General features: G+C 40.9%; 3 protein-coding genes across 3 annotated transcripts; all 3 read left to right on the top strand.

Moving 5' to 3' along the window:
* Positions 1 to 45613: 45613 nt before the first annotated feature.
* sema3bl (sema domain, immunoglobulin domain (Ig), short basic domain, secreted, (semaphorin) 3bl) lies at positions 45614 to 113052 on the top strand. Its single transcript, XM_079557764.1, has 16 exons — positions 45614 to 45755; positions 67444 to 67604; positions 75457 to 75519; positions 86078 to 86197; positions 98123 to 98213; positions 100804 to 100920; positions 101191 to 101333; positions 103766 to 103880; positions 104306 to 104375; positions 105050 to 105194; positions 107829 to 108060; positions 108143 to 108234; positions 108414 to 108455; positions 108556 to 108781; positions 111055 to 111185; positions 112384 to 113052. Exons 1-16 carry the CDS (start codon positions 45653 to 45655, stop codon positions 112885 to 112887), a joined length of 2355 nt encoding a protein of 784 aa, XP_079413890.1. The 5' UTR covers positions 45614 to 45652; the 3' UTR covers positions 112888 to 113052.
* An 8366-nt stretch (positions 113053 to 121418) lies between these two features.
* LOC306964421 (taste receptor type 1 member 1-like) lies at positions 121419 to 127604 on the top strand (the record flags this gene model as incomplete). Its single annotated transcript, XM_079558413.1, has 6 exons — positions 121419 to 121579; positions 122321 to 122618; positions 124732 to 125442; positions 125802 to 126008; positions 126465 to 126585; positions 126679 to 127604. The coding sequence occupies 6 exons, from the start codon at positions 121419 to 121421 to the stop codon at positions 127602 to 127604; spliced, it is 2424 nt and encodes an 807-aa protein (XP_079414539.1).
* Positions 127605 to 135533: 7929 nt separating this feature from the next.
* LOC306964420 (taste receptor type 1 member 1-like) lies at positions 135534 to 139645 on the top strand (the record flags this gene model as incomplete). The annotated part of the gene is made up of 6 exons (XM_079558412.1): positions 135534 to 135542; positions 136176 to 136367; positions 136797 to 137507; positions 137867 to 138073; positions 138506 to 138626; positions 138720 to 139645. 6 exons carry the CDS (start codon positions 135534 to 135536, stop codon positions 139643 to 139645), a joined length of 2166 nt encoding a protein of 721 aa, XP_079414538.1.
* Between the last annotated feature and the right edge of the window lie 4534 nt (positions 139646 to 144179).

Raw genomic sequence — 144179 nt, 5'->3', positions numbered from 1 at the left:
CAGCCATGTTTCCGTTAAAAACATAACATCTAGATTATAGGAGGAAATAAAATTATTTATTAAAAAGGACTTGTTTTTTTTTAACAATCTGACATTGAGTACAGAATGTTTGAGATTTATCTGTGTTTGAATGGATGGAATCAAGCTGGGGAGACCTTGGTTTGTGAAAAAGGCGGAGGTGGGAGAGGGGCATGATACTTCTTTGGGGATGAAAACCTTGGTCTTGGCGCGACTGGAGGGAGGGGAGTCATTTTGATCCCATGTTGGAAAATCCCATAGGTGACTCTGAGGATGGGAACGATTCAGAAAAGTCTCTGGAGGGTGTAGATGTAGTAGTCGGGCTCAAGGCCTGTGGTGGAGTAGATGAAAGTGCTCCTTCGGCTGAATTGTTCACTATAGGTGCAGGTGGTGCTGAAGCTGAGCTTTTCCCCGGAGATGCAGGTGGTGATGCTGCTATTGTTGAAACGCTTTCCGGAGATGCGGATGGTGCTGGTGTGGTTAAATCTTTAACTGTGGCTGAGTCCAAAGGTGCAGATGGTGCTGCTGTGGCTGAATCCTTTACTGCGGCTGAGTCCATTACTGCAGGTGCAGATGACGCAGCTGCGACTGTCTTGAATGGGAATCACCTGAAGAAAGTCATTTAATTATGTTTAAATTAGTCTTTTAGATGTTTTTTTTTTCTGAGTTAGGTGTTAGGTGAAGTATGGGGACTGAAGACTGAGATCAAATTGACATATGGAGTTGTCACATTTTTACTCACTCACAAAAATATATAAATACTACAGATAGCAATAACAATAAAAGACATTTGTTCAAAACCATGATTGGGGAGGTCTGCCCTCTTTGGGTGCAGCCTTAAGCAATTCTTACCCTAAAACTGAACTCCACCGGGTCAGCAGTCTGAAGCGCCTCTGATTTATTTGTCCTGACAGATCGAAGCTGGTTTTACTGTTCAAAAGGAAGCTGTAAGCGTCGTGTGATTTAGTAAGCCACCCTAAAGCTAGTGTGCTGCAGGTATGCTAAATATTTCAACTCTGACATGGCCTTAGAGGAACAGCAGGCCTTTCACCACCTTTAGTCCTCTCTGCCCCAGAACAAAGAAGCATATTGGTCTTAAATGTGATGTTTCTTACAAAGGTTTATGCTTCACATGAAAGGCAGATCATTGTTGCATGGATTCACATCGCAACGTTGTCGTTCTTGCATTTTTTTTTTTAAGATTTCATGTTTTAATCTTTGGGAAACATCAGAATGTTCTTTGTTACTCAGACTATTTAAATCAGACGTTATGTGCAAACTGTTGCTCTGTATTTAAAGCAGTACTAAATAACTCATGCCCCTAGAGGCCATAAGCGCCACTGCAGGCGTAGCATGTTGGGGTGTTTTACTCATTAACTGTTCATGAGAGTAAATTCTACTGTGACAGAAAAGACAAAGGAAAAAAAGAGATACTGTACATCCAATTACACTATGGAGTTTGCTTTGCCCGTTAGCCTGTTAGCTTTTTCTTCGTGATTCTATTAGGGTGTATTGGGGTCTCCGGAGCAGGGAAAGTTGCAAGCATGGTTTTCTGTCCAGAGACACCAAGGGGAGATGAAAGACCCCCCAATAATCCCATCAACACTTTAAGTATTTTCACCAAATGCTTTTTTTAATTAAAATCTTAAGCTACTTGAGTAATCGCGCCACTACTACTTACACTACTTGAGCAACGATGTCAAACTGGTACTTTTACTTCAGTACAACATTTGTTGCCTTTAATGGAAGTCAAGTCCAGTGATAGCCTTTTCGCTGTTAATGATGAAACAGACACAAAAGTGCTATTGAGCATTTAAAACATAAATGCACAATATCATTCATCCCTGTTCTGTCCCAGACGAGACCAGAACTAGTTCGGGCCGTGGGGCATCACCATTTCACCAAGGTGATGAGGTCAGCCCCCTTTAGTTACTGCACTGATTAGACAGAGGCCGATCATATAAAGGTTAGAGACTTGAGGCCTGCAGACATTTTACCATTAACACCGCCATGCTTCCTTCAATTATGCTACATGCCCATGAAGCCTCTATGTTCAGCCGTCTGCAATTTTCTCTGTCAAGTTAAATATAGTAAAAAACATTTGATGAAATACCAATGAATCATTGATAATAGCACCTTTATGAAGTGAAACAACACATCAGAATGGACTTCCTAAAAGCTATAGTCAACAAATAGAACCAAAATACAGTGTGTGTGACATGCGGACATTATAAAGCTTAGCCATTGATTTGATTTAACAGGAGACAATGGAAACAAGATTACGTCTCCAAAGATACAAAACAAAATATTTTGATTCATGGAACAAACCACAATTTACCTCAATGATCAAACAAATGTTCAAAAGAGATCATGTTATTTTCTGTGTCATCCCGCAATCATCTTTTTGTGTATTTCTCCACTGCAGACTGCCTATATGAAATCTGATATCGGAGTTTGACCACACTAATCTGCCCCAGTCATTTCTGGACATGCTCTTATATGTTGTGGACAGAGGTTATCTCAGTGCTAACATGTGCGTCTGAATTACTGCTCTGTCCCAAATGAAGACGCTCCTGGTCTGTGAGTGAGGACAGACGGGACACAGAGCAGACCAAGGGAGCGCTGAGAGGTTTACAGCCAGAGCAGTCACCACCAGGACGATATGATGATGTGCTGCTGTGTAAACATGAAGCTTCACTTGATGCAGTTGACCAGGTTGATGCATCTGCTTAACTTTACAAGAATGGGGCAGTTTGCAGTGTGAGTTTGGGATGAGCGACATTCACCAATTTCGTGGCTGTGTGCGTGAAATGAACTGTAATTCTTCTGTTAGGTGTGTCATCTCCCTGGTGTCGGATGTGACTTCATCATTTATAGAAAGGATATTATACAAACTATATGTGACATCTAGTTATCGCCATATCACACTGACATAGTTCACACTGGACTGTACAGCTTTCCCTCCTTCAGACACATGCTCCTAATTATGGCTCGAACACGATTTTCTAACATGAATAGTTACGTGTATATGTGTATAAGCGTCTTTCATAAGAAAAATGCAAACCGTAGACTTCAGGATGGAGGTGTTGATAACCACTGCTGAGTGGAGCCTCAGGCAAAATGTAAATGTTTCCAGACTTTGAGTTTGTTAACAGCTGTAATAGTGCTGATAATAGACAATCTTTGTCTATAAAATGCTATAATTAAGTGGTACTTGAGTTATAGCGTAGCAGTAGAAACATGTGAAACATATTGTTATTATAAGTAAAAGGTTTAATAGTCGTCTGAACAAGGTCATTTTTCAGCTGAAAACATTTCACTTCTCATCCAGAAGGCTTTGGCAATGTCAGTCGGATCAGAAAAACCTGAATGGAAGATTAATGATTAAATTGTACTTACTGCTTGTGGAATGAATTAGGGATAAATAAATAACAATCACAATGTTCTGTAGGAGCAATATTGACCTGTTCCTCTGCAGAACTCTGACCTGAGACCTCAGGATCCACACTTGTCTAAACATCATCCATCTCCCAACTCCCTCTGTCCTCACTGCTCTTCCTCAGCTTCTCTCCTCCAGGTTGTGGCTGACATTTTTCTTCCACTGTAGACTTTTTGATTCTTCTGTCAACAACTAGAGGGCCAAGTTATATCAATATTATTAGAAAGATAGTTGATATAAGTTTAAATGAATCAAGATTGGGCACATTTTTACACACTTGGGTTACTGGACAGATTATTATATACAAAAAATATGAGATCTTCATAACCTTTCAAAGAACTCTGACATCATTTAAGCCAGTTTGCCGACTGCATATAGCACGCGGAATATATTAAACTTTTCCCTCCTCAGCTCTGTCTCTTCTGTTACTCTCTGTGCCCGACCTGTAGAGAAAGACTGATGATGGTGCAGTAAATCAAATGAACTGAAGCGTTTGACCCATGATGTTTGGGTCAGTGCCTCCGGACCAGACCCTCACATTCATCTGTGTTTGTCCATGTTGTATTTATTTCTCTGTCCTCTCCAGTCTTTGGCCGAGGCAGCAGCCATGGATCTGTGCCGTGGTCATGAACTCAACAGCTTTGTAAGTTTTGGAAAAGGATCATACAGTATATGAGTGAATTTGTGAAATAAATGTTGAATTGAGCTTATCATTCACATAGGATGGACTGACAGTGGACGCTCCAACCACCGCCCATCAGGCCAATTCCGGCTTAGCTTCTGAGATCTGACGAGACTGGGCATTCACAAGTTGGACTAGCCACTAAACAAATGTGTAAAGTGGCTTCAGTTTTGTTTAGCTTCTTTGTTACAATGTTGTCTCAGAGAAGTTTTGCATTCTCTGGAGTTTCTGGTCTCAAAATGGACACTAACCAATCTACCAGTCAACCAGTCATTTACATCCATCAAAGAAAAAAACCCAAAACAATTAGCCAGTTTCTTCTTCTTAAAACAAAAATCGATTCTCTCTGGACCCAGCTGGTGATGCACGTGGGCATCAGTGATACCATTCATCCCTCTGAGGACTACAGCAACATTTCACTATAGAGCGCCTTTTGGTCTGGGATATTCTATACGCTTCACCCGTATGGGGCAGAATGGGCATTTTGAAGTGGATTTTCCCTTTAAAGTCCGACCATGGGAACCTTGCTGGGACAACAGAGGTCCTGCTGAGCGGACCGAATCTCTCCGCTCCTCTCCAGCTTCCATACACTGTGTTTGTGCTGAAGGCAAAGGCATGTAAGAACCCTATTCATCCTTATCGCCCACGAGCTTATATGGACTGGAGCGCTGTCACATACTTACCATGGGAGCTGGATATTTTTGAAAAAGATAATAAGTCCGTTTTGTATCTGGGACTTCCTAATACTACCACCAAAATCAAGCATTCCTTAACAATAATAAGTCTGCAAATACCTCTGGACGGGTTCGCCGAAACACACAATGCTAAGTGCACATCTGAACTGCAGTAAGCAAACATGTTCGGATCATTTGAGGCTACTGTGAAGTTCAATCTCCACAACGCGAGAGTTTGACGGATGGCCCTTCGGTGAACAGATTTGTCACTCGGCGGGACGTCCCATAAGTAAAACACAGTGAACAGAGACTGGCTCAGTTCTGGAGGTGACGACAGGGGAACGGGAATGAGCAGCGTCAGTTCGAGTCGATGGAGGATGAAGGCAGGTCCCTGAAGGATTTGGTAATGGCTTTGACCAGTGCGTTTTTTACATCTGCCCGGGACACTCGTGAACGGTCATGGTCGGGACTCGTGACCTACTTTTCGGAACGTGAAGCCAATTGTGAACCCGTTGAGCCACGTAATAACAAAACACTGATCTATTATCACATGTTGTGTTGAAGTTGGTGTATGTTAGTGCTGGTTTGATTGAAGTTCTAATCATTTATTAATGTTCCAGATTGTTTTCTTCTTCTGGCTTTATGGAATATATTTGCACAAGATGCGATTGAGATTTTAGTAGTGTGTAGGTTTAGAAAAGAGTTAAGCAGTCTAGATATCAATAAAAAGGTTTTGGCAATTTTAACTATAAACACCAAACAATACAATACATTTTTAGCATCATATGTAAGATTATTGTAAATACAGCACAAACATTGTATGAAATATGCTCAAATCAAACTTTGCTCCTCTCCATGTCTTTGTATCTTTATTTAGTAGAAAACTATATTCATAATTCAGCAATTGTTAAAGTAGTTTTTGAATATTTAGAGAAAGTTTACATTTTTCTCCAAATTGTTTTCCCCCTTAACTGTTTTCAAAAATGACCATATATGGGCGACTCCAGAGATGCTGTCTGTATCTATAGCAGTTTTATGCTCACTCATTTCCCATTGACTTAAAGGGGATAGATGCAAGTTAGTCATTTTATGCTCACTACTGCCACCTCAGGTCTTATGCGTAACTGCAGCTTCTATATTAAGCTCGAGCATGACGGCAATTCGGACCCGAATCAACACCTTTTTGAGTGACAGTGCAGGATTTTAGAGGCAGTGGTAACACTTTACATTACGGGCCAGTAAGTCCATGGTACTTCCAGTGGTAATTACTAGTAATAACTGTGGTACTTAGTGTGGTACCTAGAGTAGTAAGTACTAGTACTTACTGTGGTACTTACTGTGGTACTAAAAGTGGTAAGTACTAGTAATTACAGTGGTACTTGTTATGGTACTAAAAGTGGTAAGTACTAGTAATTACAGTGGTACTTATTGTGGTACTAAAAGTGGTAAGTACCAGTACTTACAGTGGTACTTATTGTGGCAATTACTAGTAATTACTGTTGTACTTCCAGGTACTTATTGTGGTACTTTAAATATACTATCGTGAGAATTACAAGATATGTGCTGTGATACCCTAGATACAGTGGTAACTCTTAGTGAAAGTGGTAGCCTACTTCTTTGATCATCAAGTGATAGTTTCTAGTAGTTACAGTGAAACATCTACTTGTATAAAGGAATGTGTATAATATAAAAAACATAAAACAATATTAGGGAATACAAGTTTCTTTATTAATATGGGACAAGAAGCAAAGAGAGGACAGTAGCAATACAGAGCTTACCATTTAATGCATATTTCAAAACAAGTTTCAAGCACAAGAAAAACACTGCAATACTTTACAAGAGTTAAATAAAACACCAGTAATTACACAGTAAGTACTAGGTACCCAACACAAGTTACAGTAATTACACATTAACACACCAGTAATTATACAGTAAGTATCAGGTACTTACCACAGGAACTGGCCCATATTATGACAAGGGACTTTACCATAAGTACCAGTGACAACACCAGTAATTACATGGTACTTAACACAGTAAATGGCCCATATTATGACAAGGGACTTTACCATAAGTACCAGTAATAACCAGGTACTTCCCACAGAAAATGGCCCATATTATGACAAGGGACTTTACCATCATTACCAGTAACAACACCAGTAATTACCAGGTACTTACCACAGGAACTGGCCCATATTATGACAAGAGACTTTACCATAAGTACCTGTGACAACACCAGTAATTACACAGTAATTACCAGGTACTTACCACAGGAACTGGCCCATATTATGACAAGAGACTTTACCATAAGTACCTGTGACAACACCAGTAATTACACAGTAATTACCTGGTACTTACCACGGGAATTGGCCCATATTATGACAAAGAACTTTACCATAAGTACCAGTAACAACACCAGTAATTACCAGGTACTTACCACAGGAACTGGCCCATATTATGACAAAGAACTTTACCATAAGTACCAGTAACAACACCAGTAATTACCAGGTACTTACCACAGGAACTGGCCCATATTATGACAAGAGACTTTACCATAAGTACCTGTGACAACACCAGTAATTACACAGTAATTACCTGGTACTTACCACAGGAACTGGCCCATATTATGACAAGAGACTTTACCATAAGTACCTGTGACAACACCAGTAATTACCTGGTACTTAACAGAGGAAATGGCCCATATTATGACAAAGAACTTTACCATAAGTACCAGTAACAACACCAGTAATTACCAGGTACTTACCACAGGAACTGGCCCATATTATGACAAGAGACTTTACCATAAGTACCTGTGACAACACCAGTAATTACACAGTAATTACCAGGTACTTACCACAGGAACTGGCCCATATTATGACAAGAGACTTTACCATAAGTACCTGTGACAACACCAGTAATTACCTGGTACTTAACAGAGGAAATGGCCCATATTATGACAAAGAACTTTACCATAAGTACCAGTAACAACACCAGTAATTACCAGGTACTTACCACAGGAACTGGCCCATATTATGACAAGAGACTTTACCATAAGTACCTGTGACAACACCAGTAATTACACAGTAATTACCTGGTACTTACCATAGGAACTGGCCCATATTATGACAAAGAACATTATCGTCATTACCAGCAACAACACCAGTTACTAGGCAGTAAGTACCAGGTATTTACCACAGGAACTGGCCCATATTATGACAAAGGACTTTGCACTCACTGCCAGCGACAACAACAGTAATTACCAGGTACTTACCACAGGAACTGGCCCATATTATGACAAGGGACTTTACCATAAGTACCTGTGACAACACCAGTAATTAACAGTTATTTTTCAGGAGGGTTAATCATTTGCCACAAATCTCTCTGAATCAAATTTTACCATCTTTTAGTGCGAGCATCCATTAGTTTAATCAGACATGCAAACACAAACATGGTGTCATAGCGCGTTGGTTTGTGGGAATTTTTTAAAAGACCACTTACATTTCAAGACTATAATTAGGCTTACATTTTTTTTAAGAACTGCAGTTCTACTTAGGGCTTTGGTTTCATCACAGAGTGGACAGAAACATAATAAAACGTTAAAAATATTATTACTGTTTTGATTTTTAGAGAGACAATAAAGAGTTTAAAAATGTTAAAATTATGTTACATGTTCCAACAATGTCCTAATTTGTAGAATGAGCCCAGACCTATTCACCACAACTACCTCTAAAATCCTGCACTGTCACTCAAAAACATGTTCCTTTGGGTCCGAATTGCCGTCATGCACGAGCTTAATATAGAAGCTGCAGTTACACGTATGACATGAGGTGGCAGTATTGAGTATAAAATGGCAAACTTGCATCTAGCCCCTTTAAATATAGATGTTAAACTTGTATTGACAATTTGTAGGAATATAGAATATACAAAAAAAATACATTGGTAAACAGTGGTCTCTCGTTTACGAAGGGGGTTACGTTACAAAAAAACCCCGCAATAGGCGAAATCCGCGAAGTAGAAAGCTTCATTAATTTCAATTATTATATACATTTTAAAGCTGTAAAACACCTCACTACACTTTTTATACACTTTTCTCACTAGTTCACACGGGTTCTCCCTCATGCCTGGTGTACACTGTGTGATTTCATTTGTCTAATAAGATTTTTAGATGTAACATTACAAATGTAGGGGTGGAAACATTGTGAGCTGCACTCGTCTCTGCTGTGCGCTGGTCAGTTTAGCCTCCACCACACAGTAAATTATAGCTATCTGTTAGCTTTATAATTTAGCTTGTTGATGCACTTACGTTTCATGAGGCTATTGTCAAATATGAAAGCTACAGTCATTGCAAAGCTTGGTGCTCATGTCTCATGCACAGTTGCGCAGTGTCAACGTAACTTTGCAGACTGCATTTCGCCCGCTGCCACTCGATACTTCATGAATCCAAGCAGCAATAAAGGTTAACATGCAATATACAGAGGTATAACTTTCACCTCATCCCCCCTTTTAAATTGCAGATTGACACGATTCACGTGAATGGTATTGCAAGGTCAAAATGGTGAATTTCGCGAAAAGGTGACAGATTTGCATGTATGTACATCCTTTTTCTGATTCTTCTGCTTTTGAAGATTGTTGTCAGCCATGGGACTTTAAAAAATTCGTCAGTCGTCCTTCACTCCACCACCACCAAGGAATTGATAAAAGGTTGCCTCTGCAAGAAAAAGGTAAAATGCATGTTAAAACATGATTAGCCAGGAGTCAGGACCATAGCCAAAATATAAAAAAAATACTAAGGTTCAGTTCCCGTCCTCATTTAACATCCACATTAGGTTAAACAAGTCTTTTTTCTGTAGATGATGACGCCTCGTTAGAGCTCTGTAAATAACACTATTTTTGGCGGGACTTAGCATCGTAAAGCTTAAAATGATGCTAGCGCCACTTAATTTTGCACTCTTTATGTAATAAAATCGCCTTTTTTTCCAAAGTCCATTTGCGTTTTTTTTTATTTATTGGTTTATATGGTTGGGATAGTGCATGTTAATAATACCTTTCTTTTAACCAACAAAATGTAGTTCAGCCAATCAGTAAATTAAAGGAACAATCCTGGGAAGAAGGGTCCTATACAATGAAGTTTTGCTCAAGGCAATATGAACGGTTAGCCTGGCTAACACCAGACTAAAATCACAAGTGATATTTAGTCTGGGGACCACCAATTCATTTTCTCGTAGGAGAGGTGTGGTTTACGATCGTCCATACTCGTTTATTGGGCGATACGAAAAAGAAAAAAAAAGTCTCATGCGTCTGCACGTAGCCATGGCCAATCGTATCATCGTATGAGATGACGTATGACGTACCCGCTGTAAACTTTTGAATATAAACTATTTAGAACAAGGTCTAAAGCTTGATCAAAAAATACCATCGTGTCTGCTGCTGTCATGTTGGATCCGTAAATAAACTTTTTTTTTTTTATCCGTAAATAAACTACAAGCTTCCATATATCGAATAGCGCGTCATCGTCTTGCCGTCCCTCCTCGCTCTGTGATTGGTTCCCAAATCCACCGGAGATGTCGGCCATGGTCCCCAGGCTGTTGTGCAGTTCGAAATAATTCGAGCGCACACAGCAGCATGGTGTCAGCCAGGTTAATGAACGGTAGCTTTTGAATTAAATTAAATTTGTATTTATTTTCTAACTCTGACGCACAAGGGATCGTTGAGGACAAAGGCCTGAACAAGTGTTCAGGAGCCTGAACAAGTGTTCAGGCTCCGCTATGCATCCGAACACTTGTTCGGATGCATAGCGATATGTTTTAAGTTGCTAATAAGACTCTTTTAACAAGAATAGGAATATTTTGTATTCACTTGTACAATCAAAGACTTCATCATTCAACCATAAAACAAGGTGAAAAGCAATAACTAGGTCTGGACATTGGTGACCTTAACCTCTTAATCCCCACCTGAACTGAACACATTTTCCCCAGTTTAGCTTTACCCAAATCTAAAGGCTTCTTGAAAAAAAGTGTCAAAACAGCGACAAAAATTAGACAAAAAAAAGCATTGAAAATGTGGCTAAATGTAACGAAAACCCAATAAGTATAAATAAGTCTAAATAATAAAAAAAGTAGAAAAAAGATACAATGCAGCTACAACATGAGGAAAAAGTTTAGTTAAAATTAGTTTTGTAGGCCTTAGCTTTAAAATGAGGCATTACACTGGCCTATAGGCTGTGGTGACTATGGATTTGGGTAAAGCCGAACTGAAGAAAATGTTGGTGCTGGGGGGTTAAGAGGTTAATGATAATAATAATAATAATGCATCGGTTTTATATAGTGCTTTTCTGGACACTCAAATATGCTTTACATTGCATTATTCATTAACTCCATACCAGGTGGTGGTAAGCTACTATTGTAGCCACAGCTGCCCTGGGGTAGACTGACGAAAGCCAGGCAACCAGTCGGCCCCTCCGACCACCACCAACCACTCACTCACTACATTCGCTAGGCTTCCTGGTGTTACTAAACGGTCTCCCATCCAAGTACCGACCAGGCCTCTCCTTGCTTAGCTTCCAAGGTTTGACGGGATTGGGCATCGCAAAGGCGGTAAGCCAATGATGGCTATGACCATGTTTTTAGTAACAGCATGTCGACAATATTCAATGTTTTTCGGGTTGATATTGGTATACATTAGTGATTGCTTTTCAGAGTGGGGTCACCCTCTTTATTTACAGGGAGGTTGCGGTCTTAAAAGACAAACCAAACTAAAACATAACAAAATTATATCAAAAGAAAAACAATACACTAATTATTTATAACACTGTTTTAACAACATGATCTAAAAATGGAAATATTTCTCATAAGCATTTAGTATATAAAAGTTAAGTAAAATTCTAACCTACCACTCAAGAGATCCACTTGTAGATGGAGTTGACTTGATGAGGTGACTGATGAGGCAGCTGATGAGACTGGAGCAGGGGAGGAGACAGATTCATCGGTTTCTTCAGTGCACGTCTCCCGGCTGCTCCTGCTCTGGAATGTTAGGCCTCGAAGTATTTCTATACCAGAAGTGTCAAATTTTTGACTCTGCAACATAAACACAACAGACATTTGGCCTCAGTTCTACCAGTTAGGGCAAAACATTTATAATATGTTTTCTTAAAAGGTTTTCTAGCCCAGGTCTCGCCAATTCTTCTTAGTGAGGCAGGGCAACACGGCCATCTTCACACCAGCGGCAAATTTTAAAAATAGTTATTGTAATATATATGCCAGCGCATTTTCTCCAATTCGGATAATACAAAAATCTAAAAGCTTCTCGGCTGGTTGTTCTGAAGACAGCAACCTGCCCTGGGACTACAGATGAAAATTAGCCATTGTGGCTAACTCTGGCATATTTACATGTGGACTTTGAGGACTCATGTTAATTAATATGCACTGTCCCATCTTAAATAAATAAATGAATAAAATAAGCCTCATTTAAAAGCTAAGACCTACAAAACTCATCTAAGCTTCTGCCTTGTTATGATTTTCGTTTTTGGTTGTGTTTTCACTACGCTAGTACGCTTTAGCTGCTTATTTCACATATCTTGGTCACATTCTTATGGCTTGATCGCAGTGACATTACACTACATAAAAAAGGCCCAAACCCGACAAAAAAGCAATGAAAAGGTGAAAAAAATGTGGCAAAAATGCAATGACAAGTTTATTTATAAACGCAATAACAATGACTAAAACGTGAAAACAAAAACAAGGAAGAAGCTTAGAAGAGTTTTGTAGGTCTTAGCTTTGAAAGTAGATCTCACATTGGCCTATATGCTGTGAGCTTGCCAGTCTAGTTTAGTTTATTCATTTATTGAAACATGGACATTGTGTACAATATACATCACACTCAAAAAGGAGAGATGCTTTGTACCAGGTTGTGCTAATTTCCACCTGCAGTCCCTGGGCAGGCAAATTCTGAGTCTGAATCAAGAAGCTTTTAGATTTGGATAAAGCTGGAGAAAATGTCCTTGGTTCAGTTGGGGGTTAAGAGGTTAAAGCTTCAACTAAATATTCAGCTGTGCAAGTGTACATGAGCTCTGTTGATTGAAAAAGAGCTAATGTACACTGACATGAAAGAAATAATACTACTGACAAAACTCATGAAAAATATTATTAAAAAATTACCAGTACCACACATAAAGTGCAAGTACCAAATGTCAAGGTTAAACACAAATCAGAAGTTCTAGTCTGATCACACAAATCGAATTAGGATATGCAGGGCTGCCAACTTTTCACCAAACTTTGGAGTGAGACTGGGTCCTGAGCTGGGTGGCCTTTTTCATGACGATAGTGTCTCATAATCATATTAAATTCTAAGCCAAAAACAAGTATACATTTTACATGACTGAGCACATCAGGAGCTGCATGATGGATCAGAGGGGGTTTGGCACCACCCCACATGACCATCAGAACCAATTGAAAGTGTGGGAGGACACTCTGAAGGGGGGGTTTGGGGGTCCTCTCCCAAGAATTTTTTTATAATTCAGATATGATTTCCTGCAATCTGGTGCATTTTAGATCATAAATAATAATTGTAGCTGGTCTATTTACTGGTGTTAAAGAATTGTATTTCTGGGCCCCTTTCAAATGGGGCCTCTCAGCAAATGCCCAGAGGCCCCTTCATCGTTACAGCCCTGCCAAAAGGTACAATGACACAATGTCTCTGTTTCTCTGCGTCAGTCATTCCAATTATTACCAACAAAAAGCAGCACAAGCTTTAGAAAATATGAAAATTTGATCTCTGTATTTTGCAGTATGTTAGAGCATGTTTGATGATTAAACTTTGAATGATTATTCATTGTAATAACTACTTTTTCGGAACGGAAAACGGAACCCACGCGCCTTTTTCCCTCCCATGGCCCGGGAGAGCTGGCGCTGGGAGCGTTTGGGCGCTCTCTCGCTGTTTCCCAGAGCCGCGCTCCGCAGGCCGCGCTCACGTCCCGTGGGTCGTGCACTCGCAGTCCCTCTGCCACTCCTCTCTCCGTCCGCCCCACTCCAGCAGTGACTTTTGTTTTGCAAAATAAGCATGCACAACTTAAATGATGCCCCTCCTCCGAAAAGGAATAAAATAATAATACAAAAAATGAGCCGTTCACGACCGACACATCACTAGAGCCGCCGACAGACACACACACGCCAGAGGAGCCGTGGACAGGCACACAGACGAAGCAAAGCGTCTGCAGCCGCTCACTTCAAAAAGTCAAGGATATTTTTTGGTTGAGCGTGTGATATGAGGAGTGTGGCGTGAGAGCGCGTGAAGGCACGGTGAAAGCGTGAGAGTTGGCATCCCTGGATATGCTACGCGCTAGTTTATTTTTTAATTTAGCATGTTGCAATAAACGATAATACACAAATTTTACCTTTTCATACGGAAACTGATACACTGTCCACCTCTGGATATGTTTCATCAGCCCCCTCTTCATCCATGGTGGATCTTCAAGTTGTCTAGCAAAAAAAAAAAAAAAACGTGTAACCTGAAAAGATCAAATTTTGAAATTTAACGACTGCCCCTTCGTACACCGCCAAGTCGGCGCTTCTGCTTTGTGTTAGAAGATACCAATTCACTGAGAGGGGGGAGCGTAAAGTCAATGAATGTCATATCGCCATAATCACTACTATGTTAATTGTGGTGAAGAACACTTTTTCCTTAAACCTACATTACGTTTGGGTGATAATGTGACAGACAGTCGCATTAACAGCATATCATACTTTAAACACGTATAGCAATATTGTACACCCCCCTCCCCATCAGCTAAGAATGTACGTATCTAGCTTTGGTGAAGTGCGCGTGCGATTGGGACTTCGTGTTATACAGTCTATGGTTATTCCTCACTTTAACTTATCAAGACATGAGCTTGCTATTTATTGAGCCATATCAACAGACTGCACAGCCGCAGTCCGGGCTTTTGGCTGCTAGTGGCTAATTCCTGCTACCACCGCCCATGCCACCGCCACATTAAAAGAAGACACCCGCTGTACTTACGTGATGATATCCAGCCAACTGATGAACAAACGGGAGGTCAGACGTCGGTGGAGGGGCGAGACGCAGGTGCACAATCACCGGAGGAGAACAGATCCAGCTGCTGGTGCTGCAAGTAAGTCCTTTCGAAAGCTAGCGTTAGCTTGTTGTGGTAATGAAAAATGGCGCGCGATGCGCAGTTTGTTTACGAATGTGATTTCGCTGTAGCTGTGTTGTCTTTGACACACATTTTTCTTCATTCCTCTTCCTTTTTGTCTGTCCGAACCTGACTTCAAATAATTGACAAAATCCAAACACTTTGCTCCAATATAATATTTTATTTGTTTTACATGCATAACACCCTTTCTTCAAATTTAAAAATGAAAATACTGTATTTTTCTAAATGTCATATCTTGGGTTTTAACCTCTTAACCCCCGTCTGAACCGAGCACTTTTGCTCCAGTTTGGCTTTACACAAATCTAAGAGTTTCTTGAAAAAGTGCGAAAATAGTTACAAAAAGAGGATAAAAACGCAACAAAGAAGTGACAAGAGAGTGACAATAACAGGAAAAAGCCACACAAGAATGTAAAAAAAGGGCAAAAACGCATCAAAAGAGTGACAAAAAGAAAGAAAGCCAGAAAGAAACAATAATACAACAAATAAGCGATCAAATGTGTAGCTATGATAAATACCACTTGCTGAGTGGGAAATTGCACATGAACTCCACCTCATCTCATATTTTCCACTGGGAAGATGTTATGATGCCTGAGTTCCAGAGATGAGATAACCTTTGATACAACAGAGAGCAGCAATATTTTAATAATAATTTAGAAAAATTAGAACATCACAATACAAAAGAGTGCAGTTTTGTTGATAAAAATCTATATCATTTATATATGTTGCTTTTTCGATATTAAAACATTTAATGTTGTTATATTGTTATTGTATCAATATCAAGATATCTTTCAGCCCTACTTCTACCTGTAAAGCACGAATGCTAACCACTGCCACCCATAAACATAAATGCGGTGACAAAAACATCTACATAAGCATTTTAGCTTTCAAATGAGCCGTTGACATATAGGCTTTCAGCTCTCAGGTCAAGAAGCTTCTAGATTTGGGTAAAGCCGAACTGCATTTAAAGCTGCAGGGGGAAGAGGTTAGAAAGAATCACGTAATTTTGAATATTTCATTTGATGCTGGTAAGTATACTACTGTAATTTTATTCACTTGACTAATGTATTTATGTTTTTCAGACCAGAGGACTTTGTACAGCCTGTCTCACCTCCAGCTGAGCAAGATGATATTGATCAGCCACTTCAGATGTCTTACTCAAATGAAGAGGAGCTGAACATAGAACAAGATGGAACTATTCTACTGAAGAAGTATGTCCTTACATAAGAGACGAAATATAAATCTCTTGAAACAGTAGTGGGTAATAGTCAGTTTCATATCTAATTTTCCTTTTTTTATTTTGAAATGTCAATTGAGTTACTTTTCCAACATTGAGTAAACGTTTAAGTGACGCAATGTTTAAAACTAACATTGGAAAGATTATTGGACAATACCTTAACATTAATTTAAAAATATTTGTACAATTTCTGTCAAATTATATTATTTTAGTAGTGACATAATTTACTGTTGTCACTTTAATGCACCATTGTCTTTACTTGAGTACACATTATTCTGCCTAATGTGCCAACTTATGTAGTTATTTGTCTGCATGTACCTAATTAGATTTATATATTTTTTCCAAGAATCTCAGAAGACTTGCCACACTGTTTGTGATACATACCAGGACCAAGTCTAATATATCACAGGTAACTGTGGTCAATTGTATTCTGTTGCACTTATGTTTTTAACATGACACAACCTGATAACAAATCTTATTATTATTTATCATTGTTGTACAGCAGTCTTCTCTAATGGACAACCTCAAGAAGCAGATGAAGGACCTGCTATAGAATCATTCTGGAAATGCCTCCTCAACTCAACTGGAAAGGGATGCCCTGGATGTAATTTTGACCGGTTTGCTGATCCATTTGCTGAGGTGGCAACAACCTTTCTACGGGACAGTATCATGAAGAAACGGCTGGATTCTTTGGAAGCACAGTAAATTCCTGTTGCTCAAATCCTATGCAGAAGAAAAGGTGTGGATTACTCTTACCAAGAGCAAATTGTAAACTGAAAGACATCCCAGGATTTGGTCAATGATTGATGGTGAGCTTTTCAAGTAATACCTCGTGTTTTCTGCCAAACCCGATGCACTGCAGATAATTTTGTACATTGATGAATTAGAGATTTGTAATCCACTCGCGTCCTGTGTTTCAATAAAGAAACTGCCAATGGTGTACAACACATTAGAAAATATAAACCCAAAATGCAGATCAAAACTGGATGCTACTTGCCATGGCAAAATCTGTAGATCTTCGACAGCTTAGGGTGGACCTGGACCCCATATTCAACAGAATTAAGGAGGACTATGGTGCTATATGGTCTTTCTCCGTGCAAGTGCAGATATTGTGAGTGTTCTTTCAGGACATGCAGTTCAAATTCACTGCGGATTCATTTACAAAAACTTTCCAGAGGTATGTGAGACAATTTGATGAAATTGAAAAGGCACAAACAGACTTGCTTCACAATATTACAAAAAACTTCTGGAATAGGTTGCGTTCACGTGACGTCACAACATTCTAAAGAGCCTATAGTTTAATATTGAGGTGGAGCAACTGACGGTAACTATGTTAACTGTGGTAACTGACAAAATGCATGTTTTATGTCTTTGTTTTTCGGCTCATATCTCAGTCATTACTAGAGGAGTCCACATGAAACAAAAACTGTCGCAAAGTTCATTATCTCCTCTGTCAGCACATATGAACTAATGTCCAATTGTTTTCTCTGAAAAGCATCAAAAAGTGATGACAATATGACAAAACATGACTGTGATCTTGTCCAATAGAAAGGACTTTCAGACATAAAAATAATATCACAGGTTTGTGAATCCAATCACGATCAAAAACTGATGAGGAAGAGCATTTGTCAATTTTCGTTTTGGAGATTTCTTACAAAAACTGCATTTCTCCCATAGAGTTGTATTGGCCCTGCCCTCCATCTGGCATTATGACATCATCACATTCTAAATCGTGAACGCCACCTATTAACAGGAGGAAGCTAGTGGAATTTCCCGTTTTTGATATGTTCCAACAAACACCACAGGACATTATGCATGTGATCTTAAAGGGTGCAGCACCACTTAATAATATGGGCCAGTTCCTGTGATAAGTACCTGGTACTTACTGCATAATTACTGGTGTTGTTACTGGTACTTATGGTAAAATCCCTTGTCATAATGTTGCCCAGTTCCTGTGGTAAGTACCAAGCACTAACTGCATAATTACTGGTGTTGTTGCTGGTAATGACGATAATGTTATTTTTCATAATATGGGCCAGTTCCTGTGTTAAGTAGCTGGTAATTACTGGTGTTTTCACAGGTACTTATGGTAAAGTCCCTTGTCATTATATGGGTAAGTTCCTGTGGTAAGTACCTGGTAATTACTGGCGTTCTTACTGGTAATGATGGAAAAGTCCCTTGTCATAATATGGTCCCTTTCCTTTGTTTAGTACCAGGTAATTACTGTGTAATTACTGGTGTTGTCACAGGTACTTATGGTAAAATCCCTTGTCATAATATGGGCCAGTTCCTGTGTTAAGTACCAGGTAATTACTGGTGTTGTCGCTGGTACTTATGGTAAAATCCCTTGTCATAATATGGGCCAGTTCCTGTGTTAAGTACCAGGTAATTACTGGTGTTGTCGCTGGTACTTATGGTAAAATCCCTTGTCATAATATGGGCCAGTTCCTGTGTTAAGTACCAGGTAATTACTGGTGTTGTCGCTGGTACTTACAGTAACGTCCTTTGCCATAATATGGGCCAGTTCCTGTGGTAAGTACCTGGTACTTACTGCATAATTACTGGTGTTGTCGCTGGTACTTACTGTAACGTCCTTTGTCATAATATGGGCCAGCTCCTGTGGTAAGTACCTGGTAATTACTGGTGTTGTTACTGGTACTTACAGTAACGTCCTTTGCCATAATATGGGCCAGTTCCTGTGGTAAGTACCTGGTACTTACTGCATAATTACTGGTGTTGTTGCTGGTCCTTACGGTAGCGTCCTTTGTCATAATATGGGCCAGTTCCTATGGTAAGTACCTGGTAATTACTGGTGTTGTCACAAGTACCTATGGTATAGTCCCTTGTCATAATATGGGCCAGTTCCTGTGGTAAGTACCTGGTAATTACTGGTGTTGTCGCTGGTACTTACAGTAACGTCCTTTGCCATAATATGGGCCAGTTCCTGTGGTAAGTACCTGGTAGTTACTGGTGTTGTTACTGGTCCTTACGGTAGCGTCCTTTGTCATAATATGGGCCAGTTCCTGTGGTAAGTACCTGGTACTTACAGCATCATTACCGGTGTTTCAATGTGTATTTACTGTGACTTTTGTTGGGTACCTAGTACTTACTGTACAATTACTGGTGTTTTATCTAATTGTTGTAAAGTATTGCAGTGTTTTTCTTTTGCTTGAAACTTGTTTGGAAAAATGCATTAAATGGTAAGCTCTGTATTGCTACTGTCCTTTCTGTGCTACTTATTCCATATTAATAAAGAAACTTGTTGTCCCTAATGTTGTTTTATGTTTTATATATTTATACAGATTTATTTATACAAGTACCATATATGTTTCACTGTAACTACTAGAAACTTGATGATCAAAGAAATAGGCTACCACCTTCACTAAGAGTTACCACTGTATCTAGGGTATCACAGTATATACCTTGTAATTCTCACGCTAGTATATTTAAAGCACCACAATAAGTACCTGGAAGTACCGCAGTAATTACTAGTACTTACCACTTTTAGTGCCACAATAAGTACCACTGTAAGTACTGGTACTTACCACTTTTAGTACCACAATAAGTACCACTGTAATTACTAGTACTTACCACATTTAGTACCACAATAAGTACCACTGTAATTACTAGTACTTACCACTTTTAGTACCACAGTAAGTACCACAGTAAGTACTAGTACTTACTACTCTAGGTACCACAGTAAGTACCACTGTTATTACTAGTAATTACCACTGGAAGTACCATGGACTTACCGGCCCGTAATGTAAAGTGTTACCGAGGCGGTAGTGGTGAACAGGTCTGGGTTCATTCTACATATTAGGACATGGCTGGAACATGTAGGGGGATGAATATACTTAGTTTTAATATTTTTAAACTCTGTATAGTCCCTTTAACATGGTAGCACACCAACAGTTAAAATTGTTTACCTTCTTCTATGTCACTTCCTGTCGGTGTCCAATAAGGAAGTGAAACTATAAACATCACAAAAATGGGCAAACTAAAGTAAGCTGGGTACTATCTTTAGCAAAACCTTAAATATAATCGTGTTAACTATGTTTTAGCAAAAAATGTGTCTAATGTGTCACATGCACTACTAACAGTATTTACAGCCAAGTTTGAGTGAAAAAAATGATCTCCATTGTGTAATTGGACGTATAATATCCCTCTCTCCCTTTGTCTTTTCTGTCAGCGTAGTATTTACTCTAATGGACAATTAATGAGTAAAAGAGGTAACGTGCTGAGGTAACGCGTTTGAGTGGCATGGTCACAGTACATTTTCACATTATAGCTGTCAAAAACAACAATTGATTAACGTCAGTAACTATGGTAGCTTGCAGGTCGAACAATCTGAGATAACACGTGTGTTTTAAGTGGGAAATGATTGGGGCATTTAAAAGGTTAATGTGGATAATGAGGGCGCCCGTGTGTTTGTGTGTATGCGTTTGAGTTTGTGCTGATGGTCCAATGATCCGGCTCTAAAGGTAGGATTGACCTTCGACCCCTGGGTGGAGACACATCCATTACCCACAGCAGAGTCAGAAAGGTTTATGTGGATCCGGCGCTCCAGTCAGTCGCCTGACATAAACAGTCTTAAATCAGCACACGACTTGAGCTGTATATTCTGCACACCACAAAGAAGAATGTACGTTTTTATTTTTTATAGAAACACTGTTCTTTTTTGTTGGCAGGCACATGTTGGTGATTTCATTTGTTAAATTCTCTTTTTGAAAAATCTCTCACTATAAAGTCATACAAAGAATCGGTTAGAAATAAGTTGAGGTTGCTCCAAGTTTAAAATGAATGTCTTCCCTTTGTTGCCATAGGAACAAGAGAAATCGGGTACTACAGCTTTAAATCCCAGTTTCCCATTTTCATTCCTGATCTTTCAATTTCCGCTGAAATGAATGTAAAGAAGGGCAGTTAACTTAAAAGATGATGGATGTTGCTTCAGTAAGGTCTCATACATCGGGGTGATAGGCGGGTGTCACAGACCTTCACCAGAAAGCAAGACCCGGCCCCGTTGGTCTTATCATCACTGAGGCAACTCACAGGAATCTTATGACACACACCACTGGGGCCAAAGGGGAACACCAGGCGCAAAAACAGAGCACTGGACAAAGAGTGGAGAGGGGCACAGGATATAAAGTTCTGCACTGATATCTGTGCAGTCATACTTTTTCTCCTGTGTTGGAGGAAAGATTCCAGCATGTTTCAGTAGCTTTTAATCTTCTAACTAAAATATATTTCTGTAAGTTTCGGCACCTGCATTATAATGTGAGTTGCTAAACCTTTTGATCCTTATTGAACTCATTTTAAATTCCAAATATCAAGGTCAGTCGTCAAGGATCATTTACATTCAGCCATAGAGACAGCTCCATAGATTAGTATTTTATTCATGCCACATCAGGAGAACAAAGTCAAAAGGCGGGAGCAGCCCTAATCACTGTTTAATCATTAATAACCGTCTCAGTTCAACTCCAAAGGGAATCCAGCACAAGGCAGTCTTTTCTTATGCAAATTTACTTTCGACTAATGAATTCAAACATGTGCAGGAGAGGATTTTTGGAGGAGAAACGGGGAGGACGGGGAGACAAAAGGGCATGATGCAAAACAACTTTAAGAGACAGAAGGAACGAGAGAGTGAAGAGGAAAAGGTTCACAGAGGAGACCAGAGATACAAGTGTGTGATCCCTGCTGATTCCTGTGCCCAGCAAAGAGATATTTTTTTTAAAAGATCAAAAATGTGCATTGAATTCCTGAGCTTCCATTCCCATGACATAACAGTTTCGGCTGCCATGTCGTTTCCGGTTCATCTGGGTCTCCGTTTGCACTGATCCGCTGCTCCTCTTCCCCCGATCTCCGGAGGAACGAGTCTCGTTTCTGGTTTCAGTCGTTTCGGAGCAGAATCCTAATCAGTCTTGTGCTGTGGATTTTTAAAGATGGCCGCTCAGACGTCTGCATCCCACAATCAGGCCGTGCGTGACGTGATAAGAAACATCCACTTCCTCTGCAGCAGCTGCTCTGTGTTCCTCTGATTAGCACCGATCTATCGAGGCCCGAATCACCCACAGGTGCTCAGTCACATGACCTCATCTCATAGTGGAGACATAATGTGGACTGCAGAAGCATGTGGTGCCGCTGTGCTCAAAAGTTTACATACCCTGGCAGAATTGTTGACGATTTTTCAAAGAACATGAATAATAACACATAGTCACTCATAGTTACTGGTTGTGTGAAGCCAGCTTGGAGTCTTTTGTGGTAGTTGTGGATGGGGTTCTTTATTTTTTGACTGACGGTAAAGCGGCCTATTCTTCTTGGCAAAAGTTACTCTCCAGTTACTTTAAGTTCCTGGGCTGTTTTGTATGAACAGTGTGTTTGAGCCCTCCCCACAGTGGTTCAGTGATATTGAGGTCAGGAGACTGAGATGGTGCAAACGGGACATTTCATTGAATATCATTGAACCACTGTGGGGAGAGCTCAAACACACTGTTCATGCAAGACAGCCCAGGAATTTACAGGAACTGGACACTTTTTGCCAAAAGGAATGGGCCGCTTTACCATCAGAAAAAAAAAAAGAACCTCATCCACTTTCTTTTATCGTTATTATTTCAAAAGAGTAAACTCAGTTGTTTGACCATAAATGGCTTCACACAACCACTAACTATGAGTGAAAATAAGCTTTTTGGGTTTTTACTTTGAAAAATAGTCAGAAAATCAACAATTCTGCTAGGATATGTAAACTTTTAACTGTATTCAGCAAATCACTGCCATGAGACACTATTATAATGTAAAATAGAGTGCTATAGTATAAGTCCTGTTTAGCGCTTTCTCATGCTATTGGGAAGTGATGAAGTTTTACATTTCGATTATGAGGGCACACACGACCTTCAGTTTACTTTACTTCAGTCCGCACATTGTTGTAGTTTGTGGGTACATTTTTCTATACAGCGCTACTTTGATAACCACCGCACTCACTATAACAGGTCATTGGCAGTAAGCATTGTAAACATTGAGACAAAATAATCATTTGGCAGTCATTGTGTTCACACGCTGTGTCATAAAAAGATGTAACAATCACACCTCACAAGTTGATGAGTCTTGTGCCCGGCCAAGCTTGTTTCAACGTGACAGGATTAGACCACCTACTGCATCCTGACAGAGATTAACAATAAGGATAATCCTAAAACAACACAGTCTGAGTGTTTTTGTAAACTCTCACCTGCTCGGGCCATAGTTCATGAGAGACCGAAAGCTAATCTTGCAGAAAGGGACTTGGATCTCTATCGTTCTTTGGGGCTCAGCGCTGTAATCCTTTGAAAGTAGCCCTACGCTCCTTCATCGACTCATGTGAAGAAGGAGGGAGGCATAATCTGCTGTTAGTTGGGACATGGGTATTTCCTGAACAGGACAACCACAGCACTGTGATGAATTACGCAGGTGAACACAGTGAAAAGCCACCTGAAAAAGCAACGGGAATAATGAGCAAACTATTTTAAAGCGACAATAGTTGGTTTTCCATATACATTTGAAGGAGAAAAACACTTCCGTAGACTTCAATAACATATTCAAGTAGTTGACAATGATCATTCAAGTAAAATGGAAGAGTGTTGTTGCTAACCTTCTGAATTTACCTTTAAAATACAACTTGGAAACATCAGCAAACCCTTCTGAATCTATTTATCCGGCTATAGATTATTCTTTGATAGAAATAAAATAGAATGAATGACAAAGTGGAATGTGCATGTAGGCATACGGCTTCAGACGAACAGCAAACATACCAGAACACTTAGGATATTGAGCTGGTGGTCAGCCGGACAGACACATAGAAACACATTAGGAAACCAAATCTCCCAGCAGGAGCCAGTGTGGGTCTAACCTCTGACCCTGTGACCTCGTCTTGGTTTCGCTGTAGTTAGCGTGGCTGCAGTCAAAGTGCCAGATTCTTGTGGTGAAGTTTTCAGGGTGTGGAAAGGATTTTCTCTTGTTAAGGACCTACTTAAGCTCTTGAAGTCAAAGCTTGTAAATGCGTCAGTGGTACTCATTTTGGTGAAGGAAATAATTTAGTTTTTAGTTCAGAACCGGCATCTACTTTAGACAAAGAGCTATGCGATTTGAATGTAAACGGTTTATATTTGAACTCACATGCTTGTTTTGGTAAATGCACTATGCTCGTCATGTATCCTAAATATATACTCATTAGTTTCTCTCCTTATCTCCTTATCTATTTCATTATATATGGGGGCTCGTCCAGGATTTCAAATAAATTTGCATTATAGTATTTACTACTACTTCTAGTTACATTGAGTTATATCTCAATCTCCAACTATAGGTGCAACATAGTAGGGACAACAAAACAGAGCAATATGAAACTGCCTGGTGGAGAAAACTGTGTCTCAGTCAATTGGGCCAGGCATGGATCGAGACTCTGCAGTCTGATGTCAGGACTAAAGAGGCTGTGAGGTAGGCAAGGTATGTACCTCTGAAATGACCCTACAGCTCTGCCGCTAAAGCTGGTGGAACAGACTCTGTCAAGATAACTGTTGTTGAGCCAAACACTGTCCATTGAGAAAACATCATCGAGCTTGATATCGAGCGTCTATTGGCCACTACTACTAAATACAATATTCCCAATGAAAATTGTTCCCTCATTTAGTAGAAATGTGTTGCTTTACTGACAGACTTTAAAGACAGATGTCAATGACCAGACTTAACAGAAACCAAGCCACGGATGTCACTGTCAGGTCTGTGAAATCACAATAGGCCAGGATGATCACGGACATCTCATATGGTTTGTTTAGAAAGTAACATGACAGTTTAAGTTAAAGACTGAGTTGATTTGGATTTGAGACCAACACATAACATGACAAACAGCTTAAACAAGACAATACAAAGCTACAAAAACAACATCTTCTTTTCTAAATATCTTGGCCACTTCAACAGTAAAATGCAAAATCCAAAGAGCTCATTCGCTGTGTCCAGGTGTAAGTAAGTGCTTCATTTGTCATTGTACAATTGTACAACGAAATTGCATTCAGGTGTTGGGTTGGAACTGAGCCGCTGCGAGTGAGCGCGTCGACACTGTGGGCCAACCGGACCAGCATGTTTTTGGAGGCAGAGGAAACCTATGCATGTGTGTGAGCAGGTCGGGTGTGTGAGCAGGTCGGAGGAGGACTCTGAGGAGGTCTGAGGGATTAGGGGCTCTATGAGCGTAATCTGCTTGTCCCTATGGGGTCTGCAGCCCTCTGTCTCATATTGGGTGAGTTTGTATGAAGTACTTTTGTATTTGAGTGGAGCTGCTGCGCACACCAAGCAGCTGTCTACACTTCACACAGAGCTTTTCAGACCTGATTAAGACTTCAGGAAGTGGAACAACAGCCTGTTCGACCTCCACTAATCATACAGCAATGATCAAGTACTTTATAATATATATATATATATATATATATATATATATATATATATATATATATATATATATATATATATATATATATATATATATATATATATATATATATATATATATATATATATAATATTAAGCATTTGTTACACATTTGTAAAGCACTGGCCTCCTGAACATTCCAGTGTCAATCCCTGGGCCAAGTAGGGGATTTCTGTGTGGAGTTTGTATGTTCCCCTCGTGCCTGTAGGTTTCCTCCAGCCTCCCATACCACTAAAAACATGTGCAACCAACATTTGTCAAAGAACCTTTAAAGGGACTAGATGGAAGCCATTCAAGCTCGTGCATGACGATGCAGATGAGTGACTGTACAGGCTTCCAGCGGCGGTTTTGGTGATAGGTCTGGGCTCATTCTATACAGTAGGACTTTGCTGGAGCATGCAAGGGGTGGGAAATACATGAACATAAACATTTTTAGATTCCGTCTAGTCCCTTTAAGAATAGTGTCATAGAATTCAGTGTTGTCTAAGTCTAATTTCATGTTTAATTTCATGGATGACCTCGATGGAGACCTGATTAGCAAAAGGCAGCCCATGTAAATAGGAGATTAGCTTTGGGGCAGCAGAGGGCTCAGTTTTACTATATCTCACTTTATCTGCAGTGCCATCAGGAGAACTATCTGAATTTATGTCAATGTCAATTGTATTTTTAATGCACATTTAAAAACAACCTCAGTTAATCAAAGTGCAGTAACAATATGTACAATATACACAATAAAATGTAAACACAGGTAATATAAAAGGCACAAACTGTGCTGTGACAACTGTGTCTGGTCTACATCGAACTGAAGGCCCAAGCAAAAAGATGACTTTTTAATTTGTTTTTTAACTCCTCTACAGACTGAGCTTAGCACACATGTAGACAAAGGCTGTTCCAAAGTTTAGGGGCCGCCACTGAGAAGGCTCGGTCACCTGTGGACACAAGCGTGGATCTAGGGACAGACAAAAGAGGACAGAATGGGAGTAATGTGCTCTCATTTACTTGTGCCGGTCAGCAGGGGGGCCGCATCATTTTGGACTCCCTGCAGGCGCCGGAGAGGGTTCAGGTCCAGCCCTGTGTAAAGGGAGTTACAGTAATCCAACCTTGAAGCGATAAAGGCGTGGATCGCTTTCTCCTAGTCTTTTTTTTGGCAAGTAGGCTTTAATTTGAGCAAGGAGTCTCAGTTGGAAGTAGCTTGTCTTTACAACAGATCCAATGTGTTTTTCAAATTTGAAACAAGTATCAAAAGTCACTCCAAGATTTTTAACAGTGGGGCGGATAAAGGAAACAAGTGGCCCAATAGCACTGTCACACTTAAATTTAACACATTGGGTTACAACTTACGAAGATAGCAATCTCTGTTTTGCTTTTGTTCAAAGACAGGAAATTAATATTCAGCCAAGACTGGACGTCACTCAGGCAGTTTGTTATGGTTGTCAAGGACGTTTTGCTGATGTTAACTGTAATTGGCAAATAGATTTGAATATCATCTGCAAAGCAGTGATAGGAAATGTTATGCTTCTGAAAAATTGAGCCAAGGGGCAACATATATAAAGTAAAAAGGACTAGACCCAAAATGGATCCCTGAGGGGCCCCACAGAGACACAGTGGAGGAGTACTGTCCCCAGGTGCAAAGGCAAGGTTCTGCCAGTAGGGTACGAGCCAAACCACTAGAGTGCTGTTCCCTTGATGTCGACGCACAACTCCAGACGAGATAAAAGTAATATGTGGTTAACACTGTCAAATGCTGCTGTAAGGTCGAGAAGAACAAGAACTGCAGATTTTCCAGTGTCCACAGCTAAAAGCAGATCATTACAAGCTTTTAAAAGTGCAGTTTCAGTACTATATTGTGATTTAAAACCAGACTGAAGTTTCTCCCCAGTTCCATTAAAATCAAGATACGACTGAAGTTGAACATAACCAACTTTCTGCAAGACCTTTGACAAAAATGTGAGTTTTGAAATAGGCCTAGAATTAGACAGAGCATTGGGGTCCAGATTATGTTTTTTGAGTAGCTCCTAAACTACTGTATGTTTGAATGTATACTGTTTAAATGCATCAACAAATTGATCATGTTTACAATGAATGCAAGGTCCAATTACTTCATAACCTCCTTTAGAAGATGAGGTGGGACAGTGTCCATAGGAAGGGGGAAGGTCTCAGTCAGGCACAAAGGGGACACTTGCTCAAACTTCTCAAGAGCAGAACAGCACATAGGAGCAACAGCAGGGTCGCAAACACTGATAGAAGGGAAGAATACTTTGTTGTTAAATATTTAAAAAAAAATCTTAAAAGTTAGACAGAAGGTACAACACTACTGGCCTCACGTGGATTTAAAAGAGAAGTAAGTGTGAAAAAGGAACTGTAGTTTATGACTGTTATTTCGAACAAGGTTAGAAAAATAGATAATTTATGCATATTTAAGCTTTTTTTGCACCTAAGCTCATGGGTATTTTCATTTAGCCATGGGTCAGTGACAGGCTTTGCACGTTTTTGTGTAAATGGGGCCACACAGCATTCAGAACATCGGTACAAGTCACATCAAAGTGCGAAAACAACTGTTCCGGCTCAGTATCAAGGCAATCATTTTGTGGGAAGAGCTCAGAATCCCTAAAAGCGAGAACAAAGTCTGGGCATTTACTGGGCACCTTTAAGGCGCAGAGCTGCAGGTTTAGCTTGGCACTGGGGCAATAATACACTAAACAGGACTGTGTAATGATCAGAAAAGTGTGTTTCACAAATCTCACCAATATCAACATCGAGTCCAAAGCAAAGTACAAGGTCCCGCGTGTGGCCTTTCTTATGAGTAGGTCTTGAGACTGACTGAGTCAAATTTATGTCTTCTAAAGGTTTACAATACCAGCCAGAAACCTACCTGCCTTTACTACAATAGTGTAAGTACTAGACGTAAATTTTTGCTTGTCAGGTTAATGTGCCACTTGCCCTATGACCTTGCTTATGTTCAAGTTTATCGCTAAATGGTTTGGAGCAGCTGTAGATTCAACATAAGTTTCACAGCAACAATGTATTTTGGATAGTATTCTGCCAACCAATCATAACAACATATAACAGCTTCAGGTATGAAAAATGTAAATTCATCTCCTCGGGTAAGATACAACTTAGGTCCTAATTCCCAAAACCAATATCCCTCTAAATGATCACAGACATGTGAATTTTCAGACATCCTCACCTCCTTGAATCTGCTTAGACTTGTTTGTATAGGTAATCCAACATATGTATGTGATAAATTAACATCATATCTATGATCTGTGCCCCTTTGGTCCCTTAAGTGCTTCAATGGCTTTACTTTTGAGGAAGAGCACTAAGTCCATGTGATTTATGTTTGCCATACGTTAAAATCCATCTTAAAGGCAAAGTGTGGGAGATTAAAGGAGCAGTCTGGGCTTCATCAGTAAAAGCAGGATCAGAAGAAGTGTCAAGATTAGTGGGAAGACAAACCTATATTTACCCTTCTAATAAAAATACATGTATGTTTTTGTGGCTAAAGCCGGCTCATTATATCAAATATTTATGTTAGAAAGGGCGTCACCGGAGCTGATGGTTTACTTAGTTAAACGCGCTTTTAAAAACATGCACGTGTGTTTATGGAGGTTCAAAAACCACTAATTAAGGTTTAAAGGACTATAACAGCGGGCTAAGAGGCATCGAGATTGTTGGCCTACTTGTTTTTGTGCCACATTTTTGTCATAATAAGATGCAGTCACATGTGGCCTCTATAGAAACCAGACTATGAATGCTCATGATGTATGTGTATGAATTGTTAGCCACAGAACTGTAAGCCAGGCAGCAAAGGAATGGCTTAGATTTAGAACGAAGGTACAGATGAAGTAGCAGACTAAAAATAAGTATATTTTCAACTGAAGCACACATTGAACCAAGAGCCGTGGTAATGGTAGAGCAATAATTCAGACATACAAATACGTATCCAGGGTCAGACCAAGCTCACTTTATCGACACTAAACCATGACAAAATGCAGAGATTTGGCATGTTGGGAAGGAAGGTAAAGTGTAAACACTGTAAAATTGCATTTAGAAGTTCTATTTCGTCTTTTCATATGTCACATTTGCCCATTCATGAAGTATTTTTGCAGTCAGATCCCAGACGGACAGAAGTCTCTATGAGGCCAAGTTTGTTTTCAGAGCTAAATGAGCATGATGATAACGGATGTGACTTCCTGACGAAGAAATAAACTTGAATGTGTTCATGTTACACTTTCCCACTCCTCCTCTTCCTCCTCTTCCTCCTGTGTAAGAACATATGTACAATATAAGAGCTGTGATGCTTCACTGAGTATGAGTCAAGTGTCCGATGCTTTCCTTGTAAAACCTGGACAGAGCAGCTCTGGAGAGTGCCCAGCGGAGCCACACCTCAGCCATGAGTTTCTGCCTCAGAGATCAGAGCTTTCTTTGTTTGTTGGCTCTTTTCAAGTCCAAGTCCATGACTTTACCAGGACCACAGGATTACTCTCAAAGAAAAGGAGAGAGTTCAACATTACGCCAAGCATGACACATCCAAATTTCTACAGCACTGAAACCAAACTTATTATTACCAGGATCTTCCATGGCTCAGTCAGTCAAGAGCAATCCAACTTTTCTTTTTGTCAAAAAGAGCAGGCCATGTCCTCAATATCTTGCCAAGTACTGTTCAAATTATATTTCCATTGATTTCCTCATATCATTAGCAGTGTTTTTTTAATGCACAAAATTAATCTACTGATCTACGTTTAGGTTCCAGCCCATCGTTAGAAAGTGATGTCAAGTCATTTATTCATTCAGCCTGTGTTAGATGCATTCTTTGTCATAGCGCCCTGGTAAATCACCTGACCTGTGCCACCACATGTTACCAATCCGAGTTGAGATCCATTTCACTAGACTCTATGAGTGAAAGAGAGATGTCCCCCATTATACAGACCCAAACCCAGTGATTTACAATCTGTGTCCACTCCAATCAGACCTGTCCCGTCTCAAACGTCCCAACCTGGCCTCACCTGAGCGGGCCAGGTCAGAGGGTTTACTGCTGGAGGTACAGAGGCACAGACAGGACCAAGCCAGGGGAGCAGAGGGGGGAGTGTGAGAGGGGCACGAGGAATAGGAGAGGAGATGAAAGGACAGATAGAGAGTAAGGTAAAACTATACTCAGGAATTTTGTGGAGCTGATAAAGACTCTGAAAGGAGAGGAGTGAGTTCAATATGTAACGCTGCAACATTTATTCAACATAAAGTGAGACCTTTTGAAGTTGTCTATTCTAATCTGTTCTAAGAACGCACTTTCTCCAATGTTAAATGTTCCAAGTACAAACATAGCAAAAGTGGAAGGAATCCATCTACGTATTTGTGACTTAGTAAAAGATGCCAGTATATTTAAATACACTTTGTGGCCATTGTAACACATCATGCGCAGGCCAGTGGGACATAAGATGCATACACTGGCTGCTGACATAATTTATCTCCCTTCACACACATGCCCAAACACAGTCTTTCCTCTGGCCTCCGCGGGACGGGACCAGAGCAGAGCCTCGCACTGCTGATTATTTACAAAAGCCATAATGATGATGGATGTACTGGAATTCAATGGAAAGAAATTTAATGTGTCATAAATTTTAAGGTGGTACAATGTTTATGCTCCTTTCATTGGTGGGAAATCATGGCACCGTAAGGAGACATAAAACAGGCCACCTTTAGCGCGCAACAGGCATCAAACACAGCGCCAGTATTTGTCCAGTAGCTGTGTGTGTACTTCACTGTTGAAATGCGTGTTCTGACTGAGGTATTTGAAGTAGTCACCGCGGGTAGTGCAGGATTGATTGTGTTGGCTCGTGAGCGGTGCCTCGAGGTGTTTTCAAAGCTACGGTTCAAACTATGGCTAAAATATTATTTCAGTAAATCCACTTTAGATGTTGCTTTTGGAAATTGTTGCATCTGATAAAATATACTGAAGGTTTAAAGCCTGCATTACTCAATTATGATTTTCTCTTATTGAGCCTGACAAAGATGCCTGTAAGTAATACAAATAGTGCACTTTGACAGTTCTTTCCTTGGAGCAAAATTTCAGGAGTTCTGGGACAAAGATGTTATGAATATCAAGTTTAAGAACAGCAAATTTATATCAGTATCTATAGTCAATTTTATGTGCTTGTTAGGAGTTACAAATAAACAAAAAGGTGACTTTATGTCATGAGGAGAGGCCAGAGACAGTGAACAGGGATGATTTATGTGAAAAGGCAATGTGGTTGTATTATAAGAACTAAATATTTAATGGTAAAACGCACTGTCTGAGCAAAGCTTTGCACCAAAACAGATCTATTGCAACTCACACGCTTTTGGCTCGCCATTCACCACACATCCGTTACAGCCATTACTCATTTTCAAGCTCCAATTACAAAAAGTAGGCCAGCAATAAACCCAAAACCCATTGTATTTTTTTCAAGTAAAACTATGTTCAATCAACGCATAGTGTCCAGTTTACCTTCGATACAATATACTGAAAGGAATTTTGTCTTTTTTGTCCACACATACTTTGTTTTTAGTTGCATTTCTTGATTTTAGTGTTTGTTCATAAATCAGTGTTTGCTGGGGGGGCCTTTGGGGGGCGCTAAAGTCGTAATTGGTCTTGGGGGAAACTGCGGATCTGGGAGCGGTAAAGACGACGACGCGCTAAATGGATCAACATGTGTTTCTGCACCGCTCAGACAAGGCTTAAAGGGATATTTCAGGATTTTTGACATAGGGTCTCATTTCCAAGTAATCGAGAGAGTTGATTTCTGGAGATTTTGTTTTTTTTTTAATTCATGCTCTCCTTATATTTGAAGGGTTTAGTGGTGCTAGGCTAGTGCTAGGCTAGTGCATGTCTATGGTAACTAGTAGCCTGCATTAAAAACAGTCTGACCCAAGCACAGTGCAACTGAGGCAAATCACTTGTAACACCACACTACCGATATAAATGTCTGTGCTTATATTTTTATATTTATTAAAAATATAATCATTTTGCATTTAACAGAACTTGTATTTGAGCAGCATCAGCTTCCTGGTTGTAAGATACGCAGTGGCGGAGTGATCTGCTAGGTTTCCGGATCTACAGTAGTTTGTTTACCTGTGGCCGGCATTACTACACATGGACAAAGGAGCTTTCTACAAATCAGATATGGCAACGTTTGAGGGACTTCCCCAATGATTTTGAAGAGGTTTTTAATGCAGGCTACTAGCTACCATAGACATGCGCTAGCCTGGCACTAGCCTAGCACCACTGAACCCTTCAAATATAAGGACTGCGCGAATTAAAAAGAAATCAACAACACTCTGGATAACTAGGAAATGAGGCCCTATGTAAAACATCCTGAAATATCCATTCAACAATTCGTTTTTTACGGTAGAAGACATAATGAACGTAATAAAAGAAGAATCCCTTTAAGACTTTTTGAAATGTTCTGTTACAGCAATGAGCAAATGTGCAGAAGAACTCGTACAGAGGGAACATATCACCTCTAAGGGCCTGGATTGTGGTAAAGGCGAGGAGAAAGGATGAGTTTGCTAGATAGGAGGGTGGTCTGTGGCTGAAATAGTACAATGGAGGCATAATGTGGACTTTTGTGGTTTGCTCCTGCTGTGAAATCAAGCTGACTTTTGTCTTGTTTCATTAATCTTATCGAACACATCAGTAAAAGGTTGTTTTTTTCCCTTAAGTTTGAGGTACAGCCAAGTCATACAGGGCCACACACATCTGACTTTATGACGACTAAATATTGACACACACATTTCACCCCGAGTTACCGCACAGAGACTGAGCCATTCCGACAGTGATGATGGATGTGTTTCTGCGCGACGGAATCGACAAATAAACAGTGGGCCGCGTGATGGAGAGGTCATGGGTCACCGAGGAGAGCCAGAACCACCAGTGTGTAAATATATGTATGTTACGGGGACCTCATTCACATCAGCCTCATTAAGAGGTCCTGACCTGGGATATGGGGCTGTAATCTGAATGTGGTGTCAGGCCCAGAATAGTGAAGCCTTTGTGGGAAAATAAAAGTTAAGTTTAGCTTGGTTTGATCCACATAATGTCCAGCTTGAGCATCATTTACATTGGAATCCACAAAAGTAAAACCCCAAAAAGTTACAGTCTCATCAGGTAGGAAGCTGGACAATCGTTGGTGCATGGAGGGGAAACAAGTGTGTGCGTGTCTTGACATAAATTTAACTTTTCACTCGATTTGTCCTTCATGTTGTTTATTGTTAGCCTTGAGCCAAAGGATAGTGGATGATAGAAATGTGGCTCATAGTTTCCACAACGGCACCACTGACTAAACAATAGGTTTCTGCACCTAAACATCGCTTTCTCTTGAGTTTTCAAATACGCCATAGACACAGCAATAGCTTTCGAAAGCAGAAAAATATCCTTCATGACCCCTGGTGCTACTCCACAAACTATTAACACAAGTTGTGCATTGTCTTTGCACTGATAAGGACTCCAGAGTAATTCTTCTCTTCGGTGCAGTTTGGTCTCGACAGCGCAGAGAGGAGCAGTGATTTAGCGGAGGTACAGGAGGGTGAGGACAACACAGATTACTCAACTGGGATTTCGAACCGGAACAAAAAGCATAATGAATGGGCCTCTCCGGACATCTCCACATGTTTGAAGAAGCAAACCTTATCTCCAATTTATGTGGTGTTTCTGGAAAGATTGCATACAGTCAAGACGGCAAAAAATATAGGAAAGGTCAAGTGTGAGATTTCAACTACTGTATATAATACAAACAACCTGTAGGACCGCTCGCCGGATCCACCAAAAGTGTGAGCGATTTGGTGCTCTACAGGATCCCGGGTAGGCAGAGGATAAATAGAGAAAAGAAAATGAGATATTTTTTATTTTCTCTGAGTTTTGTCAGGACAGCAGGACTGCCCTGACAAAGACTCAGTAGTGAGTTGAAACGCGTTGGAGTTGAATAAATTTCACCAGTAACTGATTTTGTGTGCCTCGGATCTGATTTTCTTTTCTCTACTGTATATAATAATAAATAAGATATACAATTGATATTGAGTCTGGATCTGATATGGAATTGCAAATTAAGATACCCATCCATGTTTAAAGGAACTATATGGAGTTTAAAAATGTTAAAATTATGTATCTACATGTTCCAGCAGTCCAGACCTGTTCACCTCTAAAATCCTGCACTGTCACTCAAAAAGGTAATAATTTGGGTCCGAAGTGCCGTCATGCATGAGTTTAATATAGAACCTGCAAACCTGAGGTGGCAGTGAGTATAAAATGACCAACTTGCATCCAGTCCCTTTAAAGCTACTCTAAGCAATCTCGTTTTGCCGGTCCGGCACCTTTGCATTACCCATAAGTTTTACCAGCCCGTGCTGGCAGCTCACGGCTCCTACAGGTCGCCCAGTGACATTGAGGATGGGTCAAATGCGGAGAACAAATTTCTCTAGAGATTTCTCTACAGAGGTTAATAAAGTATAACTTAACAATACAAGACAAATATACAATGATTAACAGCAACTCAAGCGTAGCTCTTTACAAAGGGGAACCATCCAATATGAAACCAGGACAAGGTTGGCTGCCTTCACTTTTCCTTTATTGATTACAGTGGACCCTCACTCAACAACTGGATAGATTTCGCTGACAATCTTGCTGTCCTCTCCTACAGTTACCTACAAATGCAGAGACTTAATCTGACCGAGACTTGACCAGACCAAGGCCTTGGGGAAATGGTGGCAGGACTAGAAAAACATGATGATCAATATCACAAGCTCACAACGCATAGACTTCTGCATCATCCAAGAAGTGGACTCTAGTACCCACAGAAGGGGTAGGCAACGTCAGGCCTGAGAGTAAAATCTGGACCATAGGTCATGGTATATATTCTATACAATTTCACACAATTGAGATCAAATACCTCTTGATGATTGGTCATCATGAGGAGGTCCGGCCTTACATGTAAAGACATGAAGAAAAAGAAACAAATCAGCCCTTCGCCTAAGCAAACTTGCCTACATGACCTACAGTATGTTGTCCTTGTTCTGGTGGGACAGAGAAAAGCATCCATATCGGGAAAGCTGCTTCTCTAAGTGTGGAGCTCAAGAGAGAAAGGATTGAAACACACTTTATGATTCTGAGTCATGGAAATCTACAATTGTTCTCAACAAAAAAAATTAAATCTTTTAAGAACGGTTGATTGGCATCATTTTTAAAAACGAACATAAAGATCGATCTCAAATTAGCAATTGATTTTCCCTTAAAATAAATGATAAATTCTACCTTAGGCAAAATCTGCTCCACTTGTGTCCCTCGTGGTCGTGGTGGTATGTGGTGTTGTTGCGCCTCGTGGCACAAATAAATCAGCTGCTGTCAGGACCTGGATGTAATCATTATTACAGTGAACGGACAGTTTGAACTTTGTGGTGTGTGGAAAGAGCCGCAGTAAATTAAGGGTCAGGCTGGATCCTTTAAGGAAATTACATAAGACTCACGGGACGGACGCTGGTGGCTACGGCTGTGTCGAAATGACTCACACTTACAGCAAAAACAATGCCCTTTTAGTCTTATTTATTTAACCTGTCAACACTATGTAAAAGCACTGCAGACAGATGAAATTTGGGAACTTTTAGCCGGAGCATTTCCTTTCTGACTGAAAAGGGTTTATTGTCCTCCAGATTTGAACATAGATGGTTTAAATGAACAACGATTACCAGGAGGCATTTGAAGAAGCCAACAGCGATACTCCACGTCAAGTCTATTATGTTAAAATGTCAAAGATCAAAAACAACTGGACATATTGAGATCTGGCTTCTGCTGACCTTAATGTCACAAACTCAGAGAGAAGCATTTAAGGCTTGACATGTTTCACGGCACTTAGAGCAGAGCAAACAGACTTAAATGGCTTCCTCATGCTTCAGCATGGCTTCATCCCCTGCGTGTCCCCATGTGGTCGCTCTGCAGGTCTGGCAGTGGTTAGTGGTCAGTGGTCAGTTTTAGGGTCATGGCACTCCAAGACTCTATGCGTTCGTGTGAGTCGAAAGGTTCAGTGGTGCAGGTCAGGCCATAATCAGTTTGAATTGGCAACAGGAGCACCCCAGGGTCTACAAAGCGGCCCCCTTGCTGACTGTGTTCACTTGCATAAAGTTGTCCCCAAACCAAACTAAATTAAAAATATGCCCTTTATTGCTCAGGCCACATGTGCTGAAGAGAAACAGCGTGTGTGGAGAGTTTTACAGCCAAATGCCAGAAACAATGCAGCCGTGGAGAATTTGAGTAATCTTTGAACACTAAGCCGACACAAGGAGGACACACGTACGGAAACAATTAGGGCCAATGAAAAAATGTCACTTAGGGATGTTTAGAGGAATCAAAACATAATTATCATAATGGCCAAGCTTACTGCAGTTGGAATCATCAGATTGACTTAGACAGATGGATAGACGTCACACACATATACATACACTTTATAAAAAGACACATTCTTATGATTGGGGGGTACGGTTGTACAGTGGTTAGCGCTCGTGCTTCACAGCTAGAAGGTCCGGGTTCGATTCCCACCAGGGACGGGGCCTTTCTGTGTGGAGTTTGCATGTTCTTACGTGTCTGCATAGGTTTCCTCCAGGTACTCCGGTTTCCCTTACAACTAAAAACATGTACAATAGGTGAATCCTCCAGCAAGGTGTTTCTGACCACCTGCCTGGCTGCACATCATGGAGATGGGTCCCCAAGCGCCGGCCCACGCTGGCAGCTCACTGCTCCTACAGGTCGCCCCAGCGGCATTGAGGATGTGTCTTTTGCAGACAATGAATTTAATCATTTAATTATTCAATTATCATTTTTTTCATGAAACCTGAATTAACTTTTCCTTTTTTAGGTCAATTAAAATACAAAATAAAAAAATCTATTTGCTAAATGTCAGACGACATTTGAGTGATAGAATTCTAATTTTTTTTAATTACTTTTTACAAAGTCAGATGTTTACATACACTAAGATTACTATACCTTTAAACAATTTGGGAAAGCACAGATGATGATGTCATGACCTTGGAAGCACACGTCTGGTTCAAACTTGGGTGCAATTTCAAGACACTTAAAGATGCCAGGTTCATTGGTTCAAACAATGATATAAATGTCCAGTCATACAGATCAGAAAGAAGGCGGGTTCTATGTCCCAGAGATGAACGTGCTGTGCACTGAAATGTGAATATCAACCCAAGAACAAATGCAAAAGACCTGGTGAAGATGCTGAACCAGTAAGAGTTTGTCATTATCCAGAGTGAACCAGGTACTGTACCGACATGGGCTGAGAGGGTGCTCTGCCAGGAAGAAGCTCTTACTCCAAAAGAAACATTAAAAAGACAGATTGGAGTTTGCAAATAAAAAAAAGGATAAAGACTTTAATTTTTTGAGACATTTCCTGTAGCCTGTGAAAAAAAAAAAAAAAGATTGATTTTTTTTTTTTTTTTGCCATATGACCATCGTCAAGTTTGGAGGAAAAAGGGGGTCTCTTGCAGGCCTGAGAACACCATCACAGCTGTGAAATACGGGGGTGGCAGCCGCATGCTGTGGGGTTGTTTTGCTGCGGGAGGGACTGGTGCACTTCACTAAATAGATGACATCATGAAGAAAGAGCTCTATGTGGAAACATTGGAGCAACATCTCAAGACATCAGCCAGGAAGTTAAAGCTTGGGCGCAGATGGGTCTTCCAAATGGACAATTCCCAAAGCAAATGGCCAATACTGGCTACAAAGTGACTTAAGGAAAACAAAGTCAGTGTTATGAAGTGACCGTCACAAACCCATGATCTCAATCCAGTTGAAAATGTATGGGCAGAGCTGAAAAGGCATGTGCACACTACAAATGTGGCTCAGTTACACCAGTTCTGTTTGGGGGAATGGACCAAAACTCCTGCCAACTATTGGCAGGAGCTTTTGGAAGGAAATCCAAAACGTTTGACCCAAACAGTTTAATGACAATTCTACCAAATAATAATAAAATGCATGTAAACTTTTGGTTTTGTAAAAAGAAATATAAAACTGTGTAGAAAATTCTATCTCTCATTCTTCTGGCATAGCAAATAGAATTATGTTTAAAATTCTAATTGACATAAAAAAAAGCAAAGAAAAGTTAATTCTGGTTTCAGACAGTGAGGAAAAAATGCAAATGTGTCTTTTTATAAAGCTTATGTAAACATCTGGTTCCCACTGTCCATCATATACTGCAGTTGAGTCACCAAGACAAGAATGCCTTGATGACGCCACAGTTGCATTGAGATGCTTTCTTACACACTTCTGAAGGCTAAATGCCATAAATGCTTTCAACATAAAACCAAGTCACAATGGATTACTCCCCACAAAGCACATTTCTGACAAAGAGCCAAACCATTATTAAACACTTTACATGCAACGTTATATGTCCAAATGCAACAGAATCTCACATCTGATTTCCCACTTAACACTCCAATACTCCAGCCCTGCCAGAAAACCGGCCTTGAGTGACGTTTCTAAACTAGGAAGATGGACGTGTTGCACTGGGAGCTCTCATGAGTGTTGACCTTGATCTGTTTATGACAACTGTACAAGAGTCAAAGCCAAAACCTACATAGGACAGTGATGGAGGCCGACATCCCTTCAGCTGAAAAACTGAGCATGAAGTTTATATTTAAAGGTAGAATGAGGAATTTGTATTTTGTCATTTCAAACACAATGTACACTATTACTAAATGCATTTACTTCTATCCTCTGTTATGCTTTATATTCAGATTTCTGTTCCGATTTTGAAAGAAAGGCAGCTGACTGAAACTAAACAGAAGCCAAACAAACCCGTCCTGCCTTACAAAGGGTCCAGCCTCTCACTCACATCTCAGTTCGGTACAATCACTGCGCCATATGTGCAATACCATATGTGCTCTTTGTATTTAGAGAACAAAAGATTTCAGAGTCTATTAAAGCCAAATACTCACAAACAACTTTCAGTTCAATCAAAACAAGCTTTCGCCACCATCTAACTCTTTCATCAGGGCTACAGACATGACTCAGAACTTTCAAATTAGGAACAATGATTATAATCTCTTTGGTCATATGGCCGTGATGTGTGGAGCTACACTTTGTGCCCCCAATAGACCCTGATTTGGCAAAACATCTGTTTCTTTTTCAAATTTGGACAGCAATCATATGTCCTGTGACCTGTCTACAGCAAATCAATCAGGAAGCAATTGCGTTTTCATCCTGTTTTTCAAATCAGAGCAATCGCTGTTCCATATAGCGCCATATGTAGAGCATCTGTCTCTCAGCTAAACACAGACTCGCAAAACATTCACTCACACGTTTGTCCACAGATGCAAACAGACCTGTTCATACACATAATGGAAGGGTCTATTCCCTACTCCTTTTTTGCAAACTTTTGTAATGTCCTTAGCCAAGACAGGGACTGGACAACAAGAACTGAAGCTCCAACAAGGACTGGACGTTCTTCTGCGGTCTTGGCCCCATCAGCCCTGGGTCTATCTATAGCCTGTCCGTAGGGGAGTGGATCTCTCCTTGTGTTGTTCTCCCTGAGGTTTCTTTTTTCTCCCACTAGGTTTTTGAGTTTTTCCTTCCACTAAGGACAGGGGACGCCCATGCAGCTCGTCAGAATAGTTTTTTTGTTTCTTATTTTACTATACCTAGTATTTTTGCCACTTGTTGCCTTGTTAAATATGTTTGCTGGTGCAACGGTGCAATTTCCGCACTGTGGGACAAGGTAAGGTACTCGAGTTATGACATGAGTGATTTCAGTTCAGCACCAGTCACTGCCCCCTGAGCTCGTGCCCTTGAGTGTCCTTCCACAGGTCTCTTCCTTCCTGATTGCGTGGAGTTAAAACATTTATATGAAAAAACCCACAGCCACACATAACAGACACTCCAGCTGTCTCCTCTCCTGCTCCTCAAACACATTTGATATCACTCTCTCTGAAACTCCCACATCGAGAATTCATGAACCCCTGCCCTGTCCGTCCCAATCATCTCTGTGCTAAGGACCAGCTGCATTTGTCAAAGTGACGCAATGTCAAGACGCAGCTAAGTGGTTTTGTGTTTCATCCGCCATGACAACATGAAGAGCATAATTTAGACCCACAGGACTATAACAGGGCCTGGAGAACGGGCTTCCACTTCACATGTCCATATAATCAGACAGCAGACCACAACCGTGAGGATACAGGGAATCAGAGAAGCGTTTTGGTTGGTTACAGAGACATACTATAGAAGACACATGTATAAGAGTCAACTGAGTCGGAGACCAATGCATGTGTTGTTTGTAATTGGATGTGACATGTAGGAATCGAAGAAGTGGTTTTGAGAGGAAGTACCACAGGACTGCTGAATGTATGTTTATTCTACATGTTTTTCTTCTCAAGCAGCAATATTTTGTGTAACCAGACAATGGAAACTTTTAACATATTTCTAGTAATTTATTAGAAAGGTAAAGTGGGCAACCTAATCAAGTAGAAATAAATACATGAACGATGCTATCACTGGATAATAGACTTCCTCTCCAACAGACCACAGCGTGTGATTCTTGGAGACCTCATCTCCTCCACCATCACTATTAGCACCGGTGTCCCCCAAGGCTGTGTATTAAGCCCACTTGTGTACTGTCTTTTCACCTCAGACTTTAAATCTACTCACAGATCCAATCACATATACAAATTTGCAGATGACACAGCCGTGGTGGAGGCAATTACAAACAATGATGAGAGCGCCTACAGAGAAGAGGTCGGGGCACTCACAGATCAGTCTGCCGTGACAACAACTTGCTCCTAAATACGAAAAAAACCAAAGGAGCTTGTTATTGATTTTAGAAAACATAAAAACTGTCACCACATTGGTCTGAGGATTAACCGGGAGGAGGTCAAACAGGTGGGGAGCTTTAAATATCTTGGCATCCATCTCTCCGAGGACCTAACATGGAGGACAAACACCAAGGAGATGGTGAAGAAGGGTCAACAGAGGCTCTTCTTCCTGCGGTCCCTCTGGAAGGCTGCTCTGCCAAAGAACCTCCTCACCAACTGCTACCATAGCACTATAAAGAGCGTGGTCACATATGGGTGCACCGTGTGGTTCTCTAGTTGCTCCTTGGAGGACAAGAAAGACCTGCAACGAGTCGTCAAGCCTGCAGAGAGGATTATTGCCGCCCCTCTACCTTCTCTTGAGCAGATTTATTCCACTCACCTCAAGAACAGGGCTAGTTATATCCGCTCTTTTTCAAACACTTCCCTCTGGACATCTCAGGGTTCTCAGGGCCCAGAGGGAAAGACTAAGAAGGAGCCTCTTCCCCAGGGCGGTGAAGGCCCTATTGAAAGTTTAACTGGACCTGTCATGAGGCCAGTGAGTAAATCGCTGGTCAGCATTTGAAATGACTTTTATGATATTTATACAGATTCTTTTATTGATGTTTTATGTTTTTCGTGCTGTTATGCAAGAGAGTGCTCTCAAGATGAATTTCGTTGTTCGATTAACTTTGCAACGACATTAAAGACCTATCCTATTACAATCAATGATGAGTGCGGTTCAAATTGAGTTCAAATCCAATGTGACTAAACTTTTAATACTGTGTGAAATAAAAGTTTAAATTCCCTTGCTCAAGTTAAGCACCAATTTCTTAATAATTCTTGATAGGACCAGTGCTGTGGCAGAGCCCTGCATCCTGGAGACATGGGGGATTTGCATATGGGAAAGTTCAATCCAGCTATATTTTAGTTCCATTTTCAGCCTGTTTATGGGTGTTCTTTCTACCAATCTTATTTTTTTTTGCCTTTTGTCCACTTGGCTAATCTGTTATTTTGTTCCTTTTTTACACGGTGTAATCCTGGCTCACAGAAAGTTTTTGTCGCACTTGTTTTTGCCTGCTGGCGCTTCAAAAGGCATAGTTTGAGAAGAGCGCTTGGCCCAATCAGAGCAGGCAGAGCTGAGAGCACTTCAGTCGCACACAAAAACACCATTGGGGCAACTTCAATCACACCAGAGAGGACTGGGATGGAAAAAGACCCAGACAACTGTGCTTCAAATGTTATTGCCAATTATGTTCAAGTCCAAAATACTATAAGATGTGGCCATTTTGCGTTTCCACTCCCCTGCATTTTGAGTTGTCAAGAGCCTCCTTAGAGAGAAGACTTTTTACAGTTTTTGTGATTGTGATTTCACTCTCATAAAGATTTAGCAAAAAGGTATGACAAAAAACAATCAATCCAAAATTCCAACAGACAACATGGTGCTGAAATAGCCATTCACCATCATACTCTGTTGTTGCCGTTTCAAATCCACAGAAACCTGAGACTTGAAAGGCAAAGAGGACGAGAACAGCTTTACTTCATCAGTAAATGTTTCCCAAAATACAACGCAATGACTCCAAAATAAAGAGGTTAGTTGTGTCAACATGAGGAACGGGTTTTGTCGTTTGGAAACAATAGATGTTACAATTATGTTGTGGAGTCTATGGAACGTTGTCATATTGTTTTATTTTTCAGGGATCATTTTACTAACTCAAAACAAGTCACTGCCATATTGTCCACAAACTTTTGGCATGCACTGTATTTAATAAGTGATGCAATGACTTTTAACTGTGCCCATTCAACAATAGCTCTAGTTGCTGTATTACATTTGTCCAAATTTGGCAAAGGTATTTAAACATTGTTAAAGGGATATTTCACGATTTTTGACATAGGGCCTCATTTCCTAGTTATTCAGAGTGTTGATGATTTCTTGAGATTTTTTTTTGTTTCTTATATTTGAAGAGTTTAGAGGTGCTAGCGCATGTCTATGGTAACTAGCCTGCTTTAACAACCTCTTCAAAATCATCAGGTAGTCCTCCAAAATATCCTCTAAAAAATATCCTTTAATGCAGGCTACAGTTACCATAGACATGCATAGCCTAGCACTAGCCGAGCACCGCTAAACTTCAAATATAAGGACTGCATGAATTTAAAATATATATATATATATATATATATACACTATCTCCAAAAATCAACAACACTCTGGATAACTAGGAAATGAGGCCCTATGTCAAAAATCCTGAAATATCCCTTTAAAATGTAGCCTGAAACTACAAAGCATTTTGGACACAGTGCAGGTTTAATGTAGTGCCAAAAGTTTTAGATACAGTATTTCACCTGGAACCTGAAGATGTTGAGATGTAAAATTGTTTTGGTTTCGATATAATTAGTGAATATAATCTCAAATACAAAATCAAACATGCCGTGAGATGCACCACCCCTCAATGAACACATCAAACCGCAAACTCTTTGTCCTGTCTCTGATCCACGGGACAAAAGTTGACACGGGACCCTCTTCCATGGCATCAACAACAAAGCGCCGAGACGAGCTGTCAACTCCAGCTCCCAGCATGCCGTGGCGTGTACCTCTCCAACCCCCATCACCCTTGCGTACACTGAGCCGATGGGAGCAAACAAGTGCCACTCAAAGACCCCGGGGTTGCTCTAAGTCCAACATCCTCAATAGCCCCCTCTGTGGCCCAGGCTGGCCCTGTCCTGTGTGAATAGATGCAGAAAGAGAGGAGCTGCTCCAAATACACCCAACATCTTCATTAAACTCCAGCTCACGTCCCGGAGGAGCTGGAGAGGAGCTGGAGAGGAGGAGGAGAAAAGGAGAAGGTCAAGTAAACAGACATGTGAGAGAGAGGAGGATGGGGACACACGGATGCCATGGAAAGCTCTTACACAGGTGTTTATTGTGAACTGAAGAGATGCTGTTGGTGGAGTTTATTGCTTCATGGAGGTCCTATGCAAAACAGAAAAAAAAAACTTTTGCCACATTTAATAGGTTTATAACGTTTGTCATGCAGTTAAAGGAAAAGGCCACTGTTTTTCCGAGACATACCTGAGCTTAAGTCTTTACGCGTGCGCCCAGTCAAGCATAAAGACCAAAGATGCTGTTAGCATTTAGCCTCTCCTCCTCTCCTCTATGGGGTGAAGTTAGAAGCAACCAAGCTCTTCCACGTTTTCCCTATTCAAATACGAGGTAACATGAGTAGTTACACAATCCACAAAACGGGCAGTAATATTTTTACTCCTATAGAATTGTCTGCACTGACGTCAAAGTGCCCCAAAGGTTTTATTACGCCGTACAATATAGTTCCCCTTTTTATCTGCTTAGAAAATCAACATGCTTAATTTTGTGTGACTTGGATCATGTAGCTACTCACGTAACCGTATTTAAATAGGGAAAACGTGGAAGAGCTTGGTCGCTTCAAACTTCACCCCTGTTTAAGTCCATAGAGGAGAGGAGGAGAGGCTAAACAATATGTTCGGTGTTTTTGCGTGACTGAGGGAACGCACAAAGACCAGACAGTTACGCATCAACTCGTCTAAGCTCAGGTATGAACATATCTCAGTAGTTATACAAAACCGGTGGCTTATTCCTTTAAAACAAACATTGATATAAGTAACTTGAAGTCCAACCAATTCTTAAGAAACAAAACAAAACCTTCCTATATAAGTACTTCTTACAAAAAAACTAAAAAGAGATGCTATGTTGGTTATTTGAGAAACCTTTTTATTGGAATCTTGTTGAAATTGATGGCCACTCTTTTGTGAAATGGATGAACCCTGTTTGAACGTGCGTACCAGCCGAGCAGATTTGTTGAAGAAAGGAGATGCCTCAATGCTCCTTGCGCGTCTTTCGGTTAATAAACTGGCTGCCCTCTCCTGTCTCTCTCCCCCTCTCTCACTCCCTCTCCCTCTGTCTTTCTCTCTCTCCAGTGCAGAGGCGTGGTGCGCGCCTCTGCCTCTCATTCCGGCACTGAAACTCGTGTTGGAAGCTGCCGCTGCGCGCGGAGAGACTCGGGAGCCAGAGTCGATCCCCGGAACGAGACGCACTTTTTACGCACGCGGGAAGAGAGACAGTCCGGACATGTTGTGAACTTTATATCTGGCCACACGCGCTGGTATATTCACTTTTGAAATAAAAACCTAACGAACATTATCACTGCCGCAAAAATGAAGGGATTTACGCACTTATTTCTCCTGACTGTGCTGTTGTTCATCCACGACGTTTCATCCTCCAAGACCAACGTGCCGCGACTGAGACTTTTATACAAAGGTATTTACATGAGGCCGCTTTTTATCATTAAAATGATCACGTTTTTAAAATTATGTTCTTAAGCATTTTCTGATTAGGCTTCTGTTGCGTTTGACAATTTGTTCTTGGCGCTAAAATCACAAGAAATAAGTTAAATGGTGTCTTCTTAAAATAAAGCATGCCTTTTATAGTTGAACTCTACTGCATTGTGTGTGAAGGCCTTGGTGATATCAGACTCCACTTGACTGCATTGACCTTGATCTTTATCGTTCTTCCCTAACCTAGATTAACAGTGTACATGGTAAATAAGTTCATTTCTACATTGAAACCACAGTTTGAATGCAAGTGGTGAGACTTGCTCGGGAGACATATCCATCTTTTGCACCTCTTGCTGGTGGTCTAAACATGGGAGCGACATGGCTACTGTTTGTTTGCGGCCTGTTTGTGTTGTGTTTTCGATAAAGTTATTGTGAATGTTTCCAGGAGGAGACAGTGCAGTATAAAGCAAGCAGGGTGTCCAGCCAGAGGAGCTTTTGGCCTTGGTTTATCTCTATGTGGTTTGGGATGTACTGCTGTGTGATATTAAACTTTATGAGACACGGCAACTGCACCGAACACCTCCAGCAACTAGTAAAGGCTTTATAAGGATTTCCCATAATTATCACAAAGTAGTTGTCACATACTTACTTAGCTTAGAGTAGGTGAAAGGCTTCGCAATTTCACGCTCATTTTATGTTTGCAGTTCAAGTTTTTCCTTCTTGGTCTTATTTTTGTGCTGTTCTTTCTTTTATGATTTATATGCTTTTACTCAACGCCCTTCCTGACACCACTGTTGGAGAAAAAGATACGCGCACACATATCTTCTTCTCATGTTTTAGAAGTGATCGATATTCTTTAATGGGATTATAAAGTTGCAAGCAATACAACCAACTATAGACACAGAAAATGCTGCCTTTAGTCAAGATCTCCATGGCGACGAGCTGGAGAGGTCCCGCTCTCAGTAAAGTTACAGTTGAGTCTGAAGGACACATTTTTTATTCAGATATTTTTCAAATAATGAAATACATTGTGTAAAATGTTACACACTGTGGCTTTAAATTGGTCATCTCCTTTCCCTTATGTGCCACCTTTACATGTCTGCAGCTCCCTGTGGTCTGGTTATAATCCAGTGAATGACCCATTAGGCGTGCGCTGGTGCTAACGTGACTCAGAGCTGGGCCTTTATTTACCATCATAGATAGATATCAACAGGATTTCCCTCAGTTCAGTTCAGTTTTTCATGAAAAAAGTCCCAGCTGTGTGAGGCCTTCCTGTGGCACTAACCGGACGCACCGCTCCGAGGGACAGATCGGAGCTGATAAAGAAAATAAAGAGGGGCTTTTAAAATCACAGACTCGAGTTCAGACACTTGGAGATAGGATCTGTGCGAGTTCAATACGTGGTAATCCTATGCCATTCTTTACACACAGCCTTGACTATGTGGTTTGTGGGTTGATATGAAATATTTTCACGTTGCATTTTGTATTTTTAGAGACATGAGCATATTACTCGATGTGCTATTGTTGAAGCAAAAAATCAAATCTTGAGCCATATCTTGGTCAGGGATAGTCGAGTAGGAGTGCATGATACAGGTCCATAGTGTATATAGGTCCTCCATGTTTGTAAGAGTAGCACATATTTGGATTTGATTACAATCCCATACTATTACTGAAGTCATAGATTCCTGTGCTCCTTTACTCCTCCGTCTGGAAGCAGAGCTGCTCATTAGCTGCAGATTGCTGTAAATTCACCGAACATATGCCCTCTCACTGGAGATCTGACCTGTTAAATTTCCCTGACCTTTCCTCCACACCTCGATCTGCACAGCCTCACGGCTCCACATCTGGTCCCCTCCGCACAAATGAGCTTAACTGTGGTCGGCATCTTGTTCCACCGAAAGTCTCAAATCTGCTGCATCTAGTATCAACAATCATTCTTGCATAGTTCCCAAGCTGATCTACCGGCCTATTTTTTAATTATGTGCACGTGTCATATTGTAAAGATTTTTGGTTAACTGCCAATGTCTCTGAAATAAATTTGGCATTTACAGTAGTTGCCGTTTTAGCTTGGAATGGATGCTTATTTGTATAGCACTTTTCGACACAAGTCAAAGCGTTTCTGGCCATTTCATGTTTAAGTTCTCTTATTGTTGTTACCATTACACTCTCTTGTAAAAAGGTGCTTTATTATGTTCCCATATTCTGCTGTTCTTCTTCCATTCTTCTTTTTTCCCTTCACCTCAAATCCCAAAAATCCTAAGCTTAAATGGCAGTGTTGTTATTCATTATGCCATGGAATTTAAGATTTTGGAAGTATTGACTGCACTGAAATGCTAAAGGCTACATTGTTGATGAGTAATGCTTGCATTGGATCTCTGCGCACAAATAGAGACATGCCTGTAAGCAACACCTGAATAATACATCTGTCATAACTTGTAGCCACTTTAGTAATACATTGAAAATGGCTGCAGTTGTTGCACTATATGCCCTGTATGAAGCCACAGTGCCCATTCGACCCTCATTAGAAAACCAGCCACTTCCTCACATCCTGTTTAGTTAACCTTAAATCCGAACAGTTTGAACCATATTTTCCTCTTAGAGTATTTTTCTCATGCTCAACCCGTTTTCACTATGCAAAAAGAGCAAAATGAATGCTACACACACATTGATATTACTGATAATTAAAAAATCTACACAAATAAAGCATGCCACACCTCTAGCAATAGGGTATTGTTCAATTCATTGTTTGTTTTTTCTTTGACGTCAAGGTCTTGATAAACTTTGCACACCTATAGTAGGCGCCAGGTGCGTTAGAGAGGAGGATTCTTAACTTGATGAATAAAGAAAAGCTACTGCGAGCTCTGAAAGTGGTGGTTGTTTATGCAGCACTTAAAAAGTTGCTCTATATAGACAATAGAAATCCCTATGACCGAGAGGCTGAGAATCAAAAATCTGCACTCATAAGTTTGTGCCACCACCGTGCAAGACAAACCTGAACTCACCGGTTTGAGTTTGTTCATGTGATTACTCTGTGGTTGCAAAGCCCATTGGAGGAAAAAAAAAAAAAGTCCATGTCCATCAGAAGAAGTTTATTTTAAAAGCTTCTTTTTTCACTACGACTGTCTGCAACAGCGACCGCATCACTGCCAACGCTGCACTGATCCGTCTGTCAATCTCTCACTTTAGATTATTTTCCCCATATTGATCAATCTCGATTTTCAATTGGATCATTTATTGTGTTTTAAGGAAAGAAATGAACAACGAATGTGGCCTTTCCTGGACTTACAAGTAAACAGATGCTGCGGCCAAACTGGAACCTGCAGCTAACTTATCAGAAAAAACAAGCTCCACTCTTTTAGCCTCACAGTACAACATTCCCTCACCTGCCCAGTGCCCACGCAACACAAACACATCTGCAAAGGAGACGCCAAAAAGTTACATGTCTGAAGAATGTCAGAAGCCAGAATTGGCGCATGGCTTGGCTTCAGAGCCTCTCAAAGCCACAACTTACAGAGTGAAGTGCAAACAACTTACTCTATACATAAAGAAATACTCGTCGTAAACAGCGCATTTATAAGTATAAAAGAAGATCAAACTTACAATTCACTGGATAAAGTCCAGCTAATCTACGGCCACATGGTCCAAATAGCAATGGGTAGTTTTCCCCTTCGAAGGTAAGCTTTGCATCCGTAGCTGATTTTACACTTAAAATCACCAGGTCCTCTCCTCACGCTGCCGCATGTATCATCCGTGCTTCCTGTTTGTTTGGCCAATTCTCCTCGATTAAAACACACCAAGCGATTATCGTGATTGACCTTTATTAAAATTCGATTAATTGCCCAGCCCTACTCACTCCTGAACAAGACCTCTGGAGAGGCCGCTGTAAGCAATCCATCTTTTTCGAGTGTTCCACGACCGTGATGAAAAGTGTACTGCTCCTCCTGAATCCGAGGTTTTGATTAGTGGTCGGATTCTCCTCTCCAGCACCCTGGACTGGACCTTTCCCGGTGAGGCTGAGGAGTGTGATCCCCCTGCAGTTGGAACACACCCTTCAGTCTCCTTTCTTAAACAGCTTTGTTGCAGAGATCCAGAACAGTCAACATCCAGAGACTTCAATTATACTCAAGCCCGGATCTCATCCAACCCCGGGCGCTGTCCAACCATTTCGATGACTTCAGCTTAGGTGATGGATGAGTCCCCTCCCGTGTCCTTAGTTGGGGGAAGAGCATCCAAGTATTCCTTCCACCGTCCGACAATAAGCTCAGTGGAAGTCAGCAGCAGCTCCCCGCCCGCACTTTAAACAGTCTTGGCAACTGCACTAACGCTTTATTATCATGATTTCGGGACACAGTCATCCCCATATGATTTGTTAGTTGACCTTAAATCTAAAGTTAAACTGTCCAGCCAATCGCCTAAACCAAACCATTTCCCCTTAAATCATCCCCATCTTTCTCACCTCTCTAAGTGTCCCGGCTCTTCTTGCCTCTCACCTCCAGTGTTTCCCCCGTTCTCCCCGACCTCATCTGGGTTCTCTTAATAACTTGCAGCGGCCCGCGGGGTGTTTCTGTTCCCGGGAGGATGTGGAGGTAATTTCGCCACAGGAAAAGCTGTCATTATCTCATTTCAATCAATTAGTTTCAGCAGGAACTCGGCCATTTTTGCAACTGCTAAACCTTTAACATACGTGCATCGCGCTCACTGCACTTATAAAGTCGGGATATATGGTGATTTATGGACCTTTAGTATTGTGTAATGCTGCGTTTATTTAGTTAAGGAGATTAAAAAGCGGTTACGGTGTTTTGCTTGTGTTTCTTGGTAATGAGTCTTTTAAATATACAAGATGGACCAATTTCCTTCTTTACTTTGGATATTACGCAATGATATTTAGTTTTAAAAGTGGTGTGATTTCTAATAAGATAAGTTACCATTCCCAGTAAGAACCCGTTTGAGAAACTTCAATAAGCTTCTGCAATGTCAAAAGATTCATTGTTGCGTTTATTTTTCACCATGATCTCGTATTGATGATGGAAGATCCCAAAGATTCTCAATGGGGGTTACGATCTGGACTCTGTGGTTGATAATCCATGTGTGAAAATGCCATTTCTCACTCCTTGATCCACTCTTTCACACCAATTGAGTCTGATGAATCCTGGCATTGTCATCTGAATCAGGGAAGAAGAAATCCATGGAATAACCTGGTCATACAGGATGTGCAGGTGGTCAGCTGATCTCATTCTTTAGGCACACACGGTGAACTTAGACCTGACCAACTTAACGACAGAAAATCCAGATCACAGTTAGTTAAAACCAAGTGGTGACTTTTGTTTTGGTGAGTGTACTTTTAGCCTCTTAACCCCGCTTGAACCAAGTGCATTTTTGTTCCAGTTCGGCATTGCCCAAATCTAAATGCTTCTCAACTGCAGAGCAACAGTGTGATGCCTCATATGAAAGCAAAGACCTACAAAAGTGATCGTGACTTTGTTGTCACATTGTCGCCGCGTTTTTGCCACATTTTTGAAGCGTTTTTGTTACTTTTTCATTGCTCTTTTTCGGTTGCTTTTTGTTGTGTTTTTGTGTCCCGTTTTTGTTGTTTTATTTGTTGCTTTTTCATTGCTTTTTTTTTATCATGTTTTTGTCTCATGTTTGCTGTGTTTTCATCCTCATTTTCATAGCTATTTTGATGTTTGTTTGTTTTGTTTTTTTGGGGTGAAGCCAAGAAAATGGGCTTGGTTCAGGTTAAGACCTTAAAGAGACATGATTGTATGGCTTGTTTTTCCCTCATTATTTGATTAATCAAGCTTTTTTTTGGGTAACTTTTTGTTTCTTTTTCTTTTGTACAATTCAGGCTGTGATTGTTTCAATGTTAATTTTCTGTACTTGTAATACTTGTTTTTGTGATCCATTGTGAAGCACTTTGTAATTTTATCTGTGAGAGGTACTATAAATAATTTCTTCTTCTTCTCCTTCTTCTTCTTTTTCTTCTTCTTCTTCTTCTTGTTCTTTTCTTCTCCTCCTCCTCCTCCTCCTCCTGGAGAAAGAAGAAAAAGAAGAAGCAGAAGATCCTCCTCCTTCTTCTTCTACTTCTTCTTTTTCTTCTTCTCCTCCGCTACCTTCTTCTTCTTCTTCTTCTTCTTCTTCTTCTTCTTCTTCTTCTTCTTCTTCTTCTTCTTCTTCTTCTTCTTCTTCTTCTTCTTCTTCTTCTTCTTCTTCTTCTTCTTCATGTCATGATAGAGAATATCTACAGAGTTATCGCCACATCTCAAATGATATGTTTCTATTTGTTGTATTGTTATATGGTATTGTTGCCGCAGTCCGGTCCACTCATGATGCGTCCCCAGCCTCAGCTCCAGGTGTTCTCCATTAACTCCTCATTAGGCCCATAGCAACAGTCTCCAGGCTCCCACTGAATCAAGTCTCTATCATCACGATCTGCTTACAGTGTGTCTGCGTTACACACAAGCGGTCATTATAATGTATTCAAATGTTCTGCTTCTCTATTGTGTCTTTAAGAATCGTGCGGTATTGCACTTGTACATCGACATCTTCCCTCTCCGCATCTCCTCTTTATCTAAATCTCTACACTTTCCCCACTGGGTCCAACTTTTAGCCTTTCCCTTGCCTTTCTATTGCCTCCTATTGTATCCTCTCCCCTCCCTTCCTCTCTCTCTCCCGTCACCCTCTTTTGTACGACGGCTAAAGGAGCGCACTCCACCGCACAAAGGCACTCCGGGCGTCCCATTTCCAACCAGACTGTATTATTCAAATGCCATGTTTGTTTTCACTTTCATGTGGTGAATTAATCAGTTTGTTTTCTCACTCGGAGGGTCCCAGCTGCTGCTGCAGTTCACCGGGTGCTCACAGTTCTGAGGCGGAGCAACGTAATCTGTCAACGGGACGTCCCAAAGCTCAAGAAATTTAACCTTTTATCTTTATGCTTTCTCTGGTATTTAGGGCTGGGCAATGCGGGGCTAGTGCGATTAGATTGTGATTTAGATTCGGTGTGGTTCAGATATCAGTAGGGCTGGGCACCGTTAGACCAGGGCTGTCGAAGTCGTTCGGGTCGAGGGCCGAAATTCAGCCCCCACGGCGGGTCGCGGGCCGCATATATTGTGAAGGACTGTGGCCTCATAAATAACAACAGCTTACACTTATTGCATTTATCATCCTGTGTCACGTGTTTCTCAAAGTGCTACATAAAGTCATTATTCATTCACTCCACACTCTATTGTAGCCACAGCCGTGAGTCCTCCTAGGAACGCCCCCACCTCCTGGAGACGCCTCCGAGCTTTCGTCACCAGCCGAGGAACCAACCACTGCTCCTCAGCAGAACCCCCTCCCCACTGATGCCACAGACAGCGTGTGGAGGGGGCGTGTCAGAAAGGGTCAGAGGTTCTTAAAGAGACAGAGGCCTATTTCAAGACATTCGCTACAGCCATTTTGAGAGAGCAATTTTATACAAGGCAGTTATTCTAATTTACTGCATTTACAGACCAACAGAAGGTTTCGTCATCATTGTAGTGTGCTATAGACTGGTGCTATGTGATTGAAAAAAGCATAATACCCCCTCTTTAAGTCATCTCAAGCAGCCCATGGGCCTTGACTTTGACACATAGTCCTTAGACAATACCAAACTGTTATCGAAAAAGAGGTACCGAAAAGAAATATACATTTTCATATTCAAGTTTTGATGCTGTTGGTCATCAAAATGTAATACAAAATAAGTGGAACAGACATTGGAAAACAAATTTGGGGGGAAAGGGAGAAATTGGGGGTACATTTTGGAGAAAATGTGGGAAAAAAAGAATTGGAAAAATAATTGGAGAAAAAAAAGGGGGAAATTGGGGGCAAAATTGGGGGGAAAAAGAGAGGAAAAAAAGGGGAGGGGAATTGAACATTTTGGTAAAATAAACAGAAAAAAAAATAAAGTGAAAAAATTGAAGAAAATATTGGAATAAAATGGAAAAATTGGGGAAAATTCGAACTATTTGGGAAAATAGAAAATAAAAGTAGAACATTTGGGAAAAAAGTGGATATGTTGGGCGGCACGGTAGCGCAGCGGTTAGTGCTCTGGCTTCACAGCTAGAAGGTCCGGGTTCGATTCCCACCTGGACGGGCCTTTCTGTGTGGAGTTTGCATGTTCTCCCCGTGTCTGCGTAGGTTTCCTCCGGGCACTCCGGTTTCCCCTACCACTAAAAACATGCACAATAGGCCAGGATGAATGATGTGTGTGAGTGAATGTATGGTGGTGGTCAGAGGGTCCGTTGGCGCAGACGTGTGTAGTCGCGAAAGCGCTTCTGACAGTCTCCCCCAGGGGAAACTGAAGCTACAAACGTAGTTTACCACCAGTGGAGTGAATGTACAATTGTCTCATGTAAAGCGCTTTGTGACTACATGTCTGTGAAAGGCGCTATATAAATAAAGATCTTCTTCTTCTTCTTCTTCTTCTAAAAATAGGGGGGAAATAAGAAAATCTTTATTTTTATTTATTTTATTTTTTTGCATTGTTTATTTCAGCCTACTCCTTTTAGGGCATGAGTGTGTCTTTTATGCTCTAATAACTGGTCTAAACTAAACTAAACTAAACTAAACTAAACTAAACTAAAAGAAATGTTTTGGTTGTTTCACCTCGAACAAATGATGCAAATGCAAAAGAAACTAAATGGAAGGAAAAGGAATAAATGAACATTATTAATCAGTTTTCTGGTTCTATATGACAAATAATTCAGTATTTGTATCGAAAAAAGTATCGATAAAGTACCTCACATCTCGCACAATACTGAGAAGACTGAAATATGAACTGCTGAGCTACGTTTGTATCTAAACTACAGCGTTACCAGGTTTCAAACTTGATAAAATCTTATGGAGACAGAAAATGAATGACAATTTTGTGATTTCACGAATTGCGTCGATCAAAAACAGCGATTCTGAATCGAGAAATCGTGGCCAAAAACACGACGACGGGTGGAGCTGGGATCAAACTACCGACCTCCCAGTTACAAAACGACCACTTTCTGATTTAATTGATCCTCAACAAGTGTAACTTATACCACCAGTGATTCATTTCCATCTCCTCCCTCTGAACTTCTCGCAATCATGGCGATCGTTATAATTTTTTCCACCGAAGCCGTAAGCGCTCCCAGATTTTTGGCCTGCCTGGAATCCCATCACTTTTGGAAATCCACGACGTTACTGTAAAAAGAGGAAACCAACAGGAGAAAAGTAAAGGTTTACGTGCGGGCCAGTTGGCATATCCTGCGCTCTTGTTCACTGTGAGCTACAAGCAGGAGTATTGAAAAGACGTGTGCGAGATTTTACTGTTTTAGTAATGGTTGACATATGTTTCAATTTCTGTGTTTGGAGAAGGTGCATTGCCTGTGAACTGTGTCCCGGAGTCCTGATGCCCAGAGCTTTAGAGTTTATGAGACATGTCCAGAGGTTTACAACAAGAAATGAGTGTTCAAAGGCTGAAGCACAATCGGAGGTATTGTTGAGTCAATGTTAAGGGTTGATGGATTTTTCAGATGAATAAACGAGGGAAATAATAATTTTAAGGCTTTAAAAATATGACATTTATTTATGATGGATATGGTGCGTGTAATGTTGCGTATTTCTAAGTCAAATCAGATTTAATGACAAATGGAACAGGTGGTTGTGTGCCGTAGCTTAAATAAAAAAGGTGCTGGATTTAGACGTCTCCAAATTTGTGTCTTTGAAGTAATTAATTTATCTTCAGAGCTCCCGACAAAATAAAGTCCTTGACATTATTTTTGTTACTATCAGCTGCAGACATCTGTGTGATTCAAATCTTTGGTCCAGTGTCAGCGTGTCCTCTTATGTGTCCGCCAGATAAGAGCAGCTCAGAGGAGACAGGCCGGATTAGCGAGGAGACCAGAGAGCGGGTGTGAGAGATGGAAGTGTTTGAGATAAACCCGCGACCAGATCAGAGCAGAGGCAGATGGACATGTGGTGATAAGTGCAGATGTGTCCTGGACGTGTGATAACAGGAATGACAGGTGTGTGCTACAGAGACGTCACGCAGAAGGAGCTCCCAGATAAGCACCGACGAGACTGCAAGAGCCTCTGATGGAGAAAACTATTCACCATTCGAGCCAAAGGGCTTATTGATTGACCATTGAAGGAGTTCTGGCGGTATATCAGGCGACACAGTGACTGAATGGTTAGCACTCTGGGCCCCTTGTTCGGCCTACTTGCTTGGAGTTCACATGTCATGTAAAGTAGCAAACTAGTATTGCTCTATATACATACAATCTACTAGTACCATGTTGGGATGCACCGATCCAGATATCGGAGCCGATACTGGAAAGAAAATACGATATGGGGTATCGGCTACAAATATCCGATACTGAAGTGATATCTGTTTTGGCTCTCAACGTTTTAAAAACACAATAGGTTATATGTACGCGAGTGTCTTCAGAGTGGATCCTATGTTGGCGTGTGCGTATCCTGTCTCCGTTATTTCCCTATGAGATCTTGTCTAAAAAAGGAAATAGCTCAAGATTCCATGGCAGACAGTGAGTTACTGATGTCGCTAGCATCATGTTATAAACATCACGTCAGGAGCAAAGAATTCACCGGAGGAAACGTCCGTGCTCATCACGGTAAGTGTTTTTGTCATGAAGCTTCTGCGCAAATTCACCCTGGAAGACCTACCAGCTGCATCCATTCATTACCTCATCACCGGCAGCTCACTCCAATCATCCAATCACGGACCCCGCTCAAGCCGCACCTTCATGACAGCCAATCACAGCAGCTGCTCATCCCCTCACCAGCCGCTCATCGCACAGGATCCCCTTTGTAAGCTCCCTGGTCAATCACTCAGCCGTTTGCCTGGCTTCTCCTCGGCACTGCTCGTCATCGATTGGCCAACCCAGGTCTCTTACCACCACCAGGGTCCAGGCTCCGGGGAAGATCCTGCATTCATCGATGCCATGCATTCCATATCGTTCGTTCAAACTTCTTCCGCCGGGGTCTGAGCCCCAATAACGATTCATGTTCGGTAAGAAAGCACTCATACCGTCATTCTGTTTATGTGAGTCTTTTCAGGTTGAATTGACACTAACACTAATTAAAAATGAAAATAGCTACAATGTTTTGAACTGAGTCTGTTCAAAACATAACCGGCCTGTCTTTAGTGTAAATACTTTTTAGACATTTAATTATTGTGTTGTTGTTTTTTGCTACTAGCCATTAGCTCTGAGATTAAAAATCCTAACGTTTCCTGTTGTCAAGAATCTACATCTAAAGTAACGTTTTTACACGAGTCACTTCGGATCAGTATCTCACTGTCAGTGATGTTTCCTTGAACCAATTATTTATTTACACAAGACGTCTTAGGGAAATAACGGAGACAGGATAAGGAAGCGCCGACTTAGAATCCACTTGGAAGTCACGTGTCATTTGCGTGCATGGACCCTATATGGACATGCTGTCCCTCATTTTGAAGCACATAACTACTCTTTCTCTGCAAACAAACATATTGTTTATCACCACGCAAAATGCTGCAGCTAGCAACAGTATGCTATTGCTAGCGACAGCTTGCTAATGTAAGCGTCAACTAATCAAAGCTGGGACAGGAATTTTAATTTGATCACTTAAATCGATTAAATAGCCACTACTGCAGTGGCCGGGCAGTTAGAGAATAACTAATCTAACACGTTGTAGTGATCAGACAATTATTATTATTATTATGTGAGCTGTTTAATTTCATGTAGAAAAGTCCAGTGATCCTTGTGTAATGTTTTTCCATTAGTTGATTAATCGATGTACAGGAATGCGCCTATGTAGCATGTCGTTAACAAGAAAACAATAAGACCTGGCACTGGAAAAAAGAGGACCATTCACAACAGCCACTTGTAAGAAAGTCTCTTCGTATTGGTTAATATCGGATATCGGCAGATACTCAAACCCCCAGTATTGGTATCGGAAGTAAAAAAGCTGGATTCGGTGCATCTCTAGTACCAGCCATTAGCTCCACTAATAATCAGTCATGGAAAGTAGCTTGATTCATTTTTGTCATAGTTAAAATGACAATTATGTAAAAGTAGTTTTGTCAAATTCCGAAGCACATGGAAATTTAACACTTTGTTTGCCATTCTTTATTCTTTATTAATCCCCATATATTATTTCTAAGATAGTGTCACCTGTGCCTTTAGAAGACTCAATAAAATCCATTCAAATCACTTTTTTTTTTTTTTTTTTTACTGAAGCAGCAGCCCCAGCACATGTGATACCAGCGAAAAGACCCAATGTGGATTTAAACATGTGAACCTGGCAGCGAACGCAAGAGGCATGAATGGACTCTGAATGAGGAGGCAGTGAATGAATATCTGTGAACAGCAAACTAATGGTAAACCAGTGAAAGACCGGAGCAGGAATACCACAGAGGTCACGGCACCGCTGCGACACCAGATAAAGGGGTGAGGGGCGGTGGGGAGAAAGGAAGGGAACACGGGGTTTGAAAAGTGTAGGGAGAGATGAGAGAGTGACAGACAGGGCGGATGAAAGCGCAGGAGAGAGGGGTGAAGCTAACACTGGGGTCTTTGAGAAGCAGAGGTTTGGGAGGTTCATACAGAGACAATGCAGCTTTGAGCCTCTGTCGTGTGGATTAGGAAGAAGGGAGAGGGGACCAAAGGGAAGTGCACGGACCGGGACTATCTGCTATTGTCGAAACTTCTGGTCAAAGAGTTTGAGAAGATGTTTTCCATTCATTGCAAACAGTAATCATTAAACTTTCCCATATTAGGATTCGAGAATACACATATGGCTATTGGATCGTTATATTCTCTACTGAATAATGTCTGCGCTGTCAACTTCAATTTGCCGTTTGGTCTTAATTATACATAAAAACTGCACAAACTATGCACTGTATCTTCTATCTGTTTTAATGTTGTTGGCGAAGACATATTTGATATATTTGGCAAAGTACAGGCCGTTCAATCACGATGAGACATGTGCCAAAAATAACCTACACTTGACAATCCACAGCAGAGGATCCTCAGCTACACAGGAACATGTAGAGAAACTATTTGCCTAAACTTTGGACACATGAACACACCCAAAGAACAACACTGCTCTGCTCCCCGGAGGCATGACCCATCCCGCAGACTATTATTGTACAAGTCTTTAATAATACCTTCAGAGCTGCAGTGTAATGTAATGAGATGTGCTTGTTTTCAGTGGAGATGAGCCACAAAATGACTGAAAAAGAAATTAGAATATTACCTCATTTTTAGTTAATCCCTTCTCTCACTGAATGTGTACGTGTCGAATATAAAATTGTCCATTGCATCACCTCCTTGCAAACTGATCGTATCAAACCAAGCTGGGAAACAGTTTTGGTAACGCTGTCAGTCCATAAACCAACTGTTTTATCAATACATGACATTATACTCTTGGCCAACTTGAACTACAGGACCATTATTTCCACTGTGACCAAACGCAGAGCAATTAAAAGCCATTATAACCCACGAGCAGCCACAGACGCCAACTGGAGTTTGACTTTAAACTCTTCGAACAAATGACCAGCCTCTAAGAAACCCTTCATACTGTAAAGCAGAGAGACGTGCTGAATTGTGTTGCACTTGGACTTGCTGGTTACATTACTGTAAGCCAAGTGCATGCTGGGATCTTGTGGTCAGAGCTAAGACTTACTGGTTCCACTCTCTTATTCCCACTGAGATGTGAAAACATAATTTGCTGTGGGTTTCCTCTGGACGTTTGCTCTGGGAGCCCTGTACGCGCTTAAGCAAATAGATCGTCGAGGGTCAGTGGACTGGAAAGATTATTGGAAGTGTTATCTTTAATATGTTTCTGTTCTTAATTGTGTGTACATATTTTAGTATAACCTTTTAAGCCCCACCGAGGGTTCTTTCTTTCGTCTTGTCCTTCTTGGTGCCAGACAGGTTTGCTTTGCATCAGAAAAAAGACTTCCCATTCATCACATAAACAGTTTACAGAAAACAGCCGGCAAAGGATAAACCGACTGAAGTGTGGGCCAATAAAACAAAGTCCCAAGTCTTATACCGTACATGCCCCGGAATGTGGGTGACTATCGGGAATTGTTTCTAAAGGGAGCGAGCAGTTTCAGAGAGAGGCAGAGGCAGGTTGTAGGAAATCCCAGGCTTCCCTCTGTCTTCGCTCATCAGTCACACGGGATTAGGTCAGTATGTCTTATCTGGACCATAACTGATGTGTATGAGCTGCTAATGCACATGGCATTCGCAATCTGAAAAAGCATTTAGGGACTGGACAGCAGCTATTTCTGACAGTAGCCATATTACTCTTACTATAGTGTCAAAAAAGCTGATGTTTTTCACTTACCACTTACTTCGTTACACCCAAACTGTATATTAAAGCAGAACTAAGTTACTCATGCCCCTAGAAGTGTCGTAGCATGTTGCATTTTTTTACTCATTAATTGTCCGTGAGAGTAAATACTACGCTGACAGAAAAGACAAAGGGAGAGAGGGATATTGTACATCCAATTACGCAATGGAGAACATTTTTTTTCACTCAAACTTGGCTGTAAATAAAATACTGTTTAAGTGGCGCTAGCCCGCAGTTAGCTTTGCCCGTTAGCCCGTTAGCTTCTCCTTCGTGATTCCATTAGTGTGTATTGAGGCAGCGAAGTTGCAATTGGTTTTCTGGCCAGAGACACCAGGGGGAGATGAAAGACCCCCCCTAAATCATCCCATTAACACTTGTATTACCCCCAGAAGGTTACTTAGTACTGCTTTAAAAGTCCATCGTCGATCAGTTTTGATGCTAATGACAACCAATTCAGACTTTAAACTATGTACACACTGTTTTTTTCCAGTTTATTTCTACTAAATGATCTTATCCTGCTGACTGCTTGGTTTTATAGTAGCACTATTAGTAGTTAATAGTTGCAAAGTCAGAACAGATTTCTTTGTGGGTGAAGTGGGAGACTCTGCAGTGGGCAACATGCTATGTACTCAGCAGATTCCTCAAATACTGCGCTTTCTTCAACAATATACAACCTCCATGAAATGAATCCTCGCTAATGGCTGTAAAGAGGCCCTATTTGCTTGCACGGGACTGTATTTATGTATCTGGGCCCGACCAAACAAAAACGGCACAGAGAAATGTTTGCAGATGAAATTGACAGTGGATTTAGCGCACTGAGAAGATGGATCAGACCGGAGCGTGACTTATTGATTCCTGATGGCATGTGAGTATTGGGCCCCAGAGTGTAATAGGCCTCAGATGGGTTCTTTCTCACAGTAAGCCAATACAAATAGATCGTATCACCCCAAGTGTGAGGGCCGGTGCAAAGAGGTGACTTATGGAGCTTGGAGAAGATTACAAACAGCCTGGGTGCAATTTGTCCATGAATGAACTGCCACTGAGATTAACAAAGCATGTAAGCACAGGTGCGGGGCTTTCGCGACAGCTTCATGGGTTACGCTCAAGTTTCGCTTTGAAATATGGCATTCAGAATGTTTTTTTGTTTTTTTTTTTTACTTGGTATCATAAGGAAAAGTTAAAAGTAATGCTACCAATTCAGCCATAACTTCATATTGAGAAGAAACTATATGTACACGGAGAACTGCAAACCATCTGTCACATTAGACTGGGCGCAGCTACAGTAGTGGTGTGTGATGCAAGGGAAACAAACTTGCTTTCCCTTATAGGGGCATTCGAATAAGGTAAAATAGTGCATTTTTCATGTCCTCATGAAAAGGACCAACTAGCATGACATACGTTTAGGATTTAGCATATCATGCTTCACTGATCTAAGTTCTACTTTCAGAAGATGACGCACAGCATCGTATTGCAGTCAGCCCCATATAAGGACTTTGGTGACCTATGTTTAAGAGTAGAAAGGGTAAGACTCAAAGTTGCTTTAAATTGCATTAGTCAGTCATTCTGGCTGGTGCAATGTGATTTGAGCAGCTCCAACAGCTGTCCCCACGACTCGCCAATGGAAAAGTGGAAGAAAATGGATGGATGGATGGATGGATGGATGGATGGATGGTCAGTCATTCTCTACAGTTTTTTGTGAGCAACTATCAAGGTTAAGTGGGTGCAGTTCAAGGACACACAAACGTACAGTATGCACAGTTTAGAGCAGGGATTGAATTACGACCTTTTTGATAACGAGAGACGACCCCAACGGAACCACTGCCGCCATGTTTAACTTTATTTTGTACAAATCTGTCCTCAGTTTTTAATAATCATATTCCTCTTCGGGTGTAAAGTTCATGTTGTATCTTGCACTTGTCAGCCCTGCGTTTGCCGATGAAAGGCCCAATGCCAGCGTTTTGTGATCACATTCCCGTCGGGGCGATGACAAACTGACATAAAGACGCAAATAAGCAGAGGATCTCTCAGCGAGGGGCCGTGGTTTCTCCCCTCAGAGCGTCTGACGACGACAGACTTCAGCAGATGTGGACGGTTTCCCTTGCGGAGGACACGTAGTGATATGGACGTGGGGAGATGGGAATGTGAGATATGTTGTATATCAAAAAGAGGGGTCCTAATGTGGTGTCTCTTATCCAGGATGTACCCACTGTTTGATCAAGTTCTACGGTGGTTCAGAAATGTCCCACTCTCTTCACCTCCCCAGAAAATCATCCCCATAATTTTTCACTCATGCAATTTGTCAAAACTGGAATGAGAAGTTCAGGAGTCAGTGTGTAAGAAGTGGTGCTCGGTATCTGTCAGTCCCCCTTTCCTTTTTGTGTGCGCTTTCTGTGTACATTATACGCTGAGGTATTACAGTTGCGGTATTTGCGTGCGGCATATTTGTGGGGGATTTGTGTGAGCTCTGAGTGATTTACGAGAAACAGAAGTGAAATGTGAAATGCTCACACAGACCAGTGCGTGTGGTGTACGTATGACAGTGTTTAGGCGAAAACAGCTGAACTAAACCAAACACTGAGCACCTCGAATACTATCATCATGTCAGGTCAAATATGAGTGAGCTCTAATTGATACACAAGATGAATCCTCTTCCATTAGTGTTCTGTAGTGTGTGTAATGGAATAATGAAGCACAAAGCCCGAACTTTCACCTCCTCAAGCCTTTTTGATATCGTATCATAGGGATTACCATTTTGGTGCACCGTCTTAGCTCAATGTCTGTGCTTCGTCTATTCGGGAGCAGACACAAAGACAAGCAGCTGTCTTGTCAGTTTTCATCACTCGCTCAAAGGTCATAAAGTCGTCACACGCCAAGGAGCTGTGTGGAAAGAGCTGGACGCCGCTAGAGACGTGTGGAGCGACTCCTGCCTCAGATATAGGGCGCACTGAAAACATTATATGCTTTTTCTATATAGTTTATAATTTCCCGACTCTGGTCCCGGTCCAAGGCTGCTGCGCACAATATTTTGTTGTAAGTCACAAATCCCATCAGCCCTTATTGTTACCACAACACTCGGCACCATGTGTTCTCTCTGATGTGGTCCTAATAATGAGATCCAGAGCAGGAGCTTCTCTCTCGCTCTCTCTCCGTGTGCGGCTTGTGCCAGGTTCAATAACTCTGTCAGGCGTCTCTGTGTGTCTGTGCCTTTCTCTGCCCATTACTGTCTCCTGCTGCACAGATGCACCAGTCCAAACCAATCCTTTGTCTCAGCTGCACACGGTTCTCATCGTGCCCCCTCATTATTTCTTTTGCATTAGTTTGGAAGTTTTGCAACTGTTTTACTTTGGGCTCATTCCTCCAGTGTGACTTGGCTAATGGGTTCACGAGGGAATCCTACTACAAGGGCGTTATGGAGACACTGGCATTGAAGCTGTTCTTAATTATCATGTAATGAGGATAATCAGATTGATTTATAATGCAACTTCATTTCTGTTTGCACAGTATAATGTGGTGCAGAGGTTGTTTGACTTACGTACTTGTTGCTTAAAATGTGAAGTGTGTTCATTTTATTTCGTACACTGTTTTCTATCGTCCTAATTAAAACACTATTGCTTTCAGTGGAGTGATGTTTCCTCTCTATCTGGATATTTTCCCTCTGGGTTTTCTGATGTGACCTGAATAAAAATAAAAAGCTGCTCCTTGGGCAGAGCAATCAATTGAAATTTTATTGAAATGGCAGTCTCTATGAATGTCATGGGACTTTTTCATTGTCTGGTCTACAGACACTACTGTGGCAATGAGCACCATTGTTTGGAATTTGGGGAAATATTTGGAAAGTTTTTATGTGTTGACTCGTAGTAGACTGGAAAGCATTTTATCTGCTGAAGCTGTGGTTTATGTAAAAGTCCGGTCTTGTATTCCTTTATCATGGCAAGGCAGGCAACGCAAGTTAATTTGTAGAGCACAATTCATGCACAAGGCAATTCAAAGTGCTTCACAGTTGCATAACATTGCAGGAAAACAGATAAAATCATAATGGGAAAAGCAATGTTTATTTACTGTTTCACCAAGTTCAGCTTTACCCAAATCTAAAAGGGTACAGCCTATTGGCCAGTTTTTTTTCCCATTGCTTTTTCGTCGTGTTTTCCCCCACATTTTCGCTCCACATTTTTGTCACTTTTCTGTTACTTTTATTGCATTTTTGTCACTTTTTGGTCAGGTTTTTGTCGCTCTTTCTTTGCATTTTCATCCTTGTTTTTGTTGCTATTTTGACTTTTTTTGGCTTGTAGATTTGGGTAAATCTGAACTGGAGAAATCTAAAACTGCCTTATTGCAGCAAACAATCCTAGTTCTGTGACTGCCCTCGCAGTTCAGTAAAACAAGGGTCAAATGCACAAAAAGGTACAACAATAAACTGGGCCAAAATGCCACAAAAATCCATCCCAGAGTCAAACTATTTTCTTTTTTTTTTAACAAAATTGTACAAAATGGCCTTCTAAAAAAACGTCTCTAAAAGCAGCCATGTTGTTGTGAAGTGATTGGCCGGGCTATCAGCGGCTCCTCACTCTGCACTGAGAGGCAATGATAGGCCCCGTCTGTTTATACACCAGTGTTAGTGTGTGCTCATGGGTGAAGACGAACACTCCTGTCAGGCCGATGAAAAGTGGACATAGAATCGATCTTTTTACACATTGCTCCCAGTTTTTCTTTTTCATGCAGTTGCTTTTTACCGATATGAGTGCATATTCCAGTGAGTTTACTGCCCACTTCACTGTCAGAAAGCAGGCACCCCGCGTCTGTCTGAACCTGCTTTGACCTCGCACTGAGCGCCTCCTACAGAGTCAAACCATCGACCTCTAACTGTGAGGCTTCTGTCGCAAGACCAGAGCCAGGTGCATCCCCCCCTCCCTCCACTCCCTCTTATTGATCCAGCCCAACTTAGACCTGGATCATGTTGTTTATGGAGGGGGAGGGGGGCACCGGGGCCAGCTCACAGTAGCACTGGGTAATTTGTTTTGGCGAAGCTGTGCCGTAGATTTGAGGCGCTGTCCTGGCCTGACTTGGCTCTGATGGTTTGTATTAGAGCAGTATGTAAGCCTGGAAGATGTTTTGACTTGGCCCGAATGCAGGGATTTAGATTCATTTTGTCATCTTGCGTGTAGCGTAAAGAATTGGAAACTGTCCTGGCTGAACCTGGTATGGATTTGATGTTGGGTAATTGCAGGGCTAGTACTTAATACGATTAATGATTGGCTCACTTGTTGGACTCCATGAACAGACACTTCTTGTCTATTTGAGCTGCCAGAAACCAACCAGAGAGCAAGTGTAGTCCCTTTGGCCACTGAAAGAACTTGGCCAAATCGTGGGACGAATTCGGCATAAACTAGGGCATAACCAGACGTAAAAGAGAACTAAACTATCACCAAGTTTTTTTTTTAAACAAGACAGTAGTCTAAAAGAGGACAGAACATGGTAAGTAAAAGTGAAACGTCTCAGATATTTCAGGATTTTTGACACATGGCCTCATTTCCTAGTTATCCAGAGTGTTGTTGATTTCTAGATATATATATATATATATATATATATATATATATATATATATATATATATATATATATATATATATATATATATATATATATATATATATATATATATATATATATATATATATATATATATATATATTTAATTCATGCAGACGTTGTAAAGGAAGAGTTTAGTGGTGCTAGGCTAGTGCTAAGCTAGCGCATGTCTATGGTAACTAGTAGCCTGCATTAAAAACCTCTTTGAAATCATGGGGTAGTCCTCCAAATGTTGCCATATCTGATTTGTAGAAACCTCCTTTGTGAATTCCACGTGTAGTAATGCTGGCCGCAGGTAAACAAACTACTGTAGATCCGGTAACCGAGCAGATCACTCCGCCGCTGCGTAGCTTACAACCAGGAAGCTGATGCTGCTCAAATATAAGTTATTTTAAATGCAAAATGGTTTTATTTAAAAAATGATTCAGTCAACACAGACATTTATATCGGTAGTCTGGTGTTTTAAGTGATTTGCCTCAGGTGCACTGTGCTTTTGTCAGACTGTTTTTAATGCAGGCTACTAGTTACCATAGACATGCACTAGCCTAGCACTAGCCTAGCATCACTAAACTCTTGAAATAAAAGGTCTGCAGGAATTAAAAAAAAAAAAAAATTCTCGAGAAATCAACAACACTCTGGATAACTAGGAAATGAGGCCCTATGTCAAAAATCCTGAAATATCCCTTTAATCGTGTTCATGAAAAATGAAAACTGAAAGCAATCCAAATTTCCATGTCTTTTCCCCCCACATTCATTCAATACAATTAGTTACAATTGTAACACAGTTACAATTTGCCACTAAAGTGAACAATAATCTGTCAGCTTTGAGGACATAGTTGTTTACATTCAGCTAATATATTCTACAAATGAGTGATACTTGAGAATATGTGCAGTGGAACTAATGAATGAGTGTGAATGATCTATTGCAGACAGTTTATGCGCCCAATTTAACAGGCTCGTGTTACTCTGGGGTGAGTGTCTGGCACAGGCAGATTCTTGCTTGTTAAATTAGCTCAATTTGGACATGTAACTAGATATGCAGGTTTATTTGTATTTAATCAGGAGTACAGAGGGGGTCTGTGTTGAGACAGGTGGTATCGCACTCATCATGACTAATCAGAGATCCGGGCGTAACTCTGGACACCCGCTGCACCAGTGGCTGTGATCTTTCTATGAAATTAGCTGCAACCGTCCTGGAACCCACTTCTCACATTAAATCACATGTATTTTCAGAATATGGGACCAATTAGTTACTATTTTCAAGCATTCATCTTTTTCTTTTGCATCTGTAGGCTCGAGTCCCGTAACTTCCTGGATAATGTCACTTAATCGGGGCATGAAACAGGCACAGAAACCGAGCGAGCATTCATGGCTACTAAATATTCACACACTTAATGCTACTTTAGAATATTAATTTAATAGACGCGTGTCTTTGGAAGCTGGGGAGGATTTGACTGACACCTCAACAATTAAACGTACTCCGATAACGGCAATAATTACAGTCACATCACACGGACTGCATTGGAGCGTAACGCTGTTCATTTCTGGTTCAGAATGTAAATATCTTACTCATTTTCACATTTAATATAAAAAATACCTGAAATCCTTGCCTGGATTTCTGTTGCGCTCTAAGGCTTGCATTTGAATATCATATCATTGTGTCATGGCAGACCGATTACTTACTGCCCTTTTGAAGTTTTGTTTGTCCAAACTCACCTCCTTCCTCTGGTCTCTCGACAGATCTGGTGTCCTCTAACCGCTCCCTGGTCTTCAGTGGACATCAGGGGCAGCTGCCTGTCTCCTCCGTGTTTTTGGACGAGTATCGCGATCGGCTGTTCATTGGAGGGAAGGACGTGCTCTACTCTCTTCAGCTGAGACCCACAGGACACGTGTCGAAAGAGGTCAGCCACTCTACATGTTCAAATAGTGGGCATTCACTGCCTGACCAAAGGGAGAATTTTGACAGTCCAGATCTAAATCCCATTGAGAATCTTGGCATGTGCTGGAGAAGGCTTTGCACAGTGGTCACACTCTCCCATCCTCAATACAAGATCTTGGTGAAGCACTGGATATTTTGACATTGCAGAAGCTCATTGATACAAAGCCACAGTGAATGTGTGCTGTACTCAAATCTAAAGGCAGGTCCTGCGAAATATTGGAGCATGTGATCTTTTTTTTTTGGGTCACGTAGTGTATGGGCGAGCATACACTGCCACTGGGCATAGGCTACCTAGGCGGCTGCCTAGGGCACCATCTGCTGGAGGGGGTGCTTCAATTTTTTAACCTTAGTAGGTACATGACCCTGCTTTCTACAGCATAGTTGACTTTTGGACATACGCCTCTGGGAGGCTGTGTAACATTACTGTGAAAATGTGTAAATTCACATCAGAAGTGGAGGCACACACCTCCAGTAAAACTATTGTGCATGGCAAATTCAGATAGGATTGAAAAGTCTGTTTGTCAGTCTGGCCTTGAGATGAAGACCAGATGAAGACATGAACTTTAGAGAATCATGGTCGAGTGCTTTAGCCGTCATTTGTCCGGGACAGTTTTCTTAAAAGCCGTGTTGCTATGATACTAAGCGCTCTTAATTCAATTTCCAAAGCTCTGTTACTAAATGTGGTAACAACTGTTTCTAAGAGACGATGGCATGAGTAGATATTTTTAGAAGGAAAAAATATATGTATATACAGTATTTCTATTCACTGCACAAAAACAGATTTTTCTATCTCTGCTTGTGCTTCAAGCTGCAACATGCAAGGCATTTTGTCCTATTAATGGAGGTTTTATAATTTGCAATATTATTCAAACGTCAAAAGTTTGATTGCATTTTGCAGCTGTGCCAAAATCCACACCTACATTTTTTTTTATTATAATGAAATAAAAATGGAAACTAAAAAGATGACAGAGTGAACTATTCTTCTGTACAACTTTCATTATGATTAAATTAGACGCATGTTTGGGCCTGTTTAGTTTAACTCTTGCACCTCATTTTGACACTTTGATTTGAAGAATCCCACCTGCGAAAAGGCAACATGAATCAGACCTGGCCTTTTGCTCTGTACACATTAATCCATCATAAACCTTACCAAACAAAGTGATTTCTGTGGAGTATTCTCTTCTGGCACATACATATATGATAAATCACCATTTGGAAGCTCGTTCACGTCAATTCCACCTGCACTCCTCCGACCTCACACTGAACAGAACACGATGAGGTTTGATATATTCGAGGTTATTTCAGCTGGTCCTTGATAATGAAAGGATCCAGGTCTGCAGTAAATTTCATGGTAAAAAATGGTCTGTTTATAGCACTAAAAGTCAATATTTATCTCTCTCTGCAAAGATATTTATGCGCACTTGGCTCTGTCGCGTGGATTGTGATGGATTTAATAAAATATGAGGCAGGATTCCCTCTGAAGTGCAGAGCTGCAGAGTGGAAGCAGAAATTGTTTTTATTATGATACTTATAAGCCTTTTTGTTCTTTTTCTTTATGTTTATGGGAAATTCAGAGTTTTTAAATAGTTTCATCATTAGCTGGAGAAAACATGACCAAATACTGGTTCACCACCGATCTTTGGGTCAGAAAAGCCTAGGCACGTTTATTTTGTAGAGTGTAATTCATACATAAGGCAAAGGGTGCTTCACAGTTATAACCAAAATTACAATAAAGCAGATAAAAATCAATCCATTAAACAACATTTTATCAGAACCATTACAATCCAGCTCTTGCAAAAGTCAGAACTTGTGTAAAAAACTAACAGACAATCACCACCATGTCACCAAAGCTGCTGTACATAAGGCCTTATTCTCCGTGACATGGCTCACTGCAGAAGCCTGGATTGACTTCCCCGAGTATGAAAGGTATTAGTTATGCATTCTTAGACACATTATGAGAAGATTAAGCGCTGCTATGGACACTTGGGGTATGAAGATTTGGTGAAAAGGCGTTACCTTAAGAATCAAAGAGTACATGTTGTTATGTTGCGCTGTGATGCATTTGTTGCAGTCAGTCACATTCAAAGTGTGGTTTCTAAACTTTTCTCTCCCTGTTTACCAGAAGATACATTGACGACCAGAACAAACATTTTTAAATGGAAAAAACGTGTATATTTTTAAGGAAAATGTAAGTAATTCATATTGATTTCAGTGTTTAATATTCTTGAACAATGATCAAGATAAAACACAAATACTATCCCATTCTCTTCATTAAAACACTATCAATCTGTGGGCCTGTTTTTGCAGATGCTCCAGGACCCACTGTGAAACTTTGTGGACCTCAAATAGGGTCAAGTTGCTCAGTCTACGTCTGCCACTACTGCTGAGACAGATACAACTATTATGTTGATACTACTTTTAAAGCAGAACTAAATAACTGATGCCCCTAGAGGCCATAAGCGCCACTGCAGGTGTCGTAGCATGTTGCGATTTTTACTCATTGATTGTCCATGAGAGTAAATACTACGCTGACAGAAAACACAAAGGGAGAGAGGGATATTGTTCATACACATTGGAGATATTTTTTTCACTCAAACTTGGCTATAAATACTGTTTAAGTGGTGCTAGCTCGCAATTAGCTTTGCCTGTTAGCTTCTTCTTTGTGATTCCATTAGTGTGTATTTGTGACTCCGACCCGGAGGCAGGAAAGTTGCAATTGTGGTTTTCTGGCCAGAGACACCAGGGGGAGATGAAAGACCCTCCAATCATCCCATTAACACTTGTATTACCCCCAGAGGGACTACGGAAACGATTTATTAAGGTAAAAAAGTTACTTAGTACTGCTTTAAAACAGCTATTCTCCATTGTTTGTATAAGCATTCCATTGGCCACAGTTAACACAGTCACATACATTGGCACTAAATTTGCCCAGTAATAGCCGTCGATGCTTCTCTAAAGTTAGCTAATTACAAAGTTTCTCCACACTAAATCTTTGCACACTATTCCCTGCTTTTATCCAAACATCTATTCAACAGAGTGGCTGAGGTTTCTCCAAACAAATACCTTGATTTCTATTGCATTTGGTTGTGTCTGTACTTGCTGCCTGCGCCGTCAGCTGCCAGCAACAAAGCCCTCAATCACAATTAGCCTGTAAGAAGTTAAACAAACTGTGGTTTAATTCATGTAAATGTTTCTCTTGATGGAATAATTTCTCCACTTTTGTTGCGCCCAAATCCAAACATTGGTTAGAATTTGATAAATCCTTTTAAATGCTGTCTTGACTTGCTCTGAAAATGCGGTTGAACTAAATACTGTACAGTGCCGTGCGTTTTCTTGGAGCTTTGCACAAAGGCATTTGTCCCAGCTCTTGATGCTGCTTAAATTCTGTAATCCCTTTCTCTCAACGGAGGTAATGCGGTGCACAAAAGCGGCGGTAACTTCTAGTACGTGTTGAAATTCAGAACGCTTTACTGCTTGTTGTAATCCCCTTTTAGTTAGTTTGAGGATTAATAATGTTATTTTCCCACTCAAAAGCCATGCAGAACAATCCGAGGCTTGTTGAATAGAGCTTATGTTGAAGGACGTTTGATTAAAATTCGGTTTGTTCCCAGGTGGATTTTGGATCAAAGAAATGAGAGAGAGAAAAGTGCAAACTCCGATAGGATTTGAATTATTGCCTGTACTTTAACCCTTTATAGGGCACTCATTGAAATAATTTGAAATAAATCATTTCAACTTAAGAGTTTTATTGGGGGACACAACACAAGTCTTGTTCTGTTTTAACATTTTTCAAAATGTTCAATATCATGCAGAAAATCAATGTGAGCAAAGTTACCATATTTGGTTCCTTGCCCTTAAGTAGTACAAAAATACAAAAGGTTTATATATAAAACATACACAAGTACTTTCAGGTCTCGGGGGTGCTGGTATTCAGGAGACGTTGTGTTTTCTGATATTGATATTTGAATGATCAAACCTGTTATAGGCAAGAGCTTCTGTAATGTACGTGCCGTGGGCGCGGCCAGTCACCTCCAATATTGTTTTCCTAAAGTTTTTACTAAAAATAATCTTTGGCATAACATTTAAACATAGTCCTAGGGATTATTGGTTCTTTTTGTCAAGAAAAAACTGTAAGTATGAATAAAAGGCGCAACATATGGAAAAAATAACTAGTTAACTTTAGGTTTTAAGTGAACGTATGATCAAATATGGTGCCTGCCTTTTTCATGCTGTAATTTCACTCATTTCACTACATCCTCCAAAACCCACACATATATCATCACTTAGCACAATTATTCACCAATAAAATGTGTGAGTTTCATCAACTTACCATGGTTAGTTTTCAAGTTATGTAAAGAAATGTACCATGAATTTGTCCATAATTTAGCCCTTTTTCAGACTTCAGAGAAAACAGGAAGTTGAGGAAGTCTCTGCTGATTGGTCAGATGCCACAGAGGTGGGATCTGTGATGTAGGGTGATGATGTTTGGCTGAGTGACAACTACACTTTACCTTATACTGATGTGCAGCAGGGAGGTCATATGTATAGTGTGCGGAAATTACCAATAGTCGTTTGCCCTATAAAGGGTCAAATGCACTGCCTGTAGTTTTTGGTTACATTAAAATGATGTTATTGTTGGATGTTTAGTAGCATGTCATTATTTGGCATTTCTATCCACCTACATCAGATTTTCCATCCTAGTTTACATTTACATAGATTATAACACAAAGCACTGTCCCTTTGATGAAGTACTAATCTCATTAAACAATGAACGTTAGAAGTAAAGTTTGAATTACAAAATCAAAAGAGACATTTATTTCACCTTCCTGGTGCTGGACCCAGAACAAAGACCTGCTGGAGTTTTTTTTTTTCTTTTCTTTTTTTTTTTTTAAATAATCTGATCGATCTTGCGCTGTGTCTTTGAAGCCAAAGTCTCCAGTTCACTTCCTAAATTTAGTCTGCACTTCAGTGCCAGAGTCTAAAACGGCAAACGGGTCCACATTTCCAGGTCGAGGCAGGTTTTCTCCTCACTTTGAAGTGTCAGAGGATATTTTCACAGCGCGACTCCTCCGCTGAGCGAGAAGCATAACTCAGAAAGGTCCCCTCGGTTTCGAAGTTGATTGATTTTACACTGTATTCAAATGAGCTGGCACTTCGCATAGACCCACATAAGTTCACAAATTTAAGACTATTTCAAGCCAAGTTTTTTCCACAGAGGCATGAAATAAGCTTTTGCTACATGATCACTTCTTTTTTTTTTTATTTTTTTTTTTACAAACAATCATAGTTGGGAGTCAAACGTTTTAAAGTCAGGTCTTGGCTAAAGAATAGGACCCTCCCTGTTCCTCTCAATAATTCATTTCTTATTTTAAAAGGTTTCTACATCTGCCTCACAGGTGTGCAGGGCTCATAATAAAGACAAATGGTAAATATCCACACTTTACACCCCTCGCATCCATACATTAAAGTGACTGGGGCTTATATATCTTGGGGTATAAGTGGTAACTGGAGCAACATGATAAATGCAGATAATTTGTGGAGCCTCTTCTCAGGGTTTGGGTCCTGTGTTGCTCTCGTTCCACATGTGCTTCTATAGGAGTGGGACACTGGGAATAGCATCACTAAATCATGTTGTCATTGCGGTTAGATCTATTGAACGTACAGCATCTGGAACCAGGCTTGTAGGACGGAAACTCAAATGGACTCTGACAGCTGACTACATTATAGATTTCCAGAATAGTAAAGATGCCAACTGACCCTAGAGCTTTGGTTGTTGCAAGATCAGTACGTCCCAAAAACCGGCTGGTGCAGTAAACTAATAAACTGGAGTCACATGAACCACTAGACAAAAGATCTATTACTATCATTGTATTATATTCTTTACAGTAAGGATGATACTATGGAGATGTCAAAAGAGCAATGGTTCATGGAATAAGTCGATTACTGCGTTTCTACCCTCTTAACCCCTGCCTTAACAAGTGCATTTTCTCCAGTGCAGCTTTACCCAAATCTAAAAGCATGCAGTCTATAGGTCAGTGCAACACCTCATTTGAAATCCTAGACCTACAAAACTGCTTTAAACTGATCTTTTTCCTTTTTCCTTTTTGTCACATTTTCGTCACATTTTTTGGCATTTTTGCATCAATTTTTGTTATTATTTCATCACATTTTCCATCACATTTTTGTCATTTTTTCGTCAATTTTTTGACATTTTTTCATCACATTTTTTGTCATTTTTTGTCAAATTTTTGTGATTTTTTTTCATCACATTTTTGTCACTTTTTCATCACATTTTTGTCATTTTTTGTACATTTTTGGTATTTTTGGGGGGGGTTCGTCAAATTTTAGTCATTTTTTCATTGCATTCTAGTCATTTTTTCATCACATTTTTGTCATTTTTTCATCACATTCTTGTCATTTTTTCATCACATTTTTGTCATTTTTTTGTACATTTTTGTCATTTTTTCATCACATTCTTGTCATTTTTTCATCACATTCTTGTCATTTTTTCATCACATTTTTGTCACTTTACTGTTATTCTTTGGTTGCTTTTTTTTTTTTTTTTTTTCCTCCCTTTGTTGCATTTTTATTCTCATTTTCATCTCATTTTTGTCACCAGTTTTTTAGACTTGGGCAAAGCCAAACTGGAGAGAAGAGGTTCATGGAAATCTGTTATCAAGTATTGAGTTTTTCCTTTAGCATCGAAATCAAGTTTTAAATTTTTAGAAATATGACTCATATAACCACAAGTATAAAGTTTTAGAACATATAACTTAATATAGAGTTTCTGGTGCCTTCCTTCTATGTTTTGTGATTGGATGTAAGATATGACTGTTTCTGTGACCGTTTTCATACAGTCTGATTATGGAAAGTCTAGTGAGTTTGGCTGTAAAGGAAGATTTATAGCACGGATAAGAAGTTGGTTTCAGGATAGCGCATAAATGTCTGGACTGCATTTTGTGTAACCAATGGAGTCTAAGGCTTCCTAATTTCTCCTTGATTCGAACCACAATGTTCCCATTCATTTCTTTGATTTCATTTATTTTGTATTTCCTCCAGCTTCACTGTCCAGAAATCTGAACACGAGTCATGGGCTTTTGTTTAGCTCTGCTTTCTATTCACGCCTTCAGCCAAAACAAGGCTGGCTTCCTTCTGCTCCAACAAAGACCTATTGTCCCACGGAGGAGTCGCGTTAGCTGTAGATTTATCCACGTCACTGAAGATCAACACTGAGACTGGCTTTGGGCCTTTCCTCCTACAATCATCACACCCTCTGAATTATTCATGTGCCGAAAAAACAAATCTGCTTTTCCTGGTCCAAACTTCATTTCATTCCCATCTGAGATCAACGCCCGGCGCAAAGAAAATTAGCTTGGTGCTTTGACAATTGATGTGCCCTGTCTGGGAGGAGATGGGATTTTAACATTTTAGATTCCAGTTGGTGGTGTATAGTGGAATATAGATCTGGAAGATATACAACTTGCTTTCTTGCACATGATGTTTCCTCATTAACCTCATGATCCATGAATAGGTCGTGTCTCAATCAAGTCAAACTCTCACTTCCAACATTTAAGCTCCTGGTCAACACTTTTCATGCATCACCATTACAAGCGCGGCTCTGCTCCAGTTTCTATAATCACCATGCTGCTGCTTTCGCATAGAAATGATTGAGATTTAACGACGCAGTGATGAAGATGAAGTTTGGACCTGGAGACGCCCACTCACTCATTACGTTGGGAAATACACTGGGGTTATGGTATTATTGCGAAGTTATGAGCACATTAGTAATCGCTGCTTTTTCTCTGTGTCTATAGATCCACTGGCCCCCGTTGCCTGGAAACAGAGAGCACTGTGTTTCAATTGGAAAAGACCCACAGGTAAGAGCTCACACATTAACATAGGATACTAAATGTGGACTATATAATCTAGACCACGGCGTTTAGCCTGCTATTGCGATAGTTAAGACCAAAAACACTTAAAGGGATATTTCAGGATTTTTGACATAGAGCCTCATTTTCTAGTTGTTCAGAGTGTTGTTGATTTCTGGAGATTTTTTTTTTTTTTTTTTAATTCATGCAGTCCTTACATTTGAAGAGTTTAGTGGTGCTAAGCTAATGCTAGGCTAGCGCATTTCTACAGTATCAACTAGCCTGCTTTAAAAATAGAGTAATTTTTTAAATATAACTGACCTTGCATCACATGAATTACCGCATTTTGAGGGACTATTTTCTAGCTGATCACTCCGCCGCTGCGTAGCTTACAACCACGAAGCTGATGCTGCTCAAATAGTTTCAAAGTTTTTTTAAATGCAAAATTGTTAAAATGATTCTATATCGACACAGACATTTATATGGGTAGTCTGGTGTTATAAGGGATGGTGCACTGTGGAGTGGGTCAGACTGTTTTTAATGTTTTATGAACTTTTGTAAGTCAACCTGTCCAGGGACTGCGGGTGGAAATTAGCATTTTTACTATAAACTGGCACACGACATCTCTTCTGTCTTAGACTAATGTTGTTTGTGCATTGTCCCTGATCAAAAAAAGAAAGTTAAAAAAAAAGAAAGACTGTTTTTAATGCAAATATAAGAGCTGCATGAATTTAACAAAAATATATCTCCAGAAATGTGATCTCACATGAACCCACAAGTCATCTTTGTACTTCCCTGAATGAAGTGACAGGGCTGGATTGCGTCATCGGGCTCCACAGCGAACACAGCCCAAAAAAACACTTCTTTAAACCACTGGCTGGTTTAGCCCAGATTTGCCAACGCTATGCACTTGTCATGTGTTTGTAATTTTCAAACTGGGTTAAAACATGCCCTGTGAGGCATTGTGTGTATCACAGAAAAGGAACACTAATTTGAGTAGTAGTTGCTGTTTGCTAAATAGATGGCACTTCAGTGTGGTGTTGAACAGCAGGGATATGAATTTTTCACCCTAAAATAATTAGAAAAAACCTCGCTCTGAAGACATAACATTACCTTTATTTGCCCTACAAAAATCATACTATAGAAATGTATTAACCCTGTCTGAACCAGTTTGGCATTACCCAAATCGAAACGCCTCTTAAATAAAGTTTGTGTCGAATGAGCGACAAAAATGAGGATGAAAACGCAACAAAAGTGGGCAAAAAAACCTGACAAAAAAGTGAAAAAAACGCAATGAAAAAGCAACTAAAGAATAACATAAAAGTGACCAAAACGCCACAAAGAGCAACACAAAAGCAGTATATAGATATGTCAGGAAAAGTGACAACAACGTGGCAACAATGCAAGAAAAAAGATCTGTTTGGTGAGTTTTGTAGATCTCAGCTTTCAAATGTAACCTTTTAGATTTGGGTAATGCTAAACGCACTGGGTTAGATGTGGTATATGTTTCTATTGTCCATTCCAACACTGGTCAATAGTCTCACTTTTGGTGTGTAATGGGCAGAGGAGGAAGCAAAGGGACTATTAATTAAGAATGCAATAACATAAAGGGAACTACCAAAACATGAGGCATGGGAAGACAGAGGGAGGACTGGTTATCTCATTATGGCCATGTTTATACCACAGGAAATGAACACTACTTAGGCCCGTAGCAGCACATGTACCTGTATATGTCAGCATGTTATGAATCACCCCGTGTTTGTTTTCAGGGAGTCAAAGGAAATTAGGTCAAGAGGTTACAAACATAGCCCCCTAAATGGAGTTTTGTTGTAAATAACAATAACCTGTGTTTTCTTAGGAGGGTGGACGAGACTATACACTGAGGAAAACATTTGGTTGAACTTTGATGTGCGTAATATATCGCCAAATGATTGTTATCGCAATATTATATGACACGTTATCAATATATTGCAAGAAGCCGCACTATATGACATTTACACTATAACACAGCCTAAAACAAAACTGTCTTTAATTGTCCTTGTACAGCCTGAATTTTTCTTTTTTGTCTTGTCTTGACACAATTGACTGTGCATAACTTCAAATCATAACAACGCCGCCCAAGAAGTGACTTCCTTTTTCGATCCAGCACGCCAAAATAAAAGCACACAGCTCGTCTCATTGATGAACTGCTGAACTAATGAATAAGATGGTGCTTTTATTTTGGTGTGCTGGATCGAAACAGGGCGGCGTTGTTATGATTTGAAGTCAATTTGATGAAAAAACAAATCGCTTATGATTTTCTTACCGATACTGTGCAGTCACTTCACTTCTAACAAAATGCAGTTGCTCCAATAACCTTCATGTCAGTGCTAGTTAAGCCCTAACAGTGTTTTTTATGACTACTATAGGGACTCACTCACTGACAGACAACTATTTATATTTCTTTAACCTCCACTTAACGTGTGTAGCCAATGTAACATCGTGTGGCTTCAGAATCGGGGGGAAAAAGAGATTGTGGCAAGGGACCGTGAGACCTATAAATGTCAAACGAGGACTCGGCAGAGGGAGAGACGAGAGGAAGCTGGTACTTTGAAGTCCAGAGATGTAGTTAAAACTGCTCCCAGTCGATCTTTCTCTCTGGCTCACACATAAAGCAGCTCTAATTACCGCCTCAAACTCGCAATCTAAAGGGAGTGATGTTCTGCTGACTTTACACCAGGAGCGAAGCATTCCACCAACCCTTTCCTGAGAATAAAGCGCTACAAGCTCAAATATAATACTGATTCAGGAAGATATCAGAACACATTTGCTTTCACATGCCCTCATAATGTCGAAACCTTTACCTAATCTGACTAAATCATGTTCAAAGAGAAGTAAGAGTAAACAGATTTCTTGCCCTAAGTACCTGAATGTGAAATCTTACCATATAGAGTCAATGTTAAAGTTTGCCTCCGATACTTGACCCCATCTGGAGGCAGTTAACGTGCGGTTCTTGAAGCAGCAGGTGTGACCGGGGTGTCCTGCATCAGTTTTATTAGCTGTTTCCTCTCTTTAGCACCCAGAGGACTCCCGCTGCTCGGACCAGCCAGTGCGAATGTACAGATGATGTACTGTACTCGCGGCAGCGCGAAGGCCACACTATCGCTCCGAAAGTGCGTTGATCTTTGGCAGTTTTGCAGGTCCCAGATGTCGCATGTCCAGTATGATTCACTGTAATGGGATGATTTATAACGCTCTTTGTCAGCGGGATGGAGGCAGGGTGAGGCTTTTGTTTGGGGAATTGAACTTATGACGCACCGAAGAGCAAAGCTTAAGTGTGGAGTCAAAACATAAAACAACAGTGTTCTTGTTTAAATAGACGGGACAGAAGTTTTGTATAAGTGTAACCTGAATAAATAAGATACTTTATTTAACCTCTAAACCCTTGCCTTAACGGAGCACATTTTCTCCAGTTCATTACCCAAATCTAAAAGCTTACAGCCTTTAGTTCAAGGTAACGCCTCATTTGAACTGAAAGACTTTTCCCTGCATTTTTTGTCCCTTTTTTGTCACCCATGTTGTTGCGTTATTGTCACTTTTTTGCTTCTTTTTTTGGTGTGTTTTTCATCCTCAATTACGTCAAATTTTTGTCGCTATTTTGACAAGAAGAAGCTTTGCGATTCAGGTAAGGTTAAAAATGTGTTTGGTTAAGGCAGGGGATGAGGCGTTGTTTACCTGAATTTGCAGCTCGTAGTTGTTTGCTCTCTCCTTGGACACACAAAAACATCAACAGAATTGCGAGCTTTTATACAAGGTATATAGAAAATCAAAACAACTTCAAACAAAGAAACTGTGTCTTTTAGACCTCCCATGAAAGTCTAAACCAATTGTCCTGTCTGATAGAAGCACAGATTTTGCGTATTAAAGCAGTACTAAGTAACCCCTAGAGGCCATAAGCGCCACTGCAGGTGTCGTAGCATGTTGCGGTTTTTTACTCATTAATTATCTGTGAGAGTAAATACTACGCCGACAGAAAAGACAAAGGGAGAAAGGGATATTGTACATCCAATTACTGAATGGAGATAATTTTTTTCACTCAAACTTGCCTGTAAATACTGTTTAAGTGGCGCTAGGCCACAGCTACCTTTGCCCGTTTGCCTATTAGTTTCTTCTTTGTGGTTCAGTTAGTGTGTACTAATTGAATTTATTGTGTACTAACCTCTGGGTCGGAGCAGGAAAGCTGCAAGTGTGATTTTGAAAGATGAAAGACCCCCCAATCATCCCATCAACACTTGTATTACCCCCAGAGGGACTTTGAAAAGCATTTATTACTGTAAACAAGTTACTTAGCACTGCTTTAAGGAATTGATATGCAGCTGAGTGGTTACTGGATTGCACTCTCATCTCACAAGAACGACCCAAGTTGAGTTTCCTCCAGCCACCTCAGTGTTATTATCAACATAAACCATTTGAGTAATCCTTCAGCTGGACCTAGATGTGGAGAAGACTTATTGGCCTCTGCTCGACCCACTCCTACCTCCAGAAGTTTGAGTCTTTTGGGAAGTCTGAATGCATTACATACCTTCTGTCAGAGCCATCATAAATGTCTTAGATGGATTGGTTCATGTTAACCTGGCTCTCTCTGCGTTCCTTCACGTTTCTGATCTCCGTGCTGTTTGGCTTCATTGAGATGGATGGCTGCTACATGTATCTACAAAGCCCACCTCAGACTCATGTGTTTGTGTGCCGTTTGCTTCAACATAACATTACGGTCAAAGGCCAAAGGTTGTGACCCTGTTTACAAAGTTGCATTTGGGCGTAGATATGTTAAAATGTATGGACAAAAATATCTTCCTGATTATCATGTCAATCCAAGGTACTGCACCAAACAGAGACAGAGACGAATTGCCTCTTTAGCTTTGCACATGGGCTGTTTCTGACGTCTTGCTATTGCCGTCTATTTGCCATTTGAAACAATGATCACACCTATTTATGCGGCTCTCAGTCATTCAGAAAGTCATATATATATATACAGAAATATTCCATCATACAGATTTTCAAATATACTGGTCTGTTTTGGTTGAGTTGAAGATGTTTTGCTTTTATCTCCAGGAGCTTCCTCTCTTGTAGTGAACTGTAAGACTGACTGATTCTGAGGAAGCTTCTGAAGCTTGAAGCAAAGTATAGAAGTGAAACGATCGTAACCTGGTGTTAACAATAGTATTGTCTGCTCAGTGTTTCACCACTGACTGCGCTCATTATAATTCTCCACACACCTCACAGAAGGGTGTGTGTGTCAGTAGGGAGCAGCGCGGCAGTCTAAATTTTGCGGAGACTTGTGTTTTGAGGAAACGTGAGACATTTAGTATGCACATCAGAGGTCTGCACATGCAGCCACAACTAGAGTTTGTGGGCAAACAAAGGAGCTCTTCTTAATTTGCATACAAAGACAGGATTTCAAGGGGTAAATGTATTATTTGTAAATAATGGCAAGCAAAGGATAGATATTCTGTAGAAACTATTATTATTAAAGCCATATATAAGGTTAAAATGACAAATATGTGAATGATTTAATTATATTAATTCAATGGATAGTGAGATATTGTAATTTTTTCCGCACAATATTGAAAGTGTTTTTTTCCTTATCATCAGGCGTTGCTACAGAGAAACAGCTGCATGGCAAATGGCCACATAAAAAAACACTCTCCTCACCTCATGTGAATGCATTGGGCAAAGTGTCTTCCCAATTGGCACAAGGACCAAATGTGCTCAAGCTGGGCTCAAACCGATGACTTTCCCAAGACAAATGCTGAGTCCAATGCACTGCTGCTGTGCCCCACCTCTTGAAGGTCTGAATAAATTATACAAGCCATTACCTTTGTTGCATAGCACCCTGTATAAAGGGTCCAGGCCATATTTGTTTTTGAGTCAAGTCTAACTTTAGAAAAATTATTTAAAAAATATTTTATACAGACTTAACGGACAACAGTTTATTGATATAATGTAGCACAAAACTAAAACCTCCACTCCTGTCTTTTCCACATCTCTATTTCAGAAGACATGCTGTGTCTGATATTGAGCCTTTTTCCATGTTTGAAGCCAGGGGGGTTTCAGTTCTGTCACTGCACATGAATGTACTTTACCATGTTTCCAGTTTAATAATCGGTTTGGTGGTTTGGGGCGCCTCTGCTGGAGCCTGTCCATGCTCTTGTTGAATTATAATGAGTAAAAGATGGTGCGGCTGTGGTGTGGTCCCTTCAAATCATCTTAATGCCGTAATGTTGGTCAAATGGACTTGTAAAGATTGTCAGGTTGAACAGAACTGGATAAAGCTGATCTTAACCTAAATATACATGATATTTTTCCATCTCACGCCTCATATGCATCACAATAATAGAGGTTACATTTACCATTTTCATCAGCTGTTTCTTTAACCAATATTTTGAGGTTCTTAAGTTTGATTCGTGACTTGGCCTCCGCTCCTCTGCTCTTCCTCCAGTACCAAATATTTACTTTTGCGTCTGAGATAAATCTTTGCGGATCAAAGGTGTCTGCGAGGAACATGTCCCGCTGTCCGACTCGGCGTGTGTCCGGCTCGTTTACGCTCACGCTGTTTGTTGTTTGTCAGAGTGTGATCTGAGGCAGAGCACGTACGTCACTGTTTGTCTTCTGTGATCTTCCTCATGTTTCTGTTTGTTCTGGATGCACTCAACTCTAGATGTCCAAAATGACTACTCCCATTTCTCTGTCTGCACACTGGTCTCATTAAACGGAATATCTGCATGATACTTGAGAAGAGACAAAACAGCTCCATTTGATATTTGAAGAAGGTATTTTGAGATGCTCCAGTTGTCTGGGTAAGGCTTCAGATACACAAGGAGCTGTCAGTGATGTCAGCTTCTGACAATTTGCTACCATGCTGTCCTATTGATTAAAAGTCTCCGAGCCAAAGATCCTTTAGTTAAAAGTATTTTGATTCTATACTGTATCCGTCAAAGTTTGCAAACGCATTTTGTTTTGGCATTTCTTTATTTTCAACACTGTTTACATTATATGATTCTCATTGAAGGTATTAAACTATGAATGAGCACTTTTGATTATGTATATTTTAAATTCTTCAAAATCACTACCCTTTATTCTTCGTAGTGCAGTCACCAGAAATGGTATTGAGGAAATGTCAAAAGTGTGCAAAGCAGTGAGAATCCTTCAGTGAGAATCTACAATGTTAGTAGTCTTGAAATAAAAGAAAAACAATACATTAAAAAATTAAATGAAAAGATGTAGGCAAGTGCATCAGATCCACTTTACAGTGGGGCAAAGAAGTATTTGGAACAGGATGACATGCTGAGTGTACCTTTGTAAGTTTGCAGTCAAAAGAGCATCCGTTCTTCCTGACAGTATATGGATGATTTCCTGAGGTCACTAAATTATTACAATTTTATAATCTGCAACCTCAAACAACATAAGTACTTCAAGTCAAGAATATCTACAAGAAAATCTTAATCTAAACAAAGTAAAAATCAGACAACAATCACCACTGACGCTGACTTTATACTTATCTTACAATCTTGACCAAACATAAACATGCAGCATTTAGAGGTGTATATTTTAGACAATCAGCTAATAACACTGCCTGGAGCTGATGGTGTTTTCTGGCAGTTGGATTTCCATTATTTTCCATTAAGAGTATTTATCCTATACTTTCACCACAAAGACCATGGCGGCTTGTCTCGAGTCTTTGGCAGTGTTCCTATTTATTTATGTAAATCCCTTTGGTAATTATGTGTTTTTCATAATGCTGTTCATACTTTGTTCAAACCACAAAAATGTTTAATAAGTGGCTGGGTGTAGAGTGCTGCAGTGAAGGCATTTTTTGAGGTGAGCTGCCCGTCTCCAGATGATTATTTTAATAAGAAGAAGATTCTGTACATTTCATTTGCTCAGTACTGTCCCTTTTTGAGCCAGTGAATCTTGGCTCACTGCTTCTGTCTTTTTCTGGGCAGCAACTTCATCACACAGATGTACTCTTATCCCAGGGTGGGACGGTCCCAGTCAACCTCCCCCTCTCAACATCTCACTGCGCTCTTTGCACTCTCTCAGACCACACAGACCTTTAAAACAACTCCCTAAGTAGTCCACTGGAAATGTGGTCGAAACAGATCCCTATTCACTCCATGGCAATTTGCAAACCTGGGTCAATATATCTCTGTGATGTTAAGTATAGCTATTCATTATCCTTTTGTCAGGAAGGATTTTTCAATAAACATGTCATGCTTTGTGCTTTGGGAATCTCCCTTTTACACAACCGTTTACTTTCAGTATATAATTACAAGCACGTTTAAGCCCTAATTAAAGGCATTCTTAATTTAATTGTGTTGGTGTTTCGTTTTGTTTGAGAGATCATAGAATGAGGTAAACTTTGCTGACGACGTGGTTTGTTTCTTGGCTCGTAGGGTCTGAGCATGAGCTTGAGAGGGATGCAGCCCACACAGAAGGGGACATGCCATGCCCTTGTATAAACAATTAGACGCACACAATGGGGTAGCCGACTGGAAATATGGACATTGTCATCTTAAGGTATACAGTCCTGTGTGCAGTGTGGCGCAAGATGTGAGTGGCTGTGGAGGCCAAAGTAAATGAATGTGAGAGGGGATTCAGGCAGCCCTGCCAAAAGTCAAGAACATCACAGGCCCCCTCACGCATCCCAAGGGGCCACCCCAAAAATATAAATTCACTCTTTTAAAAGATTGTGGAATGTTTTCCTCATGAATTTCTCACAATTTCATGGAACTATTCACAAATAACAGTGACTATAGGCTAAATACTGATTATTATTTGACAGTTGTGTGGTCTTGTGTCTTTTATTTTGTTCCAATCAGTTTTTTAGTGGTTTTATCAAAATCATTTTTATTGTTTTAATGTTTTGTTGTTGTTGTTTTTTTTTATTTATTAAAGTATTTTATAGAATCTATTTATTTATTTATTTATTTATTTTTCTGTGTTTATTGGCTTTTAATGTTTCATTGTTTTATTGTTGTTTTATTACTTTACTGTTTTGTGGGATTGTATTTTCTTCTGCAGTACTTTGGAAACTCTTGTTTATGAAATGCGCTATAAAAAATAAAGTTAGATTGGATTGGAATTTCAAACCCCATTTTTATGTGAATTATGTGTAGTGAACCTTTGGAGGCCCACGTGTAGTACTTCAAAGGCCCTCCACTTTGGGAAACACCAGGTCTTAGGGTACTCTCATTCCAAAGCAAGAAACTATGCCTTTCTGTCTGATTTTAGACAGTTCCTTTAAAAGTAAACAGATTCAATTAATGTCTACATTTAAATGTTAAAAAGACAAAGTGTATGTCCCAGTTCCATCAAACATGCAACAGGCAGTGGTTTGGACAGTGAACTGGTGTGACCCCGGGCAGACTTCCTCCTCAGACGACACCTCGGCTCAGCTGTTCACAGACAGGACAGAGACAGGAAGTTGTCGTGTGCTGTTTTCATTATCCAGTATAGTCTCTCAATTGTTTGGATTGTCAAATCATCAATCATCCAGTTAGCAAACAATAGTCTGTAAAAATAAGCTACTGTGCTAGAAATAGACACAACAACACAATACAGAATGTTTATTCAGTTTTTTTATTGCAACAAGTGCGACAACAAACACAAAGCAGTTCGACATGTCTATTTAATAAAGAACTTTTAATCTGGTATTTGAGTGCCTCAGATCTTTTCTCTTTTTTTGCCCATACTTTTCCTTTTGATCCTGAAGAGCACCTGACCTTCTTTACAACCCTTTCCAACCACTATGTTTACAATTTTGTAGGCCGTTGCTGTGTGCTACAACCTTTCAGTACATGCAAAGTGTTTAAGCTACAAGTTCATTGTTGTTGATCACGCCTTAAACTATAATTTAATGGCACAAAGATGTATCTTTTGTTTCACCAAGATATATTTACTGAATCGTTCCCTTGTCATGTTGGCTTGTTTCCAGACAGGAGAGATACGAGTGGTGCTCAGGACGTGCAGGCAGCTCACATTTCTGATAATGAAGCTCATTACAAACATGTGGAAAGCATCGTTTTTATTCAACTCTTCACAGAAAATCAACTTATCTGCTTTTTGGAAACAGTCACATTCAGAGCATGTGCGATTTATTCCAACCGGCCTTGCATATTTGGGATGCGGGAGGATGTAGGCAGTTACTATACCATACAAATCTAATTTAATACCTTATGTTTCCTTGCCTCCTCTTCTGCATCAGTACCTTAGGCAGCATTATGTTACTAAAAGTAGGCTCTGGCACATGGCAGAAAACATTTGATATCTCTGTTTCATATTCTATCAATATAGTAAAGGATGACATCACATTTGTTGTTTGTAACTACTATAAATATGACTCATGTTACCAGCGCTATAACTTCTACTACAAAAACTGTATCTAACTGGAAATGATCTCTGATTCCTTTTGTAATCAAGACACAAAGTATAGTTAAAACAGGCCTGAATCAAAGATAAAACCAAGATTAAGATCAAAGCTACTGACCAATGAGAACTTAAAATAATTGTACATTTCTTCCTTTTGCAGACGGAGTGCGCTAACTTTGTGCGCCTGGTGCAGCCCTATAACCGCACCCACCTGTTGGCCTGTGGGACCGGGGCCTTCCACCCCATGTGTGCCTTCATCTACGTGGGACACCGAGGGGAGGTAACGCCATGATTTGTGACAGAACCTTTGTGTTGTACTTTTGAAACTGACAACGTTATAGCTCGCTGCTCCACGCCTCTTTTTAAATCTCCGTCTGTCTCTGGAGATCAGGCACAGTTGCTTTTGGTTTAGCTGTTAAACAAAAAAACTCTTTGACAAACTGTTTCTGCACCACAAGCTCTTCTTTATGGATTTCCTTTACATGTTTATCTAGTGTAAATTTTGTGGACTGGGTGGCCATAAGGGATGTTTTACTTTGGACTCTTAGCTTTGGTTACATGTACACAGCCCACTTGTTTCTCACTGTGGATGGATGTTCTATGTTTTCAAGTCGCAAAGCCAGCCTTATAGATTACGCCGAAGTCCTGAAAAGTACATGAAGTGATAGTAGCCTTCATGTTCATTAAGTCTGTTCTCACGAAGCAACAGTGAATGTGTTTAAAGTGGTTTACATTTCACACTCGCTGTATTTCTCACACCGTCGACACGTTTGAACAGCAGCTCTTGTGTTTCTCAGAGGTTTGCACCAGGTGACCTACTTTTCCCACACTTTGTCCTTTTTGTTCAGTGCCACAAGCCACTGTTGTTCTCATGCTCCCAGCCGCACTCACCGCTGTATATCACATGTGGCCTGTGGCGTAAACTGTCGACCAGAGCCGCAAGGCCCATAAAGCCAGGAGGACAAAATCATTGCACACCAGTGTTTCATTTAAGTCAGAGGTGGAGGAAGCACAAACGGTCAAGTGAAAGCTAATTAAAGAGTTGTTAATAGTTAAAGCAGCTGAACACTCTCTAAAATGTACTTACCAACCTTATTCTCTATCGTATTCCTGAAATATGGTTGTGATGACCTGGAACCGCATTAGTTTGCATGTAAACCGTTCACTCTAATCCACTTTTTATGAGCTTTAGAGACTTAAAATATGTGGGAACATGAGCTGCCACAGCTGAAACAAAACTACGAGCCACAGTTAGCTGCTCACAATAAATCTGTGACTGAAAATCAAAATCGCCCTGCCACAAGGTTTTCTGACCTATATGAGCGTAGTATATCAGGATGGCCACCTTGTCTCCATCAATGTGGATGTCTTCTCCATCGTGCGATCTTTCACAAAGACTTGACTCAGGGCATTTTAGGCTTGGATTATCAGCATAACAATACTTTTTGTTTCGAGATCTTCACATTTTCAGATTGTAACTGAGCTGTCTGTTTTTCAAGCCTAATTACACACGCTGCATTTACGTGTTCCGAGGAATTAATGTAATTAGGACTGATGTTTAATCAAAACTGAAAATGGTTGCTTTCCATAACCTAACTTTTTATTGACAAGTCAAGAGTGAGAGGGGAACATGCTTGGGCTCAGAGCGCAGCAGTGTGGGTAGAGGCCAAATGGTGAGATGATGGATCACAAGATACTGACTTTTAATAAATAAATAGATCACATCAGTATGTTTAAGTAGGCTAAAGAAGTGTAAAAGGCACTGGTTTAGAGGATGATAGGACAGACCCAGCTCAGCTGGTATCCATAGTAACGCCTCATGCTGCTCGGGTCACGTATTCACCTTATTCCGGAGGTTCGTGTGGGCGCCACCATTAATTGTATGTTGTATTGTATTAATTGTAAGATATGTGTTAAAACTCGTGCGTAAAAGTGTGAGAGGAGAAAGACTTATTCAGAGCGTCAACTCCTCAATACCAAGGCTCTTATCACACTAATACAAGTGTAAATCGGAGCTTATTATTATTGCATTTGCTCAATGTTAACATAATGTTTAAGAAGCAGTGAGTGAACGGGACAATATTTACAAGTTTTCGTCGTAACTTACGTTTTTGAAGCCGCTCCACGCGCCGCCCGGTCCGTGTGCTTGTTACCTCGTACCTCCTGCACCGCGCCTCTTTCTCTCCTCTCTCGGTCCTTCGTGAAGATATCTAAACCCATGCGCGCTCAGCTAGCTCCGATGTGAGAGCCATTTCGTCATTTGTAAAACTGTTTAGTTTTCATACGAAGCAAAGCGAGACCACGCGGTGTTAAAGTGAAGCTTATTAGAGAGAGAGAGAGAAAGAGAGACCCGCGCGTCAAATAGAGCAGCGCAGCGTCTTTACTTTGATACTACGGCTAACACATCATGTCTTCTGGCTTCTGGCAGGCTACTTAAACTAGCGTGTGTATTAGTCATATTTGTGATTTAATTTGCAGTGCAATCCCTGCAAAGTTTGAAGGTTTACAAGGCCCACAAAAGATCAGTGCCTTAATGAACAGGCTTTGCGCTCGACCGGAAGTGTCAGGACAACAGAAGTGCCGAAACAAAGCAAAAAGAGGCAAAAATGGGCGGGGCGGAATAAGGTGAAGAGTGTGAGCAGGTCAGTCGCTTGTGTTATAGCACCTCTGTGTACTCTCCTTTTATCCTTTTACTCTCCTTTTATCAGACTCAGTCACATTCAGCATGTTCTAAATCGCCCCAGTGTAAAGCCCAGCATTAGTCCAGGAGAATGTTCCAAACACTGCATTTTCCACCGCAAACAGCACAACATGTTCCACTATGTGAAACAAAAAACTCACCCTGGAAACCGCTGCACTCAGCGTGACTTCTGGTATCTCACAGGAAACTGTACCAGGGAATAAGGAGGATAACCTAATTAAAGGCTTTAAAGGTTTTTTGACAGAGAATCTGTAAAACCACTCTCAGCTGTAATATTAGAAGTAGTTTCAGGGCCAGATCTTAGGCTCTGACAGGTCAAACTAAAAACTTTATTGACCCATCGTGAGCTAAACAATGTTCATGTCTCGAGAAAAAGAGCTATTCCATCCGCTGTGGCGTGGATCGGCCCTTGCTTGTTCATAAACGCGAATCAAAACAAATGGAAATGTTCACTCCCACTCCGCCACATCGCCTCTCCCTCCCCCTTCCCAGCCATGGTGTCAATCTGGTTGGTAAATGGTAAATGGACTCAACTTATATAGCACCTTTCTACCTTCATCAGGCCCAAAGGCACAACGACAGTGCATTTGCTTCCGATCACGAGACGACCCGCTCTATCAACTGGGCCATCACCGTCAGTTAGAGGAAAAAGCGTGTCTCCAACCCCACGTACTTATACTTAAATGCTCTAAGTCTGGAGTGGCAAGATCACAAAGTGCACTCCTACTAAGTGCAAAATGTTTGTTTTGAGACACAAGATCAGGCCCTCAGAGTTACATTGAAGCAAGGAAGCAAGTTAAAAACTTGTAAAATAGTCGGTTAGTAATTATACTTGTAAGACGTTGTAGTAGTCATGGAAGCAGGGGAATTTACGGCAACAGCAGGAGCAGCAGTAGTAGCAGTAGTAGCAGTAGTAGTAGTAGTAGTAGTAGTAATAGTAGTAGTTGTAGTAATAGTAGTAGTAGTAGTAGTAGTAGTAGTAGTAGTAGTAGTAGTAGTAGTAGTAGTAGTAGTAGTAGTAGTAGTAGTAGTAGTAGTAGTAGTAGTAGTAGTAGTAGTAGTAGTAGTAGTAGTTGTAGTAATAGTAGGCTGGAGGCCAAGTAATAATGGAATTACAATACTTATCCACTCTCTAAAACATCCCTGACAGTATTTGGCACTGTCCCACCTTGCTGCCCTGTTGCACTATCACTTATACTCTCCTCTGTTCTTGTGCCCAATCCGACCCCGTCCCGCTGAGCCATAGGGACCTGTTACTCCACCACTAAAACAGCCAGCTATAAGTCGCCCCTTAAAGCCTCTATTCATTAGTATTCATCGGTCTTTCAAATGTCCCCAAGTGCCAGGCGGCACTAAACCAAGTGCTTATGTGAAAGGGCAGCTCACTAAATGTATGCCGTGCCCTATAGAGGGGCGAGTGTGGACTGGGACCCATTTGTTGCTCTAAAATGTCTTGGCAGCAGTCGCATTTGTTCAATTAGCTTCGACTTCTTCCCACAGTGTTTTCATTGTGTTGGTAAAATGGTGCTTGAGTTTCTAAAATAAACCTAGATGAACAATAGTCATCAGGCTTTATTCGGATGATAAATGGGCCTTCGTTTTATCTGTTCTGGTCTGGTGACGCTGGAATGTGCTTTACACAGTTTGATCCGACTTGATAGCAGCAGAAAAGGTACAAGTCACACGAGAGGATTTGTACGCTTAGTTCTGTGACCTTCGTGAATCAGAGGGAGTACAACCGTTGGAATTTCTTATATTTCTGCCTAAATTGGTCATAACATATGGTCTGATCTTTATTACAATCACAAGAATGAGTAAACATTGCCTGCTTTAACCAATACCACCCAGACATTTGTATTCTATCATAATTTATTACACAGGATCATAGACATTTTCCAAAAATATCAGCAGTGCAACAGTATCAGCTAAACAAATGCCCTAATAATCGGTCGACCTCTATTAGATATATTTCTATTTATTTCTATGATTGAAACCTTGACTATAATAATAAATGTTTAACTATAGACTGTAGACTATAGACAAAATAAAATTACATTATGGCCACGCCAAGCCCCTTCATATCGGTATCAGACCCCAAAAATCCATATCAGTCTACTACTACTACTAATAAGCTCTTGGAGCTTCCTTAGCCAGGGGGTGTACTCACTTATTCCACGCAGTCTGTGAATGTTTACATGTTATGGCCAATAAAAATATGACAAATATAAATGTTTTGGTGGTATTAGTTTAAGCAGACACTGTTTAGTCATTGTTGTGAGTTTCATAAAGATCAGATCACATTTTCTGAGCAATTTAGGCAGAAATGTAAGAAATTCCAAATGGTGTACTAATTTTTTCCTCCCACTGTATATGGCAAGAAGCCTCAAAATGTTGCTAAATCAATGAGGGGGCTTCCTGAAAAAAGTTTTTTAAACACGCACAATCCCAATCCCCAATGAACACCAAAGATTTGGCTCAAAAAAAAAAAAAAAAAAATATATATATATATATATATATATATATATATATATATATATATATAATATTTGAGTTTGACTGGGAACTGCCCCTTATATCTATCTAGGAGTTCATTTATCTCCACCTGTCTGAGCTGAGTGTGGGCCACCGCTCTGGGACAGGATGTGGGTGGGATGACCTCTGAGGTGTTCAAGTCTCCGTAAAGGTTCCCTGGTTGTGTCTCTGGACATGTTGTGATCCTACTGTCGCGACCACTCACGCAAAATCCAGACTTGTTACTTTGTAGATGAGCTATGAAAACTTTGTCTACAACAACAGGGAACGAGGGACAAGAGGCGGGCCTTTAAACGGTCAAATATAATTTACTATTCACTGCCATAAACTAGATTTTGACTTTGCTGTTAGGAGTTTTAGGATTCTCATGGGTTCAGAAACATTTAGTGCAATTCAGTTCAGTTAGCTTTTATTCCACCAGGGGTAAAGCACACAAAAAACGATGTCAAACCGGATGCAGTATTTAAAAATGTGTACTTCTGTTTCATGTAGAAATATGCCTAAACGATCTGTAACTATTTTGAAGCAAATAAATCAATTTTGACATTGTCGTGAGAAACATGACTGTGGCTTCATTGTTCAACTCCGCACATCCGGAACATTCTGTGAGTAAATAAATATTTAGTTATTTGTTTGAAGTGAAAGATCGGGGCTGTATCAGAACGGGTTTCGGTGATGACTTTTACTTCACACATCGCATAAACACACATGCCCCAATGCCGTTTTTCATTTGAGGGTTTTCAAACACAGATGTTCAGCTCAAAGTGACATTCATGCTACATTTGTACTGTGTATATTACAACCACTGGCCGGAGCATTCACAGCATAGATTTGCGCACAATCATTTCCTTGTGCTCACACAGTTAGTCTGTTCACCAGTACTGTAGCATCCATATATTGTATGAGTATAAAAAAGGCCAATCAGTAAAAAAGAGCTGCCTCTGAAATATATGCTTGAATACATACAGCATAAATCACACCAAACCAATATAGGGATTGGTTTTAATATCTCCACATAATATTCTCTACAAATATCTCTCCATGTTGACACAGTAAATGAGTTACCATCTTTTCCTGCATTGTGTTATTTCCAACAAGCGTGTGTCTAGGAACTCATTGCCCTGATCAGCACGTAAAGATGCACCTTCACAGCCCATAGCTATTTCTGCTGGGTCAGGGTGATAAGTTCAGCCACTGGCACGACTGAATCACTTTCCATGTGACTAAACAGAGCACAGGCAGCAGAATTGTTTTCCACCCATCGGACTTTTGAGAAGTTTGATTTTGAAGATGAAACTTATAGAGATAGAAAAGGGCAAGGATTACAGTCAGGGATGTGCACAGAATAATTCGATCGCAGTTCAACTATAGTGCTGCATTTGAGATTTCATGAACTCATCCAGGAAATGTTCTGTGCATCCCATCATGAACAGCTTGAGCCGGGTGTGGAAGGCTGCTCTGGAACAGGAGGTGGGTGGGATGACCTGTGACCCCTGAGGTGTTTCATCTCCTGCAGGATGACTGTCTGCGTCTCTGTACGTGCTGTGGTCTCACTGTGACAAAGGTTCACCAAATTAGACTTTTTCTTTTAAAGGAACTAGACAGTTTAAAAGTGTTAACATTTTGTATTTTCAACCCCCTACTTCCTTCAGCAATGTCGTAATGTAGAATGAGCCCAGACCTGTTCACCACAACCGCCTTTACAATCCTGCTCTGTCACTCGAAAAGGTGTTAATTCGGGTCCGAAGTGCCGTCATGCACGAGACACTGCAGGTGAATGGGGAAAAAAATTATATTTACAGATATCAATTTGAAACTGTTGCTGTAGATTACTGGCATAAATGTGAGAAAAAAATACATTGCAAGTCTTCTGTCATTTTATCTTTTCATATAAGAACAAGGTGTTTCATGCCTACAATAGTAGCTTACCACCACCGGGTATGAAGTGAATGAATAGTGCAATGTAAAGCGTTTTTTAGTGTCCAGAAAAGCGCTATATAAAACCGATGCATTATTATTATTATTATTAAAAATGCCCCAAATTTCCCATCTTTTCCAGCGACGAAATCTGAATAATGGACAGAGCTACATTCAAATTTATGGTTTCATTTTATTGATGAATGAGTTACCAAGACTTTTTCAGAGGGGATTTTGGATATCTTGTTTAGTTTTAAAATAAGCTGCTTTTTAGTGGAAAAAATTGTAAAAAAAAAAATGTAATTTTCGCCTTATTTTTTGACATTCAAAACTCAATAAATGGGGCTGGGGATTAGATAATAAAAAATCCCTCTGAAAAAATCTTCCAAATATTGTTCAGTCCAAGGCCTCAGCCACAATGACAGAAAAATGTGTTTTGAGAAAAAGGCCCTTGAAATTGCATTGTCCCATATAAGTCTATGGGGGAACATTGAATCAGCGCAATATTTAAACATGTTATTGTGAAGATTAGGCATATTTTCTGTTTCCGGGTGAAAGCTTGTATGTTCAGAGACCAATTTGGCCCAAAACCTGAAAACTGGAAAAAATTGAGTTTTGCCTGTAGTGTCTCCCCTTAATATAGAAACTGCAGTTACGTGCAAGACCTGAGGTGGCAGTAGTGAGAATAAAAACGTCAACTTCCATCTAGTCCCTTTAAAGCTCTTTGTTACTTTGGCATTGTTCACTTACTGAGCGACAGTATTCAGTCAACAAAAGAAGTGCTAATGTGATGACTAATTAATACAATAATACAACTTAATAGGGGCTGTACAGTTTCTTCTAATAAAAGAAAACATCTTCACTAGTTAAGAGAATGCCATAGAGCATGTCTTTTGTTTCACACAGTTACCCTATTCTCTCTGCTCCAGTGTAGTGGAACATGAAAAATAAATAAACAACTCATTCCACTCAGGACAAACAATGATCAGACCACACGCCCCCTCACACACACAGAAAACAGACTAAATAAAACTCAACTACCAACAAACAACATCAATAGACTGTCAATTGAGGACACAGATCATCGCAAGAACAATTAGACAGATTAATGCTGTGGACTGCAGGGCGCCATGAAAAACTTTAAATATGTTTTGGTAACATTCAAACCTCTTGGTCGGATTTGATGTGTGCGGGAGAAGAAACCCTGTGCTTAATTCTTCGTACAGTTTGCACCATTGCCGCATAAAAACAAAATAATTTGGATTATTGTTGAAGCCAATTCTCTAGATTATTTTCCTCGAAAAACAAGCTTGTTCCGATAAATGCGTTGGAGGAGATAGATTTTGTGTGATATAAAATGCATGTGGCGAGAGGAGTGTGTGAGTGTATATTTGAGGTGAGAGCACTTAAGGGGCAGTGCGCTGGAGCAAAGCAAAGATTATAAGAGCCCCTTCGCCAGCCCTGATGGCGCTCAGGCCACAGAAACAGATGGAAAAATATCATGAAATAATACTTCTTTATACTTATGCATCAACCACGGCCCATGTCCAGAAAGCTCTATTGTCTAGAAGCCTTCCCCCGTCTCATTGTGGTCTATAGGAACGCTGCTTCTGCATATTACACACTTTGATCCAAACTGAGCCAAAACAAACACGCTGTACTTCCACATACTGAAACATCCAGGCCACATTCAGACTGAGCCCGGCCAAACCAAATATATCACAGTCCATGCCTTTAACTGGCCAGGACCCTTGACTGCTGACACGCCACGCAAACATGTCACAGAGTTAACAAGGGGAGAATTCTGTCTTTTTTTCTTCAGTAATATGAAACTCTTAGTCATGCAACGTTTTTATACGTATAATCTTTGACTTGTACAAAAAGGGTTGTATACAATATCTATGACGAGCTGATTTTGAATTCAATTTAGATTCCATGTATTCAGTAATGTTTTAAATGAGTGTTTAGCAGCCAATAGTTAAACATGCTTATAGGTTTATGCCTCATGTCCATCCTCCTGGGTACAAGCCTGGGACTGCCTTAAAGAAAGTTACAACCTTGTGTGCCAAATTTACCAAAGCAACAGTGAAACAATGTGGAGGACACAGACATCTGGATGAAATGCATACAGTATGTACTCATGACACATTGTTTGCTGTGGTTTGAAACTCCCTTAGGCCAGCATGTACATCATTATGATTTTGTGCCTTTAACTCAACACAAATGTTATAGTACCATCAGAGTGAGATTGCTGTATTGTAAAGTCTTCATCTGTTCTGTGATGGCTTCAATAGACGACTCGCCTGAACAAAACAATACCTCACTGTGAGTCAAAGTGCTGTCCGGTTTACAGGAAGGGCACTTGCATCACTGAAACGGACTTACGGTCACTCCACATTTCCATCATTATTAACTGGAAAAGATTACGAGATTCTTGAAGTGAGATAGCATCAGCATGTAAACAAACGTAATTTGACTTTTGCAACTTCTGCCACACATTGTTCAAATCTCCATTGTGTTTCCTTTTGCCCCGAAATATGACCCTCAACTTTACCCCATTTCATTTCTTTCTTTATTCATTCATTGATTCATTTGGTTTTCATCTTAGGAAAACATGGTGTACAGCACAAACTTAAAACAATATGCATCCCCTTCAGGAAGTTTACAAATACTTTGAGTGCTTTGTTTGTTTGTATACTTTATTGTCCCCATCCTTCGATGCCGCTGGGGCAACCCGTAAGGAGCAGTGGTCGACGACGGCAGTGCCGGGCCGGGGACCCATCTCCATGATGTGGAGCCAGGCTGATGGTCAGAATCACCTGGCTGAAGGATTTACCTATTGTACATGTTTTTAGTGGTAGGGGAAACTGGAAACCTACGCAGACATGGGGAGAACATGCAAACTCCACACAGAAAGGCCCCGTCCTGGTGGGAATCGAACCCGGGACCTTCTAGCTGTAAAGCTGAAGCGCCAACCACTGCGCTACCGTGCCGCCACCTTTAAGTGCTTAGACTTAAAGGTGCTTTAAGTCTAAGCACCTTTAAGTGCTTAGACTTAAAACTGTATTTTGTAACTTTTTATGTGGAAAAAAAAGTTGATATTAATGCGTGTTTGACCTTGTAGTGACCCAGCGGCTGTGTGAGTGGTCAGCATGGCGCCTTTACTTTGGCTCATGGTGGCCCCTACAACGCTCCAGGATCAGTTGTTTTGTAGGTTTTCTGGTGAGAGGCTCTGTCAGCGCTGAAAACCTCTGGAGCGTCCCAGAGCCACTGTGATGAAAAGTAAAGGCGCCAAGACAACTATTCATACAGCCGCTGGGTCACTACAATGTCAGGTGATATACAGGCCCTCTGAAAACTATAATCATGCATATGTACTTAGTACTTGGTTTTGGCAGTTTTTACTTGAATTACTGCTTTAATGAGGTTGCGTGGCATGGATGCTATCAGCCTGTGGCACTGCTGAAGTGTTATGGAAGACCAGGATGCTTCAACAAGAGGAACGTGGCATTTGAAGCCCATGTCCAGGATCCGTCTGTGTGTGAAGGTCCACCACACTTTTGAATGGCCTTTTCCTGACAATCCACAGACTGCGGTCATCCTGGGATGTTGCTGAGGTGTTTTATTTGGGGTTTATACAAGCTGTGAGCCATAATTATCCAAATTATAGCAAGTAAAGGCTTGATATCTCACTTTGCACAATTATTTTGTCTCACAGCTTATAAAAACACTCAGAAAATTAGTATATTGTGAAAAGGGACTATTATTGTTGGCTCAAAGTGTCTCCTTTTATCAGCTAATTCATCCAGAGCACCTGCAAAGGGTCCCTGAGACTTTCTCTCAGTGGTTCAGTAGAATTCACCATGAAGGGGAAGACTGCTGACCTGACAGTTGTTCAGAAAACCATCATTGACACCCTCCATCCACCAAGTACAAGTACATATGCATTATTATAGTTTTCAGAGGGCCCACATTTCTTTGTTTAAAAAATTCATTTCATTGATTTCATGTCATATTCTAATTTTCTGACATTTTCATTTTGGAGTTTTTACAAGCTGTACATTTTCAAAATTAAAACAAACAAAGGCTTGACATATGTCACTTTGTCTATATCATATATTAGTTTCACATTTTAAACTGAATTACAGAAATAAATGAACTTTTTCACGATATTCTAATTTTCTGAGTTTAATCTGTAAATGTCTACTTTTTTTCCACATAGAAAGTTGCATAACACACCTTTAAGTAGACACAAGCTTAAACAAAGAGGGATACTTTAAATAATACATAATTAATAATACCATTATCTCCAGTTATACCAGTTCTTTATACAGTACCTACCAATGACCTCATGGATCCACATATTATTTGTCCAGATGGCTGGCCTGTAGAGCACTGTGGAACCCTTTCACATTTGTCCAATAAACTCCGACAATGTGGCCCTTCACTTCATAAAACATTTGTTCTCAATATTACGTTCTCTATCACTCTCAAACCCAAGCTTTTCCTCTCCTGGGCTTGTCCGCGCTGGGAGCTGTGGGAAACGCATGATATTTTGAAGTCTATTTTCATCGCGCATTTCCTCAGCCCCGGTTCTCAGACGGTTCAGTAAAGGGACAGGCCTAAATTGATGCTAAATTGAGTCGCTGATGTAGTCCAACAGCGCAAGAAGGATCGCCGTTGAGGGAGCGCGTTAAACAGTCCCTGGGCAGCACCTGAGTTTAGGAGTGATGCATTTGCGGCTGATGAGATTGTTTCCCAAAAGAGAGCGCTCTTTAAAGAGGGTAATAACTAGGTTTGTGGAAACTTGATCCCGTCATTATTTGATTTAGAGCAAGAGCAGCAAAATTAGCCTTCAACCTTTATCGATTCTTCTCTTTTTGTTTTGAAGATGGCGCATAGTTTCACACGGGAATAAGGATTGTGTGCACTATCGCTGTCCATGTATGTGCAGAAAAGTGTATATTACTAGTTTACTGAAGTATTTGTCTCACGTAATCCTGCTTCTGAATATTACCCAGATGTAAATACATGTGTCGTGTATTTCTGTTGCAGCATTCCTTCTCTCTGGACGCCTCCAATGTGGAGAATGGACGAGGAAAGGTCCCACACGATCCTGGTCTTCCCTTTGCCAGCACCTTCAGTGGTAGGTCATATTTCATCTTCAGGGTTACCGAGCTGGAGCCCAATGTGCATGGTTTGGGTTGAAGGGGTTAGGCAGAGCAATCGTGTGTGGCCATGTACACGTATTTATTCATTGTAGTTAATAAAAATGACAATGACTTCAGTAGTAACATCTGGATAAGGCTGTTCGTTAATCCCCCGAATAAAAGCAGGTTCTCTAATTTCACTTACAGCTCAATAAAAGTTACTGGGTGCGTGCAGATGTGCATATCCCACCTTCCCCTTGTGCACAGCTGGGAGTTTTCTGTCGGTGAATTTGTCCCAGAATGCATTGTGTCTGGCAGGAAACACTTCTCTTTGAGCCAGATGACCAGAAAGGTTTGGATCTCGGTTCGTGTTTAGCTGTTAAAGAGTGTCATTGGGCCTGGAGATGCTCAGCCGCCACATCTGCAGATTTGTCTCATATAATAAACGCTGAAGGAATTACTGTCCCAGCTGGACAGGAGGTCAGAGGTATAGCAACTTGTCAAACGGATTGGTATTGCAACAGTTTTCTTGGGGCAGAGTAGGATGTATTTTCTTAGATGGCTGGGGTCTGTTCAAAGTTATTGTACATGTTTTATGTATATGTTTTATTGTGTTCAGTGTGTCCAGTGTTCTTTGTTATGCTGTTGTTTGTTGGGTGGGGGGGGGGGGCAGCGCAAGAAAAAGCGACGCTCAGAGGCTGAACCGGCTCATTAGGAAGGCGGGTTCAGTGGTTGGACTGGGCCTGGATTCAGTGGAGAAGGTGGTAGAGCAGAGAACGCTCTCTATGATCAGGGCAATCCTGTCCAATCAGAGCCACGCCCTAAACTCGGTCTTCCAGACTCCTTTCTCTGACCTGCTCCAAGGACAGATTGAAGAACTCTTTTGTCCCTCATGCCATCAGGCTTTATAACAGAGCCACGTCAGAGAGGAGCAGAGGAGGAGGAGAGGGGGAAATGTCTTGAACATTGTCTCGTAGTGCCTTAACTTCTCTTGTATTTATTGCTTTTTAAAATGTGTTTTTTTTTAACTCCTCCTCCTCTGTTTGTGTGAATGTGAACAAGAGACGAATCCACAACATTTTATACCTGTGCATTTAATTCTGCTTTTAGTTCCAAGGCACTGGCCGTCAATTGGATGTTTTAGTTGATTGATTGTCAGAAACAACATCATAGCTGGCACCAGGTGTACAAACATATTTACTGTAGATCAGATTGAGTGTTGTGAGGAGTCACAAATAAGGGCCAATCTTACACAGATGGAAACAGCATCCTGGGAAAATGAGGCAACACTCCTCAAACCTCGGTAAATGTTTTGTTAAATTACGAACCCAAGACTCATCTAACATCTTTTTTGTGCATTATTTTGAGTTAAAGATCCTGCTGAAGAGGATTTGGGCCAAAGGGGGGGGAAACGTCATTTAAAACCTCACATTTTATCATATGATCTAGCGTTAATCTCAGAATTCTGACATTTTCTCTTCATTTTTATTTTTGGCCCTAATCCTTTTCCATAAGATCCAGTAGCTCAATCTGTAGGGCTATGTTGACATTCATTGTTTATTCAGTTGAGGGCTCTCTACCTGGATCAATCATACAAACTAATCAAATGCAAACATTTCCAACCTTTTGATTTGATTCTCACATGGCCTTAGCAGGTGGTAAAGTGATGAATATGGGAATTCATATTGTACTTTTCATTGATTAGAAACCATTTAGAAGCCAATAACTTGACTGAGACTACTTTGAGACTGATGCGTTATGTTATAGCTATATCATCGCTGTATTGACCTAAACTTGACCTCTAGCTTGACCCTGCACCTCATTGTCTTCTCCCATCTGTCGTCCAATGACCCGTCTATAGACCTGGACTTGGGGATCAACAGACAATGCAAACTTATATTTTATCACTATAACCTCTCTCTCCAAAACAAACAGTTTCATGTCGACATGAGGCTGGTCTTAACACAGGCTTTCATCAACTCATTGACACACATATACAAGTCCCCAGACATTTTCAAGTTTATGCGAATCACAATATTTAGAAAGGTTTCTTTTTACACAAGCCAAGGGACATCTTCTGCCTTTATTTTGCATATGAAAAATGACTTACATAGTCATGAGATCACTTTCGCACACCAAGCCAATAAGTGCATTAGTCTTGCTGTTATAAATACCAAATGGTGGTGTCTCCTGTACATAAAAGTTGTCTTGATCTGAAAATCTACCTCCTATTCGTCTTCCTCCTTGACAGATGTAGCGTAGATTTCGATCCTCAGCCTGCTCCAAGTGGTATAAGGTTTTTGAGTAATGGCCGACAACAACTGCTAAGTGTTTTTTCTTGATCCAGGAAGGATTGTGTGTCTATATTTCCGCTGTTTGGTCACAAATGGAAGTGCAGTTTATTCTCAGTGGAGGATGTAAAGTAGTTGTTCAGTTTCAGATTGCTGTTTTAATTTAAACTCTGCAACTGCATCAAATCTGTTTTTGTCACAAAGGATTTCCTCACTACTCAGTTCTCACTCCACACTGGTGTCGCCAACTTCTCCCTGACCTAAATGTTTCTTTTATTTTTGATTTTGGTTTCAGGAGGAGAGCTATACACTGGATTGACGGCGGACTTCCTGGGCAGTGATCATGTGATCCTCAGGACGATGGGAGGACGCTCCACTATGAGGACAGAGACCGACCAGAAGTTACTGCATGGTAAATTGTATTCACATAGTTCAACCGCATTACATATTTGAAACAGTTGCAGCTCTTCTCAAAGACAAGAACCTCTACAACAAAAAGGGAGATGAATCTGTCTAACCATGACACCGTTCCCCTCCAGCTCTTAGTAAAAAAATGAGTCCGGAGAAATGAGAAATCGATTTTTAAATATCACAGTGACATACCACAGTTTTTACAATTACTGGAGTTTTGTAAAATATAGATTTTTTATATTGAATATTTAAAATGTGCTTTTCCACGCAGACCCCAGATTTGTGGCCGCTCACCTGATCCCAGACAGTGATGACAAAGACGACAACAAAGTGTATTTCTTTTTCACTGAGAAAGTGACTGAGGCTGGAGACAGAGAGGGAGCCATTCACACCAGGGTTGGACGAGTGTGCGCGGTGAGATCATTTTTCCATTAAGCATATAACAATTAATTAATTAATATATGCGTTCCTGAATGTATACATGTGCACACAAACAGGTGCTCTTTGAGGGTGGGGTAATCATACTAGAAATACAGAAAGACTGACTCTCTCCGAGCTCCAGGAGACTCCGAGGTCATACAAATATTGAGTCTCTTTGGCTGCTTTACCCCATTGGTTTGACTTTAACCTCTCTTTAACGCCCGCCTGAACCAAGTGCATTTTCTCCAGTTCGGCTTTACCCTATTCTAAAAGCGTCTTGACTGGAGAGCAACAGTGTAACGCCTCCTTTGAAAGCCAAAACCTACAAAAGTGATCGTTTTTGGTGTAATTTCCTCTCTTTTTGTCATGTTTTTGTTGTTTTTTGTTACTTTTTCATTCATTTTTTTCATTGCTTTATTGTAGTGTTTTCGCCATGTTTATGTTGTTTTACCAGAATGTTTTTTGGTCTCTCTTATGTCACTTTTTTGTTGCCTCGCTATTTTGATGTTTTTTGGGTTTTTTTTGCTTTTCAACTTGGGTAAATGTGCTTTGTTCAGGTGGGCGTTAAGAGGTTAAACTGTAATTTCTCCTGTTTTTGAAAATGATGATATTACTTTTGATGACTTCCAAGAAAATAAATGAAGAACTAAGTGACGTTTCGCGCACTTGAACCCTTCTTCAGACAATACGGATACGTCACATGATCTGAGTCCAGAAAAAAATATACAATTTTGCCAAGATGAAGCACAGGGACCAAAACTATACAGGTCCTTGTGCGGGACAGTAGGGACTTCAGATATTTTCATTCAGAAACTGAGTTCGAAAAGTTTTGGTATTTAGACATACCGTGAAAGCTTTGCACAGATTGACTCACTAGCCTTATCTTGTTCTATTGTCTCGTGGGAAAAGGTAAACAGTCTCCGGGGGCTGTGCAGCCTTGTGGTTTTCTCAGGAGACTACAAAAGTAATCTAATATCCCAGATCTGTCCAAGACTCACACAGCTGTCAGACGCAAACTCTGCTCCAGCTGCCCCAAATGCTCCTCACATTCTTTCACGCATCCATCGCAAACCAGATGCTGCCTCCACACGAAAACCACAAACGAATATTCACTACATGTTCATCCGTGACCTTTTTCACTTATTTTTCATATTGTGCATTTCATATCACAGTCTCTCTCTCTCTGCCAAAATAACATCATCGCTTCATGAGCTTTGCACGTTTCCAAGAAGTAGTCAGGTTGTGTCAAAACCACTTAATGTGAAACTAAACAAAAAGTGGATTAAACTTTAAAACACATGCTGAAAGGAAAGGTGATGTAAGCTATACCTGATGCTTTAATGCAGGCGTTGCAATTTAGTGGACGTCACAGTCACATGGTAATAGGATGGATATGGGATGGTAACAGGGATAACAAGGCATCATGCTTTTTGCAGCCCTGTTTCTATATGTACTGTCTACACAGATTCATATTCAATGTGTTTTATATTTGCAGTGTAAAACCACATTGGAAAAAAGGTGCATGTGCAGTGTCAAGCATTCACTCTTAAACTATGAAAGTCGGTCTTAAAAACAAAGCCACATAGTTAAATTAGTTGAAAATGGTTACAATTGGATTGTTTACCTTAATAAATCCGTTTAGTAGTTAATGGGATGATTGGACTAATAGAATCATGAAGAAGCTAACAGGCTAATAGGCAAAGCTAACTGAGGGCTAGCGGCACTTAAACAGTATTTACAGCCAAGTTTGACTGAAAAAAATGTACCTCCATTGTGTCATTGGATGTACAATATCCCTCTCTCCCTTTGTCTTTTCTGTCAGCGTAGTATTTACTCTCACGGACAATTAATGAGTAAAAAAACGCAACATGCTACAACACCTGCAGTGGCACTTATGGCCTCTAGGGGCATGAGTTACTTAGTTCTGCTTTAATAATGAAATAGTAAATTGTACTGGGCTATGCTTAGGTTTAGGGTCATAATCATAATACCAGGAAATAAAGCGTGTGCCCATTCCCATGAGTAAAAATCTCATTATTACCACAATTACTATTTTACCCTGATAATGCAGCCAATAGTGTGCCGAGACCCATACAAAAGGTGATGTTAATTGAAAGTAACATTTCCCAAAACACTTGTAGTTATTCATCACATAATTCCCAGGGCTTTCCCCGTTATTAATCCAGATGAAATTGAGAAATTTAAAATCGGTGCCTTTATTAATGTTTAGAATTGTTTTTCGAGGCTGGAATTAAGCCACTACAAATATATCATCACCTTAAAGACACATCATCACCCTCTTCAAACCCCATTGCTCCATCTTTATTCCTTATATAAAATGTCCTATAAAAACAGGAGATGGAGATGCAGCTGTGTTTTATGATCAGCTTTTTTTTTTTTTTTGAATGTCATCTCTGTTTTGGCAGAACGATGTCGGCGGTCAGAGAGTGCTGGTGAGCAAATGGAGCACTTTCATCAAAACCAGATTGGTGTGTTCTGTGCCCGGACCTCACGGCATCGACACGCACTTCAACCAACTGGGTGAGATGTCCCAATCTAATCCCGCTTTGTTTATAGAGCACAACAACAACGCAGACAGTTTCCAAAGTGCTGCGCTGACAAGGAATAATGCATGAAAACAATAAAGAAATCAAATAAGTGCTTTGCGCTTTCTTAAAATAATAAAAACAGGTAAAACTGAATAAAAGACCTACCATGAAAACAATAAAAAGGCAGAGTGAATGAGGTTAGTGATGTTTTGTGGGGCAAGTCCATTCAAAGCTTCTTCTCTAAAGCCAGTGCAAGGAGGCTAAAATCTGTAACTGTAAAAGTGCAAAGTGACTGATTCAGCACATTACAGATACAGGCATGTTTTAATGTTGTCTCAATTGTTGTAGCTAAAATGTAAATATACTGTATACACTATAAGATAACGGTCTGATATCCTTCTTTAATTGTTAAAACAGAGGATGTGTTCTTGCTGAGAACTAAGGATGAGAGAAACCCCGATGTCTACGCCGTTTTCAGCACCATCAGGTAATTTTGACAGATGAATGTGTTTTACTGAATATACCATTTGAACCTAACCACTAAATAACCATAACCAGAAACTCGTAAGACTAGCCTTGGCTTTGAGTTACAAACTTATATAAGTTATATATTATGTGACTACAACACTCCAACAATGCGAGGAAAAAGATTTGTTTAGATGAGTTTTGTAAGTCTTTTAAAGGGGGGTTTCTATGGCCTATAGGCTGTGACTTTTTACAATTGGGGTAAAGCTGGTTAAGATGGGGGTTAAGAGGTTAAATAGATTAAATCCTTTTTTTTCTCCATTGCTTTTTTGTTGCATTTTTGTCACTTTTCTATTACTCTTTTGAGGCTTTTTTGTCACTTTTGGTGCGGTTTTGTCACTTTCCTGTCGCTCTTTTCTGCCTTTATTGTTGCATTTTCATCGCCTTTTTGTAATTTTTTGTGGCTTTTCTTCTCATGTTTTCATCGCTCTTTTGTTGCCTTTTCCTCCTCTTTTCCTCTCATTTTTGCCGCTACTTTCACACTTTTTTCAAGAAACTTTCAGATTTAGGTAAAGCCACAGCGGACAAAATGTGCTCGAGGTTAACTAATATCATTCAAAGTCATATTCAAAGATGATATGACCCAGCACATTACCGTGTTCCTATGCTCACTCCCTCTCTCTGTTGCCTCCGCAGTAACGTGTTCCAGGGCTTTGCGGTGTGTGTCTATCGCATGTCTGATATCAGGGAGGCCTTTAACGGACCGTTTGCTCATAAAGAGGGTCCGGACCACCAGTGGGGGGCGTATGAGGGTCGAGTCCCCTATCCCAGACCAGGAGTGGTAAGTCACAGTTTCACTTCTGTCATGCACTGTTTAAATCATGTGGGAAAGAACATTTATGATAATACAGTCAGCAGAACCTTCAGAGTCTGACTGTGGTGTCAAATGTAGGTTCTTAACAGATTCGCTCATCTGATTATAATATAATCTGTAAAGCACGGACAGAGATGTAGCAGTTATTCAGCGTCCACAACCTTCAAAGCAACATAAGCCTTAGCATTAGCAGACAGTTCCTCGCTGACTCCCCGCTTTGCTTCTGTTGCTGCGGCTGTTGGTGAAACTGCACAATAGAAACATGCTGTGTTTGTTGGCTACTGAACGCAGTAAACACCGCAAATTACTTTTATAAACCTGGCGATAGTTTTCCCACACCCTTTGTCCCTGAAACCAAGCTTTTTATGTGCCGTCTTGTTTTTAAACTGGTCGGCGTCTGTGAGAGGAATATATTTAGAGGAAAAATATCAGTAAACAAGGCACAAACAAGTATAATGACAAATAAAGCCCAAAACAAGCCCATCGTTCTGAATAAGATCGAAAAACATGATAATCCCTCATTCTTCCTCACTACAATGTGTCGACATGATTTAGAAAGATTTTGTAGTTGCAGAAAACCAAAATTCCATCCAATCCCTTAAAACCTTTTGGACTGTTGTTTGAATCAGGTGTGAATGGGACCTTTGTGCAGCTCTTCTTTCTGGCTGATTACTGGAACATTACACACCTCCACACCTCCGCTGACCTATCACGGTGTTTGCTATCTCTCTGGGCCAGTATCACATTCCTCGCGTGTCCAATTATTTAAACATGTGTCTTTCACATTATCTCTGCTCTTGTCCAGTCCAGTTGAGCAGTTTCAGTCGCTCCAATGTGGAAACCAGGCCAGGCCCATAAGATCACAATACTGTACAGACCTCCCATTGTTTTGATAAGAGGGGAGTAATATTTATAACAGATGTGAGCTTTAGATTTGGTCAGATTATTCAACAAAATGGAACTCAAATCTATTTGGTCTATGATTAATTGGGCTTTTTTTTTATCTGTTTCATTCGGCCTTTTTTATGCTACATGGTACTATTTCCAAACAAAGATTAGACAAGTAAAAAGTCGTCTGCTTCCCTATTGCCATATAAATCAACGTTTGGATAAATCATATAAATCAATACATCATTTTATTTTCATTGCTTTAAAGTATTAGTCACCATATAATAAATCATATAAAAAAAACTGTCTATAAGTAACTTTTGCCCCTAGAGGCCATAAGCACCATTGCAGCTGTCGTGGCATGTAGTGTATGTTTTTACTCATTAATTGTCTGTGAGAGTAAATACTACGCTGAGAGAGAGGGCTTTTGTACATTGTGCCACAATCCAATTAAACAATAGAGATAATTTCACCGCTCAAACTTTACACTGCTAAAGTGGCGCTAGCCCGCTGTTAGCTTTGCCCGTTAGCATGTTAGCTTCTTCTGATTGTGATAAACCAAACAACAACGTTTTGCAAAATGTTCATCAACTAACCGAAAGCTGTAGACAGAATACAATCAGGACTTACCTGTCCGCCATGTCATAAATCTCACAAATGCGAGCCAAGAGTGATTTTTGCAGAACAACTGAGCAGCGAGGGAGAAGTTTTCCATTAGTGTGTATTGGGACTGCCGGGTCGTTTTCTGGACAAGAGACACCAGGGGAGATGAAAGACCCTCCAATCATCCCATAAACACTTACGTATTACCATCAGAAGGACTAGGATTTATTAAAAATAATTACTATATAACAATTACATTAACAAGCCGTTATTACAATTGCCACTCATGACCCCCCAGGAGTAAGAAGAATATTATTTGTTTTTACATCCATCAAGTACAATTAATCATTATCCTCTTTAAAAAGTATTTTGTTGTTGTTGTTTATTATTAGTGTTATTATTTTATTTTCATTATTCTTTATTTCACTGGGTGTGAAAAAATAAATATATATTAATTGTGTGATTTCTGACCTGCTAATAATGTAATGTAATGGCAACATGAAACTACTGACACAATGAAGTAAAAAATAAAAAAGTATTTTGTGAGAGGTCTTAAAAGTGTCTTGTCATCTATGGGCTTTGATTGAAAACCTTTGATTACAAATGACTGTTTTGCTTCCTTTTCGCTAAACTTCAAAAAGGCTGAAAGTAAACATGTTTTTGGCCATTGGAGAAGAATTCTTCAGGCTACATCTGGCAGAATAAAGCCATTTCAAAAAGAGAAAAACAATATTTCAAAATAGCTCCAGAGAAAGTCCAGAGGTTGTTTTGTTGTTGTTTACTTGGAAATTGTCCTTGGGAGCAGAATTATTATAATTGTTCAGGGGAGGTAATACTATAGGCCTACACCGGCAGCAAGGAAATACTTTTACTTCAGTAACTCATGGAAATAGTTCAAATGTAAAGTTCTTGATGGTAATAGCAATGGCAGTAAAGTATTATGTAAAACTGCAGTGGTGAGGTACATCGGACACAATTGTGCTTTTAAACTCTAATCATCAGGAATGGAGAACAATGAAACTGATTTGGATAAACATCTCAATCACGCACATAATTACCCAACAGCCCAGATGATCATCCGACATTCATTCAATGTGTGATGTGTTGCAGTGCCCCAGTAAGATCACAAACCAGCCCGGGAGGGAGTTCGGCAGCACTAAGGACTTCCCGGACTCTGTGTTGCATTTTGCCCGCAGTCACCCGCTAATGTGGAGGCCTGTGTACCCCTCCCTACGGAAACCCATCCTGGTCAAAGCCAACGTCCCGTACAGGCTGCAGCAGATCGTGGTGGACCGCGTGGAGGCAGAGGACGGGCAGTATGACGTCATGTTCATCGGCACGGGTACGAGGTCATTTACAACAGGGTCAAAATGCGACGACTGATGAGTGTCTAGTCAGCTCATAATATGGTGTTTGTGTTGTAGATGTTGGGACAGTCTTGAAAGTCATTGCCCTGAACACTGGAAACAGTCTGGAGACCGAGGTGATCACACTGGAAGAACTGCAGGTCTTCAAGGTGAGAGTGTGTTTTATTCTTTAAAGCATAAGAGGGTTATGTATCGTTTCAAGACTGTTGAGAGATAAAATGTTGTTGTGTTAAAGTTAAGAAAGTATAATTACTGTATAAGTAACAGACAATTGACAAAGCATAAACACATCCAATAATTAAAGTCAACTTTTGATGTATTTTTGCAGGTTCCCACTCCTATAATCTCTATGGACATATCGGTCAAAAGAGTGAGTTGTTAAATTGTGAATTCATTCTTATTGTAGGCAGTAAATGAGCACGTTTTGTGAGAACTGAAAAACCTGTCTTTGCAAACTGTTTTGTCCACAGCAAGCGGTGTTTGTGGGCTCAGCGGTGGGTGTGGGGCAGGTGAAGCTGCATCGCTGTGAGACCTACGGGAAGGCCTGTGCCGAGTGCTGCCTGGCCAGAGATCCGTACTGCGCCTGGGACGGGGCATCCTGCTCCCGGTATGTCCTCAATAGCAAGCGCCGCTATCGCCGACAGGACATCCGCCACGGCAACCCCGTACTGCAGTGCGTCGACCAAAATATGAACGGTAAGACTGTGTCAGCTTTTACTTTTGTGAACTTCTTAAAAGGACATTTCAGGATTTTTGACATAGGGTCTCATTTCCTACTTATCCAGAGTGTTGTTGATTTCTGGAAAAAAAAAAATGTATTCATGCAGTCCTTCTATTAGAAGAGTTCAGTGTCGCTAGGCTAGTGCTAGGCTAGCGCATGTCTATGGTAACTAGTAGCCTGCATTAAAAACCTCTTCAAAATCATGGGGTAGTCCTCCAAACGTTGCCATATCTGATTTGTGGAAACCTCCTTTGTGAGTTCCACATGTAGTAATGCCGGCTGCAGGTAAACAAACTACTGTAGATCCTGTAACCGAGCAGATCACTCCGCCACTGAGTAGCTTACAACCAGGAAGCTGATGCTGCTCAAATATAAGTTATTTTAAATGTAAATGCATGGTTATATTTCAAACATGATTCAGTCAACACAGACATTTATATCGGTAGTCTGGTGTTATAAGTGATTTGCCACAAGTGCACTGTGCTTGGGTCAGACTGTTTCTAATGCTGGCTACTAGTTACCATAGACATGCGCTAGCCTAGCACTAGCCCAGCGCTGCTATACTCTTCAAATATAAGGACTGGATGAATGAAGATAAAAAAATATCTCCAGAAATCAACAACACTCTGGATAACTAGGAAATGAGGCCCTATGTCAAAAATCCTGAAAAATCCCTTTAAGTGTAAAAGTGGGTAGAGTTTAACTTCCTGGGTCTTTTCTTTTCATTGGTCTGTATTTCGTCTGTTTGCTCGCAAGACCTGTTTGGAAAGCTGAAAAGTATGACTCAACTGTCAAAAGTTATTGACAACACAGTGATCCATTCTCTAATTTTGTTCAACTGAAGTCTCTTGAATAAATTTGAGAAACTTTACAGAGACCTGATCGTACTTTCTATTAGAACTATGACATCAAGGTGCAACTTGGCCAAAGATCTCTTTACGATCAAGAGTTAATCATATAATAGACCTGGCTCACTTATTTGTCACTTAAGACTCTTCTATGGAATCTATAAAATGATCATGATCTACCATAAGTTAAAACATTGAGGCAACCTAAAGAGAAAGAGACGGACACTGGCAAAGGTGGTGTTTGTTTTAAATAGGTCCATTGCAGAGGAGGCTGACAAGAGGTCACGCTTGAGTTAGCATATGTTTGCTCACCTCAGTTCAGGTATGAGCACCTCCACATGAACCACTGTTTAAAGCGGGTCTCAGTGTTGAAATGTCATTGTCAAGTGTTTTCTTAACTCGGCCTGAAGTGGGGTTCTGAACCCAAAGATCAATAAGGTTTAGACTTTGAAAAGAGCGGTTTGAAAAGACCCTCTTGCACAAGAATGTTTAAGTGTGAACACACGCTCATTGTTAACATTTGCTATTGAGTCTTAATCGTTTCACACTAAAACAAACATGTGATAAGGCACTGGAAGAGAAAAAACCTTCATATTGACACACTTAATACACAAGTGATTAGGGCTGGGTAGCGATTTAACGATTTAATAATACTTGGTTTCTGATACCGATACCTGAACGATACTTTTTCCATTTTACCAATCTGTGGAAGATCTGCACAAAATCGGGTTCATCTCCAATGTCAGGAAATGGGTGAAACATGGGGAATAATTTGGCAATTGTAAGGAAAAAAGCTGAGGGGGAATGCAGAAAAAATGGGGTAAATAAAAAAAATGTGGGGGGGAAATAAATTGGAAAATGAGAAAAAATCGGGGCAAAATTAGACAAAAATGTGAAAAAAAATAATAATAATAACAAATTAGGGGAAATAGTGCCAACATTGGGCAAAAAGAAAATTGAAAAGAATTGGGCAAAATGGGGGAAACATATACTAAAATATTTGTCATCTAGAACCAGAAAACAGAACAAAAATGTGTGGAAGATCTGCAAATTTTACAATATCGGGTTCGTGTCCAATGTTACTAGTAATATTATAATAATTTAGGGGAAAATTGTGGGAAATTGTGGCAAATGTAAGGAAAAAAAATGGGGAAATTGGATAAAAAATGGTGAGGAATAGGGAAAATATTAGTAATAGAAAATTAGGAAAAAATTGGTAAATGATGCAAACAAACACAAAACTCCCTGGACCCACAGCACCAAAACTTGGATCTAAAGATAGAAGATTTATTTTGCCATACCTGATTTCGAAACTTTAACTTTTCATAGACAGCTACCAAAGGCATGCCTTCTATGTGAGCACTCAGTTTGCTATAACATTTCTGTCTCTGGTTGAACAGAAGAGGTGGATGTCCCAGAGGACCGAGTGGTTTACGGGACAGAGAACAACAGCACGTTCCTCGAGTGTGTCCCGCGCTCTCCTCAGGCCTCCATCAGCTGGCTGGTCCAACGGGACGACCGCAAGGAGGATGTGAGTCAGACCCAACGTCATTATGAATACATCTCTGAGTGAGGAGAGAGGCTGGTAGAGTCAGACTCCTTTATTTGCCAGATAAGTTACTTTGCGTAGAGCATATCATTGGGCTGTTCTGCTTAGAGGTTGAAGCTGAGGTTTGAATTCCACAGGTCTAAATAAGCATATAATGTGGAGCCAAACACCTTCCAGTGGCTTAAGAAATTGCTTTTGAATGTGAGACTGGCACATGTCTGACACTTTTCACAGCCATTTGACATATGGTTCAAATTTGGATATTATACTTCAAAAGTAGAGGAAGTGGTCTTTCTCTTGCACAAAACCTTGTAGCACACTGCATACCACCGACACTTAAACTGTCACTCAACTTGCCTCTTCAGCGCAGCTTTACAAAGGACTATTTCAGTCAATGTTGCTGCCCGATTGCCTTCACCCACTGCAATTTTTGTTCAGTTTGATGCTGTGTTTGTCCAGGCTTGATGGGTCTCTGTTATAGCGTTACAGCCACTATTTCCCTGAAAATAAACGTCTACCTGCCACTCAAATAGGAACAGCAGCCATATTTGTGCTGGCACCGAAAAGTGATTTAAAAAAACTGTGAAAGATTTGGTGTGGCAGCTTGTTACAGAGGCAGGAGGAAATGGTTTGAAAAGTTGAAATGAAATGTAGGAGCCTGAAAGCATGAGGAATTATGGATGTGGGGCAGAGAGAGAAATTGGACTGCTGTGCAAACATAGTCCAACATGGTGGGGCCGCAAGAACTGCAGTTTCCTTCTGCAATTCGAATCCAACATAACATTTCAGTGGTTGTTTGTTTTTTTAATAAGGTTGCTGATTTTTTTTGGATGTGAGGGTTTGTTGTATTAGCTGCGGCTTTACTTCAGATGTTTTCGTTTTGGAAAAATCATAAAGTCGACCATGACTCTGGGAGATCCATTATGCAATTTGAATTCTTTAAATCGATCCCTTTATCCCAGACAACTGCTCGGTGATCCTAGGTAACCCCCCAACACAACAATCCTCTCACCACCGAATTTCAGTGTGACCGTGCATCTAAACCTAATACAAAACACATGGAGCATATGTTCATTATTGCATTGATAGATATTATTAGATATTAGTCCATTTGATCACCCAGTCCCGGCGTAATATCATTCAGGATCATAATGCTTTTCTCCCTCTGGCTCCGCTTCAGGTGAAGTTGGACGACCGTGTGATGGCCACAGAGCAGGGCCTCCTGTTCCGTCGTCTGTCCCACCAGGATGAGGGCCTGTACATCTGTCGTTCCCGGGAGCACGGCTTCACTCAGACCCTGTCCCGCCTAAACCTGGAGGTGCTGCCCGGCGACACCGTGGATGAACTCATGCAGCGAGAGGCTCACCCTGACTACAAAGACCGCTCCGGGCTGGGATACCGACCCTGGACCCCCTGCAATCCCTACAGCAGGGGGGGTTCCCCCGGGCAAATCGGCCAATCACGTACCTGGTTCAAAGACATCATGCAGTTGATTGGTCCGGCCAATCTGCCCCACGTGGAGGAGTACTGCGAGAGGATGTGGTGCAATGACAAACTGCGGAGGAAGCACAAAAGCATGTTGGAGAAGTACCGGCAGGCGCAGGACAGCGCCAGGAAGGCCCGCAGTAAGAGTGTCAGTGAGCGCAACAGGACGCCGCGGGATCTGAGCCGAGTTAACCAATAGGAATAGATAAAGAAGAATAAACTAGAAGCACCTATAGATTACAGGAAAAAAATGACTTCTGAGCTTGGGATCCACTCGAAATTCACTCACAGCTCAATCAAACCTGAATTTCAGAAGTAAAAAATGAGCACCAATAAAGCTACAAAACATAATGTGGACCTTATGTTATTCCTACTTGTTCCTGTGATCGAATCTTTGATATTTCTTATAAATACTCGTGCACATATTCACAGCCAAAAGATTTTTAATGAAAGCAAATACAAATGTTTGTTTTCTATTCAACACCAATCATTGATGCGAGGAAAATGTTATGGCAATCAATGCCACCTCTAACAGCGGTCACTCTGAAGCCACATGTCTCTGTCAACAATCCTGATACTTGGGTGGCCATTAAAAGAAAAAAAGAAGAAATCTAACTTCATACATGTGCTAGCAAAGCGTGTATCGAGGACGTTCGTAAGTTCTCAGTGAGTACACCTCGCCGTGTGCTACGGTCGTGTCGGTGTTGATGATAAAATATGACATCATAAAGAGGACCATAATAAACATGTGAAGTCAGCAGTAACCAGTCACTGTTGATATCTGATCAAGACTGCACAGATGTGGCCCTGCTGTGTGACTTGGACACAGACATAGTTTTAATACGTCCAGTGATTTAACACAGATTGTTGAGCCAAGTGAATGAACACAAGCTGTAGCCGCTATCAGCAGTTCCAAGTGAGATAAACATAAGATGAAGTGTTCCACTGTCATTTAAACAAACACATTAATGAATGTGCTGACATCTGTGCTGTGCTGAAATCCATCACTACATATTGAGTTGACTTTCATCTTGTTATTTTATCAAAAGCAGCTCATGATAGTGTTGATTAATGGCGTAACTTATTGGAATATCCCATTTAACTTTCAAGTACTTACAGTTGTCACCGTCTTGATTAGAGATTAACATGTACATAGTCATTACTGCCTTTTTTTTTAACATACTAAAGTACCGCCTCAGCCTTTGATTTTTCAGATCTCAAAAACCATGCCGTCCGTGTTGATTTGAGTAATTTTCCTACAGCCACAAAGAAAAGACAACCATTAAACTGATGCCATTTAGAAACACCACTTCTTATTGGAGAGATAAGCTCAATAATGAGAGTGGAGAATCTAACCTACCCTTATTTCTTTGGGTTGAAAAAAATGTGTTTGTTCATACGCTTTTACTGTGCTCTTTGGATTTACTTACACTTACACAATGCAGCTTCTGGTACAGCACAATAAAACCCGTCCTTTGACACTGTAGACCTATGTGACAACTGTTGATCTTTCAACGGAGTAAAAGCAAGCTGCATATAAGAGTTAAAGCAGTACTAAGTAACTTGTTTACCTTAATAAATCCTTTTTGTAGTCCCTCTGTTAGTAATACAAGTGTTAATGGGATGATTGGGGGTCTTTCATCTCCCCCTGGTGTCTCTGGCGTTGAAAACCACAATTGCAACTTTCCCTGCACTGGGTCAGAGCCACCAATACACACTAATGGAATCATGAAGAAGAAGAAGCTAACAGGCTAACGGGCAAAGCTAATGCAGGCTAACGCCACTTGAACAGTATTTACAGCCAAGTGTGAGTGAAAAAAATTATCTCCATTGTGTAATTGGTTGTACACTTAATGAGTAAAAAACCGCAACATGCCATGACACCTGCAGTGCCACGTATGGCCTCTAGGGGCATGAGTTACTTAGTACTGCTTTAATGGCAAACAAGTGAAATATGGCTGTTCTTTCCAGGGTGCTCAGTGCGTGGTGTTAGTGGAGGAAAGCTATGAATAACTGTAGGGTAATAATTGTAAATATTCCTTTAGAAGTGGCTTTGTAATTTGCTGCCATAGTTAAATGCATCTCCACCACCATACATGGCATTATTGACTCTGCTTTGACACAGTGGAGTCCTTTAATTGTTCAGTAGTTTATGTCACCGGCTCTAAGAGGAAAAGGCCTATCTATCATTTTCATTTCACAAGCACATATTATATTTGTTCAAAGTCTGGAGAAATCTGAGATGTTAGAAAAAAGAAACGGTACTGAGAGTATGTTATGACTACTATGGTGTTCTGTGATCTGTGGATGCCCGCCGCCTGTATAGACTTCTGAAGCTCATATGTAGTGCAAATGTAGTGTTTTATTTTATTTTTTTAGTATGTTTTAGAGTGATTTCCCCCATGGTGATTGTGCATGCTAAAAGTGCATTGTCTTTATCGCATGCCCTCAGTCATTCCTTTGTAAATTTGTACAGAACGTGCTGTCGATCCTTTGATATCGCCACTTTTTATCTGTTTTGGTTTGTATTACACTGTGTAGTAAAAGAACAAAAGTGTTGGTATTTGTGCATCTTCTCTTGTGAATACATTCTTTGAGGTTTCTTTCCCGGTTATTTGCTAACTCTTTCACTCTATATGAAAACTGATTGTCAAGGCAGACCTTACATCTATATCATTTTATTTATGATTTACCATTTTGTGTCTCTTGCTATTTAATATTAGAGGAAATAAAAGTGTGTTTTTTTTATTTGAAACTATACACTTGTCTTATTTTGTCTGTAACAGCTCATTGTTTCTTGCCCTATTACTTTAACACACACTGGTGACTTGCTGGCTACACAGTCTTAGAGTGCAATAAAACACGAGAGACTGATGGAAAAATGATCACCAAAAGCAGTAATTAATTTGTGCAATTAGCATGATGCCTGTAGCTGGCTCATGACTGGAAAAATCTGGGTTGTAACTTCAATGAGAAACCTGACAGACGCCCAACAGCTCATAAAAGTCAAAGCTTCAGCGTGAGCCACTAAACAGCTTTGCACCTTGGAAATTACTGTAAAAAGGAGCACACAAATCAGGCAGTAAACACACACATATTCAAACCGGGACCACGCCAGAGGGCGGCGGCCAAGTCTCACTGGAAAATATGTCAGTGTTTGAATACAGTCATTTTCTGCTACGCTGCCGGGCGGCTGATGGTTTATACGCGGTGCCGTTGTGAATCAAATCAGTTGATGCGGGGGCTGTTGCTCATTGTGTGGGTGACCTGAGGCAGCAAGTCATGACCCTTGACCTTTATTTGCAAACAAGAAGCCTGTCTAAGTCAGTCACACCCCATTAGGACCCACCATGGTTCATTTAAACAGGTGTCTCCGGACAAATGCTGCAGCAAGAGAAGTAAGATTGAAAAAACATAAATGATAAACACGATTAACAAAAAGATGATCATGGCCATGGTTATACTTACTTCATTTTAGTGTTGTTTTGCCTCCTTAAACAAACTGGTGGGTGTTTTCATTCACATTTCTCCGTGTTTGGTGTGGGGACAGGCGTGGCATTCAGTGGCGTTGCGATCCACTGGGAGCGCGTTCAGAAGTGCAGGCTCCACAGCGACTGATGAAGATTAATCTGAGGGCCTTTCTGCTCAGAGCTGCGGAGAGTTGTTCTGGAGAGATCTGGCAGTACAAGAAAAACATTAGCCCCAATAGGAATATGCGCTTCAGTCAGTAATCTGAACTCCGATGTGAACACGGCGTGTAAGAGAGAAAACACAACAGCGCTTATCAGGAGATGAGAGAGACTGGACAGGGCTGCTGTTAAAGCCAGTTGTCGTGTCAGATTTGGAGTGTGAAACATAGAGGACGGAACATTTCCAAATCTTGATAAGTTTCGGCAATCTTCCTCCACTACAAAGCAACAGACAATACATAAAGACACATATATTTCTTTCAGCATCTATCAAGTATCGTGTCACTGCATTGGCTCTAGATGGATTAACTCAATTAAACTATAAAGGAATATCACAGGAGAGTTGCATTACATGGTTAAGCAATGAAATACGGCTATCAGGGCTATATTACAAAGTGTAGGTGACGAGATGCATCATGGGAGGTTCATTTGTCTCTTGTAATGGGTCTACAAGGGGAAACCTTTTAAGTATGTCACAACCTGAAGTGTGACTGCAGTTTATAATGAGAGCCATTACTCATGCGCTGATAGTGTCCTTCTGATATCATCTCCATGGAAACGCGTGACCAAAGAGGTTTCTGCCCCACTTTATTTGAATGTACATGATTTATTATTCGCCATTTTGTCTGATTTAGTGCCAGTAAAGCCCAAAGGATCACATTCAGAGCGCAGCCATACAATTAGTGTGTAAGTATTGTATTTTCTTGTATCTTGTAAGTCTTATATTTTTTTTGTTTTTCCTGCAATTTTGTTTTTTATGCAATGCTTGAACCACTACACTTGCTCTCTTCAGAGTCCATTTCATTCCCCATAATAATAAACTCGCAAACTGCTGTGAGTGGCTGCAAGGGGGACTCTTCAAAACCACACTGACACATAACTTAATTGCTGGTGGATTGTGGTAATAAAAGAAGGAAAACCATAATCAGGATAGCACGTGTCACTGATATGACCCGTTCACAGAATAAAGTTTATTGGACTGCAATCACTGACTTAATAATGACACATATTAGACTACAGTACATTTTGGTAATCTAAAACTAGCAGTAAAAATGTTGCCAGTATAAACAAACACCCCATGTTTCTACTCAGTGATTACTTTATAGAGGGTTTCTAAATGAAGAGCTGTATCGCATTTTTATTGTCTCTAAATCTTAATGAAAAAGTACTACCATCAAACACACATCCAAAACTGGAGACACAGGACATAAAAGCTGATTGTTATAAATGTGCTCATCATTATTAATGTGCAATGCAATACAGTCAAAGTTGGCTGTAATCATCATTTTGAATGTTAACTTTGATCTACAGTACTGTGTGAAAGAGTCATATCAACATTCATGCGATTTAGAAGCACAATTATGGAGAATAAGCCCTCTGCCAAAGCACTGACCTTAACCCAACCCGAAACCAAGGCAAGGGTTGGGTTCAAAGCCACACTTCTTTTTTTTTTTTTTTTACATTACGAGTTTATCCATAAAAATGCACTTTATGAGCATTGTGCTTCATTTTTAGAGTTTTAAATGGTCTTGCCCCTTCACCATAAATGGATTTAATATAAAAAAATAGGCAACACTGAAGGAAATGCCTGAGCTTTGACCAGAAGAGATTGTAATGTGCGTCGGCGCAGGATTAGATTCAGCCAAATGGTGGTGTATCAGAGGCAAACAGTCATGGAACTCACTGCCGGATAATGACAATTACCACACCTTTAAAAAGGTCCAAAAACACAGGTTGAAAACAAATCAACCCTGCACTCGAATAGGTCTTAAACTTCTAATATTTGTTAAAACCTGACATTTTAAACTGTTTTTAAAGAATAAATGGAATAACTCCCATTGAGACCATTGGCAAGACTATTCCTGAAGTTAATACTGTTCATTTTTACATTTACATCAATCGCAACAGTTGAGATCCATCTGTTTTTTAAGTAAACGTCGGCACATGTTCATGATGTTTTGGGAAGTCGGCTTCACAAAGTCCTGTTTGTCGTGTCTCTGTTCACCTTTGTCTATTTCCTGTTTACATGTTGGTCCACAATCAAGTCATAATTTAGTCATGGCGCACTTAGTCCTGTGCAGTTTGAACTGAAGTGTCCCCAGCCAGTGCGCACATTACAAATTTGTAATTATCTACTGTATATGTCAGGTCACTTGGCCATTTGAGCCAAACATCCCTCTGTGCCTCTTTTGCATTTTAAAATTTCAACAAAACCTGTGTACCTCTCATTGATGTTGACATTTCTTCTCCAAAATCATAAGAACTGGAGGAGTTGTAATTTTGGGATCTGTGACACACACTACCAACTGCACCTTATACCAATGTTGCAAATGTTTCACCTTGTTTTTAGTATACGATCAATGCATGGGCGTGACATGTGGTAGGGGATAGGGGGGTTGCAACACCCCCAATATTCAAACCTAACTAATGTAATTAATTAGACCCCCTGAAAAAAACTGCCTCTCGACCCTCCCAATATTTTACCAAACGTTACACCCTTGGATCAATGTGTATATGACAGGAAATGAGCACAGTGGTCTCTCGGTCATTTCCTGTGCAGAGGCGGGTCGTGTTTGAGGAAGTGCCTCTCCTTCAGCTGCGTACTTCCCATTACACAAGCCTATGTACAGTCAGGTTCATTACACAAGAAAAAGAAGAAAGGCGTCCCACGTTTGCACCTACATACATTTCAGCAGTGCCGTTTCTGTAAACATACTAACATGCTCAACATCTTCTGAGTTACCATAACTGTTTGTTTGTTTGTTTGTTTGTTTTTGCCTCAACGAGCAGTAACAAATTATTTTCCTGACATCATGTTTAATGGATTGTGAGATAATGGTTTTATGTTTTATTACATTGTAGTTTCACAAATTGGAAACTACAAACTGGCTTAACACACATACTTTACAAATCTTGCCATCTCATTTAATGCAATGCCCTAATGCAAAATATTTAGATTCAAGTGGAAAATGCTGAAATGTTCCTTCTATCTCACCTCTTTTATTCCCTTCACTATTTCATTTCATTTTGTTGTGTATAAAGGTATTTGTATCTGTTGTTGTTTTTGGTGGAATACTCATAATATGTTTATCCTTCAGTTTCATTTAAAGACATTTGTCTGTCTAGTTAGGCCTCATTTACACCTAGTACGTTACGTCCACAGTCTACACCTGTCCGTCAGGTGAACGTCACGTCTACGGCAGGGATACTATCGATTCTATTGTTGACGGACGCCGGAGCTTCATCAAAGGCTTTTTTCTACTGAGCAGTAGTTTGTTCATGCTGTATAATTAGCCATGTGCTCGAAAAAAGGTCAAAACACTGGATAATGGACTAGTTTTAACATTGACGTTAAGGCGGAACTGCCTTTCCGTGTTTTGATGGGACAAAAAAAGCGTAACACCGCTCCAAATCTCTGAACTTTCCTGGAAGTTACCCGCGCGTCTCTTCTGGACATATTCAGCCGAAAATGAGCTAGTTAAAGCCGGGTCTGTCCACCGTGACTGCGCCGAGGCCCATCGCCCACACGCCTTTCTTTTTCTCTCACACGACTATGGTCTGAAACTCCGGAGAAACTGCGGAGACCTGGCGCATGTTTGCTGCACCAATCCGTCTATCGATCTCACGCTCCATCCGTCCCTCACTCGTGAACAAGACCCCCAGATACTTGAACTCCTCCACTTGAGGCAAGGACTCTCCGCCAACCTGAAGAGGGGAAGCCACCTTTTTCATGGCTTTGGATTTGGAAGTGCTGATCCTCATCCCAGCCGCCTTATACTCGGCTGCAAAAAGCCCCAGAGAAGGTCCTGATTTGATGAAGCACAGAACAACATCATCTGCAAACAGCAGAGAGATCCTGAGGTTCCCAAACCGAACACCCTCCGGCCCCTGGCTGCGACTAGAAATTCTGTCCATAAAGATAATGAACAGAATCGGTGACAAAGGGCCCTGGAAGAGGCCAACACGGATCAGGAACAGGTCTGTTGTTTTTGGTGGAATACAAATGTTTGTCCTTCAGTTTTATTTAAAGACATTTGTCTGTCTAATTCTAAAGCCTTTTATCGCTCAACTAGCAGCAACTAGTTGTTTACATTAGCTACAGTAACAGTAGGCCCCAAAACTCCGACCTATAAACTGGTGAAACATGCTAAACTCTGAAGAACTGGGATGTTAAAAATGTGTTGTTGTAGGAATGAGTTAAAATGTATAGGCTATTCTCTTTCTTAAGTGTTTGTCTGCAAAATGTCCTAAGACTAATTTCTGTCATTGCTCTGTATAATCTTTGCACACTTTGTCCACAAAGTAAAAGTCAGTAAAAGTATGAACACTATAAATATAACTTGGGTTACTAAAAGGATAGGCTACGTTTTCAGGATCTATGTATCCCAGACAGGGATACACACTGTTGTTGCTTCTACTAACTGATTACCTTTGCCCATAGGCCGACTGTCCATTACATGACATAATGACATCAAACTCCATCTAGTGTTCCTTGGGAAAATTGCAGACTTATTGCACGCTGAGTGAGTCTGCTTTGCCTGACTGCTGCCCTCAGGTGTTCAAAGGTTTACATTACTTTATCCTAATTGCGTAGTAGTTAGTTGGTTAGTTGGTTGGTTGTTTGGTTGTTTGGTTGTTTGGTTGTTTGGTTGTTTGGTTGTTTGGTTGGTCGGTCGGTCGGTCAGTTAGTTATTTAGTTAGTTAGTTAGTTATTTAGAAGAAGACTGGTAAATTTTACTTTAATATGTAACGTTAATATTCTTGTCAGATATTAGGTATAGAAATGCAATAGCCAAAATAAAAATGCAAAAACGGGGGTGAGAAGGATACTTACAGAGACAACCCAAGGTATTTTGTTATTTAAAGCAGGACCAGAAACCATGATGCAAATATTTTTGAATGAAATTGACTGTGTGGCTGTGACTGTGACTGTGTGGCTGTGTCAATTTTCGCTGCCTGAGAGACGCAGGAAAACAATCTTGGCATTACCATTGTCTGTACTTTTGAACATAAGTACTACATATTGATGGACAGTTTAAAAATGGTGGGCTTTTTCCTGCTTTTTTGCCTAGCAAGTCTTCTGTGTCCTGGGGCGTCTGAATTCCGCACTGAAGGAGACTTGGTAATTGGGGGACTCTTTAACATCCATCAAGACGAAGAGCCACAATTTTATCACACACCAGAAGCCTTGCAATGTTCAAGGTGAGTGAATGCAGGAAAACAGAGCACACAGAATAATGATACAAATGTTAATCATATGATGTACGTACTTTTATATGGCTTGTGTCGTCGTCATCATCATCATCTTCACACAATCAATAAGTGTAGGTTGTAGTAAATGTATAGCACGACCAGCAGCTACATCACAGAATTTTATTTTTTTTGTTTTTTTAATGTACTGAGTAGAATTGTAATGTTTCTTTTTTGCTGGCCCATTATGTATTATGATCAACATTACACATACACACCTAGGTCTTGATTCTGGTACATTAAGAACTATACCACACTAAATACTGTATACTGTCCAGGTTATTCCATCAAACATCTTCCCCAATGGCAGGCACATTCCAATATGACAATGCCCTATCTCATCTGGCTGGATCAGTTTGTTAAAGAGTGGTTCAGGAAGCATGAGACCTTATTTTAGCACATGGATTGGCCACCACAGAGTCCAGACCTTTACCCAATTGAGAATCTTTGGGATGTGGTGGAGAGGGCTTTGGACAGTGGTCCAACTCTTCTATCATCACTACAAGATCTTGGTGAAAACTTAATGCAAAACTAGACGGAGAAGCACATCCAAACATAGTGTGTTTTCTGCTGATAAACTTTTGGGCGGCCAGGTTGTGTGACTAATACTAATACAGCCCTCTTTGACCATATTTGGATATGTAATTTGACTGTACAGATATGTTTTTTTCTTTTCTTTTTTTTTTTCTACAGTAAGCCCTTTTATGTGTCGAGTTCCCGGCGTTTCCAGCTGATGAGATTCTCTATTGAAGAGATCAATAACTCCAGCAGCCTCCTACCAGGCATCACTCTGGGATATAACATCTTTGACCACTGCTCAGACACACAGAACATCCCAGGCATTTTCAACATTCTCTCTGGAAAAGACCCCATCGACCCGTGGGCCACAAGTCACAACAATGTCACCAAAGTCACTGCGGTGGTCGGTGCCTTCACAAGTCCTGTGACCAGAACTGTTGCTCCACTATTTATGACGAGTCTTATTCCTATGGTATATTCTCTCATATTGTGTATAATGATAAAATGTCTGTTAGCATAAGCTTCTCCCAACATATTATATGGACCCAAATGGGGGTGAAGTTAGAAGCAACCAAGCTCTTCCATGTTTTCCCTATTTATATACAGTTACGTGAGCGTTTACACGATCCAAGTATAGTCATTAAATTAAACATGTCGATTTTCTAAGCGGATAAAAAGGGGTGCTATATTGTTAGGCGTAATAACACCTAAGGAGCTCTTCAATCTCCGCACAGTATTATCTTCAGAATTCTTTTAGGAGTGAAGATATTACTGCACGGATGTCGAAGTGCTCCTAAGGACCAGACAGGTACACATCAACTCGTCTAAGCTCAGGTAGAACATATTTCATTACGGGAAAATGGTGGCCTGTGGTAAAAAAAATAACTGTAAACAAAGTTACCATATTTAGTTCATTGCCCTTAACACATTGAGTCCCGTGCTGTTTTTGAGATGGGATTTAGCTGTTGAGTGCCAACAATCCAGACCATTTTTCATAATATTTGTAGCACCACAGCGTGTGTTTTATCAAACACTACACTTTCTCTCCTTCTCTCTCCACCTCTCTCCTCTGGCACTAGCGTCATGGGAAGAGGCAAATGCCTAAATATATTCGTTTCAAGTCAATTTTCAACAACAACATTGTTGTTTTGAAACACCACGTGTTATATCGCTTTTTGTCGTGTGTGCATTTAAACAGCCTTAGCCATCCGTAGACTCCGGTCAATTATAATTTCCCTACCTGTATGTCTAGGTCTGATCTCAGTGGCCGAGTTACATCGATTGAATTTCAACCTGCCACTCAGCGAGCGGGGGAGGCGGGGCTTGTAGGTGACGTGAAGCATTTGCGCCGCATTTGCTGGTTGTCGTTTGGCAATGGCGGTGGATACAAAGTAATGGAAGCTCTTCAATCCATTATGGCTTGGCTCCCAAATATCCAGAAATTTAAATAGATGCCTTGGAATGCGCGAGGAATGCTCCCAAGAGCATAGCTGATGGCTGCTTCACTCACTCGGGCACATTAGCTTAGGTCGTCATTTATTTCACTTCGGTTCATCACAGACCTACCAAAACCACAAAAGTGTGTATTAGAGTGTCTAGTTTCGTAATTAAAAAAAAAAAACAGCAAAAACAAGTTTTTCCATTTTTGGCACTCAATGTGTTAAGTGGTAAAAAAAAAAAGAAAAGTACAAAAGGTCTATAAAATATACAAAAAGAACTTGCAGGTCTCAGGGGGGTGCTGGTATTCTGTTTTGTGATATAGGCAGGGTCAGTTACCTCTGGTATTATTTGACTAAAATTGTGACTAAAAAAAAACCTTTGGCAACATAAAAACATACCCCTAAGGTTTATTGGTTCATTTGTCAAGAAAATACTGTAAGTATGAATAATAGGTGCAACGGGCATGTCCAGATATGGACAAAACTATTTAACTTTAGGTTTATGTTTGATGTTTGGTATGATCAAATGTGGTGCCTGCTTTTTCATGCTGTAATTTCACTCATTTCACTGCATCCTCCAAAACCCACACATATATCATCACTGAGCACAATTATTTGCCAAATGTGTGAGTTTCATCAACTTACCATTGTTTGTTTTCAAGTTATGTACAGAAATGTACCATGAATTTAGCCAGAGTTGGGTCTTTTTCAGACTTCAGAGAAAACAGGAAGTTGAGAGTGTGACAGGTCTCTACTGTTTGGCCAAATGCCACAGAGGTGGGATCTGTGATGTAGGGTTATCTCTTCTGATTGGGTGACTACTACGTGCTTCTTTACCTTACTGATGTGCAGCAGGGAGGCCATATGTAAAGTGTGAGGAAATTGCCTAAAGTAGTCACTTGCCCTATAAAGGGTTAACAATATACCAGACCACAGAACTAGCAAATGGAGAAATGCTTATTTCTAATATAATAATTTTACACTTTGTGTTATTTGAAAGTTATACAAAACTCAGCATAAATCGTAGGTATCAGATGAATCTTTTAACTTAATGGATGTTCATTCTTGCACCTATCATGTCCCATGGGACATGACATTTTATAAGGCATTAGTTTTAACTAAAGACAAACTTGTTTTCTTTTTCAGATCAGTTATGGAGCGGCCAGTTCAATATTTTCCCACAAATCTAATTTTCCCTCTTTCCTCCGTACGGTGCATCCCAATAAGGATGTTGTCGATGTCATAGTCCACATGTTGCTGCATTTCAAATGGCGATGGGTGGCTTTCCTCAACATCGACAACGATTACGGCAATGACGGTTACAATGTGTTCATGAAGATGATTCAAGACACAGATATCTGCCTGGCCTACACCAAAAAACTGGATGAAAATACAAATTACACCACAATTTTCAAGCAGATAGAGAGTCAGAACATACAGGTCATCATAGTTTTTGGTCCTGAATGGACCGCTGAAATGCTTATCGAATCCGCCATAGCAATGAAAGTCAAAAACAAGACATGGATAGCTGTAGATTCCTGGTCTTTAAACAAAAAACTTCCTAAACTGAGTGGCATCAGAAATATTGGGACTGTCGTTGGGATTGCAGAGCCAGTTGTCACCATACCTGGTTTTAAGAAATTTATAAGCGCTTTAGAAATAGAAAATCAGTCAGGGGAGTTTTGTAACCAATTTTGCAACTGTAGTGATTTGAATCCAGATGAAATTTTGAGAGCAGAGAACTCTTTCAATTTCCCTGTCTACGCTGCAGTGCATGCCATCGCCCATGCTCTGCACAATATACTGCAATGTGGAGCCAAAAAGTGCCACAAAAACATCACTGTCTTTCCACACATGGTGAGTATGGTGCACAAGATGCTATAGAAGTAGTTGGTGTTGTCGGCCGACAAATACTGTCAAAAACATTTTCTCATTGTTTATTATTTAGGGATTTTTTGTCAACCATGTTGTCAAGGGATTGGGCTCAAATATAGTAAAAGTTATTGGAAGTCAATATTATATACACTTTGTTTAAAGCATGAGTGAAGTAGCACTAGATGAACAAGCTGTGATATATTATATTATATATTAATTAATATCAGTGAGGCAACAAGTGTACAGCTTTTTCATTAAATTGACATACAACACACTACCACTTCCTTCTTTTTCAGTGTAAGGCTGCTGCATATTTCTGTGGCTAATGTGCTTTTTCACAGGTCCTGTCTGAGCTGAAGCGATCAAAGTTCTCTCTGCTGAACCACACCATTGAGTTTGACAGAAATGGCGACCCGCGGTTTGGACCCTTTGACATCATCTTTTGGAACAGCAGTGGAGATGCAGAGATAGTGGGAGTCCACAGATTTCAGCCTTCATCACATTTCTCCATCAATGAATCTAAAATACAATGGCACAACAACAATCAGGTATGCTTCTCTTTCCTCTGTAAATATGCACTTATGTGTGCCAGGAAAACACACTGATAATATTTTTTATTTTTTTTATTTTTTTTATTGGTTTATTTTGTCGGGACAGTGCATGTTAATGAACATACAGGGGTCTCATGCATATAAACAGGCCACACCGGATTGTAGCCTTGGGCTAATTTCCAACGCTGTTACAAAACATTGTTTTGCCATACCACCTTATTATTATTATTATTATTATTATTATTATTATTATTATTATTATTATTATTATTATTATTATTATTATTATTATTATTATTATTATTATTATTATTATTATTATTATTATTATTTATTTATTTATTTATTTATTTATTTATTTATTTATTTATTTATTTATTTATTTATTTATCTATTTGCATGTTTTTACAGTGACAGTAAAGACTCATGTGCTGTTCCTATATGACTGAGCAGGTTCCCTCATCTGTGTGCTCGCCCGAGTGTAAGCCTGGATTTCGGAAGAGTCTGGAGGGGATTCATAAATGCTGTTTCAAATGTGTCATCTGCCCAAGAAGTACATACATCAACTCATCAGGTACAATACAATATTTATGATTCAATTTAAAAAAAACATAGTATGTAGTTTTATTTATATGGCTGTTGTTGCTTTTTTACTGGTTATTGACAGAGGACCCGCACACGTGTCGATCCTGTGATGAAACTGAGTGGTCGTCCGAAGCCAGTACAGCATGTACCAAGCGAGTCGTGGAGTTTGTCCCTTTCGAGGATGCAATTGCTGTAGTGATCATGGTTGGGACCGTGTGTTTGGTGGGACTCTGTCTCCTGACCTCTGTGCTCTTTGGGCTGAACTATAACACTCCAGTGGTGAGGTCAGCTGGAGGACCCATGTGCTTTCTGGTTCTCGGCTGCCTCAGTCTCAGCAGCATCAGTGTCTTCTTCTACTTTGGCAAACCCGATGTGGCCTCTTGCATATTGAGGTATTTCCCATTTCTGTTGTTCTTCACCGTGTGTCTGGCCTGTTTTGTGGTGCGCTCCTTTCAAATTGTATGTATTTTCAAAATAGTTGCTCACTATCCATCACTGCACAGATTGTGGGTGAGATATCATGGACAGTGGCTTGTGGTATTGATTTTTTTTATCCTACAAGGAACTTTGCTACTTATAATGTACACATCTGCACCACCCCAGCCTTACAGCAACTTATTGTGGCACAAAGACAAAACTATTCTGACCTGTGATCTTAATCTTAAAGCATACACTCCCTCGATTGCTTTGTTCTTTCTCCTATGCTTTCTTTGCTTCGTATTCTCCTACATGGGAAAGGAACTGCCCAAGAATTACAATGAAGCCAAAGCCATAACGTTTTGCCTGTTTCTCATGATTCTGACCTGGATCGTCTTCGCCACCGTCTACATCCTGTACAAGGGAAAGAATATTCACACTGTAAATGCATCAGCAATCCTATGTTCTCTCTACTCTTTCCTCGTGTGGTATTTCTTCCCAAAATGTTTCATCATAATTTTTAGACCAGAGAAAAACACACAGGAGTACTTCCAGGGTCTCATTAAAACATATAACATTACAAATAACTAGAGGGTTTGTGACACATTGTAAGTCAATTGTACTTGCCAAGAGTTAATATTTCATTGTGACTCTCAAAGGTATGCGGGCGCTATCGCTGCAATTTAAAGACACACTGCGTAACATTTTGGATTATACTCATTCCAGCTTTACAAAACATGTTCACAATGACCAGCTAGACTCAGACAATGCTATTCTTTGCAGTTGGTAATTAAAGAATGGATTTGCATGATTTGTGTAGTGGCCAGGATGAGGATCAGCCAAATCCGAGGCCATGGTTCTCCACCGGAAAAAGGTGGCTTCCCCTGTTCAGGTCGGTGGGGAGTGCCCCCGTGACCCGGCCCCGGATAAAGTGGAAGAAAATGGATGGATGGATGGATGGATGGATGGATGGATGGATGGATGGATGGATGGATGGATGGATGGATGGATGGATGGATGGATGGATGGATGGATGGATGGATGGATGGATGGATGGATGGATGGATGGATGGATGGATGGATGGATGGATGGATGGATGGATGGATGGATGGATGGATGGATGGATGGATATTTGGCAGCCTTTAGGTTTCGAGATGGAGATGTCCCCGCTCCCAGTAAAGTTACAGTCAGGTCTTCAGATAGGCGAGCCACTCACAGCAAACACACGGGTGTTTTCAATGACAAAATATTTCGAATAAAATAACTGCTTGTACTGTATTTTAGTGTTTATATTGTGTGAAATGTTACGCGGCATGGCTTTAAGTGAACTTATTGTATGACTTTCATGAGCCCACACTTGGTTTATACGGTTAATCTTTTTTTTTATTAAAGTAACTTGAGAGTCAAAAGTCTAAAAAAGAACTAGTCTAAGGTCATTACTATTCTGGATTACCCACGTTATTCAATGTACTGTATGTAGTAGTTTGCAGTAGTTTCAGTAGTTCTTATCTCATATATCAGTCTTCTATTTTTAGAGACAGGATCTGCAGCATTTATTGGATCTCAACCATTTATTTAAGCACTTTCACAGCAAACTATTACTGTAATGCTCCAATGGAATTTTGTTGTTATTAATAAAGCATTGATTGATTGATTGATTGATTGATTGATTGATTGATTGATTGATTGATTGATTGATTGATTGATTGATTGCAGTACTCTTGTGAGTGTAATATTTAGTTACTCTATTCACTGAGTAAATACAGAAGAATTAAAAAAAGCTTAATCAATTGATTTTTGATGGCCTGAGCTCATGTTGCTTTGTCACTTCTCAGAGCTTCTGTCGATCTGTGATCCAGGTCGAGCATTGAGATTTTTCCAAATTACTTTGGAGGTGCCAAGATCACAGCTGAAAACCAGAGGCGATGTTGTCTTTGTTTTGCACTGGCCTTCAACACAAGCTGAGCAAGTCAGTCACAATCACAGTGACTGTCGATTGTCGAACAAAACAGTAACATCTTAATTAAACGCATTAAGTTGCCTTGTGTGCGAAATCTGCATATAAATAAACTTGCCTTGTCTTAATGCTGTAAGGCATTACTGGCCCTAAGGGCCAGATCTTGTGGCGGCGCACGGGGCGGCGCAGGCTCTTGGCGAATTATTTTCCGAGTGGCGGCGCTGTATGTGCCATTCGCCTCCGCCACCTGTGAGGGGGCGTCACAAGAGGAGGTGACTGCACTGATGGAAACACGGCTGACATTCACTTCCTCGTTTACATTGCGCTGTCTTGCGTTCTTTCTTAAGCCTTAGGCTCTCACAGGTCAAACGAAAAACTTTATTTACCCCATCGTGAGCTAAACGATGTTCACGTCTCGAGAGGAAAAGAGCTACAGCGTCCGCTGTGGCGCGGATCGCCCGCGCTTGGCATGAACGCGAGGCAAAACAAAAGCACATGTTCACCCCACACAACGGCTGTTTCCCAATTGCCAGGATCATCGGCGTCTCGACCACTTCGGACGTCATTCACGTCATCACAGCGCCGCCAAGTGGTGTTCCATTTCACCTGGACCACTCGCCCCCTCGCAGCTCGACTCCTCCGTTTGGCTCATTTACGAAGGATACAGCAGTGGATCCTCCGCTGCCTCGGAGAGCTGAAATTACCCATGATGCACTGCAGCATAGTTTCTTTTTTCTTTTCTCGCAAAACTTTATTAGTTTGAACTCACTTTAAAAAAAGTTGTGTTCCACATAGACAGTTTCCTGGCCTCTGTTATTCATAAAACAGTTGTTTTAATGAGCATAGATTGACACGTGACCTGACGCAGCCGCTCGCTCCGGAGGCCGTTTCATTTGAGCTCAAAGGCGGCGGGGAGAGGACACTCCGCTCCGTTTTGGAGGAGCCGCCACCGAGGACGTCAACGAAGTGGCCAAACGGAGGACGGATCCTCGCAATTGAGAAACAGCCATCCACTCTCCTGGACGCGGAGTCGATCTGGTTGGAGGAAAATGTCATAGTCCTGTTTTGCCACTGCTCCCCTCCCTCTTGTTTTTGTGTTTGTCTGTTTCCTCACCTGGGCGGAGCCATCAGATCTGCAACCTGTTGCGCACCTGCATCCACTCCACAGCTCGTTACTTGCACCTTGTTACCTGTACAAGAAGCCTGGCTCTTCCTCCACACGCTGCCAGTTCGTCAGTGAAACTACCACAGTTAGTTTGGCTTTAGCTTCTGTGAGTTTGGTGAAGATTTTTGTGCCTTAAATAATTTCTGTCTTTTGTCCAGGACCTGTTTGTCTGCCTGCCGTGCTCTGTACCTGCATGTTCGTCCACCTACTGGCCTGCCTGTTATCCATCTACCAGCCACCAACTCACCAATGCAATAAATGTCCTTTTGTGCACTTGCCAATTTGTGTTCTGCTTTTGGGTCCTAAACCAAACCGTGACAGTACGAACTGGCCACCATGGACCCAGCGGACACAGACCCAGTAGTTCAAGCCCTCGCAAATTCTGGACATCTTCACCGAACCCTTTGTGGCTTAATGAAGAGTCAGCAAGCCATCACCAAACAACTTGCCAAGGTCAGCACCATGATCAAGATGCTAACTTCCAACCCGGCTCCACCTATTTCTGCTCCTGCAGTTGCTAACTACCAGGACCTAGCTACTCCACCTCAATGTTCACTTGTTCCCCAAGCCTCTCCTGTTCGTGTTCCCAGTCCTGTCCCACCGCCAGACAAGGATCTCCGTCTGGGGTGGTCTCCTCTTGTTCCTGATTCACCGCTGGATATTGTCGTCCTTCCGGGGCGGTTTCCTCTTTCTGTCCTTAAGCCTCTGCCAGATCCTGACCTCTGTTTGAGGTGGGCCCCTTTTGTCCCGGAGCCACCGCTGGACACCCTTCTCCGTCCAGGGTGGGCTCCTCCTGTCCTGGGGTCGCCATTGGACCGAGACCTACATCTGGCGTGGGCTCTTCCAGCTCCTGTCACTGCTTGTCTGAGTACGTCCCAACCGCTATCAATTCCTGATCTTACCCTTGGATCCTTGTGGCCTCCACTAGAGCTCCCGGACTTGCCTCTACTGAAGCTTTTGGACCCGCTACAGTCTTTGGAGCCCGCTGTGCCTTCAGCAGGCACTCCAGATTCAACTCTGCCCGGCCCGCCTCTGTCTGCAGGCTCTCCAGATGCGCCTCGGCCCGGCCCGCCTCTGTCTGCAGGCACTCTCGATGCGCCTCGGCCCGGCCCGCCTCTGTCTGCAGGCACTCTCGATGCGCCTCGGCCCGGCCCGCCTCTGTCTGCAGGCTCTCCAGATGCGCCTCGGCCCGGCCCGCCTCTGTCTGCAGGCTCTCCAGATGCGCCTCGGCCCGGCCCGCCTCTATCTGCAGGCTCTCCAGATGCGCCTCGGCCCGGCCCGCCTCTGTCTGCAGGCTCTTCAGATGCGCCTCGGCCCGGCCCGCCTCTGTCTGCAGGCGCTCCTGGTGTGCCTCTGTCTGTGGGCGCCCCCAGCCCGTTTCTGTCAGTGAGTCCTCCCAGCCTATTCATGGCATTATGCCCCTCAGCAGGTTCTCCTAATCTGCCTCTGGCATTTTTAGACCAGGTATCTCCTGTGAGCCGGTCTCTACCTTCAGGATTTTTTGCCATCCTTCCAGACCTGCCACCTCCAGCATGGCCCCTAGACTATCCTAAAGTGCCTTCTCTGTCCCCTCCGCTTCCTTGGCCCCCAGACTCATCAGCGTCTTCTGGTCTGTCCTGTGTCCCTACTCTGATTCCCCTGGTCTTCTGTCTACCTCCGTGGCCCCCCGACTCATTTGCTTGGACTGTATTCCCTCCTTCTGACCCCCTCCGCCCGCCCGGTTTTGTGTTGGACGTCTGGGATCCGTCCTTGAGAGGGGGGTACTGTCATAGTCCTGTTTTGCCACTGCTCCCCTCCCTCTTGTTTTTGTGTTTGTCTGTTTCCTCACCTGGGCGGAGCCATCAGATCTGCAACCTGTTGCGCACCTGCATCCACTCCACAGCTCGTTACTTGCACCTTGTTACCTGTACAAGAAGCCTGGCTCTTCCTCCACACGCTGCCAGTTCGTCAGTGAAACTACCACAGTTAGTTTGGCTTTAGCTTCTGTGAGTTTGGTGAAGATTTTTGTGCCTTAAATAATTTCTGTCTTTTGTCCAGGACCTGTTTGTCTGCCTGCCGTGCTCTGTACCTGCATGTTCGTCCACCTACTGGCCTGCCTGTTATCCATCTACCAGCCACCAACTCACCAATGCAATAAATGTCCTTTTGTGCACTTGCCAATTTGTGTTCTGCTTTTGGGTCCTAAACCAAACCGTGACAGAAAATGTGTGTGTCTCCACCCACTTAAATGCGCTAAGTCTGGAGTGGCAATATCACAAAGTGCGCTCCTACTGAGCGCAAAATGTCAGCTATCGTCTCCGTTATGATGCACAAGATCGTGCCCATAAGTCTTAAGACAAGTCATACCTGGTATCCTCACTCTATGGTTTCTCATTTCTTTTATTTAAACTTGTATACAGAAGTCTTGTTTTTTTTTTTAATATATATATTTGACAAATGTCCACAGTTTATCTGTATTTTCTGATTGATTTCTTAAACATTTATATGCTCTGAAGAGCGCCATGTTGTAGCCTTTATAAATCACTTTGATTGGATTTGTGGAATGCATGAGTGAATAAAATGTGCCTTTTAAACTAGTGTCTTGTAATAGGGGTTGAATTAATCTACTGCATTTGTGTTCATTTGCATTAAACTTACTTTGCATTACCTAGGAAGAGGAGGCACACATTTAAATATAGGCAGTATTTTTGTGGCCACTTGTTCTCATGACATGCCATCTTCTGCCCTTGGTAGGCCATATATCTAACCGCCTCTAGAGGGCATCATATGTCAAGTGATTTGAAGGTAGTAAATGGGCCACAGTAGAGGTTCCCACACATTTCAGGCAGTGTTTCCAAAATTAGGCAATTATGGAAATATCTATTATATCAAAAAAGCAAAAAATAATTCAATCAATGAAAATCAAAAATGGATTTAGTATGTATGTATGTACATTGTCTGCTTTTATATTGATATATTATTATCAGTACTTTTCTTTTTATATCTTAACATCATCTTGGGGCCCGGCCAACTGCCTCCACGACTACTACTACTACTACCATTGCTGCCGATACTTAGGCTCGTAGTGTTGGAGTGGAAGTAAGTGATCTCTTTTTGATTTGTAAATGTGGAGGTATGTTTATGATGCAGCCGGTCGAGCATCAAGTGTATGGAAATCATCTCCTGACACGACACGTTTTAGCTTCCTATTTCCTATTGCCTTTGTCGACAAACCTGTGGCAGTGACACCGCTCTGCTGAACACTCTAAATTAATTATTTGCTTGTTACGAAGCACTCAACAGAACCCCAGCACAAAAGTCAACACCCCTTCCAGAAGACCAGGTGCTGCAGCTATCTCCAGAGAGTGTGAGACGATCTCTGAGCAGGATCAACGTACACAAAGCACCAGGTCCAGACACCAGGTTGCGCTGATGAACTCACTGAAGACATTTATATCACATCTCTGCAGCAGGCTGTGGTCCCAACGTGCCTCAAAGCAACCACCATCATTACGGTGCGAAAGAAGTGACCACCCTCCTGCTTTAACAACTACCGCCCAGTAGCACTCACCCCAATTCTTCTCGTCATGGACCACATCAAGTCTGTTCTCCCTCCCACCCTGGACCCATACCAGTTTACTTATCGGTCCAATCGCTCAACTGAAGATGCCATCTCCACTGCGCTTCATACAGCCCTCACTCACCTTGAAACAAAGGACTCCTATGTTAGAATGCTGTTTTTAGACTTAAGCTAAGCATTCAACATTATAATCCCACAGCTGCTAATACACACACTGCTCCACCTGGGGATCAACACATCACTGTGCAACTGGCTGCTGAACTTTCTGACAGGGAGACCACAGGCTGTATGCAGGGCCGCCTTAACCACTGGGCTTGGCCTACAATATATATATATATATATATATATATATATATATATATATATATATATATATACATATATGTATGTATTTTTTTCTCCCTTTAGGGGATTTTAGGGGCTTCGTAGTTTTATGATTGGAAACGCACCTTTGTGAATATAAGTGAGCAAACAGTAAAATTCATAGCATGGCTATGATCGCTTACATTAATGAGCAGTGGAGCCATCTCGGATTAGAGTGAGTGGGGGGGGGGGGCTATATTTTATGGTTAGCCCAGGGGCCTATGGGTAGGTTAAGTTGGCCCTTGCTGTATGTGTCGGCGGCAGGTCCTCCAGAACCATCACACTGAACACGGGAGCTCCCCAAGGCTGTGTGCTGAGCCCCCTCCTGTTCACTCTGCTGACCCATGATTGCACTCCAAAGTATAAGTCAAACCTCTTCATCAAGTTTGCAGACGACACAACAGTGTCTCATCAGCAACAGAAACGAGTCAAACTACAGGAGTGAGTTGAGCTGTCTGGCCATGTGGTGCACACAGAACAATCTCTCTTTAAATGTGGAGAAGACAAAAGAGATTGTGGTGGACTTTCGAAGATGTCTACCACAAGCTCCTCTAACAATCATTAATTATTATTAAGGACATGAACCCCACCCGTCTCAAAAGCTGTCAAAATCACCAGGGACCCTACGCACCCATCACACAGTCTCTTCGAGGTAATGCCTTCAGGGAGGAGACGGCGGAATCTACGGGCCAGTTCCAGTCGACTGAAGAACAGTTTCATACACAAGGCCATCGGGAAGCTGAACTGTCTGCCCTCCCTCCCACCTCTCTTCCCCCACCCGCCACTCCACAATCAAGGATGAGGAAAGGAAAGATAATTTCAAATCATTCACATGGTTTAACAAATAAAAAATCTTGAATAATGTGTTGGTTAGTTAGTTAGGATAGTCTGTTGGTCAGTTAGTTAGTTAGTTAGTTGCAAACAAGGCTACTATCATCACAATTAGAAGAAGGTTGAATCTATAATGTGTAACATTAATATGAATTAATTATTATATTATAGGAATGCAATAGCCTATACCAAAATAAAAAGGGGTGTTAGACAACATGTACAGATATCTTACTTACAGAGACAACCCAAGGTATTTTGTTATTTAAAGCAGCACCAGAAACCGTGATGCAAATATTTCCGAATGAATACACTATCTGACTCACAACAGAAGGCTGCTTGTGTCCAAATGTGTGTTATGCAGTTTTGCATAGCTTTATGTAAATTTGACTGGGGCTGTGTCAGTTTTCGCTGCCTGAGAATTAAAATAATCTTGGCATTACCATTGTCTGTACTTTTGAACATAAGTATTACATATTGATGGACGGTCTAAAAATGGTGGGCTTTTTGTTGCTTTTTCGCCTTGGATGTCTTCTGTTTGTAGGAGCTTCTGAATTCCGCACTGAAGGAGACTTTGTAATTGGGGGACTCTTTAACATCCATCAAGACGAACAGCCACAATCTTACCACATACCAGAAGCCTTGCAATGTTCAAGGTGAGTGAATGCAGAATAATGATACCAATGTTAATCATATGATGTAAGTACTCAGCTGAGTGTGTATATATCTCGTGTGTGTATATATCTCATCATCATCAACTTCCCACAATCAATAATTGTAGGTTGTAGTAAATGCACTTCCAGCAGCCACATGTTTTTGTTTTGAAGTACTAGAATTTGATTTTTTCTTTTCTGCTGGCCCATAGTGTATTATGATCAACATTTCATTATGAACAACAATGTCATCACCTGGATTTGAATGCAGCAGTAGTCTAGGTCAGGAGGGATCCCAAACATTTTTTGCTGGGACCCCAAAAATTGACACCTAAACCGAACCTCACTGCATAGTTACTGTAAGTTATAAAAGTAACTATGGCGCTAAATAAGGCGCTAAACTAAGGCGCTGAATCCATTTTAGAGTGTGTTTTTTGGTGATAACTTTTTGCAGGGCCAGGTAGTGTTAAAAAAAACTCTTTTACGCATTTCTTGTGAATTTGTGAAGCCTTTTGACGAACACTAATACGGCCCTCTTTGACCATATTTGGATACGTAATTTTACCATACAGATCCTTTTTTTTTTTTTTTTTTTTCAGTAAGACCTTTCGTAATTCGAGTTACCGGCGTTTCCAGCTGATGAGATTCTCTATCGAGGAGATCAATAACTCGAGCAGCCTCCTACCAGGCATCACTCTGGGATATAACATCTTTGACCGCTGCTCAGACACACAGAACATCCCAGGCATTTTCAACATTCTCTCTGGAAAAGACCCCATTGACCCGTGGGCCACAAGACACGACAATGTCTCCAAAGTCACTGCGGTGGTCGGTGCCTTCACAAGTCCTGTGACCAGAACTGTTGCTCCACTATTTATGACGAGTCGTATTCCTATGGTATATTCTCTCATATTGTGTATAATGTTAAAATGTCTACAAAAAGTGTTGGTGTTTTTTTGTTGTTGTTTTTTGTTTTTATCAATTAAAGACATACCAGACCATAGAGCAAATGAAAAAAATGCTTATTTCTTATTATATATATTAATTTGACACTTTGTGTTTACCACATATATAATTATATTCTAATGTTATACTAAACTCAGCATAAATCTCAAGGTCTTTTTTTTTCTTAGATGGATCTTTTAACTTAATGGATGTTCAAACTTGCACCTATTAGTTTCATTTATTCATTCAATTTTCATATATTTTATTAGGCATTCAAAATCTAACCAAGGATAAACTTATTTTCTTTTTCAGATCAGTTATGGAGCGGCCAGTTCAATATTTTCCCAAAAATTGACTTTTCCCTCTTTCCTCCGTACGGTGCATCCCAATAAGGATGTTGTCGATGTCATAGTCCACATGTTGCTGCATTTCAAATGGCGATGGGTGGCTTTCCTCAACATCGACAACGATTACGGCAATGACGGTTACAATGTGTTCATGAAGATGATTCAAGACACAGATATCTGCCTGGCCTACACCAAAAAACTGGATGAAAATACAAATTACACCACAATTTTCAAGCAGATAGAGAGTCAGAACATACAGGTCATCATAGTTTTTGGTCCTGAATGGACCGCTGAAATGCTTATCGAATCCGCCATAGCAATGAAAGTCAAAAACAAGACATGGATAGCTGTAGATTCCTGGTCTTTAAACAAAAAACTTCCTAAACTGAGTGGCATCAGAAATATTGGGACTGTCGTTGGGATTGCAGAGCCAGTTGTCACCATACCTGGTTTTAAGAAATTTATAAGCGCTTTAGAAATAGAAAATCAGTCAGGGGAGTTTTGTAACCAATTTTGCAACTGTAGTGATTTGAATCCAGATGAAATTTTGAGAGCAGAGAACTCTTTCAATTTCCCTGTCTACGCTGCAGTGCATGCCATCGCCCATGCTCTGCACAATATACTGCAATGTGGAGCCAAAAAGTGCCACAAAAACATCACTGTCTTTCCACACATGGTGAGTATGGTGCACAAGATGCTATAGAAGTAGTTGGTGTTGTCGGCCGACAAATACTGTCAAAAACATTTTCTCATTGTTTATTATTTAGGGATTTTTTGTCAACCATGTTGTCAAGGGATTGGGCTCAAATATAGTAAAAGTTATTGGAAGTCAATATTATATACACTTTGTTTAAAGCATGAGTGAAGTAGCACTAGATGAACAAGCTGTGATATATTATATTATATATTAATTAATATCAGTGAGGCAACAAGTGTACAGCTTTTTCATTAAATTGACATACAACACACTACCACTTCCTTCTTTTTCAGTGTAAGGCTGCTGCATATTTCTGTGGCTAATGTGCTTTTTCACAGGTCCTGTCTGAGCTGAAGCGATCAAAGTTCTCTCTGCTGAACCACACCATTGAGTTTGACAGAAATGGCGACCCGCGGTTTGGACCCTTTGACATCATCTTTTGGAACAGCAGTGGAGATGCAGAGATAGTGGGAGTCCACAGATTTCAGCCTTCATCACATTTCTCCATCAATGAATCTAAAATACAATGGCACAACAACAATCAGGTATGCTTCTCTTTCCTCTGTAAATATGCACTTATGTGTGCCAGGAAAACACACTGATAATATTTTTTATTTTTTTTATTTTTTTTATTGGTTTATTTTGTCGGGACAGTGCATGTTAATGAACATACAGGGGTCTCATGCATATAAACAGGCCACACCGGATTGTAGCCTTGGGCTAATTTCCAACGCTGTTACAAAACATTGTTTTGCCATACCACCTTATTATTATTATTATTATTATTATTATTATTATTATTATTATTATTATTATTATTATTATTATTATTATTATTATTATTATTATTATTATTATTATTATTATTTATTTATTTATTTATTTATTTATTTATTTATTTATTTATTTATTTATCTATTTGCATGTTTTTACAGTGACAGTAAAGACTCATGTGCTGTTCCTATATGACTGAGCAGGTTCCCTCATCTGTGTGCTCGCCCGAGTGTAAGCCTGGATTTCGGAAGAGTCTGGAGGGGATTCATAAATGCTGTTTCAAATGTGTCATCTGCCCAAGAAGTACATACATCAACTCATCAGGTACAATACAATATTTATGATTCAATTTAAAAAAAACATAGTATGTAGTTTTATTTATATGGCTGTTGTTGCTTTTTTACTGGTTATTGACAGAGGACCCGCACACGTGTCGATCCTGTGATGAAACTGAGTGGTCGTCCGAAGCCAGTACAGCATGTACCAAGCGAGTCGTGGAGTTTGTCCCTTTCGAGGATGCAATTGCTGTAGTGATCATGGTTGGGACCGTGTGTTTGGTGGGACTCTGTCTCCTGACCTCTGTGCTCTTTGGGCTGAACTATAACACTCCAGTGGTGAGGTCAGCTGGAGGACCCATGTGCTTTCTGGTTCTCGGCTGCCTCAGTCTCAGCAGCATCAGTGTCTTCTTCTACTTTGGCAAACCCGATGTGGCCTCTTGCATATTGAGGTATTTCCCATTTCTGTTGTTCTTCACCGTGTGTCTGGCCTGTTTTGTGGTGCGCTCCTTTCAAATTGTATGTATTTTCAAAATAGTTGCTCACTATCCATCACTGCACAGATTGTGGGTGAGATATCATGGACAGTGGCTTGTGGTATTGATTTTTTTTATCCTACAAGGAACTTTGCTACTTATAATGTACACATCTGCACCACCCCAGCCTTACAGCAACTTATTGTGGCACAAAGACAAAACTATTCTGACCTGTGATCTTAATCTTAAAGCATACACTCCCTCGATTGCTTTGTTCTTTCTCCTATGCTTTCTTTGCTTCGTATTCTCCTACATGGGAAAGGAACTGCCCAAGAATTACAATGAAGCCAAAGCCATAACGTTTTGCCTGTTTCTCATGATTCTGACCTGGATCGTCTTCGCCACCGTCTACATCCTGTACAAGGGAAAGAATATTCACACTGTAAATGCATCAGCAATCCTATGTTCTCTCTACTCTTTCCTCGTGTGGTATTTCTTCCCAAAATGTTTCATCATAATTTTTAGACCAGAGAAAAACACACAGGAGTACTTCCAGGGTCTCATTAAAACATATAACATTACAAATAACTAGAGGGTTTGTGACACATTGTAAGTCAATTGTACTTGCCAAGAGTTAATATTTCATTGTGACTCTCAAAGGTATGCGGGCGCTATCGCTGCAATTTAAAGACACACTGCGTAACATTTTGGATTATACTCATTCCAGCTTTACAAAACATGTTCACAATGACCAGCTAGACTCAGACAATGCTATTCTTTGCAGTTGGTAATTAAAGAATGGATTTGCATGATTTGTGTAGTGGCCAGGATGAGGATCAGCCAAATCCGAGGCCATGGTTCTCCACCGGAAAAAGGTGGCTTCCCCTGTTCAGGTCGGTGGGGAGTGCCCCCGTGACCCGGCCCCGGATAAAGTGGAAGAAAATGGATGGATGGATGGATGGATGGATGGATGGATGGATGGATGGATGGATGGATGGATGGATGGATGGATGGATGGATGGATGGATGGATGGATGGATGGATGGATGGATGGATGGATGGATGGATGGATGGATGGATGGATGGATGGATGGATGGATGGATGGATATTTGGCAGCCTTTAGGTTTCGAGATGGAGATGTCCCCGCTCCCAGTAAAGTTACAGTCAGGTCTTCAGATAGGCGAGCCACTCACAGCAAACACACGGGTGTTTTCAATGACAAAATATTTCGAATAAAATAACTGCTTGTACTGTATTTTAGTGTTTATATTGTGTGAAATGTTACGCGGCATGGCTTTAAGTGAACTTATTGTATGACTTTCATGAGCCCACACTTGGTTTATACGGTTAATCTTTTTTTTTATTAAAGTAACTTGAGAGTCAAAAGTCTAAAAAAGAACTAGTCTAAGGTCATTACTATTCTGGATTACCCACGTTATTCAATGTACTGTATGTAGTAGTTTGCAGTAGTTTCAGTAGTTCTTATCTCATATATCAGTCTTCTATTTTTAGAGACAGGATCTGCAGCATTTATTGGATCTCAACCATTTATTTAAGCACTTTCACAGCAAACTATTACTGTAATGCTCCAATGGAATTTTGTTGTTATTAATAAAGCATTGATTGATTGATTGATTGATTGATTGATTGATTGATTGATTGATTGATTGATTGATTGATTGATTGATTGCAGTACTCTTGTGAGTGTAATATTTAGTTACTCTATTCACTGAGTAAATACAGAAGAATTAAAAAAAGCTTAATCAATTGATTTTTGATGGCCTGAGCTCATGTTGCTTTGTCACTTCTCAGAGCTTCTGTCGATCTGTGATCCAGGTCGAGCATTGAGATTTTTCCAAATTACTTTGGAGGTGCCAAGATCACAGCTGAAAACCAGAGGCGATGTTGTCTTTGTTTTGCACTGGCCTTCAACACAAGCTGAGCAAGTCAGTCACAATCACAGTGACTGTCGATTGTCGAACAAAACAGTAACATCTTAATTAAACGCATTAAGTTGCCTTGTGTGCGAAATCTGCATATAAATAAACTTGCCTTGTCTTAATGCTGTAAGGCATTACTGGCCCTAAGGGCCAGATCTTGTGGCGGCGCACGGGGCGGCGCAGGCTCTTGGCGAATTATTTTCCGAGTGGCGGCGCTGTATGTGCCATTCGCCTCCGCCACCTGTGAGGGGGCGTCACAAGAGGAGGTGACTGCACTGATGGAAACACGGCTGACATTCACTTCCTCGTTTACATTGCGCTGTCTTGCGTTCTTTCTTAAGCCTTAGGCTCTCACAGGTCAAACGAAAAACTTTATTTACCCCATCGTGAGCTAAACGATGTTCACGTCTCGAGAGGAAAAGAGCTACAGCGTCCGCTGTGGCGCGGATCGCCCGCGCTTGGCATGAACGCGAGGCAAAACAAAAGCACATGTTCACCCCACACAACGGCTGTTTCCCAATTGCCAGGATCATCGGCGTCTCGACCACTTCGGACGTCATTCACGTCATCACAGCGCCGCCAAGTGGTGTTCCATTTCACCTGGACCACTCGCCCCCTCGCAGCTCGACTCCTCCGTTTGGCTCATTTACGAAGGATACAGCAGTGGATCCTCCGCTGCCTCGGAGAGCTGAAATTACCCATGATGCACTGCAGCATAGTTTCTTTTTTCTTTTCTCGCAAAACTTTATTAGTTTGAACTCACTTTAAAAAAAGTTGTGTTCCACATAAACAGTTTCCTGGCCTCTGTTATTCATAAAACAGTTGTTTTAATGAGCATAGATTGACACGTGACCTGACGCAGCCGCTCGCTCCGGAGGCCGTTTCATTTGAGCTCAAAGGCGGCGGGGAGAGGACACTCCGCTCCGTTTTGGAGGAGCCGCCACCGAGGACGTCAACGAAGTGGCCAAACGGAGGACGGATCCTCGCAATTGAGAAACAGCCATCCACTCTCCTGGACGCGGAGTCGATCTGGTTGGAGGAAAATGTCATAGTCCTGTTTTGCCACTGCTCCCCTCCCTCTTGTTTTTGTGTTTGTCTGTTTCCTCACCTGGGCGGAGCCATCAGATCTGCAACCTGTTGCGCACCTGCATCCACTCCACAGCTCGTTACTTGCACCTTGTTACCTGTACAAGAAGCCTGGCTCTTCCTCCACACGCTGCCAGTTCGTCAGTGAAACTACCACAGTTAGTTTGGCTTTAGCTTCTGTGAGTTTGGTGAAGATTTTTGTGCCTTAAATAATTTCTGTCTTTTGTCCAGGACCTGTTTGTCTGCCTGCCGTGCTCTGTACCTGCATGTTCGTCCACCTACTGGCCTGCCTGTTATCCATCTACCAGCCACCAACTCACCAATGCAATAAATGTCCTTTTGTGCACTTGCCAATTTGTGTTCTGCTTTTGGGTCCTAAACCAAACCGTGACAGTACGAACTGGCCACCATGGACCCAGCGGACACAGACCCAGTAGTTCAAGCCCTCGCAAATTCTGGACATCTTCACCGAACCCTTTGTGGCTTAATGAAGAGTCAGCAAGCCATCACCAAACAACTTGCCAAGGTCAGCACCATGATCAAGATGCTAACTTCCAACCCGGCTCCACCTATTTCTGCTCCTGCAGTTGCTAACTACCAGGACCTAGCTACTCCACCTCAATGTTCACTTGTTCCCCAAGCCTCTCCTGTTCGTGTTCCCAGTCCTGTCCCACCGCCAGACAAGGATCTCCGTCTGGGGTGGTCTCCTCTTGTTCCTGATTCACCGCTGGATATTGTCGTCCTTCCGGGGCGGTTTCCTCTTTCTGTCCTTAAGCCTCTGCCAGATCCTGACCTCTGTTTGAGGTGGGCCCCTTTTGTCCCGGAGCCACCGCTGGACACCCTTCTCCGTCCAGGGTGGGCTCCTCCTGTCCTGGGGTCGCCATTGGACCGAGACCTACATCTGGCGTGGGCTCTTCCAGCTCCTGTCACTGCTTGTCTGAGTACGTCCCAACCGCTATCAATTCCTGATCTTACCCTTGGATCCTTGTGGCCTCCACTAGAGCTCCCGGACTTGCCTCTACTGAAGCTTTTGGACCCGCTACAGTCTTTGGAGCCCGCTGTGCCTTCAGCAGGCACTCCAGATTCAACTCTGCCCGGCCCGCCTCTGTCTGCAGGCTCTCCAGATGCGCCTCGGCCCGGCCCGCCTCTGTCTGCAGGCACTCTCGATGCGCCTCGGCCCGGCCCGCCTCTGTCTGCAGGCACTCTCGATGCGCCTCGGCCCGGCCCGCCTCTGTCTGCAGGCTCTCCAGATGCGCCTCGGCCCGGCCCGCCTCTGTCTGCAGGCTCTCCAGATGCGCCTCGGCCCGGCCCGCCTCTATCTGCAGGCTCTCCAGATGCGCCTCGGCCCGGCCCGCCTCTGTCTGCAGGCTCTTCAGATGCGCCTCGGCCCGGCCCGCCTCTGTCTGCAGGCGCTCCTGGTGTGCCTCTGTCTGTGGGCGCCCCCAGCCCGTTTCTGTCAGTGAGTCCTCCCAGCCTATTCATGGCATTATGCCCCTCAGCAGGTTCTCCTAATCTGCCTCTGGCATTTTTAGACCAGGTATCTCCTGTGAGCCGGTCTCTACCTTCAGGATTTTGGTAACACTTTACATGACGACCCGGTAATTGCTAGTAATTACAGTAGTAATTACTACTGTAATAACAGTAGTAATTACTAGCAATTACAGTAGTAATTACTACTGTAATTACAGTATCAATTACTAGCAATTACAGTGATAATTACTACTGAAATTACAGTAGTAATTACTAGCAATTACAGTAGTAATTACTACTGTAATTACAGTAGTAATTACTAGCAATTACAGTAGTAATTACTACTGTAATTTCAGTAGTAACTACTAGTATCTAATATCAATAAAAGTGGTATTCTTTGGTAATTAAAGAAGTAGTTAATAGTATCTCTTCCCAATAAATGCTAGGTAATAGCTTTGTAATTACTAGTAATAAATATCAATAAAAGTGGTAGTTCTTCGGTAACTAAAGAAGTAGTTAATAGTAGCTATGCACAAAAACTAAAAAGTATTTGCCCAATAAATACTAGTAATAAACATAAATAAATGTGGTATAGTTAAAGTAGTAGTAAATAGTAACTCCGCACAATA

This window comes from Gobius niger, assembly GCF_951799975.1.
Source record: "Gobius niger genome assembly, chromosome: 6".
Classification (NCBI taxonomy): Eukaryota; Metazoa; Chordata; class Actinopteri; order Gobiiformes; family Gobiidae; genus Gobius; species Gobius niger.
The sequence above is the reverse complement of the archived record's forward strand: the minus strand, read 5'-3'. Positions and strand labels throughout refer to the sequence as shown.

Excerpts from the sequence above, each read along its gene's own strand:
- sema3bl (XM_079557764.1), top strand. The coding sequence starts at position 45,653 with ATGAAGGGATTTACGCACTTATTTCTCCTGACTGTGCTGTTGTTCATC. Across the intron at positions 103,881-104,305 it reads CACGCACTTCAACCAACTGG|AGGATGTGTTCTTGCTGAGA; the intron begins GTGAGATGTCCC and ends TTGTTAAAACAG. Across the intron at positions 105,195-107,828 it reads CCTATCCCAGACCAGGAGTG|TGCCCCAGTAAGATCACAAA; the intron begins GTAAGTCACAGT and ends GATGTGTTGCAG.